Here is a 104,458-nt window from a genome sequence, read left to right as displayed (position 1 = left end):
CTTGTTTATTTATGTTTTCCTGGAATTCTTTCAGGGATTTTTGTGTCTCCTCTCTATGGGCTTCTACTTGTTTATTTATGTTTTCCTGGAATTCTTTCAGGGATTTTTGCGATTCTTTCAGGCATTTTTGCGATTCCTCTCTGTAGGCTTCTACTTGTTCTCTAAGGGAGTTCTTCACGTCTTTCTTGAAGTCCTCCAGCATCATGATCAAAAATGATTTTGGAACTAGATCTTGCTTTTCTGGTGTGGTTGGATATTCCATGTTTGTTTTGATGGGAGAATTGGGCTCCGATGGTGCCATGTAGTCTTGGTTTCTGTTGCTTGGGTTCCTGCGCTTGCTTCTCGCCATCAGATTATCTCTAGTGTTACTTTGTTCTGCTATTTCTGACAGTGGCTAGACTGTCCTATAAGCCTGTGTGTCAGGAGTGCTGTAGACCTGTTTTCCTCTCTTTCAGTTAGTTATGGGGACAGAGTGTTCTGCTTTCCGGCGTGTGGTTTTTCCTCTCTACAGGTCTTCAGCTGTTCCTGTGGGCCTGTGTCTCAAGTTCACCAGGCAGCTTTCTTGCAGCAGAAAAGTTGGTCTTACCTGTGGTCCCGAGGCTCAAGTTCGCTCGTGGGGTGCTACCCACGGGCTCTCTGCAGCGGCAGCAACCAGGAAGACCTGTGCCGCCGTTTCCGGGAGCTTCAGTGCACCGGGGTTCCAGATGGTCTTTGGCTTTTTCCTCTGGCGTCTGAGATGTGTGTGCAGAGAGCAGTCTCTTCTGGTTTCCCAGGCTTGTCTGCCTCTCTGAAGGTTCAGCTCTCCCTCCCACGGGATTTGGGTGCAGAGAACTGTTTATCCGGTCTGTTTCCTTCTGGTTCTGGTGGTGTCTCAGGCACAGGGGTCCTGCCGCTCCTGGGCCCTCCCCCACGGGAGCCCAGAGGCCTTATACAGTTTCCTCTTGGGCCAGGGATGTGGGCAGGGGTGAGCAGTGTTGGTGGTCTGCAGCCTCAGGAGTGCCCACCTGACCAGGCGGTTGGGTCTCTCTCTCACAGGGTCTGGGGGCAGAGAGCTGCTGCGGGCTGGGATCCGCGGGTGTGGGACTTCCGGTAAACACAGAAGGTGCCCGGTCCTACAGGAATTCTGCTTCCGTGTGTCCCAAGCTCACCAGGCAGCTTTCTTGCAGCAGGAAAGTTGGTCTTACCTGTGGTCCCGGGGCTCAAGTTCGCTCGTGGGGTGCTGCCCACGGGCTCTCTGCAGCGGCAGCAACCAGGAAGACTCTTACCTGTCTTAACTGCAAACAGAACCTCTAACCTGCAAAGTATATTTTTCCTATTTTAGTATCCCATTATAATAGAACCTCTGACCTCTACTGTAACAGACTTGCAGACCTTAGCACGAATGACACCATATTAGAGGCACCATTTTGACCTTAAAACTCCACATGTAGGCCCCAACACTTGCCAAAATGAAGCAAAAACCTATTCCATCAAAGGCCCAGTCCATAGTTCCAGGAAGGTCCCTAAACACACTAACCTTGTTTTTTGGCTTCTGAGTTCTGCTTCTTGCTAACTGAAGTATGATAACCAGGATGTGGGGTTTGTGCCTAAAAGACAAAGGGTGCAAGACTTGGGGCTGCATGATTTGGGCAAGTTCCCCATGGAACTGCCAGCCATCAATAAAGGCTTTCTGTCTATGTTATGGTCTCTGATGGGCATACCTTGCAATACAACGTGTGTGTGTGTGTGTGTGTGTGTGTGTGTGTGTGTGTTGTAGCACACACACACACCTGTGCTAATAATAATAATAATAATAATAATAATATCAACAACAATAAATTTAAATAAGTGGTTTATCTGCTCTTTGTCCAGACATTCTTTTTTTTTTTTTTTTTGGTTCTTTTTTTTCGGAGCTGGGAACCGAACCCAGGGCCTTGCGCTTCCTAGGTAAGCGCTCTACCACTGAGCTAAATCCCCAGCCCCTTGTCCAGACATTCTTAAGAATGACTTTGTAGTGAGTTAATGCAAGGGAAATCAGGGAGAAGACTTGGTGGGGTCAGGAGATTTTCATCAAGGTCTTTGGAGTAGAAAGGGGTCTATTATACTTGGCACATGACTTCCCTGAGTGTCCCTAAGAGACTCTATCTCTTGGGATACATGGAGGTCTCTGGCCTCAAGGAACTTAACACATAGGAAGATTAAAGGCCAGCCTGGGCTACATGAGACACTGCGTAAAAACAAACAAACAAACAAGCAGAAAAAAATAAGGACAAGCAACAGTAGAAAAGAAACTAAAACACAGCATTTTTTTTTGGCAAGTTGGGGTGGGAGAGAGGGGACTTAATGGCAATTTTGTGTTGGAACCAGAAATGTTCACAGGCCAGGCCATGCCACACCTGTCAATAATGCTTTGCTACCTGTGTTTTTTTCTTTCTCCTGATAGGATTGTGTCTGTCCCTGTGTTCATAGGAATTTTGAGCTGTGGTGTTAAAAAAACAGATCAGGACACAGAACTGGGAAGATGGGCAGGAAGAGGAAGCAAGCCTTGTCGTTTGGGTTTATCCAGGTCTCTTTTGTTGGGACAAATTCCGGCAGTGGGTAAAGGGGTAAGACATTAAACCAAGGAATAAAGAAACTAGGCTCTTACGTTAACTATGTAAGAGCAGAGAGGGGCCTGCGTACAGTGGGTAGTCTCAGAGCCAGGCAGGATGGCCAGGGACCTGACTTAAAATAGGGTTCTGCAGATGGGTAGGGAATGAAGGAATTTTTGAGAAGCGTTGCTGAGAATTATGAGTTGGACTCACTTTATATTCTTCCTTGGCCAGTGTTCGGTTCTGGATGTACAGGACTGAGCCACATGGAGCCCCAGAGTATACAGGTGTTGTTTGTGGTCTGCATGATTAAGGGTTTCCCTGGTCTCATTTAACTGCCTTCACAGTGCGGCTCCAGATAGTCAAGGGGTATATAGAACTCTGTCTTACGGTATTGAGATATTGAGAGCATATCCTTCTGATTGTGTGGACTTCTCTTCCTGCCTTGCAACTGCCTCCCAGCATGCTCTTGCAAAGGAGACCTGCCCTTATCACTCTCTCAGTATCAGCTGGAGCGTTCCTTTCACTACACATAGAACCTGCTTCTCCAGTCTTGATTTAATAGCTCCTTTACTACATTTCCTTCCATAGCTTCCTTCACAAACATATTGTAGTTTTGAGGTCAGCCTCAGACCCCTAAAATGCACACTTTGAAGCAAAGTACCTTGGAGTCAGACCCCAGTGACAGGAAGGCTATGTACCCTGAAAGCTTCTTGTTGGAATCAATAGTCTCTGAAAATCTAGCCAGGCTTGGTAGCACCCAGGGTAAAGCAAAGGCACTTAGAGATATCGCCAAGAGCACTACCCATTGTCCCATGGCAAAAGAATGTTGGTAGCAGCTGGGTGTGAGGGCAGTCGTCCAGTGGGAAATCTGAGCCTTTGGGAGACTCACAGCTGATGCAGGTGTGATCGGGAAGCATGCCACCCCTTGCTGCAGTGGGCTGTTCTTATGGTGGCTTGTTTTCTGCCAAGATTAGGTGGTGACCTTTTACCTGGTAGCCCAGATAGTAGGCCCCTGGGTACTGGAGGCCTAGCAGGTTCCTTTTTGTCCCTCCAGATTCCTAGATGAAGAGGGAGCGTTGCAAAGGTGCCTTCTACATAGGTGGTCTCAAAAATGAGGGCTAAGGGATTTTCATCTGCCACAGTGGACTTTAAAGTAGCCAGTGTGAACAGAAACTCACAGAGACACTCAAGAAAGGTGAAGCAAGTGCACCTCAGGGCATGCAGTGTGAGTTAAGAACAGGGCCAAGATCATTTCTCGAACTTAGGAGAGAGATCGTGGTTAGGCTGGGCTTGGGATCTCATGCGTCACTTGGATCTATTGAGAAATAATTCTCCCTGGTGGCAGAAGCAAAGCTGTGATGAGGAAACTGGCAGGATGGGGGCAAGGGAGAGAAAGTGCTGGAAAGGAGCTCAGGCTTAACTAGTACCTGGCGTATGGCAAAGTGTTTGCTCCTGCCTCCCACCCATCCAAGGTAAGCATTAATAACCCCACTTTTTACAGGTCAGAATCTGAGGTTCTCAGAGGGAAGTATATACCCCAGCAGTCTCTCCATGCTGAGGATGGAGATGGCCTGAGTCATCTTTTACCAGGAAAGAATCCTTTCAACTGACTCAGAGCTGAAATCTCTGTATCATCTAGCTTTTGTCTCCTGATTTCCCATGAATTATAAGCCTGTTGTTGTGCATGGTGGAGAAAAAGCAGGATCTATATATATCTTCCCAGTTTGGCCAAACTATAACTAAATTACTTTCTGTTAGCAATTTTTGTTTTTAATTTATTTGGGATACAGGGAAAATAGGCAGTGGATTGTGGATCTGAGTATAGTAACAGAAGCATAAAGCAGACCAGAGCAGTCACAGGGGAGGGAGGAATGGTGGTGATTAGTGCTCACACAGGCTGGGCCTGTGCTGAATAGGCTCACCTCAGACTTTATTGTCTGTCAGGGCTGGATAGGAGCATAGTGGTAGGGGACACCCATCTTCAACAGGCTAATCAAAGGGACAAGTAATAGCAGAGAAATGTGGCCATATCGAGAAAAACAAAGAGATCGGTGACATCTACCAACTCTGCCTTTTGCTCTGAGGCAAGAAGCTACAGATTCCAGTTTAGCACCTCATGGTAAAACATTGGGAAGCTAGGTAAAGTAGCCTTTGTTCTATCTAGCAAGAATTGCAAGGCTCTAAGTCTCGGGAAGAAAAGGGGAGGGAAGCCTGTTTCTGCTCTTTGTTCTTAGCACTTGTATGACTATCAGAGTGTGTGATCACATGGTAAAAAGTTCATTATGAGTTTGCACATAAATTAAGGCCATAAATTGAATAAGAGGTTTATAACAGAGAATGTCTACATGTATATCCACTAGGAGTAATTATCTGGCTAAACATTCATCATTTGTTACTAGCTTATAGGTTCATGGAGAGTTAAAATCCATAACCAGGTTGTCCTTGAAGTTCTGTATAAACCCAGTCAATATTTTACCTCCTGTCTTTGCACCTGTGATGTACATCCTTAGCTCCTTCTTTATGACCTTTGGTTAATGGTTTTTATAACACCTTAGAATGTGCTCTAAGTTTTAGAAGTCCGTTTGTTGTTTCAGAAGCAACTAAGAAGTTACTTTATAAAAAAAAAGAGGGGCTTGAATGACTTTAGGTAATCATTCTGAAGCAGTGGTGACTCTAGCATGCTGGTTGTTTCTTCAGAATAAACGCTCTTTGTTCTTGGATACTATTTGAATCTGGAGTCTTTAGCAATTTTCAAACCCTAACAACAGGTATACATAACTCAACAGTCCTCAGGACACAGCCCTATCCATGTTGACCCGTCCTTATCTAAGATCCAGTCTTTTCATCAAGGTGGTCTGACTCTGCAGCCAGACTGTGCAGCCTCTTTCTGGATGAGACAAGTCTTCTCTGGGTGGCACCAGGCTTCAACCTTTCTCTTCCAGTCAATTCCAATTTCTTGACGTCCATTATTTCAGTAGTCTGATGACCAAAGGAAAGGGGGTAAAATGTCTCTGTTTATAACGCCTTCCCTCCTACCAAAGTGGTTACAGAATGAAAATGTCAAATGTTTCTGGAAAAACAAGACAAAGCAAATTAAGATTTTAAACTATTTGTCTTAAATAGTTCTATTCTGTTCTATTGCCATGAAGAGACACATAACCAAGGCAGGCCTTATAAAAGAAAGCATTTAATTAGGGGCTTGCTTACATTTTCCGAGGCTTAGTCCACTATCATCATGGCAGAGAACATGGCTGCACACAGACAGGCATAGGAGCAGTAGGAAGAAGATTGAGAGTTTTCTTTTTTTGTCTTGCTGCTGACTGTTGCTGTTGCTAGGTATAACCAGTAAGTGCTCAGTTAAAAAATGTTTGAGGATTGATAACATCTTGCCTGGCTGGCAGGAATTTGGGATCAGTGGTGCAGGGAAGGCAAGAATCTGAGGAACAAGTTACTTTATTTCTAGAAAGCAAGTCAGGGCTCAATGTTGGGTATAGTGGTTTCAATAAGAATGACCCCCCCATAGGGGCTGGGGATTTAGCTCAGTGGTAGAGCCCTTGCCTAGGAAGCGCAAGGCCCTGGGTTCGGTCCCCAGCTCCAAAAAAAAAAGAACCACAAAAAAAAAAAAGAATGACCCCCCATAGAGTCATATATTTTAGTCACTAGGGAGTGGCACTATTTGAAAGGAGTAGAGGGATTAGGAGGTGTGGACTTTTTGGAGTAGGTATGGTCTGGTTGGAGAAAGTGTGTCACTGGAGATGAACTTTGAGATTTAAAAAGCTTTTGCAAGGCCCAGTATCTTTTTCGCTGCCTCTCTACCTAAAGATCAGTGTGTAATTCTCAGCTGCAGCTTTAGCACCTGCCTGTGTACTTCTTCTTTTTTTTTTTTCTTTTTTCTTTTTTTCGGAGCTGGGGACCGAACCCAGGGCCTTGCGCTTGCTAGGCAAGCGCTCTACCGCTGAGCTAAATCCCCAACCCCATGCCTGTGTACTTCTATGCTACCCACCATGGTGATACCAGACTAAACCTCTGAAATTGTAAGCAAGCTGCCCATTAAATGCTTTCTTTCATAAGAGGTGCCTTGGTTATGGTGTCTCTTCACTGCAATAGAACAGTGACTAAGACATTGGGTGTCTTCCACTATTGCTCTCCAATGCATTTCTTAGTTTGTTTGGTTTTTTCCACTTATAAAACCCTGGAAAGATGCCTCAGTGGTTAAGAGTACTTGGTCCTGGGTTTGACTTCAATGCCTGCATGGCAGCCCACATACAACTAATAATTGCAGCTCCAGAGGACCTGCTGTCCTCTCCAGGCCTTTGGATACTGCACACGTGTGGTGAATATACATGAACATAGGCAAAACAAAATTAAAAATTATTTTTAGAAAAAGTTTTCTCTTAGTTTGTGTATTGTATGAGTGCCACAGTATCCATGTGGAGGTCAGAAGACAAGTTGCAAGGGTTGGTTCTCTCATTCTACAATGTGGATCTCAGTTACTGAACTGAGGCTTAATGTAAGTACCTTTCCCTAATAAGCTACTTTGTTGGCCTCCTACTTTATTATTTATTTATTTATAAAGTATTTTTTGTTTTATCTGTATATGTTTGCCACTACCCCAAAGTCCCAGGTTGCCCCATAGCCTTAGGAATAGGCTTGCTTGTCAGAAGCTATTTAGGAAAGACTAAGGCAAGCATACGAGTTTTCTGGAGATGGCCCACTGTTTTTGTGTGGCTATGATGGGTGTGCTCTGAGATGCAGGGTCCTCAGAGACTTCATCCCAGATTGCTTCTCACTGCTGATATGCCTTTACTGCCACTATTCCATAGTCTAATGATTCCTGGGCATCAGCCCACCCTATTGGGCAGATTTTCTGCAGATCAATATGAAGATATACTCTCATGTAGTAATGCTGTGTAGACAAATTGTTATTGTAAATTACAGAAAAATAAAATGTTTTCTTTTATTCCCAACTAGATCTAGCACTGCAGTGCCCTAAGATGTCTGCTAGGTATCTTAAGTATCAGTCAGTAAAGCCTCTCACCCGCTTTGCTCCATCCCATATCACATTGCCAAAGATCTCTCTCTGAGCCTGGTAGCAATCTCTCTACCTATCTAGTTCCCAAGCCAGGTTTCCATGCCAGAAACACACATCCCAATTCCACAGCGGGCCAGTGTCTCTAGTAGCTGCACACTTTCTTACACTTAAATCGCTACATGAAAGAACACACAGCACAATAACCTTTGATCCAATTGATAAGATATAATTGCCCACCTAAACTTAAAAACCCTGTACACATCCATCCCTTAAGAACATTTATAACAACCTGTAAAGGTGCAGCGTGGAATCTTAACGTCAGCTTCCACATTGTCCCTCAGCTACTTGCTCTCTCTCTCCTTCCCTCTTCCCTTCCCGTCTCCTCCCCTTCCTTCAAACTTTTCTCCCGCCCATCCTTCCTTCCTTCTCGTCCAATGACAGGCCTCATTGTATCTTGTACCTGCCTCACCTATGACATCATCCCACACAAAAAAATTGATGATTTTATACTTTCTGATCATGATTTTATAGAACTTCTAAACTAATACAAGTAATCTCGAGCTTCCTATAGGATGAAAGCTACAAATAGAGCTCTGTAAGCCTTCATGTGCCACAGTCTAATTGCACTAGGAAAAGAAAGCAGGCTTGACACAAATTTATGATCAAGGAAAACGTTCTTTCTAGGTTAGGTGTGACTGGTAACTAAAGGTCTTAAATTGGGAATAGACAATTTATTGCAGGTGCAATGACAGAAAATAAAATACTGGCTAGTCTATACAAGACTTCAAAATAATGAGATGCGAGGCAGTTGGTTTGTCTCCTGACAAAACCATGCTAACCTGTGACATAAAGTGTATTGCTTTGCACTTATAATGAACTTATGGGGGGCTAGTGACAGATAATGAATCTTTAGTCAGATACTAGTCTTAATGGAAAGACATGTAAAAATTCTGTTGTAACTCCTAAAATCTTATCAAGCTATGACATGAATTATTGCCTTAAGCTTACTATAAACTTACTGGAATGTGAAAGTGTTGTTTAGAAAATCATGGAATAAATTATCCTGCTGTAAGGGTTCTACCTGACAGTTGTATGAGGTACTTTTTTGGAGAAAGTATAAAAAACTAAGAACCACAATAAAATGATGGTGCAGCTTTCTTCAGCTTCATCCAGCATGTGTGTCTCTGGTCTTTCTTTTTCTTTTCTTTTCTTTTCTCTCTGGTTCATGAAGAGAATTCCAAGCCTCTTGCCTGGCCAGCAAAGAGCACTTGAGCCAGAGAGAAAAGAGATAATTAACTATGACTTTTTCTCTTAATCCATTGCTACTAACAGCAGGAGTTTATTGCCAGAAGGCATCAGTTTGGGCTATAGAATAGCAAAGAGTTAAAGAGTTAAGGAAAGAGAAAATTTACCAATAGCAACTGCCGATGCCACCCATGTCTGCCTGCCTCAGTCTAACCGGATGCCGGGCTGGTCACTGGCACTTGCCAGAGGTTAGTAGTAACTTCTCCATATGGATGGCCCAGGGTTCACCCTGTGTTAGTTCTCAGGCTGATTAGGCCACCATTTAAGTTTAGGAGGCCCTGTCCACATCTGTAATCCTCTAGCTCTGCTCAGCCCTGCTCTGCGCTGCCCCTGTGCACTTCACATCACAAACTCTCCTCTAGGAGACTTTTCTTCCTATGGGTTGAACTTTGCCTCCAGGATATTCTTCAGAGGTGAGATTAGAGCCTTATCCCCAAGGCTGCTCATACAGTTTAGTTTTTTGTGTATGCTTTAGCATGATTGCTCCCCTGCAAATGTTGGGTAGCAAGATCACCAGAGGATCACAACCCTTCCAGTGAAGTTTGAGCCAGAAGGGGGAAAACGGTCTCCCATGCCCTGAAAGCTGTGGTACTGCTAATACACCCAGAGTATTAGGAAAGCCTGTGTCTATGTGTTCATAGGAGGAGAAGATGCTCTCATTGGCTTCTTGGGTCTCTCCATGGCTCCCAGTCCTTGCCTCACTAGGCTTCTGCTCACTTTATCTTTCTCACACTCTGTACTTTGCTCCACTCATAACTTCTCTTCCAGCTCCTTCAGCTAGCCCTCTCCTACCTTTGCACATAGATGGCATTGATTGGAAATGTCTGACCCATCATCCTTTTCACACATAGGACTAGAGTTCATCTATCACCCTGTGAGGTGGGTCCTGTTGCCAGTTACTTTTCCAGTGAATAAACTGAAGCTGGGAGAGGTGAGGTCACTCACTAAAGGTCCAGTCTTAAACCAGACAGAGCTCTTGGGTGTGACATGCTGTTTTGCTAGTCCTCAACACACACACACACACACACACACACACACACACACACACACAGGCAGACACACACAGGGACACAAATGCACACAGATATAATATATATGACATATATATGTATATATATATATATAGACACACTGTCACACAGACACACAGGCAGACACACATACACAGAGACACAAATGCAAACACCCAGAAACACAGACACACACACACATTCACACACACACACACACACATTCACACAGACACACACAGACACACACACAGACACAGATACACACAGACACACAGATACAGTCACACAGAGACATAGACACATACACATCACACACACACACACACACACACACACGGGGTGGGGGGAGGAAGGGAGGGGAGGGGAGAGAGAGAGAGAGAAATAGAGTAGAGAGAGGGAGGAGAGAGTTCTTTTCTGCCCTCATTTCTTTCTTAGATAACTCTATAGCTCTTTTAGAATTATCCTAGTTAGTTTTTACTGTAAACTAGAGACAACCAAGAATCATCCGGGAAGAGGGAGTCTTAATTGAGGGATTGCCCAGCTCAGATTAGCCAGTGGCCATGTATGTAGGAAGTGCCACGATGGTTGATTGGTTTAGATGGGCCCCACTCACTGTGGGTGGTGCCACCCCTGGGCTGGCTGTGCTGGGTAGTATAAGAAAGCTTGATGAGTAAGACCAGAGCAATAAACCATGTGCTTCCAAGACTTCCTTGCGTTCCTGCCCTGACTTCGTCAGTGATAGACTGGGATCTGAAAGTGTAAGTGAGATGATGTAAACCTTGTCCTCCTCAAGTTGCCTTTGGTCGTGGTGTTTATCACAGCAACAGAAAACAAACAGGACAGAAATCCAAGCAGCCAGAGCACCCTCAGGAGATGCCCCGCAGGGCTTGGCAGCCTGAGATCACTCACCTCTATCTGAGAACATCCTCCATATTCTACTTCCCTAGGCTGGCTGCTCTATCTCCTTCACAGAGCTGAAAATGTTTGAAGCAGTGCTGGGCCTTGATCCAGAGCCAAGTCTAGAACACAGAGTTTGAACTATTAATGAATGTGCAGAGGTTATATAGGAGGGCTATGGGAGCTGCCTGAACGGACTCTGTATCATAAACTTAAATCCAAAATTACTGCTCCAAAACAGCTTACTAATGTGAAACATTCATTAGACATGATCGACTTTTGATTATGAAGCTCTGGCTTGTGGAAACCTCAGGTTATTGTACTTATATAAAGTACCCTAGGCAATCTGTTTACTTCTGAAATCAAGAATCTTCCTTCCCTTGCAGACTCTCTGGCACACTAGTGGGAATATTTTAAAGGACACGTGGACCTCTACTTTATGCTATTCAGGTATTGAAACAATGGACTCCAAGAAATTGGAATTGGTCTAGGAGTCCCAAGCTGGGAGAAGGAAATGGCTGAAGCCTGATGTCAGTCAAAGGAGGGAACTTGTCTTATTCAAAGAGATTTCCTGTAGTCTGACAATGTGTCACACTACCTTATGAGAGAGACTGGAGCTAAGACAATGAAGGAAGTTAAGACAATGGTGGTGATGGGTGGGACCACACCAGACTGGGACTGCTAGCTATGTTTCCTCTTCCTCATCAGTCTTCTTCTCTTTCTGCTTCTTTAAAGTGTGTGTGATATGTGTATGATGTATATATGTGTATATGTGTATGTCCGTGAGTTGTGTATACATGTAGGGGTATGTATGTGTATGTGATATGTTTGTGGATATGTGCATATATGTGTATATGTATGTATGTGATATGTATACATGTGTGGTTTGTATATGTGTGTGTAATTGTGTGTATGAGTATATATATGTGTATGATGTGTGTATATATGTGTGTGATATGTGATGTGTGTATGATATGTGTGATATGTATGTGTATGTGTATGTGCTGTGCATGACATATGTGCAGGTATTTATATGTGTGTGATATGTGTGTGGGTATGTATATGTGTGCAGGTATTATGTGGGTATGTGTGATAAGTGTGTATGTGTGTATGATGTGTGTATGACATATTGGTGGGTATAAGTGTGTGTGTATGTGCATGTGCATGTAGATGTATATGTTATGTGTATGATGTTCTATAAGTATGTGTGTGTTTGTGTGTGTGTATGTGTGTGTTTGGGCACATATGTGCCATAACATTTCTGTGAAGGTCAGAGGACAACTTCTGGTGTTGATCCTTACCTTGTTGAGATGGGTTCTCTTGTTATTTGCTGCTGCCTGCAAGCTTCCAGGGTTCTTGGCTACCTCCTCTCATGGTGGTTAGAGCACTGGACTACAGATATGCACAGGCTCTGGAGTTTTGGACAGGTTTTTATACCTGGTTAAGCCCTTTACCCATTGAGCCATCTCCTCAGCCCAGTTATGCATTTGGCTGGCCCCCTTTCTACACCTAAGCCTCAAATGAACTCTGAAGATGGGCCTGGGGACTCTGCTAGGTTCCTTTTTGTTCTTTCAGTTCTTTTGTGTCTGTCAGCAGTGGAAGGAGGGAGGCACAGCTGCGTGCTGTTGCCCACAGCAACCTGAGAAGTTCCATTTTGCCTTAGGGACCTCCACTCAAGCAAACCCAGGATTCTTGTCTTTACCACAGGAAAAATGTCAGGACAAATCAGTATGAAGAGGCAGAATTGGAGTTTATTAAGAGATTGCAATATGGATTTTAAGCATGAGGGTTAAGAAAAAGAGGCCCCCAGAAGAAGACAAGACATACCTGCGTGTGACTGTGGGCTTCTCAAAGGAGAGCTGAACTTAGGGATGTTTACACTGGCTATGTAGAATCCTGAGTCTTTCTAGATTACCAATCAGAAATTGTAATTTACAGCAAGGATTAAAGGGTAAAGATTTTCCCTTTGTAAACAAAATTGTAAGGTGGATTTATGAGGTGGTATTATTTATATTTGGGAACAAGAAGCAAGTGTCAAAACCCTAAAGTTGTAGATTATTTTAGCCCCATTTGAGCACATTTGATTTATTGTCTTTGACATCTTTGATTGTACCATCTTTCAGAAGAACACGCATTGTCTCAGAAGGTATTTTGGCTTAATCAGTAGTGTCTGAAGTTTCTTTTTTTCTTTTTTTTTCTTTTTTTTTTTTTTTTTTTTTTTGGTTCTTTTTTTCGGAGCTGGGGACTGAACCCAGGGCCTTGAGCTTCCTAGGCAAGCGCTCTACCACTGAGCTAAATCCCCAACCCCGTGTCTGAAGTTTCTTGATGCTGTAGCCAAACCAGATGACAGAGTAGAAGAGACGCTTTACAAAATTATTTTTATTTTATGTGCATGAGTGCTTTGCCTGTACGTATGAACGTGTACCCTGTGTGTGCCTGGTGCCTGCTGAGGCTGGAAAAGGGCATCAGATCTCTGGAACTGGAGCTACAGATGGATGTGCACTGACATGTGGGTGCTGGGAATCGACCAGTGAGCTTCAGGGATTCTTTTTCTCCATCAGTGTTGAGGTTCGAAGAGTTCACTTTTTGTATCCCATTCCGTCTCCACTCAGAAACTAGGCCATGGACCATTTGCTCTCTATCCTGGGTATAAGGTACTCTGCTTCCACAGCTCATCTGCCTATCCCAATTGCTCTAGAGCTGGAGGTTGCAACCTCTGGTTTAGCACCTTGTGATGAGAACAGCGAGAGGCTAGGTAAAGTCTTGTAGGGGATTGTGCTTCTCTAAGTTAAAGTCTTGGGGAGAAGAGGGGAGGGGGACTAATTTCTGTCTTTTGTTCTCAGGACTTGTAGGCTCTCAGAACGTGTGTTCATATGGTAAAAAAGCTCACTGTGAGTCTGCACATAAATTCAGTCATAAATTGAATAAGAGGTTATAACAGAGAATGCCTAAGTGCATATACACTAGGAGCAATTATCTGGCTTAGCTTTCACCATTTGTTACTAGCTTGCAAGGTCATGGAAAGTTTAAGACTGTAACTAAGCCATCCTTGAAGTTTTGTTTAGACAAACCCAGTCAATATCTTATCTCCTGTTTTTGCACCTGGGGTTCTGTGGTGTATATCTTCTTTATGCCTTTGGTTAGTGGTTTCTGTAACCCCTTGGAATGTGCCCTAAGGTTTAGGAGTCTGCTGTTATCTCAGAAGCAATTAAGCGGTTACAAAAGGACCTTGAATGCATCTATCTGAAATGCCAATTCTTGTTGAGGATAGCATGCTAACTTTTTCTGCAAAATAAACAAACACTTTTTGTTTTGCATACTATCTGAGTCTAAGGTCTTCTCTCAGCGATATTTGGAACCTTAGGGATTTAGATGTTTGTCATTGTGCCAGCTTTTCCACGGGTACAATACAAGTCTTCATGCATAGTTGGCAGGCACTTGACCAACTAATCCGTCTCTTCATTTTGTTATTTTTATATTTAAGAAATGTTATGGGCCAGTGACATGGTTCATCTGGTAAAGGTACTAAGCCTGATAATTTTGATCCATGGTGATAGAAGAGAACTGACTCCCATAAATTGTCCTCCACACATGCACAGGTATACTTGAGTGTGCATGTGCACATGTACTTGCACACACACTAAATAAAACTGCAATAAAATAATTTGTTTGCAGTTACTAGAAGTTGAACCCAGGTCCTCACATATGCTAGGCACCTATTCTACCATTGAGCTGTACTTTTAGCTCCTTTTAAAATTTTGTTTTATCTTGCTCTTTTTCAAGACAGGGTTTCTCTGCATTGCTCTGGCTATTTGGAACTCACTCTGTAGACCAGACAGCCTTGAACTCAGATATCTACCTGCCTCTCCTTCTTTAGTGTTGAGATTCAGGGGACATACTACCACTACCTGGCTTAAATTTTTTTTATTTTGAAACATGGTACTGCTCTGTAGCCCAGACTGGTCTTGAATTTGCAATCTCTCTTCCTCAACCTCCCAAGTAGCTCAGATCATAATCATTTATCATGGCTTCCAGCAAAAGCTACTTTTACAATACAATAAATAGGCCAGTTGTGTGTGGTAGCCCTGTAGGATAAAAGGTTTAAGCTCACTTCCTGGTTTTGAAAACCCACCAATCTCTGAGCTCGAAAACTCACCAATTCCTGGGCTCAGGGCTCACCTTAAACTCAAGACTTGAAATCCTAGCTATCTCCATCCTGTAAAACTCTACCCCCACCCTCCCCAACAAACCCTACATAATGTCTGCTTTCTTCGAAGTTCTCTGCTTCTTCTCACCCCAGCAGAGGCACTGCCCTTTGGTGTCTTTCCCAATAAATTGCTACTGTGAGGTTTGTTGTAAGGTGTGACTTTGTGGTATTCCTTGGTTCCCAACTGCCAGGATACCTTTCCCTTCAGAGCTGTACTACTAACAGGCACTCACCAATAATCTTAGTACTCAAGAGATTGAAACAGAAGGATCAAAAGTCACAAGGCCATTTTGACCTACATATCAAAAACCAGTCTCAAAACTAAACAAATAAAATGTAATAAACATATTTGGGAAAGACAAAGGTAAATAATTAAAGTAAGTTTGATAAGTGTCTGGGCACAATGAAAGAACAAAAACAAAGGCAACTTCTTAGCAGGATGGCCCTATGCTTTTATGTAACAATTTCCTCTGAGACTGAAACATTCTATCCTTCAGAAAGCTCCTCAAGTAGGAAGGTAAAGAACTCAAAATAGCTTCAGGAAGTCCCTGAAAGTGACCAGGTTCACTAGGCCCCTCCCCGACAGATTAAACAATAAAAGCTAATAAGAGTCCCTTTCAGAGGACAAAAACTGAGTTGCAAAGAAGACTCTTGAGACAAGCTCAACTATGGGAGATGCAGGAGCCAGTTGAGCTGCCTGGGAGAGCTTTAGATCAGTTACGTGGAAATGACACTTTCCAGCTTGTTGAGCTGCCCAAAGGCTGTGCCGTGTGCTCCAGGTTCTCAGCTTTGTGAGCCATCATCCATGCCGGGATGGTCTTGATGATACAGTTGTCTTTGAGTCATTTCTGCTCCTGTAAGTAACCTGTGTAATCCTGGCTGTCCTGTAGCTCACAGGGGTCCACTGGCCTCTGCCTTCTGAGTGCTGAGATTCAGGGGCTGCACCACCACCATGTGGAAGTAGATTTGAGTTTTAGAGTTGGGCATAGGAGCTCATCCCTGTAATCCCAGCATCGGAAAGGCCAAATCAGAAGGATTTCTGTAGGTTCATGGCCAGCCTGGTTTACATAGTAAAACCCTTGTCTTAAAAAGAAAGAGACAAAACAAAAATGAACTCTTACAACTCAACAGGAAAGCAAGGAGGATGAGGCCTAGCTCAGTGGTAGAGTGCAGGCTTAGCATGCTCCAAGCCATGAGTTCAATACCCAATGCATTCGTGCTCTTGTGCTCCCTGTCTAAATGACCCAATTTAGAAGTAGGTAAAAGGGTAATAGCTATTTAACCAGGGAAAATTAAATATATACTTACCTAGTAACCAAACAATCTCATGCCTAGTTATCAGCCCCAGAGGAATGAAAACATGTGTTTCTACAAATAGTTGATCCCACAATCAAGAAACATTATTCATAATGACCTAAAATTGGTAATAACCCAAAAGTTTATCAATAGGAAAAAAGCCAGGCGTGATGGCACATACAAGTAATCTCAGCACTTGGGGGTTGGAAGCAGTTCAAGGCTGGCCTTGTTCTGTAGTGGGTCTGAGGTCAGCTACATGTGGCCTGTCTCAAACACACAGGGTTTAAAATTATATTTTTAGTCTCTCTCTCTCTCTCTCTCTCTCTCTCTCTCTCTCTCTCTCTCTCTCTGTGTGTGTGTATGAGCACTTCATGGTGTGTCACATATGTGGAAGAGTCAATTTTCTCCTTCCACTATGTAGGTCCCAGAAATCAAACTCAGGTTACCAGGCTTGGTATCAGGTTCTTACCGCCTAACGAGTCATCTTAAAGTGCCCACCTTTGCTTTAGATTTATCTAATTTTATGTGTATGAGTGTACTGTGTGTGTCCAGTGCCCTCTGAAGTCAGAAGAGGGCACTGGATCCTCTGGATTGATGGATTTGGAGCTGGGGATGGTTGTAAGCTACTGTGTGGGTGCAGGGAATCAAACCCTGGACCTCTGCAAGAGCAGTCAATGTTGTTAACCACTAAATCATCTTTCTAGACCTCCCCCCCCCTTTTTTTTTCTTTTTTCTTTTTTTCGGAGTTGGGGACCGAACCCAGGGCCTTGCTCTTGCAAGGCAAGTGCTCTACCACTGAGCTAAATCCCCAACCCCCCCTTTTTTTTATTAAAGAGAGAGAGTAAGTTTATTTAGTACATTGCAAGGAATATGGCAAAAATGGCAATAACAGAGAAAACTCTGTTTTTGTCAGAAATATTTTAATGCCAGGGAAAGCATAAGTTCTATGAATGACAGTTTATTTTTGTAGTGGTGGTGATATTATTGTGTAGCCCAGGCTGGGTTTTAATTCATTGTGCAGTTCAGGCTGCCTCAAGCTCATAACAGTACCCTTGCCTCTTTCTCTCAAGTGCTAGGATACAAGTTTGAGGCAAGCCTGGCATTCTTTGATAGGATTAGAAGGATTAGGGGGTGTGGCCTAGTTGGAAGAAGCATGTCACTGGATGTGTTTGCTTGGAGATTTCCAGAGCCCATTGCCAGGCCCAGTCTCTCTCTTTCTGTCTCTCTGCCTAAGGATCAAAATGTAACTCTCAGCTACTGCCCTAGCACCTGCTTGTGTGCCACTGTCCTACTTGTCATGATGATAATGGACCAAGCCTCTGAAACTATAAGGAAGTGTCCAATCAAAAGCTTCCTTTTATAAGATTTGCCTTGGTGATGGTGTCTCTTCACAGCAATAGATCAACAACTGAGAAACCAGCCTATACAACAAAGACCGTCTCAAAAGAAAAAGGAAAGAAAAATGGGAGTGAGCATTAGGGATGTAGCCCAGCAGGTAGTGTGCTTGCCTAGCGTGCATAAAGCCCTGGGTTTGATGACCATCGCTCCTTAAACTGGGTGTGATGGTAAACAGCTGCCAGCCAAGCACTTGTGAGGTTAAGGCAGAAGAACCAGGGGTTTCAGATCAGCCTCAACCATAGAACAAGACTGGGTCGAACGTGGGCTACATGACACTATGCCTCAAAGGAAAGAGAGGTGGATGTAGGTGGAGAAAAGGGAAGTGTGTGATCTGGAGCCCTTAAACATTATAGAGATTGTTGACTGATATGGCAGCTAGTGTGCTGAGTGGATCCAAACTACACAGTGCCTGACCACTTGAAAGGCCATTTGGAGGTTTTTTTACAACATCAAGCACAGGGGCTGGAGAAGTGGCTTAGTGGTTAAGGGCACTGACCGCTCTTCCAGAACACCTAGGTTTGATCTTCAGCACCCACACGACAGCTCACAACCATCTGTAACGTCAAGCCCAAGCGATCCAGTGCCTTCTTCTGGCCTCCCAGGGCACAGCATTTCAAACATGGCACCCAGACATTCAGGCAAAACACCTGTACAAACAAAACAATAAACAGTCCAAACAACAAGCTGGGCGGTGGTGGCACATGCATTTAATCCAAGCACGCTAGAGGCAGAGGCAGCCTGGTCTACAGAGTGAATTCCAGGATATCCAGGCCTACACAGAGAAACCCTGTCTGGAAAAAGAAACAAACAAATATCCCAATCAAAAAAAAAAAACAAAAAACAAAAAAAACAAACCACACTACCATCACCACCAAAAAATTGAAAAACAATTAAAAGTAAAGTAGATTTACTATATGATCCAAAAATCAGATTAGTTCATTCTTATGAAATAAAATCATTTAATAACACAAAAGCCTGCATATGGATACCAGGATTGAGGAAACAAAATTAGAAAGGAGAAGGTGGTTAGAACTTTCAAATTCTGGAAAACTGTTATGTGAAAATCCTTTCCAAAAGACAAACAAACAAACAAACAACTCCAACTACCAAACTACCAAGAATGAGAGCTCCAGAGGCTGGAGAGATGGCTCAGTGGTTAAGAGCACTGATTGCTCTTCCAGAGGCCCTGAGTTCAAATCCCAGCAATCACATGGTGGTTTACAACCGTCTGTAATGGGATCTGATACCTTCTTTTGGTGTGTCTGAGGACAGTGACAGTGTACTTATATATAATAAATAAATAAATCTTAAAAAAAAAAACACATGCCTTGTTATCTTATACGATCAATGGTCCAGCATTCTTGGAAGTGATTCATCCTTGGACAAGTGGGACTTATAGACTAGAGGAATTTTTGTGTTTTATAGATCTCTTAAACATAGTAATTAAAACTTAAAACAATTTTAGCCTTTACAATGGCTCACAATCATTTATCTCCTACTCAAGGGTATTGGTTGCCCTTGTCTGGACTTCTTTGGCACTTGCACATACATGGCGTGAACTCACACAGATACACAGAGATACAGACCCAGACCCAGACACACACACAAAACACACACACACAGATATAGACACACACATACAGATACAGACACACACAGAGATACACACACACAGATACAGACACAGACATAGACACACACACACACAAATAAAAATAAATCTTAAGGGCCCGGAGAGATGACTCAGTGATTAAGAGCACTGACTGCTCTTCCAGAGGTCCTGAGTTCAATTCCCAGCAACCACATGGTGGCTCACAACCATCTGTAATGAGATCTGATGCCCTCTTCTGGTGTCTGAAGACAGCTACAGTGTATTCATATACATTAAATAAATAAATCTTAAAAAATTCCCAAATGTAGCTGAGTATAATGTGTATAATGGTGTATGCCTGTAACCCTGGCACACTAGATGGAGACAGGAATTCCTACGTTCAATGTCATCTCCGAGAACAGATCAAGTTCAGGGCCAACCTGGAATATCTGAGCTATCTTATAAAACATTATCTAGGCTATATAAATAACTCTACTTATTTGTTATATTTATCTACCCATTTTCTGTATGCGGCATGTTATTACATCTTTATAATAAGAATTCAAGCCGCCCCCAAAATGATTTAAATGGGCATCTTCTAACACAAATTTAGAAGCTGCTTCTATTAAGAAGCAGAGACTCCTTACTTGGCTCTGCAGGGTAACCACAGTGGGATACAACAGGTGTCTGTCTTGTCCCCATCACTTTAGGACAGATTCCTGCTCAGCTCTGTAGGGCTGTTCATCACTCAAGGGGCGGTCTGCCTGGAAACTGGTGACCACATTGATAAGGCCTACATTCACCTAACTGTTCAAAGGTACAAGGATGAAAACACTTAGAGCTTTTCGCCTTCACTTAAGTACAAACAGTCCTCTCATGATCCTCTTAGCCACCTTTCAAAACCAGGTCTGAGATCCCCAACAGCCAGAACACAGTTTGACTGAGACTGCTTTATCATGCAAACCTCAGGCTCCATGACTCAATTATCCACTTACACTAAAGCTCATGTCACTGTTCCGAAGGTGACTGAAATGTTTGTCCATGCTGATTAAAAGTGTCTCCTGCCAACATTATTGTTTGCTTCCTTGGGGGCAAGTGGCCAAACCTGACTTATTGGAATTAGTCAAGACCTTGAACCTTGGTTTAATCTTAACTAAAAAAGATATAAAAGTGGGACATGGTGGTATATGTTGGGGGGTGGTTTTGTGGACTGTGTATTCAGATGCTAATTTCTGTTGGGGGTCCAGAGTTCCCCCACAAACCACATGAACACCAATCTCAGTCATACAAGGATGGTTTATTGAACATACACCTAAAGACTGATCAACCAGGGCAACAGCTGAAAGCTGTGTGTTTGACCTTCCTCAGGGCCAGCTTATAAATGCTAAAACCTCAAAAACCATAGTGAGCTCATACAAAGGTGCTGGAGGTCTGCTTGGTGGTTGGCCTTGACTCAAGCTATTTCACACATAACAGTTTATATTGACCTTAAATTTGATGGGTCCTAAGTGAAGCTTATGGTTGTGCAATTTCTTAAGATTAACAAATCTCATGACATACAAAACATAACAGGGTATGTGGTCAGCATGATCCTGCTCTGAGTGAAGTTATTTTTCTGTGTCAATGACTGGGGAGCATGTTATAGCAACAACGTAAAATTGCTGCAGGTATAGAACAAAATGGCCACAGCTATGTTAGAAGGCAGGCCTCAATAATGTCTATGCCCAGACACCAGGCTGTAGTCTGGTTTCCATCACCTCTCTTATTGGTTAATAAAAGAGCTGGTCAGGCAATTAACTGGGCAGAAGAAAATAGGACAGGTTTTCCAATCCTATTGAAGGGGTCCCAGAGAGACCAGAAAGGACAGGACCATAAGAATAAGGTGTGGAGAAACCATGGGGAAAGACCAGGAGGATTCGCCATGAGCTCACCATGAAAGAGCAGCCATGAGGACACACATGGACCAGAGGGAGCCAGAGCAGGACCAGATGGCAAATTAACAGGGCATTTGTCTGTGTATTAGCAGCCAAGTCATGTTAGAATAGCTTAGAACCTGCCTAGCTTAGGCTTTCAGCTTGCTAATTAAAATACCAGGTCTCTGTGTCTTTATTCAGGATCTAGAACAGGCTAGAACAGGCATAGAAACACACAGTAGTTATTTGAAAGTGGGAGTGGTGTGTAGAAAACACCCCAAAGTACTTATACACTGAACACAGGGCAAGAATTTATACAGAATCCAGACTTAGAGAGAAATCCAATTTAGCACAATTTAAAGTCAGAAGTGGAATCCTGGGGCCAGCACACATGGACTTTAGACCAACAGCAGAACAAAGTGGGGGCCAGGGGTACAGCTGGAGCTTGATGCAGGGAAAGGGTCAAGCATCTAGTGAGCATGGCCTCCAACTCTCCTACACAGCCATGGGGGAGGTTGCACTCCTGCCTATAACTGGGACATAAAGAGCCCATAGTTTGAATATACAGAATAGCTAAATTCAGCCCCAGAAAGTGGCAGTAGGTTTCAGGGGAGGTCTCCAGAATCAGGTGAGGCACAGCTACCAGTTAAACCCCATAAATGTAAGACTAGGCAGACACTGGCAACAAACACATGGAAGGCAGAAATACCTCTCCCTGTGAAAGGAAAGAGAGGAGCTGAGCTAATCACAGTAAGAGGTCTGAGCTGAACCATAGAGGGAGACAGAATACACAGAAGAAATCTGAGCATAGCCAAACTTCAGAGGAGGTAAAAAAATGTTTGGAATTATATTTTAGTTATAGAGGGAGACTGGGTATAAAAATTCATAGACAGTTATAAAGAATTTAAAATTAACAAAAATTAAAATGAATAAGACAAGTAAGATGAAAAAAAAGTCATTTAATTGGCTTAAAGACAGAAACAAAATGAAAGAGATAATTAATCTAATTGAAACTGACATATTACCAATTATGGTTATTATGCTATTATTTCTTGTTCTAATCTTTTTTTTTTTTTTTTGGTTCTTTTTTTCGGAGCTGGGGACCAAACCCAGGGCCTTGCGCTTCCTAGGCAAGCGCTCTACCACTGAGCTAAATCCCCAACCCCCTTCTTGTTCTAATCTTAATAATCATAATGGTTTTTATATTTTCTTAAAGAAAAGGGCTTTAGAGACACAAGAAAAAGAGAAATATGAAAAGCAGAGAAGAAAATTTAGAAAATATAATAAAAATAAAGAAAATACTAAGAGAATAGAAATAAAAAAAGAGAAATATGAAAAATAAAAAATGAAGAAGACTTTAAAAGAAAAATTAGAAAAAAATTACCAAGAAAATTGAGGCGGTTACTAAGATAGAGACAGAGGAAATAAGGCCAGAGCCTACAGCACCACCATATAAAGAGAATCAGGAAAGTCAGTCAAATCTTCTTAGAAACTCAACCTTATCTTGTCTGGTTAGTGTATGACAAGTGTCAACACATAGTTGCCCCTGCCTGCAGGGGCTCAGTTATTCATGGGGGTCGAGGGGAACCCGCACTGTGGAAGAACGGGCGAGAAAGAGGAGCGAGACCAAGCAGTGTTCTTGTCAAGTTCTGTTTATTGAGAGGAGTGTACAGCATTTAAAGCTCTGAAGCAGGAACTGAAGCTTAGGGCTAGGGGAGTACCGGGAAGTACCCAAGGACATAAGGTGAATCCTTAAACTGCAAGATGTTCTTCTTAGACAATGAGGCAACAGTCTTCCGGGAACATGTTCTTTCTTTGAAAAGGTCAAGCCCTTCTCAGGAATCTGCTCAGGGCAGGGCTCTAACTTTGCCGAGTCCTGCAGTCCGCAGTCCGTCCTGGACACATAGTGGTCACCCTGGAGAAGAATTTAGGTGGCACCCTGTAGATATGCTGGATTTGAAAATTTTAGGGAAAGTGTCACCAATTATGTATGGTATGCATTCACTGTTTGTGGAGCAGATATTAAATTCTTGGACAATTCAAAATAGAATAATCTCCCAAGACTGGGACAATACGACAAGAGCAATATTAGATAAATCTGGTCCTTAGTTACAATGGTGGAGAGAAGAGGCTAGAGAGACAAAACAGAGAAATAGGGCCAGAGGTGTCACTATTTCTTAAGATCAGCTACTAGGTGAAGGTCCATATGCTAAAGTACAGATGCAAGTCATACATAATGAAGCAACCTTGGCATTCTAAAACATGGCAGCTTTAAATGCTTGGGACAAGGTCAAAGAATCAGGAAGAAGACTTGAACTATTTACTTAAATTATGCAAGGTCCAAAAGAAACATCCATTCACTTTTTACAAAGATTGACTTCAGCTGTAGAAAAAAGGGTATCAGATTCACAAGCTAGGACATTAATCGAGTCTTTAGCTTTTGAAAATGCTAATTCTGAGTGCAAAAAGGTGATCAAACCCTAAAGGCAAGATTAGCACCAGTAGATGAATGGATTTGAAATATAGTTAGTATTAAATCTCATTAATGTGATATGTCTTTAATAGGAGAAATGATCTCTATAGGCTTTGAGAAAATGAGAGTTTGCAAACTCTCAAAAGAATTGTGGTAAACTAGGTCATTTCAAAAAGAGTTGTAGAAAGAATGAAGCTAATTCTGAAAGAGGACCTATGCTTTCTGGAGTGTGCAAAAGGTGTGGCAAAGGCTGACACTGGACTAAGGAATGTAGATCAACAAGAAATAGAAAGGGTAACCCCTTGTTGGGAAATGTCCAGGGGGCCTCTTGAGGCTCCAATATAGAATTCAAATCAGTCATCTTAGGTCAACAGCAGAGAAACTCATCTGCCGAACAAGCAACCATGTACTCTGAAAATAGACATTAAAATGAAATATCAAAGTCAGAACTGTTTCTATAGATAAAACAAAAAATGTGAAGCTATCAAGAAACATATTTTAGGGGCTGGGGATTTGGCTCAGTGGTAGAGCGCTTACCTAGGAAGCGCAAGGCCCTGGGTTCGGTCCCCAGCTCCGAAAAAAAAAAAAAAAAAAAAAAAAAAAAAAAAAAAAAAAAAAAAAAAAAAAAAGAAACATATTTTAACAAATTTCTATAGATGATCAGAGGCCAAAACTAAACATAGGTATAAATGTTTTTGAAATTTAACATGAGAAGGACAATGGAACAGATGTAACAACAATCTCATCAAAATCTCAGCCTCCAGATTGGCTTCTTCAGAAGGTAGATTTATAATTTCTAGGGGTTCAAAGTGTATCCGAGGGCTGGGGAGATGGCTCAGCGGTTAAGAGCACTGACTGCTCTTCCAGAGGTCCTGAGTTCAAATCCCAGCAACCACATGGTGGCTCACAACCATCTGTAACAGGGATCCGATGCCCTCTTCTGGTGTGTCTGAAGACAGCTACAGTGTATTCATATACATGAAATAAACAAAATCTTAAAAAAAAGAAAAAAAAATAGAATCTTTAAAAAAAAAAAAACAAAAAAAAAAAACAAAAAAAAAAACAAAGTGTATCCGAGATAAAACAAGGTGTAAAATAGCTTAAATGTATAGAACCAGAATGCAAAATAGGAAAATTAAGGCCATATATGGCTGATATAGTCATTAATTTATGGGAAAGAGATCTGTTGAAAGAACAAGAGGGGTGGACTACCATTCCTCCAATGCCAGGGACAAGCCATTAAATAAAAGAAGTTCCTGATAAAGATATTAAAAAAGTCTTACCAAGAATAGTCAAAGACTGTCCAAGTTGTCCATAAACAGGTCACAGCAGGGACTGGCTCTTCAACTTTATGTAGGGAAAAGACTGCTAGTAAAACACCAGTGACCCTTTCATTAAAGGTGGTTGATTAACTAACCTATTCGGATAGAACAATGGCCTATGACAAAAGAAAACTTGCAAATTCTAGAACAGTTACACCAAGAGTCCACCAGCCCTCTGAATACTCTTGTATTTGTCATTAAAAAGAAATCTGGCAAATGGAGGATGTTGACAGATCTGAGACAATAATAAAATCATTCGGCCAATGGATTCTTTACAACTTGGAATCCCATTGCATGTCACGTCACTCATTATAATGATTGATTTAAAAGACTGTCTTTTCACAGTCCCTTTGCAAGAACATGATAAAGATTTGCTTTAATTGTGCCCATAATTAACCACTCCATGTTAACAAAAAGATATCATTGGAAAGGTCTTCCATGAGGAATGTTGAACAGTCCTACCTTATGCCAATATTTTGCACAACAGCTATTAGAAATAATTAATAAAAATTTCCTTAATCAATAATTGACCATTATATGAATGATATTTTGCTGGCTGATTCAAATGGAGGTACCTTAGAAAAATGTTTGGTGAGGTAAAGAGAATTTTGCCTTGTTGGGGATTACAAATTGCTCCTGAAAAAATACAAAGAGGAGATTCTACTAATTATCCAAGAAATAAAATAAATCTATAGAAATTTGACCACAGAAGTTACAAATTATGAGAGACCAAATAAGAACTCTTAATGATTTTCAAAAATTGAACGACATTAATTGGCTAAGACCCATAATTGGATTAACTACTCAAGGGTTAAGTAATTTATTTCAAACCTTACTAGGTGATAAAGACTAAACAGTCCAAGAAGATTATCAGCTGAGGCTGAGAGAGATTTAGCTCTGGTATAAAAGAAATTACAAGATGCACATGTAAATCATTTTGATCCAAATATGGGTTATATTTTAGTTATTTTGCCTTATTTTACCACAAGAATTCTTATGTAGAGAAGATTGTATCTTAGAACAAATATTTTTAGCACACAACCAATAAAAATTAAAGACTTCTATAGAAAAAGTTTATCCAAATTGATTCTAAAATGAAAAATGAGACTTGATCAATTAGCAGGAATAGACCCAACAGAAATTTTGGTGCTTTTTACTAATACTGAAATTGTCTCATTATGGGTAGAAAATCAATGTTGGCAAAGTGCTTGTGGTAATTTTTTGGGAGAAATTAACAACAAACATCCCCAAAGCAAGTAATTTTAGTTTATAAAATGAACTAATTGGATTCTCACTCATATAGCAAAAGGGACACCAATTTTAGAACCTCTACATTCTATACTGATACAAATAAATCAGGTAAAGCAGGTTATAAGTCAGAAAATGTACATAAAATAACTCAAAGTCCATATTATTCAGTTCAAAAATCATGTTATTATTTGATTTTCCTGAATCTTTTTTTTTAAAATATTCTATTTATTTATTACATATATGAGTACACTGTAGCTGTCTTCAGACACACCAGAGGGCATCAGATCCCCTTACAGATGGTTGTGAGCCACCATGTGGTTGCTGGGAATTGAACTCAGGACCTCAGGAAGAGCAGTCGGTGCTCTTAACCACTGAGCCATCTCTCCAGCCCCTCCTGAATCTTTTAATATAGTTACTGACTCTTAATATGCAGAAAGATTTGTTTTGCATAAAGGAACTGCTAAATTTAAATCAGGATGATTCAGAACTAACTTCATTATTTATTCAACTAATAGAAAATCAACCATTGTATATATCATATATCAGATCCCATACAGGTCTACCAGATTATCTAGCACAAGGTAATGATGAAATTGATCAGTTATTGATAGGAAATGTGCTAGAAGCTTCAGAATTTCGTAAGAAACACCATGTTAACAGCAAAAGTTTAAAAAGGGTTTTATTTCAATCACTTGGCAACAAGTCAAAGAAATTATAAGAAAATATTGTACTTGTTCTTCATATAACCAAACCCCATTACCTTCAGAGAGTAACTCAAAAAGTACCCAAAGAAATGAGATTTAGCAAATTCTTCAGAGTTTGGAAAATTAGCCTATGTACACCATACAATAGACACATACTTAAGATTTCGATTGGCAACAGCTTTCAGTTCTGAAATGGCTAATTCTATAATCACACATTTATTAGAAGTTATGGCTGTTATAAAGATGCCTGTACAAATTGAGAGGGACAGTGCTCCAGCATATGTCTCCAGTAATGCCATGCAATGCTTTACATATTATAATATAAAGCATCTTATGGGGTATACCACATAATCTTATGGGACAAGCATTTGTAGAGAGATCTAATCATATTTTAAAAGGATGTTTAACAAACAAAAAGAGGGCCCCAGAGATAGATTACATAGTGCTTTATTTACTTTAAAAATTTTAAATGGTAATTAAAAAAAAACAACAGCTGTTGTGAGACATTAGATTATGGAAAAAAACTGGAACTAAAACCAGTCTATCTGTATTAAGAATGTCCTAACTTCAGAATGGAATGAAGGAAGTGTGTTATGTAGGGGGAGAGATTTTGTATTTTTTTCCACTGGAGAAGAAAAACTGTAGATTTCTTCCAAATTAATAAAAATCAGATTTGACAGGGGAGACCTACCGAAGATCCTGACTAGATACATGAAAGAAATCAAGAACAACAAAACAGGTAAAGTACACCTTGACCCTTGTACATGGGAACAGCTCTGAGACAGGCTGAGACATGAAAATATCTCCATCCAGACTTCAGCTCAGCATAGTCAATACATCTTGTTGGCTACAGAATTCTCTGAGCTTATCAGGTTGACTTTTCAAATGGCATGGATAAAATTTTATATTACAGTTTGGTTATACAGTCCAAACTAACTTGTAAAGAAAGACAGATGCCTTACCTTCTCAAACAGAGAGGCAAGAGTCAGTCTTAGCTGATTGTGTACATCCCACATTCTATACATATGCTAACACAGAAACATATATTGCCTCTGAAAGTGTATATGTTTACCGACACCAATGAAGTTAAGTGGCCCTGATGAGATTCACCTTGAAGATGCTAAGAAGGATGCTGAGATGCTGAGACATTTATTCCCACATCCTGCTTCATCAACCTCAGATGGCATCATTAGCTGTTTCATCAAAACTTGTGTCCAGGGCAGCTTCAAAGCTGCAGTCCCCAGTTGGTCCAGCCTCTCAGACTGTTCCAGGCAGGTCTTCATTTAATCTCTGCACTTTCTCTGCACACAGAGACTGGACAACAAATGTTACAGCTAGCTTCTTTTTTTTGTTGTTTGTTTGTTTGTTTTGTTTTGTTTTTTGTTTTTTTTTTTTTGGAGCTGGGGACCAAACCCAGGGCCTTGTGCTTGCTAGGCAAGCGCTCTACCACTGAGCTAAATCCCCAACCCCCTACAGCTAGCTTCTTAACACTGGCCAATATCCCAATTTTCTCTGTTCTTCCAAAAGAAAACAAAGCACCCAAACACAGCAGGAAGCAATTTCAAGAGAACAACACCCCATCCCCCAAAAGTGGGGAGGGTATTTTTTTGTTGTTGTTGTTCAGTGGGTAATGGATATTTATTGTCATTTTAGGGGAATCATTACATGTTGTTGATGGTTTTGGTCAGGGACAAAACATAGTAAGAAGGGAGGTTAGACTCAGGGATTTACTCTTTTTCTTTTTCTTTCCTCTTATCTTTTTCTCTCTCCTATCTAAATTAGGGGAAAAGGGGAAAGGGATGAAAAGAAAAGAGTGGGATATAGAAATGGTAAGAGGTCTCTCTGCTCCCACACCCCGTGGGAGAGAGCCCTCACCGCCTGGTCAGGTGGGCACTCCTTAGACTGCAGAGGGGAAGAGACCACCAACACTGCCCACCCCTGGCCACATCCCTGGCCCAAGAAGAAACTGTATACGGCCTCTGGGTTCCCTTGGATAAGGCCACAGCAGCAGCGGGTCCCCTGCATCTGAGACACCGCCAGAACCTGAAGGGACCAACCAGATAAACAGTTCTCTGCACCCAAATCCCGTGGGAGGGAGAGCTAAACCTTCAGAGAGGCAGACACGCCTGGGAAACCAGAAGAGACTGCACTCTGCACACATTACTGATTCCAGAGGAAAACGCCAAATGCCATCTGGAACCCTGGTGCACGGAAGCTCCCAGAAAGGGCGGCGCAGATCTTCCTGGTTTTGGCCGTCGTGGAGAGCTCATAAGCAACACCCCACGAGCACACTTGAGCCTCGGGACCACAGGCAAATTTTCTGCTGCAAGCAACCTGCCTGGTGAACTCAAGACACAGGCCCACAGGAACAGCTGAAGAACTGTAGATTGGAAAAACTACACGCCCGAAAGCAGAACACTCTGTCCCCATAACTGGCTGAAAGAAAACAGGAAAACAGGTCTACAGCACTCCTGACACATAGGCTTATAGGACAGTCTAGCCACTGTCAGAAATAGCAGAACAAAGTAATACTAGAGATAATCTGATGGCGAGAGGCAAGCATAGGAACCCAAGCAACGGAAACCAAGACTACATGGCATCATCGGAGCCCAATTCTCCCACCAAAGCAAACATGGAATATCCAAACACACCAGAAAGCAAGATCTAGTTTCAAATATTTGATCATGATGCTGGAGGACTTCAAGAAAGACGTAGAGAACTCCCTTAGAGAAACACAGGAAAACATTAATAAACAAGTAGAAGCCTACAGAGAGGAATCGCAAAAATCCCTGAAAGAATTCCAGGAAAACATAAATAAACAAGTAGAAGCCCATAGAGAGGAGTCACAGAAATCCCTGAAAGAATTCCAGGAAAACACAATCAAACAGTTGAAGGAATTAAAAATGGAAATAGAAGCAATCAAGAAAGAACACATGGAAACAACCCTGGATAGAAAACCAAAAGAAGAGACAAGGAGCTGTAGATACGAGCTTCACCAACAGAATACAAGAGATGGAAGAGAGAATCTCAGGAGCAGAAGATTCCATAGAAATCATCGACTCAACTGTCAAAGATAATGTAAAGCAGAAAAAGCTACTGGTCCAAAACATACAGGAAATCCAGGATTCAATGAGAAGATCAAACCTAAGGATAATAGGTATAGAAGAGAGTGAAGACTCCCAGCTCAAAGGACCAGTAAATATCTTCAACAAAATCATTGAAGAAAACTTCCCTAACCTAAAGAAAGAGATACCCATAAGCATACAAGAAGCCTACAGAACTCCAAATAGATTGGACCAGAAAAGAAACTCCTCCTGTCACATAATAGTCAAAACACCAAACGCACAAAATAAAGAAAGAATATTAAAAGCAGTAAGGGAAAAAGGTCAAGTAACATATAAAGGCAGACCTATCAGAATCACACCAGACTTTTCGCCAGAAACTATGAAAGCCAGAAGATCCTGGACAGATATCATACAGACCCTAAGAGAACACAAATGCCAGCCCAGGTTACTGTATCCTGCAAAACTCTCAATTAACATATATGGAGAAACCAAGATATTCCATGACAAAACCAAATTTACACAATATCTTTCTACAAATCCAGCGCTACAAAGGATAATAAATGGTAAAGCCCAACATAAGGAGGCAAGCTACACCCTAGAAGAAGCAAGAAACTAATCGTCTTGGCAACAAAACAAAGAGAAGAAAAGCACACAAACATAACCTCATATCCAAATATGAATATAACAGGAAGCAATACTCACTATTCCTTAATATGTCTCAACATCAATGGCCTCAACTCCCCATTAAAAGACAAAGATTAACAAACTGAATACGCAAGGAGGACCCTGCATTCTGCTGCCTACAGGAAACACACCTCAGAGACAAAGACAGACACTACCTCAGAGTGAAAGGCTGGAAAAACAACTTTCCAAGCAAATGGTGAGAAGAAGCAAGCTGGAGTAGCCATTCTAATATCAAATAAAATCAATTTTCAACTAAAAGTCATCAAAAAAGATAAGTAAGGACACTTCATATTCATCAAAGGAAAAATCCACCAAGATGAACTCTCAATCCTAAATATCTATGCCCCAAATACAAGGGCACCTACATACGTAAAAGAAACCTTAATAAAGCTCAAAATACACATTCCACCTCACACAATAATAGTAGGAGATTTCAACACCCACTCTCATCAATGGACAGATCATGGAAACAGAAATTAAACAGAGACGTAGACAGACTAAGAGAAGTCATGAGCCAAATGGACTTAACAGATATTTACAGAACATTCTATCCTAAAGCAAAAGGATATACCTTCTTCTCAGCTCCTCATGGTACTTTCTCCAAAATTGACCATATAATTGGTCAAAAAACGGGCCTCAACAGGTACAGAAAGATAGAAATAATGCCATGCGTGCTATCAGACCACCACGGCCTAAAGCTGGTCTTCAATAACAATAAGGGAAGAATGCCCACATATACGTGGAAATTGAACAATGCTCTACTCAATGATAACCTGGTCAAGGAAGAAATAAAGAAATTAAAGACTTTTTAGAATTTAATGAAAATGAAGGTACAACATACCCAAACTTATGGGACACAATGAAAGCTGTGCTAAGAGGAAAACTCATAGCTCTGAGTGCCTGCAGAAAGAAACAGGAAAGAGCATATGTCACCAGCTTGACAACACACCTAAAAGCTCTAGAACAAAAAGAAGCAAATACACCCAGGAGTAGTAGAAGGCAGGAAATAATCAAACTCAGAGCTGAAATCAACCAAGTAGAAACAAAAAGGACCATAGAAAGAATCAACAGAACCAAAAGTTGGTTCTTTGAGAAAATCAACAAGATAGATAAACCCTTAGCCAGACTAATGAGAGGACACAGAGAGTGTGTCCAAATTAACAAAATCAGAAATGAAAAGGGAGACATAACTACAGATTCAGAGGAAATTCAAAAAATCATCAGATCTTACTATAAAAGCCTATATTCAACAAAACTTGAAAATCTGCAGGAAATGGACAATTTCCTAGACAGATACCAGGTACCAAAGTTAAATCAGGAACAGATAAACCAGTTAAACAACCCCATAACTCCTAAGGAAACAGAAGCAGTCATTAAAGGTCTCCCAACCAAAAAGAGCCCAGGTCCAGATGGGTTTAGTGCAGAATTCTATCAGACCTTCATAGAAGACCTCATACCAATATTATCCAAACTATTCCACAAAATTGAAACAGATGGAGCACTACTGAATTCCTTCTATGAAGCCACAATTACTCTTATACCTAAACCACACAAAGACCCAACAAAGAAAGAGAACTTCAGACCAATTTCCCTTATGAATATCGACGCAGAAATACTCAATAAAATTCTGGCAAACAGAATCCAAGAGCACATCAAAACAATCATCCACCATGATCAAGTAGGCTTCATCCCAGGCATGCAGGGATGGTTTAATATACGGAAAACCATCAACGTGATCCATTACATAAACAAACTGAGAGAACAAAACTGCATGATCATTTCATTAGATGCTGAGAAAGCATTTGACAAAATTCAACACCCCTTCATGATAAAAGTCCTGGAAAGAATAGGAATTCAAGGCCCATACCTAAACAGAGTAAAAGCCATATACAGGGCTGGAGAGATGGCTCAGCGGTTAAGAGCACCCGACTGCTCTTCCAGAGGTCATGAGTTCAATTCCCAGCAACCACATGGTGCCTCACAACCATCTGTAAAGAGATCTGATGCCCTCTTCTGGTGTGTCTGAAGACAGCTACAGTGTACTTACATATAATAAATAAATAAATCTTTAAAAAAAAGTATAAAAAAAAAAGCCATATACAGCAAACCAGTTGCTAACATTAAACTAAATGGAGAGAAACTTGAAGCAATCCCACTAAAATCAGGGACTAGACAAGGCTGCCCACTCTCTCCCTACTTATTCAATATAGTTCTTGAATTTCTAGCCAGAGCAATCAGACAACAAATGGAGGTCAAGGGGATACAGATCGGAAAAGAAGAAGTCAAAATATCACTATTTGCAGATGATATGATAGTATATTTAAGTGATCCCAAAAGTTCCACGAGAGAACTACTAAAGCTGATAAACAACTTCAGCAAAGTGGCTGGGTATAAAATTAACTCAAATAAATCAGTAGCCTTCCTCTACACAAAAGAGAAACAAGCCGAGAAAGAAATTAGGGAAACGACACCCTTCATAATAGACCCAAATAATATAAAGTACCTCGGTGTGACTTTAACCAAGCAAGTAAAAGATCTGTACAATAAGAACTTCAAGACTCTGAAGAAAGAAATTGAAGAAGACCTCAGAAGATGGAAAGATCTCCCATGCTCATGGATTGGCAGGATTAATATAGTAAAAATGGCCATTCTACCAAAAGCGATCTACAGATTCAATGCAACCCCCATCAAAATACCAGTCCAATTCTTCAAAGAGTTAGACAGAACAATTTGCAAATTCATCTGGAATAACAAAAAACCCAGGATAGCTAAAACTATCCTCAACAATAAAAGGACTTCAGGGGGAATCACTATCCCTGAACTCAAGCAGTATTACAGAGCAATAGTGATTAAAAACTGCATGGTATTGGTACAGAGACAGACAGATAGAGCAATGGAAGAGAATTGAAGACCCAGAAATGAACCCACACACCTATGGGCACTTGAAATTTGACAAAGGAGCCAAAACCATCCAATGGAAAAAAGATAGCATTTTCAGCAAATGGTGCTGGTTCAACTGGAGGTCAACATGTAGAAGAATGCAGATCGATCCATGCTTATCACCCTGTACAAAGCTTAAGTCCAAGTGGATCAAGGACCTCCACATCAAACCAGATACACTCAAACTAATAGAAGAAAAACTAGGGAAGCATCTGGAACACATGGGCACTGGACAAAATTTCCTGAAGAAAACACCAATGGCCTATGCTCTAAGATCAAGAATCGACAAATGGGATCTCATAAAACTGCAAAGCTCTGTAAGGCAAAGGACACTGTGGTTAGGACAAAATGGCAACCAACAGATTGGGAAAAGATCTTTACCAATCCTACAACAGATAGAGGCCTTATATCCAAAATATACAAAGAACTCAAGAAGTTAGACCGCAGGGAGACAAATAACCCTATTAAAAATGGGGTTCAGAGCTAAACAAAGAATTCACAGCTGAGGAATGCCAAATGGCTGAGAAACACCTAAAGAAATGTTCAACATCTTTAGTCATAAGGGAAATGCAAATCAAAACAACCCTGAGATTTCACTTCACACCAGTGAGAATGGCTAAGATCAAAAACTCAGGTGACAGCAAATGCTGGCGAGGATGTGGAGAAAGAGGAACACTCCTCCATTGTTGGTGGGATTGCAGACTCGTACAACCATTCTGGAAATCAGTCTGGAGGTTCCTCAGAAAATTGGACATTGAACTGCCTGAGGATCCAGCTATACCTCTCTTGGGCATATACCCAAAAGATGCCCCAACATATAAAAAAGACGCATGTTCCACTATGTTCATAGCAGCCTTATTTATAATAGCCAGAAACTGGAAAGAACCCAGATGCCCTTCAACAGAGGAATGGATACAGAAAATGTGGTACATCTACACAATGGAATATTACTCAGCTATCAAAAACAACGGCTTTATGAAATTCATAGGCAAATGGTTGGAACTGGAAAATATCATCCTGAGTGAGGTAACCCAATCACAGAAAAACACACATGGTATGCACTCATTGATAAGTGGCTATTAGCCCAAATGCTTGAATTACCCTAGATGCCTAGAACAAATGAAACTCAAGACAGATGATCAAAATGTGAATGCTTCACTCCTTCTTTAAAAGGGGAACAAGAACACCCTTGGCAGGGAAAAGAGAGGCAAAGATTAAAACAGACACAGAAGGAACACCCATTCAGAGCCTGTCCCACATGTGGCCCATACATATACAGCCATCCAATTAGACAAGATGGATGAAGCAAAGAAGTGCAGGCTGACAGGAGCCGGATGTAGATCGCTCCTGAGAGACACAGCCAGAATACAGCAAATACAGAGGCGAATGCCAGCAGCAAACCACTGAACTGAGTATAGGACCCCTGTTGAAGGAATCAGCGAAAGAACTGGAAGAGCTCGAAGGGGCTCGAGACCCCTTATGAACAACAATGCCAAGCAACCAGAGCTTCCAGGGACTAAGCCACTACCTAAAGACTATACATGGACTGACCCTGGACTCTGACCTCATAGGTAGCAATGAATATCCTAGTAAGAGCACCAGTGGAATGGGAAACCCTGGGTCCTGCTAAGACTGAACCCCCAGTGAACTAGATTGTTGGGGGGAGGGCGAGAATGGGCGGAGGATGGGGAGGGGAACACCCATAAGGAAGGGGAGGGGGAGGGATTAGGGGGATGTTTGCCCGGAAACCGGGAGAGGGAATAACACTCGAAATGTAAATAAGAAATACTCAAGTTAATAAAAAAAAATATATATATATAATGAAATTGTAAGAGGTAGATTATTGAGTCTACTTTGAGACCAAGAGCATTAATAATCTAAATAAATAATTTACATCTGGCATGGACTTTATATATTGATACAGATTCAATATTATATTTTGTTACTACATACTGTATTTATGGGGTTTCACTTCTTGCTTAAGATATTGTACCTATGTAATTCTTAAAAAATTGCAATGTTAAGTTCTAGTCCTTTTGACAATTGCTTTACAAACTGTTTAGCATAAAGAATTTGGAGTTAACAGTCAATCAAACCTATGGTCATATTATACACTAGTTTAGTTAATTACAGAAATAAACTTCATTTAAGATGCTTTTAAAGTTAAGCAGATAGTAGATAACTAAAGACAAACAATTCAGATATACGATGGATGGATAGATAGATAGATAGATAGATAGATAGATAGATAGATGTTTTTAAAAAAACTTCAGAGGTCTACAGAATTGTTGTGGTTTGCCCTGGAGTTATCTGTATTTTGATGCTAATTCCACTGTCCCAGGATGGCTGCATAGTCAGTACTCAGGACTGGGTGACTTCACCAGAACCTTCTCTCCATTTAATTTGTAAAATACAGGTGAGGGCAGGTACAGGATAGAAGGAGGCCTGTCATTGGTTGAGAAGGAAGGATGGGAGTAAAGTTTGAAGGAAGAGGAGGAGATGGAACAGAGATACAGGAGGGACTGAGGAGAAGCCATGGCGGAGAGAACATGGAAAGTGATGTTAAGATTCCACTCTGTGTATTTGTAGGTTGTTATGAATGTTGGGATGTAGGGATGGACGTGAACAGAGCTTTGTATGTTTAGGTGGACAATTATATCTTATCAATTGGGTCAAAGGTTATTGTGTTGTATGCTCTTTCTTGTGGCGATTTAAGTTTAAGGGAGTATGTGGCGGCTGAGACACTGAGCCGCCACAGAATTAGGATGTATATTCTGCCACGGTGGCAGCCTGCCTTGGGAAAGAGATAGGTAGAGAGATTGCTGCCAGGCTCAGAGAGAGGCCTTTGGCAGCTTGATATGGATGGAGCAGAGTGGGTGAGACGCTTTGCCGATTGAGACTTAAGATATCTAGCAGCTATCTTGGGGCACTGTGGTGACGGACCTAGTGGGTATAAAAAGACTGTTTTATTTTTTATATTTTTACAACAACACAGAATATGGCATTTAAAATTTATTAATAAAAGACCTTTTTCACAGTGACAGGTCTGGTCCTAGCAGCACCCCCATTCTACTTCAAAGAAGATGATAAATGTTGAAGAACCTCCTTATGAGTTTGCTTCTAATGTAGCAAGCTGCCACTAGGCAAAACTGCCCTTACTTTACCTGCCTAGAGTGTTGTCCAAGATATGGACAAGTGGGATGCATGGAAGTCAAGTGTTACCAAGACGAGGTAAGCAGTCCTTCATAATTCCTGCTTCACAGAAAAGTCTGTCAAATATTCTTGGTCAAAAAAGCCAAAAATGAATGCTCCTATGACTCATAGAAATTTTGGGTGACTGTCCAGGTGGTCAGCAACTTCTGCCATTTCTATAGTTTTAGAAGCTATTTCCTATCTATTTCCTGCATATTTATTTATTCCTTCTTAAGTCTCTAATGGGGTTGAAGGATGGATAATCGTAGTCTCACAATTAAGCTTAAATTGTTCAAGATTTGGAAAACTGTTTTAAGGTCTCAGAAATTAATTTTAGGTTTATAAATACCAGATTTGATAAAAATTAATTTAAGTACAGAACTCTAAACTCACCAAGATAGGAAAGATAACAGAGTACTTTTTCCAAGGTTGCCAAATACAAATGGACTGGACATTGTGAATGTGATCTTTACTTGATAAGTTTTCATAATTGTTATTATTAAATATATTTTATTAATATAAGTGAAAGAACTTTTTATTGGACTAAAAGGGAAAAATATTGGGGGGCTGTGTGGTTTTGTGCACTGTGAATTCAGATGCTGATTTCTACACCCAGACATTTGGTTGCAGCCTGCAGGATGGTCAACCATCTCTTGTCTCTATGTTATGTAAAAATTGTTTTCCATCACCTCTTATTGCTTAACAGAATAGCTGATCAACCAGTTAGATGGCCAGAAGAGAATAGGGAGGGAGTTTTTATCCTACTGAGGGAGGTTCCAGAGAGATCGAAAGGAGAGAAGAACCATGAGAGGACCAATCTCCATGAGAAAGCAGCCATGATGGCACACATGGCCAAGAAAGAGCCAGTGCAAGACCAGATGGCAAGTAACAGGGCATTTTTTGGGCTATTAATAGTCTGGTTGGGTTAGAATAGCTCAGAATCTGCCCAGCTGAAGTTTGCAGCTTGTTAATAAAAATAGCAGGTCTCTGTATCTTTGTTGGTACTAAAACAGACTAGAAAGGATGTAGAAACACCCAATAGTTATTTGGGAACAAGGCAGAGGTGCATAGAAAATAATTACATTTACAGGTATATACCTGGAGTCCCAGCATATAGGAGCTCAGGTAAAGGGGAACATGCATTTGAAGCCCGATGGCATTTAGTAGTGAGAGCTTGTAGAAAGGAAGGAGGCCAGAAGCCAAACAAAACACCATATAATATGTTACTAAAATTATTTAGAAATTCCAGCAAATGTAGACTAAACTATGCTGTTGGAAGGTAGAGTAGTGTTTTGTGGGGAACGGAAAGAATCAGTAAGTCAACAAGGAGGGTAAAAGATGATGGGGCCTCTGTGTTCCTGGAGATAGGCCTCTGGGTCCTGGAGATAAGGGCCAGGAGCAGCAGGTCCCCTGCATCTGAGACACCGCCAGAACCTGAAGGGACCGACCAGATAAACAGTTCTCTGCACCCAAATCCCGTGGGAGGGAGAGCTAAACCTTCAGAGAGGCAGACACGCCTGGGAAACCAGAAGAGACTACACTTTGCCCACATTACTGATTCCAGAGGAAAACACCAAACGCCATCTGGAACCCTGGTGCACAGAAGCTCCCGGGAAGGGTGGCGCAGATCTTCCTGGTTGCTGCCCCCCGCGGAGAGCTCAAAAGCAACACCCCACGAGCAAACTTGAGCCTCGGGACCACAGGTAAGACAAACCTTCCTGCTCCAAGCGACCTGCCTGGTGAACTCAAGACACAGGCCCACAGGAACAGCTGAAGACCTGTAGATAGGAAAAACTACACGCCCGAAAGCACAACTCTCTGTTCCCATAACTGGCTGAAAGAAAACAGGAAAACAGGTCTACAGCACTCCTGACACATAGGCTTATAGGACAGTCTAGCCACTGTCAGAAATAGCAGAACAAAGTAACACTAGAGATAATCTGATGGCAAGAGGCAAGTGCAGGAACCCAAGCAACAGAAACCAAGACTACATGGCATCATCAGAGCCCAATTCTCCCACCAAAGCAAACACAGAATATCCAAACACACCAGAAAAGGAAGATCTAGTTTCAAAATCATATTTGATCATGATGCTGGAGGACTTCAAGAAAGACATGAAAAACTGCCTTAGAGAAACACAGGAAAACATAAATAAACAAGTAGAAGCCTACAGAGAGGAATCACAAAAATCCCTGAAAGAATTCCAGGAAAACACAATCAAACAGTTGAAGGAATTAAAAATGGAAATAGAAGCAATCAAGAAAGAAAATATGGAAACAACCCTGGATATAGAAAACCAAAAGAAGAGACAAGGAGCCGTAGATACAAGCTTCACCAACAGAATACAAGAAATAGAAGAGAGAATCTCAGGAGCAGAAGATTCCATAGAAATCATCGACTCAACTGTCAAAGATAATGTAAAGCGGAAAAAGCTACTGGTCCAAAACATACAGGAAATCCAGGACTCAATGAGAAGATCAAACCTAAGGATAATAGGTATAGAAGAGAGTGAAGACTCCCAGCTCAAAGGACCAGTAAATATCTTCAACAAAATCATAGAAGAAAACTTCCCTAACCTAAAGAAAGAGATACCCATAAGCATACAAGAAGCCTACAGAACTCCAAATAGATTGGACCAGAAAAGAAATTCCTCCCGTCACATAATAGTCAAAACACCAAATGCACAAAATAAAGAAAGAATATTAAAAGCAGTAAGGGAAAAAGGTCAAGTAACATATAAAGGCAGACCTATCAGAATCACACCAGACTTTTTGCGAGAGACTATGAAAGCCAGAAGATCCTGGACAGATGTCATACAGACCCTAAGAGAACACAAATGCCAGCCCAGGTTACTGTATCCTGCAAAACTCTCAATTAACATATATGGAGAAACCAAGATATTCCATGACAAAACCAAATTTACACAATATCTTTCTACAAATCCAGCGCTACAAAGGATAATAAATGGTAAAGCCCAACATAAGGAGGCAAGCTACACCCTAGAAGAAGCAAGAAACTAATCGTCTTGGCAACAAAACAAAGAGAAGAAAAGCACACAAACATAACCTCATATCCAAATATGAATATAACAGGAAGCAATACTCACTATTCCTTAATATCTCTCAACATCAATGGCCTCAACTCCCCAATAAAAAGACATAGATTAACAAACTGGATACGCAAGGAGGACCCTGCATTCTGCTGCCTACAGGAAACACACCTCAGAGACAAAGACAGACACTACCTCAAAGTGAAAGGCTGGAAAAACAACTTTCCAAGCAAATGGTGAGAAGAAGCAAGCTGGAGTAGCCATTCTAATATCAAATAAAATCAATTTTCAACTAAAAGTCATCAAAAAAGATAAGGAAGAACACTTCATATTCATCAAAGGAAAAATCCACCAAGATGAACTCTCAATCCTAAATATCTATGCCCCACATACAAGGGCTCCTACATACGTAAAAGAAACCTTACTAAAGCTCAAAATACACATTGCACCTCACACAATAATAGTAGGAGATTTCAACACCCCACTCTCAACAATGGATAGATCATGGAAACAGAAATTAAACAGAGACGTAGACAGACTAAGAGAAGTCATGAACCAAATGGACTTAACAGATATTTACAGAACATTCTATACTAAAGCAAAAGGATATACCTTCTTCTCAGCTCCTCATGGTACTTTCTCCAAAATTGACCATATAATTGGTCAAAAAACGGGCCTCAACAGGTACAGAAAGATAGAAATAATGCCATGCGTGCTATCAGACCACCACGGCCTAAAGCTGGTCTTCAATAACAATAAGGGAAGAACGCCCACATATACGTGGAAGTTGAACAATGCTCTACTCAACAATAACCCGGTCAAGGAGGAAATAAAGAAAGAAATTAAAGACTTTTTAGAATTTAATGAAAATGAAGGTACAACATACCCAAACTTGTGGGACACAATGAAAGCTGTGCTAAGAGGAAAACTCATAGCTCTGAGTGCCTGCAGAAAGAAACAGGAAAGAGCATATGTCAGCATCTTGACAGCACACCTAAAAGCTCTAGAACAAAAAGAAGCAAATATACCCAGGAGGAGTAGAAGGCAGGAAATAATCAAACTCAGAGCTGAAATCAACCAAGTAGAAACAAAAAGGACCATAGAAAGAATCAACAGAACCAAAAGTTGGTTCTTTGAGAAAATCAACAAGATAGATAAACCCTTAGCCAGACTAATGAGAGGACACAGAGAGTGTGTCCAAATTAACAAAATCAGAAATGAAAAGGGAGACATAACTACAGATTCAGAGGAAATTCAAAAAATCATCAGATCTTACTATAAAAGCCTATATTCAACAAAACTTGAAAATCTGCAGGAAATGGACAATTTCCTAGACAGATACCAGGTACCAAAGTTAAATCAGGAACAGATAAACCAGTTAAACAACCCCATAACTCCTAAGGAAACAGAAGCAGTCATTGAAGGTCTCCCAACCAAAAAGAGCCCAGGTCCAGATGGGTTTAGTGCGGAATTCTATCAGACCTTCATAGAAGACCTCATTCCAATATTATCCAAACTATTCCACAAAATTGAAACAGATGGAGCACTACTGAATTCCTTCTATGAAGCCACAATTACTCTTATACCTAAACCACACAAAGACCCAACAAAGAAAGAGAACTTCAGACCAATTTCCCTTATGAATATCGACGCAGAAATACTCAATAAAATTCTGGCAAACAGAATCCAAGAGCACATCAAAACAATCATCCACCATGATCAAGTAGGCTTCATCCCAGGCATGCAGGGATGGTTTAATATATGGAAAACCATCAACGTGATCCATTACATAAACAAACTGAGAGAACAAAACTGCATGATCATTTCATTAGATGCTGAGAAAGCATTTGACAAAATTCAACACCCCTTCATGATAAAAGTCCTGGAAAGAATAGGAATTCAAGGCCCATACCTAAACAGAGTAAAAGCCATATACAGGGCTGGAGAGATGGCTCAGCGGTTAAGAGCACCCGACTGCTCTTCCAGAGGTCATGAGTTCAATTCCCAGCAACCACATGGTGCCTCACAACCATCTGTAAAGAGATCTGATGCCCTCTTCTGGTGTGTCTGAAGACAGCTACAGTGTACTTACATATAATAAATAAATAAATCTTTAAAAAAAAGTATAAAAAAAAAAGCCATATACAGCAAACCAGTTGCTAACATTAAACTAAATGGAGAGAAACTTGAAGCAATCCCACTAAAATCAGGGACTAGACAAGGCTGCCCACTCTCTCCCTTCTTATTCAATATAGTTCTTGAATTTCTAGCCAGAGCAATCAGACAACAAAAGGAGGTCAAGGGGATACAGATCGGAAAAGAAGAAGTCAAAATATCACTATTTGCAGATGATATGATAGTATATTTAAGTGATCCCAAAAGTTCCACGAGAGAACTACTAAAGCTGATAAACAACTTCAGCAAAGTGGCTGGGTATAAAATTAACTCAAATAAATCAGTAGCCTTCCTCTACACAAAAGAGAAACAAGCCGAGAAAGAAATTAGGGAAACGACACCCTTCATAATAGACCCAAATAATATAAAGTACCTCGGTGTGACTTTAACCAAGCAAGTAAAAGATCTGTACAATAAGAACTTCAATACTCTGAAGAAAGAAATTGAAGAAGACCTCAGAAGATGGAAAGATCTCCCATGCTCATGGATTGGCAGGATTAATATAGTAAAAATGGCCATTCTACCAAAAGCGATCTACAGATTCAATGCAACCCCCATCAAAATACCAGTCCAATTCTTCAAAGAGTTAGACAGAACAATTTGCAAATTCATCTGGAATAACAAAAAACCCAGGATAGCTAAAACTATCCTCAACAATAAAAGGACTTCAGGGGGAATCACTATCCCTGAACTCAAGCAGTATTACAGAGCAATAGTGATTAAAAACTGCATGGTATTGGTACAGAGACAGACAGATAGAGCAATGGAAGAGAATTGAAGACCCAGAAATGAACCCACACACCTATGGGCACTTGAAATTTGACAAAGGAGCCAAAACCATCCAATGGAAAAAAGATAGCATTTTCAGCAAATGGTGCTGGTTCAACTGGAGGTCAACATGTAGAAGAATGCAGATCGATCCATGCTTATCACCCTGTACAAAGCTTAAGTCCAAGTGGATCAAGGACCTCCACATCAAACCAGATACACTCAAACTAATAGAAGAAAAACTAGGGAAGCATCTGGAACACATGGGCACTGGACAAAATTTCCTGAAGAAAACACCAATGGCCTATGCTCTAAGATCAAGAATCGACAAATGGGATCTCATAAAACTGCAAAGCTCTGTAAGGCAAAGGACACTGTGGTTAGGACAAAACGGCAACCAACAGATTGGGAAAAGATCTTTACCAATCCTATAACAGATAGAGGCCTTATATCCAAAATATACAAAGAACTCAAGAAGTTAGACCGCAGGGAGACAAATAACCCTATTAAAAATGGGGTTCAGAGCTAAACAAAGAATTCACAGCTGAGGAATGCCAAATGGCTGAGAAACACCTAAAGAAATGTTCAACATCTTTAGTCATAAGGGAAATGCAAATCAAAACAACCCTGAGATTTCACTTCACACCAGTGAGAATGGCTAAGATCAAAAACTCAGGTGACAGCAAATGCTGGCGAGGATGTGGAGAAAGAGGAACACTCCTCCATTGTTGGTGGGATTGCAGACTGATACACCCATTCTGGAAATCAGTCTGGAGGTTCCTCAGAAAATTGGACATTGAACTGCCTGAGGATCCAGCTATACCTCTCTTGGGCATATACCCAAAAGATGCCCCAACATATAAAAAAGACACGTGCTCCACTATGTTCATCACAGCCTTATTTATAATAGCCAGAAGCTGGAAAGAACCCATTTGCCCTTCAACAGAGGAATGGATACAGAAAATGTGGTACATCTACACAATGGAATATTACTCAGCTATCAAAAACAACGACTTTATGAAATTCATAGGCAAATGGTTGGAACTGGAAAATATCATCCTGAGTGAGGTAACCCAATCACAGAAAAACACACATGGTATGCACTCATTGATAAGTGGCTATTAGCCCAAATGCTTGAATTACCCTAGATGCCTAGAACACATGAAACTCAAGACGGATGATCAAAATGTGAATGCTTGGGGCTGGGGATTTATCTCAGTGGTAGAGTGCTTACCTAGGAAGCGCAAGGCCCTGGGTTCGGTCCCCAGCTCCGAAAAAAAAAAAAAAGAACCAAAAAAAAAAAAATGTGAATGCTTCACTTCTTTAAAAGCGGAACAAGAATACCCTTGGCAGGGAATAGAGAGGCAAAGATTAAAACAGAGACTGAAGGAACACCCATTCAGAGCCTGTCCCACATGTGGCCCATACATATACAGCCACCCAATTAGACAAGATGGATGAAGCAAAGAAGTGCAGGCGGACAGGTGCCGGATGTAGATCTCTCCTGAGAGACACAGCCAGAATACAGCAAATACAGAGGTGAATGCCAGCAGCAAACCACTGAATTGAGAATAGGACCCCCATCGAAGGAATCAGAGAAAGAACTGGAAGAGCTTGAAGGGACTCGAGACCCCATATGAACAACAATGTCAAGCAACCAGAGCTTCCAGGGACTAAGCCACTACCTAAAGACTATACATGGACTGACCCTGGACTCTGACCTCATAGGTAGCATTGAATATCCTAGTAAGAGCACCAGTGGAAGGGGAAGCCCTGGGTCCTGCTAAGACTGAACCCCCAGTGAACAGAATTGTTGGGGGGAGGGTGGCAATGGGGGGAGGATGGGGAGGGGAACACCCATAAAGAAGGGGAGGGGGAGGGGCTGGGGGATGTTGGCCTGGAAACCAGGAAAGGGAATTTAAATAAGAAATACTCAAGTTAATTAAAAAAAAAAAAAAAAAAAAAAAAAAAAGAAGCCATGGGCAGCATGCATCAGAAAAAAAAAAAAAAAAAAAAAGATGATGGGACTATCGTCATCTTCCCTGTGATGGTATGGACATGTGCCAGATTACCAAATTGTGTATTTGAAGGTCTTTAGTTGATCGTGAACTTTTAAAATGTATTTATTTATTAATTCATTTGTGTGTGTGTGTGTGTGTGTGTGTGTGTGTGTGTGTGTGTGTGTGTGTCCATTCAAGTAGGAATTGGAGGACAACTTGCCATAGTATGTTATCTTCTTCTACCATGTGGTCCAGGGGATCAAACTCAGGTCATGAAGCTTAGTAGCAAGCACCTTTGCCCACTGAGACATCTGCCAGTCCCCTGTTGAGCCTATTGAATGCCAAATATACTTCAATAGAGCTACTTCTTAAAGGATGTGTGCCTTTGATTGGAACACTCATTTACTTACTTGTTTGTTTATTTGTTTGTTTGAAGCAAGGTTTTATTCTGTAGACCACGCTGACCTTGAATTCACAGCAATTCTCTTGCCTCAGCCTCCTGAGTGCTGAGATTACAAGTGTAAATTGCCTCACCTGGCTTAGATTATTTTGTTTGTTTGTTTGTTTGTTTGTTTGTTTGTTTGTTTTGAGACAGGGTTTCTCTGTGTAGCTCTGGCTGTCCTAGGACTTGCTCCATAGACCAGGCTGGCCTTAAACTCACAGAGATCTGCCTACCTCTGTAGGTGCCAGAATTAAAGGTGTGTACCACTACCACCCAGCTGGATCATAGATTTTTTTTTTAAAGCTTGGAGACTGTTTTATTTAATTTTAAATTTTTTATTTATTTATCTTTTACTTAATCACTGTATATCCCATTCACAGCCACCCTCCTGATCACCCCTCCCACATTCCTTGCCACATCCTCCCTCCCCTTCTCCTCTGAGGGAGTGGTGACCCCTTGTATATCCCCCCAACCCTAGCACTTCAAGTCTCTGTGAGGCTAGGCACTTCCTTTCCCACTGAGGCCAGACAAGGCAGCCCAGCTAGAAGAACATATACTATGTACAGGCAACAGCTTCTGGGATAGAACCCACTCCAGTTGTTCAGGACCCACATGGAGACCAAACTGGACATCTGCTACATATGGGGAGGCCTACTTAGCCCATGTTTGTTCTTTGGTTGGTGGTTTGAACTCTGAGAGCCCCAAGGGTCCAGGTTAGTTGACTCTGTTGATCTCATGGCGTTCCTATCTCCTTAGGGGATGCAATCCTTCCTCCTATAAGAGTCCCCTCATAGTCTTAATGTAAAGCAACCATAAGGGAAATTTTCCAGATGTTGATTAAAAATTGTTTCAAAATGTATTCACTGTGAAAATGTAAGAAGATGTTTTTAAATTGAGAAATCTGAGGATAGAGCTCAGTAGCAGAGTATTTGCTTGACATGTGCAAGGCCAGTGCTTCATTCCTCAGCACCAGGGGAAAACGCTCATAACAAGAACTTCAAAAACTATGGGAATATGGGTATCCTGGAGAAACCCCAAACAGTAGAGTCCATTGCCACTGTTCTTGGCTGTGACCAGAACTCCAAGACCTTATAGAGGCTTCAGTTGCAGGACATGAAGAAACCAAGTTGATACTGACCAGGATTCTTTCTCTCTGCTGCCTACCTTACATAGTACTAGAAGGTGCTATGCAAATGGTCATAGGGGAAAAGTCATCAGTGTTTACCCATCTGTGAACCACATGGACTTAGAATAATTACTTGTGTGGTAAGATATGCCTACGTGCCTGATACGGTGTAAATGTTATAGGAATAACCAGCTGCCTGATGAAAAGACCCATTTCACAGAGGGAAACACATACCTGTAATGTGGCTGAGAACCCATGGCTGGGGAACTCAGACCCAAGGAATGGAGCTACTACTATTATTTTGCTAAAAGTGCATAGTTTCAAACAGCTACCTAAGTTTGTGCTTCTTACACCCATAGATTAGTGCAGCTCGAGATTTCATCAGAGAAGTTTCTTTGTACAGTGAATGGTAGTGAAGGTTGAAGGACAGGAATAAGGGTTTGTGGAGTGACAAGTGACAAGTGGACCAGTCACTCCTGTTTGTACCTGTATCACACACTCTCCTCCAAAGCTCAGGGTCCATCATAGAAGAGAGGTCAGAAAGGTTGTAAGAGCCCAAGATTGGGACCAGACTGGAACAGTGTCTCCTGGACATAGCGGGACCACTTCACTCATGAACGCACAGCCACTCTTGTGGTTGTGTGCACCAGATCAGCATAGAGTCAAGCCAGTCAATATTACAGTATGGAGTGGGGAGGGGCTCTTGAGCAGAATTCTACCTGTAGCTGAGGAGCCATTGACAGTTGATGGTCTTGGGGGAAGGGAGAGTCAGTTATTTCCAAGGTTGTGCCTTCTTATAGCCAACCATGCTCCATTGGATGACCCCACACCCATGAATATATATATATATATATATATATATATATATGTATATATATATGTGTGTGTGTGTGTGTGTGTGTGTGTATACACACATGCAGTAAAAATTGGACTTGGTGGGTTATTTAAAAAAAAGAGATCACGAAGTTGGGATGAATGAGGGGATGGAGCATGGATTTGAGAGGAGTGGTGGAGATGAGACTTGGGGTTTACTCATCATATATATATACATATATATATATATGCATGTATGAGCATTTCATAATCAATAAAAACATATTTTTAAAAATATGGAAAGGGTTTCTGAGCTCAGAGTGCCTCTACAAGTCACTCTTTACCCAGCAGCCCAAGGACCATGCTCTAAACCCGCAGGCCTCTAACATGTCTAGCCTAGTCTTCTAGGCACGTGACACATGAAGATCAAGGATCTCAATCCTTTGCCTTCCCTAAAAGTGTTTTTAGTGCCTGGCAGCATCATATGTCATGAGTCTTACACACTGCTTCTCTTCTTGAATAAGGGCTGAACACCAGCCATGTGCAATGCTCTGCTGATCTTGGCTTGGAGGCAGTCCTCATAAGTTGCTGCGTTAAATACCAGTCTTCATCCTTCCTAGCTGACAAAGTCTTATGGGATTGTCTTCATTACCCTAAGGGCTCAGGAAAGTTATTCCATCCTATACAGCTCAAAGGATAAGTCCTGGGTAATTTGGCTAGACTTTGCAGAGGTTGGCTTCAGAGTTGGTACGCAACCTTCTGTTGTGAAGCACCCAGCACTCAGGAGGCAGAGCTAGGCAGATTTCTGTGACTTTGAGGAAAGCCTAAGCTACATAGTGAGTTCCATAGTGAGACGCAGTCTGAAAAGATAAGTAAACCAAAAGAGTTGGTGTGTGCTGGGGTTGGTAGTGATGGCTCTCACACTGTAGTCCTAATATTGAGGTGGGAAGAAAGTAGCAAATTAAAGGCCAGATGAGGCTACACAGATGGAGAAAAAAGAAAGAAAGAAAGAAAGAAAGAAAGAAAGAAAGAAAAAAGAAAGAAAGAAAGAAAGAAAAAAGAAAGAAAGAAAGAAAGAAAGAAAGAAAGAAAGAAAGAAAGAAAGAAAGAGAGAAAGGAAGGATTTGGCATGCGTGAGTTAATGAAATTTGAGCAGAGTTTAGGAAGGGAGATTTTCTAGGTGTTCTTACTGCTATAGTGAAGTATATTAGAATGGGTCATTTATGAATGAATTTATTTATGGATCAAAGTTATGGAGTCCAAGATCAAGGCATTCACAGCTTTGCATCTGATCAACACTTAATCTGGGCTTCCACGATGATACCTAGTCACTACCACTTGCAAAGGGGAAGCGCATAGTTCTCAGGGTAGAAGGTACAGAAAGGCAGGAGGCAGCTCATATCTATCCCTTTGTAAAGGTCTGGTCCTATCCACGTGAGTGGAGTGCCATGATCTCACCACTCCTCCAGGCCCACTTGTACTGTTGCACGGGGAATTAAGTTTCAGCACGTATTTTAGAAGAGACCCAGACATTCAAAAAGATAAAAGAGGCTTTGGGGAAAGTTTTCTTACTCTCCAAAAGAGACTAAAGACTCCGGCTTCTCTTCCTATTGTATAACCTATCACTTTTTCAAAGAGAGACTTAAACTGAATACAGACACAGACAGTCATAATCTTGGAAAGAGGATCACAAACTCCAAGCTAGCCAAGATTACGTAATGAGTTCAAGGTGAGGCTGAGGGAAATCGCAATACACTGCCTTAGAAAAAACCACCGGGGCTGGGGAGAGGGGCTAAGCTGGTAAGATGCTTGCAGTGCAAACATAAAGATCTGACTTCGGATGCCCAGCCCCCTCGTAAACATCCAGGCGTATCAACTGGTATTGTCATTGTTCCTGTCTTGTTTAAGCAGACACATTATTGAGGTCTTATGGGTATAGCTTCCCTGTCATGTCTAGAAGACACAATATTGCAGCAGAGTTCCTGGCCTTACAATCTTTCTGCCCTGCCTTCTGCAGTGCTCCTCAGCCTTAGGTGTAGGGGTTGTGTTGTAGCTAAATCAATTAGGAGCTCAATCCTACATCAAGAGCTAGACAATGACTAGAGGACCAGAGCCTGGTGCCCAGCCCTTACAACAGGTGGCTACAATCACCCATAATTCAGCTCCAGGGGATCTAACTCAGTCTTTTGGTCTCCATAAAATCAGGCATGCATGTGGTGCACAGACATACATGCAGCCAAAACATCAATTTGCATTAAAAATAAAAAAAGAACGTACAGATGTGCCAGGCCTGTTGTACGGGCCTGAAATCCCAGCTATTGGGAAATTGAGGAAGGAAGACCCCAAATTTAAGGCCTGCCTGGATTAAAGAGAGAGCTCAAGGCCAACCTGGATAACTTATTGATACTCTAGGTCAAAGATGGTCCATTGAGATGGCTCAGGTGGTAAAGGTGCTTGGCTTAAGATAGATCCCTGGAGTCCACATGATGGAAGGCAAGAACCAACTCCTGCAAGTAGTCCTCTGATCTCCACATATGTGCTATAGCACATGAGCATGGGTAGCACACTATCCAGACACAAATAAATGTAAAAAAATTAATGAAAAAATTGGGATATAGAGATAGGAGGATCAGAAGTTCAAGGCCAGCATCAGCTACATAACAAAGAGAAGAACCTGGGAACTGGGGAGATAGTTCAGTGGGTAAGAGTGCTCTATGTGTGTGTGTGTGTGTATATGTGTGTGTGTGTGTGTGTGTTTGTGTGTTGTGTATGTATGTGTTGTATATGTGTGTATGTTGTGTATGTGTGTTGTGTATGCTTGTTGTATGTGTATGTTGTGTATGTGTGTTGTGTGTGTTCTGTACATGTGTGTGGTATGTGTTATGAATATAGTTGTATATGTGTGTGTGGTGTTTATATGTATGTGTTGTATATGTGTGTTGTGTATGTGTATGTGATGGTTTGTATATGCTTGGCCCAGAGAGTGGCATTATTATGAAGTGTGGCCTTGTTGGAATATGTGTGGCCTCGTTGGAAGTGTGTCACTGTGAGCATAGGTTTTAATGCCCTCATCCTAGCTGCCTGGAAGCCAATCTTCTCCTAGCAGCCTTTGGATGAAGATGTAAAACTCTCAGCCTCTTCTGTACCATGCCTGCCTGGATGCTACCATACTCCTGCCTTGATGATAATGGACAGAACCTCTGAACCTATAAGCCAGCCCCAGTTAAATGTTGTCCTTATAAGAGTTGCCTTGGTCATGGTATCTGTTCACAGCAGTAAAACCCTAAGACTGTGTGTGTGTGTGTGTGTGTGTGTGTGTGTGTGTGTGTGTATGTGTTTTGTGTATGTGTGTGAAGTGATTGTGTGTGGTATATGTGTTGTGTGTGTGTGTGTGTGTGTGTATGATGCATACATATGTCTGTACAACAAGTGTCTGTATCCTACAAGTCTTCTGGGCTGGGGACCGAACCCAGGACCTTGTGCTTCCTAGGTAAGTGCTTTACCACTGAGCCAAATCCCCAACCCCTCTACAAGTCTTCTTACCATCCCCTTCTAGTGCCAGCCTGCTTTTTATTTATTTATTTTTATTTTTCAAGACAGGATCTCACTAAGTTGTCCAGACTGGCTTTCAACTTGCTCTGTAGCTCAGCCTTGCATTGAACTTGTAATCCTCCTGCCTCAGCTGAAGCTGGGATTATATTTTGCATCAAGTGGCTTGACATTTTTTTTTTTTTGTGACAGACATCTGAGCTACAGTGAATCACCATCATCTTTAGAGTTTTGGCTTTAAGCTTTGTGTGGCAAACACTCCAGGGTTAATGTTTGAGGCCGTCATAGTGACTTGGCAGGTGTTTTGTAGGTTGTAAGAGCAGGTACTGATGTGGAAGCATGGTTACTGGTCATTTCCCTCCTTAGAAGATGGTAAGGCAAGGAAAGAGGACAGGTCTGATAGTTATGTAGAATGTACTCATTAGAACTAATTAAGGTCACTTGAGCATCAGGGGTTTCTGTTCTGTGTTGTTATAAATACTGCTGCTTATAGGCAGCCCTTAGCTGGTGGCCCCTGAAGTTGAGAGGAGTAATAAAATATCCTGTAAGTAAAGAGTACCCTGAGAATTTTAAGACTTTGGGCTGGCACAGCAGTAAGTAGAAAGTAAGCTGGCAGACTCTGTCTGGACATGGGTTCTGTTTGGAAAATCCCAGGCAAACCTAAGATGACCGTGTGGGCTGTGACCTATGTACGTGGTGGGATCCAATGTATGACTATTGAGATGTCCTGAAAGTTCCAGAGAGTGCTATCTGTTGCCGGATATTTGACCACATTGTGATCCTTGATATTGTGAACTGTAAGAATCTGTTTCTAACTGTGGCTCAGTCTTTGATCCTAGAGCTTTTTGTTTACTCTAAACAAGTACTTGTGGCATGGCTCAGCCCTAGCACTCAATTTTAATCCAAGAGCTGAGTAAACTCATCCTTAGGTCAGAGGCAGAGCAAGCAACCAGCTGACAGGAAATAGAGATAAGTAAAGAGAAAGGAGGGTCTTTGAGTGGATGGGTATTTAAGACAATGGAGAAGGAGCTTTTCCCTTCTCAGACATTGGTGGAGGAGGAAGGTCAGCTGGGTGCTTTCTCTGCCTCTCTGATCTAGCAGGCTTTCACCATAGTGTTTGGATCGTGAGTCTTCATTCGGTAAAATCCAATAGCTGGGATTTTTTTAAAGCAACAACTTGGGGTTGGGGATTTAGCTCAGTGGTAGAGCGCTTGCCTAGCAAGCACAAGGCCCTGGGTTCGGTCCCCAGCTCCAAAAAAAAAAAAAAAAAAAAAAAAAAGCAACAACTTGCCATAAGGGAGGCAGAAATAAGTTGGTCATGGGAAATTGAGAGAAAAATACAAATGGTGGCTGAAACAGGGCAAAGCCCCTACTGTGTGTTCTCAGAGAAACCATCCACAAGAAGCCAGCCACTCAGTCACGAGCTGACAGACTACAGGAAAAAACAAAAAACAAAAAACCAACCTGAAATTAGAAAGAGATGCTGCATGATCCAGGATATATGGCTACACTGACAAAACCCAAAATCTAGCCTGAGAAGATGAACTGTGGCTTGTCTGTAGTGGGAGGTGTGATCCACTGACTGAGACCAAAGTAGAGGGTGAGGGATCTTCCATTATAGTGTAAAATCTAAAGACCCAGGAGGAATGCCCAGAGGGATTAGGTTACCAGGCTGATGTCCTACACTCATTGAACTCCCCCATCCCCAGTGGAATTAATGAACCTGGAAGCCACATTCAGGCAGATACATAAAGAGAAGATTCCCCATCTTGATAATCGTACTGTGAGACACAGGAACTGACAGTATTCTGATTAATGTGTATCTTAGTCAGTGGTCTATTGCTGTGAAGAGACACCGTGGCCATGACAAACCTTATAAAGGAAAGCATTTATTTGAGACTTGCTCATCGTGTCAGAGGTTTAATCCATTGTCAGCATGGTGAGAAGCATGGTGACATGCAGCAGACATGTGTTGGAGAAGTAGCCAAGAGTTCTACAGCCAGACCCACAAACAGCAGGAAGAGAAAGACTTTGGGCTTGGCATGAGATTTTGAGGCTCAAAGGCTTAGCCCTCAATGACACTCCAACAAGGCCAAACCTCCTAATGCTTTCAAACCGTGCCATTGCCTGGTGACCAAACACTCAAATATCTGTGCCTATAAGGGTTTCATTGTGAAGAGACACCACGACCAAGGCAACTCTTATAAATGCCAACATTTGATTGGGGATAGCTTACTGGTTCTGAGGTTCAGTCTGTTATCATCATGGAAAGAAGCATGGCAGTGTTCAGGCAGGCATGGTGCTAGGGGCGGGCGGGGGAGCTGAGAGTTCTACATCTTGTTCTGAAGGCACTCAGAAGACTGGCATCCTCAGGCAGCTAGGAGGAAGCTCTCAAAGCCCACTCCCACCCTAACCCTGCAGTCACACACTTCCTCCAAAAAGACCACATCCACTTCCACAAGGCCATACTTCCTAAGTGCCACTCCTCGGACCAAGCATATATTTCAAACACCACAAAGGGCCGTTCTTATTCATACCTACCCTAATGGAATAGAGCTATGAGGTTGGCACACATCAAAGCTGCTTGTGACTGATAGTGGCTATACTTGGTGGCTGTAAGAAAAGCATTCATTGCTAGTATACCTAATTGTCACTGTTAGGCATATTTGACTCTACACTGGAGACATCCTCATGCTGAGGGGCAGTGCATGGTCATTTATGGGGGAGTTACAGTCATATTTGAAGAAATTTGATATGAAATATGTAATGTACAGCCTTCTTTTCCAAATAAATATGACTTTTACAACAGGTATGAGAGACATTCTCTTACGTACGGTTCCCCTGACTGCAAGGAGCTCTGGTCTGTCTTATTTATAACATCCCTGTCTATGTGAAGCTTTGGTACTATACTGTTTCTTGTGGTGTGGCTACAGATTTAAAGAACCATTCAAATGGTGGTAGATTAGGGAAGACATATCAGAAGGAATGCTACCAAAGGCAGAGATATTCCTTGCTCAGAATGTAAAAGAAAGAAGCTCGTTAAGGCACACATGCCTTCAATTCCAGCACTCAGGAAGCAAAGGCAGGATGGTCCCATTTCCAGGTTAGACAGGACTCTGAAGTGAGACCTGTCTCAAATAAGAGAGGAGAGAGAGAGAGAGAGAGAGAGAGAGAGAGAGAGAGAGAGAGAGAGAGAGAGAGAGAGAGATCAGTTGGAGAAATGACTCAGCCATTAAGGGTGTTAGATTTATGAAGTAAAGAGACAGAAGGCAGAAAGAGACCAGAGCTGGGACTGTACTTATCAGCAGACACAGCAAGGAGCAACCTCTCTCCTAAGGGAAACTGAAGAGTATGCCAGGGGCAAAAAGCTGACTGTGACACTTTATAGGGTGGGGTGAGGGGCTTGGAAATGAGGAAACTGTTGCAGCCCATGGGAGCTATGTGTGGGTCTGCAGTCTCTCTTTCATGGGATTGTGTGCTTCTAGCAAGACAGATTGTCTTAGGCCATAGGCTGTCTCGGCAAACATTCCTTTCTGTGAGGACTCAACAGCTTAGCTAGTTCAACTGTAATCTCACAGGAATCCTGCTTTCATATGCAAGGCACTCTATCAGAGAGCATGTGCTATTCTTGCAGAGGATTCAGGTTCAGCTCCTAGACATATGGTGGCTCACAATTGTCTGTAGCTCCAGTTTCAGGGGATCTGATGTCTTCTTCTGATCTCTGAAGGCCCGGGGTACTCACACAGTGCATATATAAATATTCATTTACTCATACATACACATAAAATCAACATCACTAATGTCATCGTTATCTACATCATCATCATCATCATCATCATCATCAACAACAACAACAACAACAACAACATCTCCTGAGCTGGTTATGGTGATGCATGTTTATATCCCAAACATGTGGAAAGATCACAAGTTCAAGGTCATCCTTGGCTACATAGCACATTTGATGCTAGCCTGAAATACATGAGATCTTGTCTCAAAACAAGTCTCTGGAAAACACATGAAGATCGACTTGGTGAAAGGGTGTAGATAGGAATCGAGAAGGAAAAGAGCAAAGAGCCAAATGCTGTACTCTCTGAGGCAGCTCCCTGAGAAGAGGTTCAAGCACTATCCTCAAGGGAGGAGGAGACTACTATTTGAACTCTAGAAAGACTACTTGGCCCATGTAAGTGCTACCAAGAAGCAGGTCTTGCAAATCATAAGAGAAACCTGGGCCAGTAGGATAGCTCAGTAAGTAATGGTGCTTGTCGCCAAGCCTGATGACCTGAGTTCAGTCTCTCGGTCCCACATGGTGCAGGGAAAGAATTGACTCCAACAAGTAGTCCTTTGACTTCTACATGCATGTTGCGGTCTCTCCATGCACATACATGGATAAATGTAATAAAAATAAAGTTTGAATTAAAAAGAGAGAGAGAGAGAGAGAGAGAGAGAGAGAGAGAGAGAGAGAGAGAACCAAAAACAAATGCACACTGCCCAGCAGGGCATAGCTGTATTTGGAAAGGAATAATAAGGAAATCTGTCTAATTGTGCATAGGGTAAGCCAGTCAACCTAATTGGACTGTAGAATTCATCCTGGTCCCTTGCACAATGCACTGCATATGATATGATCTGGTTTCAGGAATCTCTCTGGGATAAACCATTCTAACACCAGTGAGAGTAGAAGAGATGTCACCATGAACCGAAGCCAGGACAGCGCAAGGCTTCAGTTCAGTTTGCATTCCTATTTTATGCTCTAAAACCACAAGGTGGGGGTGGACAAGCAAGCCACATTTTCAGAAGCGAATGTGGCAGTCCACGGGTTGCTAAGGGCAACAGCCCATTGTTTGTCTGTTTCTCCAGGTCACTCTGTGCTGGGCAGTCATGCTTGCAGACAGTACAGGCAATGCTTTAGGCAAATCACAAATAAATCAATAAATCAGCATCTAATAATTGGTCTTTTCTACCTTGTTCTACTTTAATCCAAGCAAAACCATGGGCATATTCTCCATACCATGAAGTTCTCTGTGGATCTGTGACCAACATGACTGGTCGTATCCACCTTACAGCTGGACAGGACAATGGGATTGGTCATACATCCCTGCACATGTTTTAGACAAATTGCCTTATACCTTAAGCAAATGGACAGTTAGGGCAGTACATTCTCCATGGGAGAAAGCTTCTTGGTGTTTTTACCTCAAGTTGCATTGATAGATGTAGAAATATAAATGTGTCCATTCTAGCATCACATGTCATAATGGCTTTAGGTAGCACCAAAGAGCAGTATCTCTCAAAACAGAAAACAACTGCCTGTGCTACTTACTTCTCCTGTCACCGTGACAAAACGCCTGACTCAAAGGCAACTAAAGGAAAGAAAGGTTAGGTTTGGCTACAGATGTCCAGTACACAATTATGAGATGGCTCGGTAGCAGAGACATGAGGCAGCTGGGCACCTAGTATCTGTAGTCAGCAAGCAGAGGCAGATAATGCTGCTCTGTTCATCCTGGGAGCACAGCCATGAAACAGTGCTGGCCACATTCAGAATGAGTCTTTCTTCCCTGTTAAACCTCTCTGGAACATCTCTGTTAAACCCTCGCAACCTCAGGGGTTTGTTTCTGAGGTGATTCTTAATCTGTTCACATTGACATTGAAGACTAACAAGTCTACTTGTCAGCTTGACACCCAACATCCTTTAGTTTTATTTTGTTTTGGGTTTTGAGACAGGGAACTTACTTTGTAGACCAGGCTAGCCCTGAACTCACAAAGATATACCTGCCTCTGCCTCCCAAGTGCTGGTATTAAAGGTGCATATAGCACCACGGCTGGCTTAAACACACACCTTTTAAATAATAGTATTTTACCTCTGCTCCTCAAAAGTTATGGGGGTATGGGAGAGGCAGCTGAAAAGATGCCCCAGTAGTTAAGAGCACTGATTGCTCTTTTAGAGGACCCAGGTTTGATTCCCACTACCCACATGGTGGCTAACAACCATTTGTAACTCCAGAACCAGGGGATACAATGCCCTCATCTGGCCTCTGTAAATGCTACACAGATATGGTATAGACATGCATACATTCAAAGCACTCCTATACATAAATTAAAAAGAAATTTCAAAAGTAAATCTTGTAGACATCTCATAATGCATTTAGTTCATTTGTGACAGCTCTCCAAATCTGAATAACTTTATGCAGAGGTCTAAAGCCCAAAACTCTCAACTGGGATCCACTATAAAATAAAAAATTAACATGTTTTGAATATGAAATGACCAGAGTTAACATTTCCATTCTAACAGGAAGGAATGGGGGCAGGGCATAGAAAGATAAAGTCAACACAAGATGAGTAGAGGAATTTTAATCCAGCAGCATGGCTTCTCTGGCAAGGGATCACATCCAAAGACCTAGGTCTGTGTGATCCAGCTGGAATGATACACCTTTACTCTCTCTGGCTAGAATAGTACTAACAACGGAGTTAAGGTTAGTCTGTAGAAAGAAGCAGCTATGTCTGAAAGTATTGTGTAATTGAGGGGCAGACAAAGTGACAGACAATTCAGAGAAAATTTTGACAGAATGAATCAGAGATAGGATATGCCCAACTCTCATGAGAAGAGTCAGGAATGAGAGGCAACTTAATAGAGAAGCAGAGAGAGGGGGGGGGGGGGGGCAAATGTATTACCAGAACAGGTTGCAGTTGAAGACAGAACAAGGCAGAGAATAATAAGAAGTGGGAAGATTAAAACAGATTGCCAGAGTTAGTTTAAGGTCAAACAGCAATTCAGCCAGAAGCCAGCTAAAAGAAACCAATTTGAATCAGTCAACTTGGAAAGGAGTTTGGGTCATAATGAAAGACCCCCAGAGCGGGGAGACCCTCACCCAAGTCTCGGGATGACACGGCCACCCAAGAACTCACGAGAGACTGCCCTTGCTGTAAAAACATTAGGTTTATTTATAGGAACCAGTGCACTGGGATCGAGACTCATATCCCACACAGGGGCAGTAGAGTTCGACCCCGAGTGGCTGGGAGAAGAGGTATTTAAAGGAAGAAACCACAACCCTAGTGGGTAGGGAGGGCATCATTGGAAAATGTGAGAATACCAGTGAAAAATCACAAGGAGAAACTTCCTGTTTCTCAAGATTGTTTAACTTTATGGCCAGCCAGTTCCTGGGAGAAGCTTCCTGTTTCTCAAGACTGTTCTTTAAGATTTTAGTCTAACTTTATGGTCAGTTAGTTCCTGGGAGAGAGTTGCCAAACGGGCTGGTGTAATTGCAGTTCCAGGGCCTGGCCAGTTTCTTTCTTCTGCTCTAAACTTTTGTCTAGGGGGGGTGCAACCTTAAAACTTCTACCTTTCAATAACAGCTGAGATAAACCAGCAAGTCAGCAGTTAGAAAGAGCCAGAAAGGGTGGGCATTTTTTAAGCAGAAAGCCTCAAAGAAGATACCTGGTGAATAAAAATTATTTTTACAAAGATTGAATCCCAATCAGGCAGCCCCAGTCTAACCCAAAGCTCTGTCTAATATCTGAGACTCCAGGTCACATCCTCTAGGCTCCATGGCCTTGGGTAGCCCTTTCTTTCAGTTCATCTGCCTGCAGCATGCTCTCTGACTGGTTCTCCTCTATGTCTGCAGGTTTCTTCATGGATGCCCAATGGCCCTGGCCCTAACCCTAACCCTAACCCTAACCCTAACCCTAACCCTAACCCTAACCCTAACCCTAACCCTAACCCTAACCCTAATCCTAACCCTAACTGGGTTCTCCACTGCAACTAAAGCTTCTCTTTCTCAGCTTCACGCAATGGGGCCTCATGGAACCCATTCCTCCTGACAGGGAATGTGACCCTGTCAAACATTTTCAGATTTTCTGTGACCTCTGTGAAAGACTCCATGACCTACAACTCGAATATTGCATGCCTGCAAACCACAAAGACAATATGTGCACTTTGGTGGCTTAACCTGGAACATTACTTTCCTATATAGATGATCTCACCCCTGGGCAAGTGTAGCATTCTCAATTCAGAGTCTTTCCTTCTAAGTAAATTTACATTTTCACAGGTCAGAGTCTTTCACAGGTGGGTTGTAGATCTCAGGGCATCTTTCCCCCTTTACCAGTGCAGAGTTCAATGGCTCTCCTTAATGGTACGAATCTCTCCAACAATTCCAGCTGCTCTCTCTGCATCACCTGACCTTTGTCTTTGAGTTCATCCACACTCCTTTCTTTACTGAAGTGCATGTTTTCCATGAATGTCCATTCTCTTACACTATAGATCTGATGAACAGCAGCAAGCGTTAGCCACACCACATCCTGGACATTATGTTGTCTTGAAGCTTCCTTAACCAACAACTTAGACTATTACTTTTAAATTTAGCCTCATTTAGATTTTCATGAAGTGGGAGGAGCACAGCCAGATTTGGGGACAGACAGAATACAACACAAATAGCCTGTGTGGGGTCTTTATTCTTCTCTGAAACCTCAAGAGCCAAACCTCAACTTATTTGCATTTCTCTTGGTATTCTGCTCTTCTAAGCTACCACCGCCCAGCCCATCAAACCCCTTGTCAGCATTCTGGGTTTTTTCTTGCCCTCACATTCAAACTCTACCAGATTTTCCTCTAAACCCACTTCAAAGGCCTCTTCACTACCCAGTAAGGTGCCCACCAGCCCCAAATCCAGTTCTCAGCACCAATCTTCTGTGATCACAGTGAAGAGGTAAAAAACAGCAAGACAGATTCCATCTTGTCCTCTAAACTCCATTTTAAGCTGCTGAACTTGGAGTGATATGGCCCCCACTCTTGGACTCTGGGAAAGAGTCAAAAATAGACATAACTGCTGTGGCCAGCTTACAACAACAGGAAAAACTGGTCACAATAACAAGATAAGTTAAGAAACCATGAATCATTCCCAGGACAAGATGCCCCTTTCTAGATGTGTGGACTCTCCCTGTGGTCTGAACAAACTATATCAGTTTGAAGGTTAACTATCCTTTACCCATTTACCCAATCATGTAACACCAAGGCTTGTAAGCCCCAGGTTGTAATTTTTTTCCTATATAATCCCTAAGCCCCTGGACTTTCCTAACCTGTTGTATGGAAAGGGTTATGACCCACATCCAAACTTGGCGGGGTGGGGGGAGGTAGGGGTGTGTGTTGGGGAACGACTCTCATGTGCTTACATTGGAGTTGTTGTCTCTGGTGGTCTCTTGGTGGGTCTCAAAAGCTGGGCATAACAGCAGCAAGCCTACTCCTCAGCACCAATCCTCTATGTTGGTTTCGTTTCTCATTGCTGTTACAAATTACCTGACGAAAGGCAACCAGAGAAATCAAGGGTTTATTTTGGTTTAGTTTGAAAGTGGTCATCAGTCCATCATGAGGTTACAGAGTGACAGCAGGAACGGGGGCTATTTGCTGGCAAGTTCTATGCCAATTTTTCTACAAGGTAGGGTCATTTGGAAGAGGAATCTCAAGAAAATTCTCACATGGGACTGGCCTATAATGCATTTTCTTTCTTTCTTTTTTTTTTCTTTTCTTTTTTTCGGAGCTGAGGACCGAACCCAGGGCCTTGCGCTTGCTAGGCAAGTGCTCTACCACTGAGCTAAATCCCCAACCCCTATAATGCATTTTCTTAATTAGTGATTGTGGTGGAATGAATATGCTTGACCCAGGGAGTGGCATGATTAGAAGGTGTGGCCTTGTTGGAGTGGGTGTGACTTTCTTTGTTGGAAGAACTGTGTCACTGGGGGAGGGATAGGCAATGAGACCCTTCTCCTAGCTACTTGGGAGCCAGTGTTCTTTTTTGCCTTCAGAACAAAATGTAGAACTCTCAGCTCTTCCCACATCATGCCTGCCTGGGTGCTGCCATGCCTTGATGATAATAGACTGAACCTTTGAACCTGTAAAGTAGTCCCAATTAAATAATGTCCTTTATAAGAGTTGCCTTGGGGGCTGGAGAGATGGCTCAGTGGTTAAAAGCACCGACTGCTCTCTTCCAGATGTCCTGAGTTCAATTCCCAGCAACCACATGGTGGCTCACAACCATCTGTAATGAGGTCTGATGCCCTCTTCTGGTGTGTCTGAAGACAGCTACAGTGTACTCATATAATAATAAATACATCTTTTAAAAAAAGAAAGAAAGAAAGAAAAAGGAGTTGCCTTGGTCATAGAATCTCTTCACAGCAATGGTAACCCTAACTAAGACAGTGATTGATATAGAAGGGGCAAGCCTATTGTGGTGGTCTCACCCGTGCACAGGTGGTACTGGGTTTTATAAGAAAGTGGGCTGAGCAAGCCATGATCACTTCTCCATGGCCTCTGTATCAGCTCTTGCCTTTACGTTCCTGCCCTGTAGAGGGTACAAGCTTACAGATAGCATAGAGAAAGCAGAATTGTTAAACACACAGTGCAAAATGTTGACACCTTTTATCAGCAAGGCTTTCCCTTTTCCACCAGGAGGATCTCAGACCTCACACTCCCTTCTTGAGGAATGTCACATAACCCTTAGGGAAACTACAGATCTGAGTACCTTTCTCCCAACAAGAAACCCATTCAGCAAACATTTGAGATTCTTGGAATGCCTCCATATGCTAATGTGTGGAAAGCTTTTGGGGCCACCTTGTAGGAATTTGGTAGGAATTTGACATTGGGCTAGGTCAGGGAAGTAGGCTCAGATAAGAATATTTACATTTGGGCTAATACAGAGCTCAAGATAAACTCAGCCAAGGAATGTGTGGTATTCCTTTTATCTTGGTCATCCTAATAGAAACAGTGATCAGGGGACTTTGTTTATTGCCTTGTTTGTCCTTGACCTAGAACTGACCTTATTATTTTCATCTACTTAAAATGGTATAAAAGCACACTGGGAAAAAATAAACCCACTTCAGCCTCAGCACTGGCTGGAGTCATGTTATAATGTTGTCTAATTGTCTTTTTCTTTTCAATCCTTGCTCCCTTCCTTGAGACCCAGTTGACTGACTGAGCTGGCTTTGTCACTAATGAGGTATCTTAGTACCCTAAGCTTCAGCCAAGGACCTCTGCCCACCCTAGATATTCCTACCCTCTCCCCAAAGTTTTATATAAGCATCAATCACCCTGAATAAAGTTGAACTGTCTTTCTGAAGCCAATCCCAGAGTTAAGTCTGTCTTCTCAGTTACACTCATGGGCTGTCTGAAACCCTGTTTGTTGACTCTGATTCCTTTACCCTCATGGGCTGGTGGCCAATTATGCTGGGGAGAAGGGAGGACCTATGCAGTTAGAAACAGAGAAATGACCACTGAGCTCCACTTGCTCTGTCCTTGTGTTTAGGTGGCACCCAGTTACCCACGTTCAGGTTGGATTTTCCATCCTCAGTGAAACTCTCTAGAAATGTTCTCACAGACACACCCAGAAGTGTTTCCTAGGTGATTCTAAATCTAGTCGACTTGACAATGAGGATTAACTATCAAATCACCCAAATGTGAAAAATTGTCTGACAAAATAGGATGGCATTAGAAGAAATACTGATGGCTGCACAGGGAAGTATATGTTGATAACTGAACACCAAGTGTACATCAGATGAGGAGACTAACTTACCAACCAGACTAAAGACTAAAGCTGCAAGATCTTGTCTACAGACCCTGTACCACAGAGAAGCCAATTCTTGCTATTTAAATGACAATATGCTCCACACTTGCTCAGCAAACTTCCTTGTACTGGAGATTATAGTACTGTTGTGGCATATGGACAAAATGTGTGCTTCATTCCTTGTCTTGAAGGATATATGGGAGATTCAGAACAATATAAAAATGGAAGGAACAAAAAAGGCATCAGACCTTGAAGGGATAGAGTGTGGGAAACATTCTAGTAGCAAAGTCTAAGAGAGCTGCAACAACCTTGTCCTTGTTCTACAGATGGAAAGAGTACAAATGAGGGAAGTGTTTACGGCCTTTCCCTCCTTTGAAGATGGCTGAGCAAAGAAAGAAGATAAAGTCTGATAAATACATGGAATGTATCCTTTAGAAGTTAGTTCAGTATTGAACTTAGACTCTGTTCCTCTTTGTTCTGTGTGGTGGTTTGAATATGCTTGGCCCAGGGAGTAGCACTATTAGGAAGTGCAGCCTTGTTCAAGTCACCCCAATTAAATGTTGTCCTATGTAAAATCTGCCCTGGTCATGGTATCTCTTCACAGCAGTAGAAACCCTAACTAAGATAAAAGTTGGTACCAGGGACTGGGGTATTGTTGGGATAGGCCTGATCACGGTTTTTTTTTTTTTTTTTTTTTTTTTTTGAGGAATGTGTATTTGAGGACTTTGGATTTGGAAAGCCATGGAATGCTTGGGGATGTGGGGGTTAATGGATCATACTAGTAGGAATATGGAAGACATTGGTACTGAGGGTGATTTGAACTGTGTAGATCTGGCCCAATATGTTTCAGAAGAATGTTCGTACATGGCCTAGAAACTATTTCGTGATATTTTGGAGAAGAATGTGGCTGCTTTTTTGCTCTTGTCTGAAGAGTCTGCCTGAGTGTAAGGTGAAGAAACTCAGATTAATTGCATTGACAAAAGGAGGTCTCACAACAATCCATTTTAGAGTCTCTGCTGTAGTTTAGTGTCAGGAAGAGAGTTTTGATGAAGTGTACCAAGATTAAAAAGGAAAAAATACAAAATGTATGGTTCAAGTAATAAAGGGGCACCAGGAAGTGAAATGGAACCGAATCCTGTGTTCAAGAAGATAAACTAAGGAAGCAGTGACTCTGGAGCAAGATCCCACCCAGCTAAGCTTATTCTTAATGTGGTTGCAGTTGAACAACTGATAGTTATACTATTACAACCTGGTTGTTGCTTTCATTTGGACATAAGGAGATATGATTGTGTGTCAAATTGACATGGGATAACATAAGTCTTTGATTTGGATATTGAAGCATAGTCACCATGAATAGCTTATGTCCAGCATAGCTGTACACAATTTTAATCCCAGCATTGAAGAGACAGACCATGCAGATATCTGAGTTCAAGGTCAATCTACAGAGCAAGTTCCAGGGCAGCCAAGCATAGGCAGTGAAGGAGTTGGAAAACAGAAAGATAGTGATAATGTAATAAATAGAACAAGGGGGCCATGTTCCAGCCCCAGAAAGCAGCAGAACTTGGCATCTTTGGCCACATGACTCTGGCTTTAGAGTCCAGAATAGAAGGGACCACTGAGACAATTGATGCTGGTTAGCTGGAGCTAAGAAATTAGTGCTGATTAAGAAGAGACAAGCATCACTGAGGTGAAACCTTCTGGAAAATGTTTTCTGAGAGCACAAAGAAGCTGTGTTCCAGATGGCCAAGGTTGTACCTCATGCTGTAGCCATACTTGGTAATGTGTAAGAATCACACAGGTGGTACTGGTTTTGAAGTCATGAAGTCATGAAGAGCAGTTGAGGCTTGGCACTGTGAAAGGCCATGGAAGGCCATTGGTGAAGGTACAGCTTCAGTTCCAGTTGATGGTCCAGGACTGAAGGAGTTGTGACTTGGCACCATGAAGAGAGTCTATGAGAGACTATTGTTGAAGCCTAGTTGCAACAGAACACCCCGGTTATTGGAGATGCTAGTACCATGGGATGATCACCAAGAACAGCAGCAGCAGTGGAGTGGATCAACCTGAACTTAGAGTGCTATAAAGGGCAGAGCTGAAGAAGTGATGTCAGCCCTTTGGAGGAGCCCAGAAGATCATGTGTGGATCCCAGACATTGAAACAAGAAGCTGTAACATTAAAGTTGTCTTGGAGACCCCAAGATTTTCAAGATTCCAGAGCTGTTTGATACCTGCTGAAGAAAGCTGCTGATGGGAAGTGGAACCCATCAAAGGGAATTGTGCTTCAGTCAACAAGGCAGAAAAATTAATTGGACATTAGACATGGAGATGCTGAATTTGGAGTTTGCCTGGCTGGTTTTTGGTCTTGCTTTGGTCCAGTATTTTCTCACTATGACATTTCGGAATGGTAGTGGATATCCTGTGATATTGGAAGTATGTGATCTACTTTTTAATTTTGGTTTTACAGGGGATTACAGCTAAGTGACTAGATGAATCTCAGAAGAAACTTTTGGAATTTTAACATTGACAAGACTGTGATAGACTATGGGGATTTTTGAAATTGGACTAAATATATTTTACATTATGCTATTACTAGGTATGGCCCCCATAGATAGACTCATGTGTTTGAACAAGCTTATGGAATCCAGGGACTAGAATGTGATGGTTTGAATATGCTTGGCCAAGTGAGTTGCACTATTAGGAAGTGTGGCCCTGTTGGAGGAAGTGTGTCACTGTGGCTGTGGCTCTGAGACCCTCCTCCTAGCCATGTGGGAGCCAGTCTTCCTTTAGAACAAGACATAGAACTTTTGGCTCCTCCAGACCTTCGTCTGCTTGGATGCTGCCATGTTCCCACCTCGATAATAATAGACAGAACCTCTCAACCAGTAAACCAGCCTCAATTAAATTTTCTCCTTTATAAAAGTTGCCTTGGTTATAGTGTCTCTTCACAGCAATGGAAAACCCTAACTAGGACGTTCTTCATATGTGTAAATACTATTGCTGCTTTCAGGCCCTGTGAGGGCTACAAACTCCTTTGCATCCTCTGAATTCTTTCCTTCCTGTCTTGAAATAGAATTTTGAGGCTTTTGAGGTCTTGGATTTTTTAACTTTACATTTTTTAAACTAATTAATTGTATGTACAACAATTTTGCCAGTGTTTTGCCTGCATGTGTGTTGTATACCATGTTTATGTAGTACCTATGGATGCCAGAAGAGGGTACCATTGTCATTTACCCTTTCTTCCAAGGGAGGACATTTAAATTGTACCCCAATCACTGAAGGAGTGGCTTGAAATTCCTACAGATACCAAGATTTGTGGATTCCTAAGTCACTTGTCTAAAATAGGACAGTATTGGCATGTAACCTCTTTCCTGTGTACCTGTGACTCCTTTCTAGATTGCTTATAGTCTTAACATGATCAAAACACTGTGCTTGGTTAGCTCTACCCCTCTAAGTTGCCTATAATACCTAACACGATGTAAACACTTTAGCTCCACCTCTCTAAGTTGCAGTGCTTGTGACAATGTCCTAAACAAAATGTCTAACAGGGCTGTTATGAAATAAACAAACTTAAGGTTGGGTTTCTGTTTACCAGAAAAGTGAATCTCATTAGGTGGGTTTCTGTTAACCAGGAACCTCCTTTAATCAGCCCCAAAGGTCAACTACCACAGGCAAGGTTATTTAGTTCTTGGTCAGTCCCAACAGCTCAAAGACCCTTGACTGTTGAATCATGAAATCTGCATGCTTTTCCACCATTTTTCTCTTCTCTCTGCCCCAACCCATGGCCTTGGTAGTATGATTTCCCAATAAACCTTTCTTTCCATCCATGGACTGGTCTAGTTCGGTGGTTTCACTGGGCCCTCATTTGCACTATGTGTATCGCTGTTATACTGTGGTTAGGGAGTAAGGATAGTAAAGAGTTCTATATGTTTACAGTGCATATGCAACCATTATCAGCCTCTGCAGCTGCTTGTTTGCTACTATATGGGTTCTTCTTTCTTCCACCCTTTCAACCCCCTAACACTAGATGAGAGAGAAAAAAGGGTAGAGGGAAAGAGGGATGACATTATCATTAAATTACTTCCTGCCAATTTAGAGTGTTTTGGGGGGCAAGTTTGATCTTCACCATCAAGATATCTAATTTCTTCTTGTTGTTTCTTCTTTGCACACAACTATTTAACAAACCACAACCAACTACCAACCTCCAACCCAACCACAACCCTGCCTCTCTGATCCCTAGGATTTATATACCCTCTGAAAATTTCCCGGAATTCCAAACATCACACCCCTGCAGGGGCACGAGGCAAATCATCATCAGCTGCTGTGGACACCCTGAAGCAACCCCATATCCCATACCTGGGATTAAAATGAAAATGTTTTCTTATAATATTCCTGTGTTTTTAAAAGAAACCAAAATTCTCACTGCATTTTCCCTTTTCTGTTTTAAGCCTTTAATTGTGCTGTGTTTAGTGAGAAATTAAAAACAGAGACATTTTCCATGAAATAAGCACTTTTCAGATCAGTGGCCAAGGTTTTCTGGCGAGCTCTCCTGTTGAATTCTAATGTTTATAAGTTTTGATGGCATCATCCACAGCTTTTCATTTTCTGTGGAAATATAAACAAACCTGCATCCCCAACACAAAAGTTTCACAGGCTTCCATTCTGATATTAATACATCCTTATAACATATAGGCTGAATTAATTCCACAGATGTTCTATAACTCAGTGCCTCTTGACTGCTGCTGTTGGAAATGACTCCTATTTTTGCGGCAGGTCCTCAAGCTATGTCTCCCATTTTGCTTTCTGATGGCAAGAAATTGCCTTGGATATCTCTCTTGGACCTATGCCCATCAGTCCAATGGCAGCCCTTGCCTGTACACCTCTGGAAGCCTGGACTTTCTTTTTTTTTTTTTTTTCCTCGGAGCTGGGGACCAAACCCAGGACCTTGCGCTTCCTAGGCAAGCGCTCTACCACTGAGCTAAATCCCCAACCCCCAAGCCTGGACTTTCTTTCTGGTTTATAGTTAGAAAACATATTGCTGCTAGGAATGGTTTGTTCACTTTTCAAGTACTAGGTATTTTGAGTTCTGAGACCTTTAGTGTTTGGGTCAGAATTTCTTTGCAAATGGTCATATTTTCTTTAATTGTAGCACCAGGTATTTTGATATTGTAGCTATATCATGACAGAAGATGTTAGCATAGTACAAGTTTGAACTAGTAGATCATAGCCCTTATCCACTCACCCATGTTTACTGCCTGCACCTTTGATGGATTAATACCCTTTTTATATTTGGTATTTGCATTTTCATATGCCAAGGTCTCTATCAATGCCTGTCTTGCACCAGAGTATAATACAGCTTTGTTCACTGCTAAGACTAATCTTTGTCAAACCAAAAACACTGAAGGCCTCTCTAGAGACTTGTATAATTTTTTGTAAACATGGTGAATCTTTTCCCAACTTTGTCCCAAGCTCTTAAAGCTGCTAGGCTTGTTCTATAGTCGCACCATCAAACAGAACCTGTTCTTGTATATCAGAATACAGTTTTAACCCAGCAACTGGTCTCTGACAGTATTCATTTCTCTTACTCTATTTCATTGTTCAATAATTAAGGCGTCTTCCTTCCACCATGTTAACCATTGCAACTGCAGCCTGGCATCTAGTACAGCTGTCACCAATCCCTCTATCATTGGGGAATAATTCTACGTGAAGTAGCCCAGTTTTTTAGAATTCATTTCACATAAGGTGACTGCATCCCATATGAAATCATAGCCTCTTTAAAACTCCTTAGATATCTCATTTCTATAGAATGCCTTCCTATCTTGTCATAACCTAAGGAAAGGCAAGCTATGAAATCACAGCTTCTTTAAAATGCTTTAGCTCTATCATTTTTATAGAATGCCATCCTATCTCGTCATAACCTTTAGCAAGTATATGCTGTAGGACAACTGGGAAAGCTGATAGTGATGATCTTGTGACCAAGAGCCACCCCTTCTCTAACTCTAGCAACTTGGTGGTTTTGAAGTTTTTTTTTTTCCTCTTGAAATAGGACGTTTTCATCTTTTCTCTGACCCAGTTGCCCTCTTCCTCCTCTTCCCCCTCCTCTTATCCACCTCTGCAGCCCACCTAGCTCCTCACCCCATCCAGGGGCTGCAGACACTGGAAACTGAAAGCATAGTGGGGCCTCTCTCTGCCTTCCAGCACAGTTTCTTTCCCTCTTTCCTCTTGGGGGAAATTTCTGCTCTCTTGCTCAGTCACCGGAACTAAGCCTTTTATTTCTCCCTTCCCAGTGCTCTTCATCTCTCCAGTGCTTCCATTTCCACCTGAAAATTTTCCAGTTGCTCAGCCATTCTCCTAACCTTTTTTTGAAACAGAATATAGGAAGAATGAGAAGGAAAAAGACAAACAAGCAGAAAATCACCTCTGGGAGCAAAGTGGAGGATATCTCTGTGGTAACAGCTGCAATAATTTTTTTTTTTTTGCTGTCATATTGAAAAAGACTATCCATTTCTTCATCCCCTACCATTTTATCTACAGCATCTGCAATCAGATTTCCCATTCTGCATGCCCCCCATCCGGGTGCCGCTCATACCTGCTGTTTGCTACGTCGTGGGCTCTTCTTTCTTCCATCCTTCTTCAACCTTTTCTTCTTCCCTTTCAATGTCCTAACACTATAGGAGAGGAAAAGGATAGAGGGAAAAAGGAGGCAACATTATTAGACTATCTCCTGCTGCTTAGAGGTGTCAAGTTTACTGGGGCAAGTTTGATCTTCACCATAAGGATATCTAATTTCCTCATCTTCTTGTTTCTTCTTTGCGTACAACTACTGAATACATCACAACCAACAGCAAACAACAACCAACCAACTACCTACCAACAGCAGCCCCACCCGTCAGGGCTCTGGCATTTATATACTCTTTGAAAATTTCCCAGAATCTCAAACACCACACACTTACAGAAACTATCTGCAGCTGACAAAATCACACCTCTGCAAGAGCACAAGGCAAGCCATTACCAGCTGTTGTGGACAATTGGAAGCAGCTCCATATCCCACACCTGGAATTAAAAAGAAACCATATTCTTCTAATATTTTTGTGTTCTTTGAAGAAACCAAAAATTTCACTACAGGCCTCAATACAGTCTTGTCTAGTTTTGTTGTTCTCTTTTGAGACAGTCTTACTAAGTATCCCGGACTGGCCTAGAACTCATACTTTTTTATGACTTCTTCATGCTGGGATAGATGATGTGCACTACCACACCTAGCTCCTAATTACTACTATAAAAAAGTTTATACCTGGCATAGCGACACGAGTCTTTAATTCAAGCACTTAGGAGTCAGAGATAGGCAGATCCCTGAGTTCTAGGCCAGTGGGAACTACATAGCGATACCACCTTGGAGGTGTTTTGTTGTTGTTGTTGTTGGTGGTGGTGGTTTTTGTTTTTTAAAGTGTGTGTGTGTGTGTGTGTGTGTGTGTGTGTTATCACATGTGTATTTGGATGTGCGTGTGTGTGTGTGTGTGTGTTATCACATGTGTATTTGGATGTGCATGTGTACCAATGTGTAGGCCAGAGTAAGGTGTTACTATCTTTATTCCTTTGAGACAAGGAATCTCCCTGAACTGGAAGCTCAACAATCTTTGGCTGCAGTAAGTTAGTAAGCCCTAGAGATTCTCCTGTCTCTGCCCTGCACAGTACTAGAGTTAAAGATGTACAAGAGATTACACCTGGTTGGGATCTGAACTGGTGTCTCCATGGCTGCACAGCAAGTACTCTTAACCAGTGAGTCATCTTTTCAGCTGTTAATCCCACCTATCATTATATAAGACCACTACCACATTTTTGAGCCAAATTTGGAACAAGCTTTATTAAATATTTTCCCGGACAATGGGCACTGGCCAGGTCACCCAGTATTCTCAGAGAATGGTCATGATTTTGTCAGGTGTTTATAAAAACAAATCCCACAAGGCTATGTACTTCCTGCCTTTGTCCAATCAGGGGCAAGCATACATCCTGACATACTTCCTGCCTTCTTACCTCCTGACTACATGTGTTTAAGTACGTCCTGTGCAGTCATTCTCCCACCCCACCCCACCTCACCCCTACCCCTTTGCACTGCTTGGTTGCTGAAGGCTGTAGCCAGCTCTGCAGATCCTCAATGGCTGTTCACGGCTTTGCAATCTAACAAGGAATCAAGTGAAAGCTTTTTTAAATGTTAGTTTTATTCCGAGACAAGGTCTCACTATATAACTCTGTTATTTTGTCTTTTTTTTTTTTCCCAGAGCTGAGGACTGAACCCAGGGTCTTGCACTTGCTAGGCAAGCGCTCTACCACTGAGCTAAATCCCCAACCCCTCACTGTATAACTCTGGTCTGTTACTCAATATGTAAACCAGGCTGGCCTAGATTTTAAAGCGATGTACCTGCCTCTGCCTAGGGAGTACCAAGATTAAAGTTGTGTGCCACCGTGCCCACCACACCCAGCCTTTATACCGATGTTTCTAGCCTGCATTCCAATTGCTGCTATCCTTCTTGTTTTCTTCCCACAAGGCTGTCACTTCCTGCTTCGTACACCTCCCTATGCCTCATCTTAGAAAATGTCCTTCGAGAGAAGGCTGGGTAAGTGTGAGCTGACTCCTGGGAAGCCCTCCTCCCAGGGGGTCATCGTGCTGCCTTGGCTGCTGGCCAACCTACAAACAGTTGTATGTATCTTGTCAAGAATTTATAGCTGTTCACACGGAAGGGGAAACCTAAAATCAGTGACTCCATCATGACTGGAGTCAAGTTCTTCACTTAGAGGTTTAAGAGTCAGAAGCCAAGTTGAAAGGGTGTGGGATTGGGGAGGCCAGACAATGTCTGGACTCTGAAGTCATCACCAGCAAGCAAAAGCTGAGAAAATGGAAACAATGAGTTTACAGAAACAGTGAAGAGGAAAATTTAGATGTGAAGAGGAGGTGTGAGGAAAGAGATCCAATTCTGAGGGATTCTGAGGAGACAGCAGGTGCCTACTGTAAAGCTAACCACTATGTCTTACTGTCCTGATTCCCACAATGCCCTATTCCCAGCACCACCCACCAACTTAGGGGTCATGCCTGACAAAGTATAGATGCTACTCGAAGTCCTGTCTTGTGGGAGAAATTCTTGTCTCCCACACTGACCATAACAGCCAAGCCTAAGTGGAAGCCTTTGGATTAATACTTCCCATTCCCCAACTTCCCATTGCCCTAGCAGGCAAAGGACAAGGTATGGAGAGACAAGGTTATACAGAAGGTTATATACAAGGCACAGAGATTCTGAAGTTATACAATAACAAGCTTCAAATACAAGATGAGTATGTAGGTAGCCTAACTCCTGAGCCCGAAATCTTAGCCACAAGCATCTCCTGTTACTCAGGTGTCTCCTACATCACAGAACAAGTACCACACCCATCTCTCCTGCAAAGGTACCTCCAGGACTCCTCTCCAGAGATTGTCTCTGAAAGACGTAGCCTCTTAGGGGCCAAACATGGAAGCGGGGCGGGGGGCTGGCTAGGTAGCAGCAGGTGGCATTATGGTTCCTGTTCTGTTGATGATTTACTAGGGAAGTTTCTCCACACACCTGTAAACCTATTGTGGTTTGCTAAGAAACTCATGTGGGCAATAAGCTTGGGGGCCTCAGGTGTCCAGCAACCTAGGGCCTGCCCATTGGTATTGCCCTGGAGTGATTTCACAAGGGTATGGTGGTCACCAGGAGGCCCCTGGTCTGCTTAAGGGACAGCCAAGTGGCTGCACATAGGTAAGGATATGGTATGCCAAGCCTGGAGGATCCAGAGGCCAGTAATGGACTCTATAGGTGTCTAGAAAGAAACAAAATAGCCTTTGAGCGAGCATCCCAGCTGAAGGAATGATGGGGGAGATGACAAGGTACCTGGAGTAGAGCAGCTAGAATCTCGTGTGTACCCAGGGGAACCAGGTTCCTCAATGCGTTCCTCAATTACTTGTATTTGCTTCCTTTTTGAACAGCGTTTGTTTTTTTTGTTTTTGTTTTTTTTCTTTTTCTTTTTTTTGGAGCTGGGGACCGAACCCAGGGCCTTGTGCTTGCTAGGCAAGCGCTCTACCACTGAGCTAAATCCCCAGCCCCGAACAGCATTTGTTTTTCAAGTGGGGTTGTAGTCCATCTTAGCTACTTTGTGGGTTCTTCTTTTTCCCATCCTTTATCTCCCCACCCGACTGTCCCACACCACCCCAGGTTTCAAGGACAGAGAGAGAGAGAGAGAGAGAGAGAGAGAGAGAGAGAGAGAGAGAGAGAGAGATCCCTGAACCTAATTTATTTTATTTTTCTTCTTGACCACAGCTACTAACAAAACACAACCAACTCCTCTGAACAACCAACAACCACAGACCCCACCTATGGGGCTCTAGCATTTAAACACCCTCTGAAATTTTCCAAACATCACGCTATCACAGAAATTATCTACAGCTGGCAAAACCATACCTCTGCAAGAACATGAGGCAAATCACAGTCAGCTGCTGTGAAGCAGTCCCCTGTCCCCACACCTGGGATTAAAATGAAAATATTTCCATAATATTTCTGTGCTTTTTAAACAACCCAAAATTCTAGAATTCTCACTACATGGGGTCTCATTAAAAGATTAAAATACTAAGACAATAAGAAGGATAGAACCAGGAGTGGGGTGGGTGGAGAGATGGCTCAGTGCTCTGAGAGTGACTGCTCTTCCAGAAGTCCTGAGTTCAGTTCCTAGCAACCACATGGTGGCTCACAACCATCTGTAATGGGGTCCAATGCCTTCTTCTGGTGTGCGTGAAGATAGTGACAGTGTATTCATATACATTAAATAAATAAAATGTAAGAATGATAGAATCGCTAGAATGAATCATGCAGCAGTGGTACACATTCACACTGTTTTTACCATGCTTGTTTGTTTTTAACTGCTTTGTCCAAAGCAGGAGACCATCTTCCAAAAAAGGTATAAAATAATCGTAGAGACATTCTTTTTTTAAAAAAAAATTAATTGTTTATAGTTGGTAATTCAGAAACTTTCATTTTCCTACAGAAGTGAAAGAAGAAAAGTGACGGAGAAGTTGCACCATTGTTAGACAAACAAAGGGAGGGTTTCAGAGTGAGACAGACAGCTGTCAGACTCCAGACTGCAGGGAAGAAGGTCTAATTGGGGGATAAGCAACTTCATGACTCCGAGTCTTCCAACCACAGTATCAGACATGGATTTCCTAAATCAGATTCCAGTCATAATATTATACATGTATTTTCTAAAGCCTCCTTGAGCCAAGCCTGTTGACTCAAGACTGTAATTCCTGCTACTCAGGAGCCTGAGGCAGGAGGATCCCAACTTCAAGTCTTACCTGGGCTCCAGAGTGAGTTCAAGGCTAACTTGAGCAAGTTGGTATCTTAAAAGATAAAGTAAAGAAAGAGGTTGTGGAAGGTAGAGCATTTGTCACACTTGTGGATTCAATCCTTGCCTCTGTGAGGATATTAACAATAGCAATAACTCGTCTTCCCTCTTCCCCGTGGGTGGGGTAGGAGAGCAGGGAGGAATGGCTGTATTCTGACACAAGGAAGCCTCCTTGTGACCAAACTTCACTCTTGCTATTGTCTCTGGGCCCAATACACCCGACACCCTTCTTTGGGTCTTGAGCTCCTAAGCCTGTGGTTTCCCCCTGGGTGGTGACTCAGTGCCCATAGCCTACCCTGAATGCCATTTACCCTATCCAAGCCTTGCTGACTGCTCTGAGTAAGAGATGGCTGTGGTTTCTCTGAAGCAACAACCACAAACTGCCAAGCCCACCTTACCCATCCTCCACTCCCCACCTTGTCTCTCAGTCTCTTAGTCCCACCCCAAGGCTGTCAACTGAAAAAGAAATAGGGAGGATTTTGTGTACGTGGACTTGGTGCTATGCATGAGTGCAGAAGAGATCCCCATTTACTTGGCAGGCAGAGTGTGCAGCTCAGGGTCGGAGTGCTTGCCTGCTGCTTATTATTTGATCTTCGTCAACCACCCCTCTGCCCACACATGGGCAGGATGTGGGAGAGGAAGGAGAGAGATGGTGTGAGGCAAAATGTCTTAGGGGTTTCCTTTGGGGTAACCTGTTTGCTCATTTACATGTATTCCTTAAAAGCGACTGAAATCGTAACAGTGGACAAGAAGATGAGATACTCAGGCACCCCCCCAGTGAAGACCGGGTCTTCTGGTAGCAAGAGTTCTACTGGCTCTCAGCTCTCCAAGACTGCCTGAATGAGGGGACCTACCTGACCCAAGCTGACATTCTTCACCAGGGAGAAGGTCTAATTTAGTTGGCTTGTAAAAGCACCATGTGGGGCTTGGTTCCAATCTATAGCTCTCAGCAAGGCAGAGCTGGACCTAGAGATGGGCTCACCTTGCAGCTTACCATCTCCCCTGGTTTTGCCTCTTTCTTTCTCCTGGCTTTGATGGCAACAGCCTCCCTGCCTGATAACTGACCTGCATGCTACCACCTAGTCAGTTGGCTTCCAAGAGAACCAACCCTTCTGTGTTTGGCTTCCAAAGGCTTGCCAGCATCCATTGTACCAGAGAGGTACTTGAACAGGGCCCAGGGTGACAGAGACACCAGAGTACCTTAAGGAAGGCACTGTCTTGCGGGGTGGGTAAATCATACAGATTAGCTCTGGGGAATAGCGCCAAGGCAAGGGGCTGTGATGGGCCTCTTTGCATCTCAATACTGCAGCCCATCTTTTTTGACCAAAGAGCAGCACTTCACATGTCCATCACTATTGACTTAGATTCATTGGTTCTTATAAATGGCCCAGCAAGGCTGCGCCCTCCTTGGCTTTCTTCCCAGACTCAGATGCTAACTGGAGACAGACACCTTTCTGGGTGATGATGGCCTGCCAGAGGCCACTGTAGAGCTCAGTGACTAAGAAGGAGAATGTTCCTATCTCAGCTATTGTTCTACCATTGTGCTAAGATACCATGACCAAGGCAACTTATAAAAGAAAGTGTTTAATTTGGGGCTCATGGTTGCAGAGGGTTGGAGTTCTTAACTATCATGGCGGGCACTTGAGCATAGCACTTGAGCAGTAGCCAAGAGCTCACATCCTTATCCAAAAGTAGAAGGCAGAGACAGTGACACTGGGAATGGCATGAACTTTTGAAACCTCAAGGGCCACACCCCTCCAGTGACACACCTCCTCCAGCAAGGCTGGCCACACCTCCTACTCCCTAATGTTCCACCGAGGACTAAGCACTCAAATAGATGGTTTGTGGGGATCTGTCCTTATGTTAAGCAAAGAACCCCTGTATTGTGAGTGACCCCCTTGAACTTCATACCCACCTAGGGTGGGTTTTGTCTAACAGCTTCTAGTCTGTAGCCTCTAATGGGGCTGGACATTACCCCTTACAGTTCTAACCCACTTGCTAGATATTTGGAACTACATCTTCATCTGAAGGCTGTTGGCAGAACACTGGCTTCCAGGCAGCTCATAGCTCCTCCTGCATCATGCCTGCTGGATGCTTCTATGTTCCTGCCTTGATGATAATGGACTGAATCTTTGAACCTGTAAGCCAGCCCCAATTAAATATTGCCTTTATAAGAGTTGCCTTGGTCATGGTGTCTGTTCACGGCAGTAAAACCCTAAGACAGAAATTGGTACCAGGAGCAGGGTACTGCTGTCATAGGTCTGACCATGCTTTTGTTTGGAAGAATGTTGAATTTAGGACTTTGGGTTTGGAAAGCAGTGAAATACTTTAAGTGGGGCTTAATGGGCTATCCTAGTAGGAATGTGGAAGACTTTGTTACTGAGAGTGATTTGAACTGTGGAAGCCTGGTTCTAGTGGTTTCAGAGGAGAGGAATTTTAGGATGTGGTCAAATAACTGTTCTTGGGATATTTGGGTGAAGAATGAGGCTGCTTTTGTTTGTTTGTTTGTTTGCTTTTTGTTTTGTTTTGTTTTTTGCCATTGTCTGAACAATCTGCCTGAGGCTAAGGTGAAAAGACTCAGATTAATTGCATTGACAAAGAAAGTCTCAGAAACACCCATCATAGACTTTGTTCTCTGGTTTAGTCTCATTAAGAGTATTTTAAACAAGCATAGCAAGCTAAGAAAGGACAAATGTAAAGTATATAGCTTAAGTACTAAAGGGGCTTCAGGAAGTGAAATGGAGCTGAATCCTGTGTTCCAGGATATTAAATTAAATTAAGAGCATAGTGACCTTGGGGCAAGATTGCACCCAGCTAAATTTAGGTACAAGTCTTTAATCCTAGGAGGCAAAGGCAAGCAGATCTCTAAATTTGAGGCCAGCCTAGAACACAGCAAGTTCTAGGAGAAGAAAAACTTAAATCCAGGCTTAGCGGTACACACCTTAGGAGACAGGCATGCAGATATCTGAGTTCAAAGTCAGTATACAGAGCAAGTTCCAGGGCAACCAAGCTTAGACCATGAAGGAGCTGGAAAACAGAAAGCTGGTGATAATGTAATAGAACAAGGATACCATGCTCCCACTCCTATAAGCACCAGAACGCAGCAGTTTCAGCCACATGGCTCTGGCTTTAGAGTCCAGAATAGAAGGGATTACTGGGACAATTGACGCTGGTTAGCTGGTGCTAAGAAATTAGTGCTGATTAAGAAGAGACCAGCGTCACTGAGGTGAAATCTTCTGGGAGGTATTTTCTGAGAGCACAAAAAAGCTGTGCTCCAGAGATAGCCAAGGTTGTACCTCATGCTGCAGCTGGACTTGGTAATGTGTAAGAGTCAGCCAGGTGGTACTGGTTTTGAAGGCATGAAGTCATGAAGAGCAGCTGAGGCTTGGCACTGTGAGAGGCCCTGGAAGGCCACTGGTGAAGATGCAGCCTCAGTTTCAGTTGATGGCCCAGGTCTGATGTAGTCATGCAAGGAAGTTAAGGTCTGACACCATGAAGAGAGCCTGTGAGAGGCTATTGGTGAAGCTTAGTTGCAGTGGAAGACCCCAATGTATTGGAGATGCTAGTACCGTGGGATGACCACCAAGAACAGCAGCAGCAGTGTAGTGTAGTCCACCAGAGCCTAAAGTGCTACAGAGGGCAGAGCTGAAGATGTGACCTCAAGCCCTTTGGAGGAGCCCAGAAAATCATGTGTAGATCCCAAACATTGGAACAAGAAATTGTGAAGTTGGGGTTGGGGATTTAGCTCAGTGGTAGAGCACTTGCCTAGCAAGCGCAAGGCCCTGGGTTCGGTCCCCAGCTCTGAAGGGGCGGGGACAAAAAAGGAAGAAATTGTGAAGTTGCTGTTGCCTTCAGAGACCCAAAAATTTTAAGATTCCAGAGCCGTGGGATACTTGCCAAGGAAACCTGCTAAAAGAGGGTGGAATCAACCTAGAAGAAAGAAGTTTGTTGTAGTCAACAAAGATGAAAAGGGAGTTGGAGATCTTGAAATCAGACAAGGAGATGCAGAGTTTGGACTTTGTCCAGCTGGTTTCCTGTCTTCCTTTAGGGATTACAGTTAAGTGATTGGATGGGTCTCAGAAGAGACTTTGAACTTTGGACTTTTAACATAGTTGAGACAGCTATAGACTATGGGGGACTTTTGAAGTTGGACTAAATGTATTTTGCATAATGCTATTTTAGGTATGACTCCCATAGACTCATATGTTTGAACAAACCTATGGGGGTCAAGGAGTGGAATGTAGTGGTTTGAATATGTTTGGCCCAGGAAGTGGCACTATTTGGAGGTGTGGCCTTGGAGTGGGTGTATTACAGTGGACATGGTCTTAAAACCCTTATCCTAGCTGCCTGAAAGTCAGTATTCTTCTTGCAGCCTTCAGATGAAGATGTAGAACTCTTAGCTCCTCCTACACCATGCCGGCCTAGATGCTAGCATGTTCCAGCCTTGAGGATAATGAACTGAACCTCTGAACCTGTAAGCCAGCCCCAATTAAATGTTGCCTTGGTCATGGTGTCTCTTCACGGCAGTAAAACCTTAAGACAATGTCTCCATAAGATCTGGGTATAGGAAAGCTGTTATGCCCAGTTTGTAAGAACCCCAGGAGACCGCCAGAGATCACAATACCAATGCAAACATACAAGAGTCTTTTATTCAAGTGTGAACTCCCCCTGCTCAGCAGGCTATGAATGTGACCCCGGGTCTAGGGGTTCTGGGTGTGTGTGTGTGTGTGTGTGTGTGTGTGTGTGTGTGTGTGTGTGTGTGTGTATATATATATATATATATATATATATATATATTTATATATATGGGAAATGTATAAGCTGGGGCTTTCCAGCCTTGGCGTCACATGATTGGGTGAGGGGTAAAGGAATGCTGTCCTTCAAAACTGGTAACATTTGTTCAGAAGCAAGGAGGGACCACACATCTGGAAAAGGACCTTTATGACCTGGGAAGAAATGACTCATTTCATTATCAGTGACCAGTGCATTTTTACAAGCTGGCCACAGCTGTCTGGGAATGCTTGGTTGTCTCTTTCTCATAGTTTTAAGAGTGGGGGCCTTATCACTTCAAGGGCATTAATGTTCTGCCTCCTTCAACGATAGGAGGCATCTGCACCGGGGGGAGTGCTGGCTGTCTGAAGCAGAAGAGAGTGCTAGGCTGCCTTTTGTCTGGGTGCCAGGGCTCTCTTCAGAGCCTGCAGGGCATTTTCTTTCTTTCTTTTTTATTCCTTTAGAATATAATAAAGAAATAAAACTTCCAAAAACCTTAGAGAATATATGGTACACAGTAGGTGCTATATAAAGGATTTTACAACGAGAATGATAACGTGAACATGTTTTCCAGGTATAAACAGTGTCCTTCAAACCAGCCTGCCATCCACACCTATAATCCCAGCATATGGGAAGCTGAATCCCGCCTCATTCAGATTTGCTGCTGCTGTACCAGGCCAGCCTGAGCCTCAGGAAAATCAGGAGAGGGGGGGGGGAGGGAGAGAGAGAGAGAGAGAGAGAGAGAGAGAGAGAGAGAGAGAGAGGGAGAGAGGGAGAGAGGGAGAGAGGGAGAGAGGGAGAGAGGGAGAGAGGGAGAGAGGGAGAGAGGGAGAGAGGGAGAGAGAGAGAGACTATTCTTTTGAGTTTGTTTTTACACACTTTTTTAAAACTGTTTTTGTGTGTGTATGTGTGCATGTATGACAGAGAAAGAAAGATGGAGCGATAGATAGACAGCCGAGGGGGTAGGCCGGGCATTTTCTTAATTAGCGATTGATATGGGACGGTCTAGCCCATTGTAGGCACTGCCACCCCTGGGCTGGTTCTGGGTTCTGTAGGAAAGCAAGCTGAGGGGTTGGGGATTTAGCTCAGTGGTAGAGCGCTTGCCTAGGAAGCGCAAGGCCCTGGGTTCGGTCCCCAGCTCCGAAAAAAAAGAACCAAAAAAAAAAAAAAGAAAGCAAGCCGAGTAAGCCAGTGAACAGCACACCTCCATGGCCTCTGCATCAAGTCCTGCCTTCAGGTTCCTGCCCTTTTTGAGTTCCTGTCCTGGCATCCTTCAATGATGAGCAGCAATATGAATCTGTAAGTCAAATAAACCATTTCTTTTCTCCCCAACTTGCTTTTGGTCATGGTGTTTCATTGTAGCAATTGAAATCCTAAGACACCGTGGTAGAAGGAAAGAAGTGACCCCTAAAAGTTGTCTCCTGATTTCCACAGCACATAAGTGCCTATACTGTTGTGGCACTCTTCCTGAGGAGACAGGAACAAATGTCTACTTACCCCAGGTAGGGAAACAGGGGTAGACCAATGTAAGGATACCATCAAAGTCCACCCCTAGCATGAGTGATGGGTCTCAAAAGCCGAATACCTGGAACTCACTGCACAGTTTGCAGGCAACCCAACACTGTGACTACCCCTTTCAGACAGCTCAGCTGATCATAGCCTCTTCCAGATAGCTTGTCTTGTTTGAGAAAGTCTCTCAGAAGTTTTTACTGCTTAGATAGGCTTGGGAAGGGGAAGGCCTAGTGAATCTGGTCAGTTTCAGGGATTTCCTGAAACTATTTGAGTTGTTTACATCAGCGCTTATGGAACTTCAATGCAGGATGAAATGTTTCACTTCCCTTTCAACAACCTGTTTCTTCATGCGCTTCCCTTCAAAATGGAAGATTTTCATCTTGGAGGAGATTGGGGACACACACACAGTAATAATAAAATTAACAAATGAAAAGCATGTGGTTGGGGTGATGGCTGGGCTACTAGGAGTACTTCCAAAGGACTAATCTAATTCCCAGCAACCATGTCAGATGTCTCCCAACTACCTATACCTTCAGCCTCAGAACATCTGATGGCCTCTTTGGCATCCATGAGCACCTGTACATATGGCATTCAGTCATACAAACACACACCTATATACACAAACCAGAGTAATCTACAAAAAGCAAAGGCGACCCACTTAACATAAACAAAGGGTTAGTGAAGGAGCTCTGTGCTAGAGCATGCTTTCCTGCCGTGTGCAGGTCTCTGCCTTCAAATACACAGTACTGCACAAAAGAAGGGGAGAGGGTTGTCTTAGGGTTTTACTGCTGGAAGTGAACTCAGGACCTCTAGAAGAGCAGTCCGTGCTCTTTACTACTGAGCTATCTCTCCAGTCCCTTGATTATCATTTCTTAGTAGGAATTTTTAAAATCAGGAAATATAAAGACATCATAGTGGTACACACCTATAATCCAGCAATAGGGATAGAGAAGGAGGAAGTAAACTGTCTTCAGCGGTCGCATGTAATTGTATTGTGTCCTGTTAGCCAGTCATTTGATCACAGTACTTATACTATTGCCGTTTAATGTTGTATTTGTGCCAATCCATTTTTCTATTTTTTTTCCCCGTCTCATATCTTTCTCTTGGTCCCCCAGCCCCATGTTTCATTCTCTTGTGTTAAGTATATCTTTGTGTACTACATTAATTTCTCTGATATTTGTGAGACAGGCACTGTGTAGCCGAGGTTAGTCTTAACCTCACAACCTTCCTGTCTCTACTTTCCCAGGGCTAGGGTTACAAGAGCACACCGTCGTGCTTGTCTCTCTTGATAGTCGTAAAGCTTATTTTGATGTGGAGCATTAAGAGGACCTTAAACAACCCACGCTAGGCTTGAACTCACTGTGAGGTGAGGCTGGCCTCCAACTCCTGATCCTTCCTGTCTCCACCTCCAAGGTACTGTGATTACAGGCATGAGCCACTACAAATAGCCTTCTAAAACATATTTTAAGAGTTGTGATTCTCAGTAGGGCATAGCTAGCGTACAGTTCTTTAATTTCAGCACTTGGAAGGCAGAGGAAGGTGGATCTCTGTGAATTCAATGCTAGCCTGGTCTATATAGAAAGTTCCGGGCCAGCCAGGGATATATATTTAATAATATCGTGTGTTTCCCCACCCCTGAAAAGTTTTCCTGATCAGTTATGGATTAAAATCCCAATGCATGACATTATCCGCCTTTATTCATCCATCCATTTATTCATTTGAAGGCTGGGTCTCATGAAGCTCAGACCAGCCTTAAACTTGCTCTGGAGCCAAGACTAGTCGTAAGCTGCCCCTCCTTCTGTCTTCAGCCTCTCAAGTGCTGCCAGTGCGGTCTTACAGCACACCAACTACTCTCTGCTTTACGTGGACTTAATTCTGGTAAAATTCTGTAACTTTGTCTCGCTCCCTTGTTTTGTGCTAATTGTTCACGTTTGTGTAAACCTAGCAGTACCTTGGTATAATTGTTGCTTTGTACATGTCTACATTTTTTTAAAAGAAGATTCATTTATTCATATATTTCATGTATATGAGTGCTGTGTCTTCAGACACACCAGAAGAGGGCATCAGATCCCATTACAGACATTTGTGAACCACCAAGTAATCATTGGGAATTGAACTCTGAACCTCTGGAAGAGCAGTCAAGGGCTCTTGACTTTTCTCCAGCCCCATGTCTACCTGGTTTTTTTAAATTGGATTTTTGAAATTTACATTTCAAATGTTATCCCTTTTCCCCATTTCCTGTCCATAAACTCCCTATCCCATCCCCCATCCCCCTTCTTCTATGAGGGCGTTCTCCCACCCATCTACCCACCCCTCCCTGCCTCCTCTCAGGATTGTCCTGGTTTGCATTTCCCTGATGACTAAGGGTGTTGAGCATTTCTTTAGGTGCTTCTTAGCCATCTGATACTCCTCAGTTGGTAATTCTTTGTTCAGCTCTGTACCCCATTTTTAAATAGGGTTATTGGATTCTCTGGAGTCTAACTTCTTGAGTTCCTTGTATTTATTGGTTATTAGCCCTCTATCAGGTGTAGGTTTAGTAAAGATCTTTTCCCAATCTGTTGGTTGCCATTTTGTCCTAATGACAATGTCCTTTGCCTTACAGAAGCTTTGCAAATTTTATGAAGTCCCATTTATCAATTCTTGATCTTAAAGTATAACCCACTGGTGCTATGTTCAGGAAGTTTTCCCGTGTCCGTGTGTTCCACACTCTTCCCCACTTTCCCTTCTATTAGTTTGAGTGTATCTGGGTTTATGTGGAGGTCCTTGATCCACTTGGACTTGAGCTTTGTACAGAGAGATAAGCATGGATCGATCTGCATTCTTCTACATGCTGACCTCCAGTTGAACCAGCACCATTTGTTGAAAATGCTGTCTTTTTTCCACTGGATGGTTTTAGCTCCTTTGTCAAAGATCAAGTGACTATAGGTGTGTGGGTTCATTTCTGGGTTTTCAATTCTATTTCATTGATCTACCTGCCTGTCTCTGTGCCTATATCATACAGTTTTTATCACTATTGCTCTGTAATACAGCAGGAGGTCAGGGATGGTGATTCCCCCAGAAGTTCTTTTGTTGTTGAGGATAGTTTTCACTATCCTGGGTTTTTTTGTTATTCCAATGAATTTTCAAATTGTGCTTTCTAACTCTAGGAAGAATTGAGTTGGAATCTTGATGGGGATTACATTGAATCTGTACATTGCTTTTGGCGAGTTTGTTTTACAGAATTAATTTACTATATTAATTCTGTCAATCCATGAATATGAGAGATCTTTCCATCTTCTGAGATCTTCTTTGATTTCTTTCTTCAGAGACTTGAAGTTCTTGTCATACAGTTCTTTCACTTGCTTGGTTAGAGTCACACCAAAGTATTTTATATTATTTGACTATTGTGAAGGATCAGCTGTTTATCCTTTGAGTAGAGGAAGGCTACTGATTTGTTTGAGTTGTTTATTGGGTTTAGGAATTCTCTGGTGGAATTTTGGGGGTACTTAAGTATACTATCATATCATCTACAAGTAGTGATATTTTGAATTCTTCCTTCCCAATTTATATCCCTTTGACCTCCTTTTGTTGTCTGATTGCTCTAGCTAAGACTTCGAGTACTATATTGAATAAGTAGGGAGAGAGTGGGCAGCCTTGTCTAGTCCCTGATTTTAGTGGGATTGCTTCAAGTTTCTCTCCATTTAGTTTAATGTTAGCGACTGGTTTGCTGTATATTGCTTTTACTATGTTTAGGTATGGGCCTTGAATTCCTATTCTTTCCAGGACTTTTAACATAAAGGGGTGTTGAATTTTGTCAAATGCTTTCTCAACATCTAATGAGATGATCATGTGTGGTTTTTTTTTCTTTGAACTTGTTTACATAGTGGATTTCATTGATAGATTTCCATATATTGAACCATCCCTGCATCCCTCGATGAAGCTACTTGATCATATGGATGATCATTTTGATGGGTTTTTGGATTCATTTTTTGAGAATTTTATTGGGTAATTTTTCATTGATATTCATAAGGGAAATTGGTCTGAAGTTTTCTTTCTTTGTTAGGTCTTTGTGCGGTTTAGGTATAAGCTTGTGGCTTCATAGAAGGAATTCGGTGGTGCTCCTTCTGTTTCTATTTTGTGGAATAGTTTGGAAAGTATTGGCATTAGGTCTTCTATGAAGGTCTGATAGAATTCTGCACTAAACCCATCTGGTGCTGGGCTTTTTGGGCTGGGAGACTTTTAATGATTGCTTCCATTTCTTTAGGAGTTATGGGACTGTTTAGGTAGTTTAATCTGATCCTGATTTAACTTTGGTACTGGTAATTGTCTAGAAAATTGTCCGTTTCATCCAGATTTTCCAGTTTTGTTGAGTATAGGCTTTTGTAGTAGGATCTGATGGTTCTTTTTAATTTTCTCAGTTTCTGTTGCTATGTCTCCTTTTTCATTTCAAATTTTGTTAATTTGGATACTGTCTCTGTGCCCTCTGGTTAGTCTAAGGGTTTAGCTCTCTTGTTGATTTTCTCACAGAACCAGCTCCTGGTTTTGTTGATTCTTTGTATAGTACTTTTTGTTTCTACTTGGTTGATTTTAGCCCTGCGTTTAATTATTTCCTGCCATCTACTCCTCTTGGGTGTATTTGCTTCTTTTTGTTCTAGAGCTTTCAAGTGTGCTATCAAGTGGCTAATAATGTATGCTCTCTTCAGTTTCTTTTTGGAGGCACTCAGAGATATGAGTTTTCCTCTTAGCACTGCTTTCATTGTGTCATATGTTTGGGTATGTTGTGCCTTCATTTTTATTAAATTCTAAAAAGTCTTTCTTTCTTTATTTCTTCCTTGACCAAGTTATCATTGAGTAGAACATTACTCAGCTTCCATGTGTATGTGGGCTTTTTGTCGTTTTTGTTGTTATTGAAGACCAGCCTTAGTCCGTGTGATCTGATAGGATGCATGGGATTATTTCAGTCTTCTTGTATCTGTTGAGGCCTGTTTTGTGACCAGTTATATGGTCAATTTTTGAGAAGGCACCATGAGGTGCCGAGAAGAAGGTATATCCTTTTGTTTTAGAATAAAATTGAGGGCTGGAGAGATGGCTTACCGGTTAAGAGCACCCGACTGCTCTTCCAGAGGTCCTAAGTTCAATTCCCAGCAACCACATGGTGGCTCACAACCATCTGTAAAGAGATCTGATGCCCTCTTCTCGTGTATCTGAAGACAGCTACAGTGTACTTAAATATAATAAATGAATAAATAAATCTTTAAAAAAAAGAATAAAATTGAAAGGTAGAAATTTTAAGGTTGCCCCCCCCACACACACCCAGAGAAAAGTTTAGAGCAGAAGAAAGAAACTGGTCGGGCCCTGGAACTGCAATTACACCAGCCGGTTCGGCAATTCTCTCCCAGGAACTAACTGACCATAAAGTTAGATTAAAATCTTAAAGAAAAATCTTGAGAAACAGGAAGCTTCTCCTTGTGATTTTTCACTGGTATTCTCGACATTTTCCAATGACGCCATCCCTACCCCGTTGGGTTGTGGTTTCTTCCTTTAAATACCTCTTCAGCCCTGTGTGGGATACGAGTCTCGACCCCAGTGCACTGGTTCCCATCAATAAACCTCATATTATTACAGCAGGGATGGTCTCACATGAGTTCTTGGGGGATCGCATCATCCCAAGACTTGAGTGAGGGTCTTCCTACTCCAGGGGTCTTTCAAAATGTTCTATAAATATCTGTTAAATCCATTTGGTTCATAATATCTGTTAGTTTCTCTGTGTCTCTGTTTAGTTTCTGTTTCCAAGATCTGTCCGTTGATGAGAGTGGGTTGTTGAAGTCTCCCACTATTATTGTGTGAGGTGCAATGTGTACTTTGAGCTTTAGTAAGGTTTCTTTTATGACTGTAGGTGCCCTTGCATTTGGAGCATAGATATTCAAGATTGAGAGTTCATCTTGGTGGGTTTTTCCTTTGATGAATATGAAGTTTCTTTCCTTATCTTTTTTGATAACTTTTGGTTGAAAGTTGATTTTATTTGATATTAGTGTGGCTACTCCAGCTGTTTCTTGGGACCATTTGCTTGGAAAATTGTTTTCTAGCCTTTTACTCTGAGGCTGTGTCTGTCTTTGTCACTGAGGTGTGTTTCCTATATTCAGAAAAATGCTGGGTCCTGTTTATGCATCCAGTCTGTTTAGTCTATGTCTTCTTACTGGGGAATTGAGTCCATTGATGTTGAGAGATATTAGGGACAAATGATTGTTGTTTCCTGTTATTTTTGTTGTTAGAGGTGGAATTACGTTTGTGTGGCTATCTTCTTTTGGGTTAGTTGAAAGAAGATTACTTTCTTGCTTTTTCTAGAGTGTAGTTTTCCTACTTGTGTTGGAGTTTTCCAACTATTATTCTTTGTAGCGCTGGATTTGTGGAAATATATTATGTAAATTTGGTTTTGTCATGGAAAATCCTGGTTTCTCCATCTATGTTAATTGAGAGTTTGCTGGATATAGTAGCCTGGGCTGGCATTTGTGTTCTCTTAGTGTCTGTATGACATCTGCCTAGGATCTTCCTGTTTCATAGTTTCTGGTGAGAAGTCCGGTGTAATTCTGATAGGTCTGCCTTTATATGTTACTTGACCCTTTTCCCTTACTCTTTTTAATATTCTTTCTTTGTTTTGTGCATTTGGTGTTTTGACTATTATGTGACAGGATCAATTTCTTTTCTGGTCCAATCTATTTGGAGTTCTGTAGGTTCCTTGTTTGTTTATGGGCATCTCTTTCTTTAGGTTAGGGAATTTTTTTTTCTTTTTCTTTTTCCTTTCCTTTCCTTTTTCTTTTTCTTTTTCTTTTTTTTTATTAACTTGAGTATTTCTTATATACATTTCGAGTGTTATTCCCTTTCCCGGTATCCGGGCAAACATCCCCCTGCCCCCTCCCCTTCCTTATGGGTGTTCCCCTCCCCACCCTCCGCCCACTGCCGCCCTCCCCCCACCAGTCTAGTTCACTGGGGGTTCAGTCTTAGCAGGACCCAGGGCTTCCCCTTCCACTGGTGCTCTTACTAGGATATTCATTGCCACATATGGGGTCAGAGTCCAGGGTCAGTCCATGTATAGTCTTTAGGTAGTGGCTTAGTCCCTGGAAGCTCTGGTTGCTTGGCATTGTTGTACATATGGGGTCTCGAGCTCTTTTTCCTTTTCTTTTTCTTTTTCTTTTTCTTTTTCTTTTTCTCCCAGAGCTGAGGACTGAACCAAGGGCGTTGGGCTTGCTAGGCAAGCGCTCTACCACTGAGCTAAATTCCCAACCCCTTGTGTTTCTCTTTAAGGGCTTCTACTTGTTTACCTGTGTTGTCCTGTATTTCTTTAAGGGAGTTATTTATGTCCTCTGAAGGACCTCTAATATCATGAAGAGTTGTCATTTTAAATAAAAATCTTGCTTTTCCAGTGTGTTGGATTATCCAGAGCTTGTGTGATGGGTGAACTGGATTGTGCTGATGCCAAGTGGTTTCTGTTGCTTAGGTTCTTGTCCTTGTGTCTCACCATCTAGTTATCTCTGTTGTTAGCTCATCTTGCTGTCTCTGACAGTGACTTGACCTTCCTATAAGCCCATGTGTCAGCACTCTTGGAGACCAGCTTTCACCCAGCAGGATCTGGGTACAGAGAACTGTGTCACAAGGTCAGCTCCGGGCGCAGGCCTGTTTATGTGTTTTTAACACAAGTAAAACACGGACAAATGTACTATGATTCCAATTATATGAACCTCCTATAGCAGCTAAATTCATAGACAGAAAGAATGGTTGCCAGTGGGGGTCTTGAAGAGGTGGGTTAGTCTAGAAGAAAACACTGGCTGCTCTTCCAGAAGATGAGGGCTCAAGTCCCAGCACTCACATGGAGGCTTTCAACTGTCTGTAACTCCAGTCTCAGGGTTCCAACATCATCTTCTGGCATATATGTGATGCACAGACACGCAACCAGAGCATCTACATACGAAATAAAATAATACAAATAATAAGAATGGTTGCCAGGGTCTGGGCTACCGAGGGCACTGACATTTGAGGGGTATACGATCTCAGCTAGAAAAGGTGAAAAGATGGTCTAGGCATAGTGGCCCATACCTTTAATCCCAGCACCCAGCAGAGGCAGATGGATTTCTACAAATTCAAGGCCAGAATGATCTACATAGTGAGTTCTGGGACAGTTAAAACTACACAGGGAGATCCTGTCTTGAAAAACAAACAATTCTGGAGATGGATGGTGGGGATGGCTACATAATAAGGAGAATGTATTCAATGACACAGAGTTATAGTCCCCAAAGCTTAGACATCATTGTTCAGTCTTGTAATCCCAATATGAAGGAGAGTGAAGCAGGAAGATGTAAAAGCCAGCTTGGGCAACATAAGAGACTATTCCTCTTTCCAAAAAAAAATATTAAAAAAATCAAACAAACTTAAATATTTTTTTTTGGTTCTTTTTTTTTTTTCAGAGCTGGGGACCGAACCCAGGGCCTTGCGCTTCCTAGGCAAGCGCTCTACCACAGAGCTAAATCCCCAACCCCACAAACTTAAATATTAAGTGGTGCAATTTTAAAAGTATTTATTCATTTATTTTATTATTTTTATTTTGTCTATGAATTTTTAACTACATATATGCCTGTGCACCATGTGTGTGCCTGGTGCCTACCCACGGGAGCCAGAAGAGGGCACTGGATTTCCTAGTACTGGAATTTAGGAGTCACATACCACAAACAGCCTTGTGGGTACAGGGAATCGAACCTGGGTCCTCTAAAATAACAGCCAGGGCCCTTACTGGTTTTGGTTTTGTTGTTTAATTTTTGTTTGAGACAGGATCTCTCTCTATATATATAGCCCTTGCTGTCCTGGAACTCACTATATAGACCACACTGGCCAAAAAGTCACAGAGATCCACCTGTCTTTTCCTCCCAAGTGCTGAGATTAAAGTTACTGGGCCACAGGTCAGTCAGTGCTCTTGATGTTGGGGTGTGTGTGTGTGTGTGTGTGTGTGTGTGTGTGTGTGTGTGTGTGTATTAGTCAGGGTTCTCTAGAGTCACAGAACTTATGGAATGTCTCTCTATATTGAGGGATTTATTGTGATGACTTACAGTCTGTAGTCCAACTAGCCCAACAATGGTCAGCTGTGAACAGGAAATTCAAGAATCTAGTTGTTGCTTAGTCCCACAAGGCTAGTTGTTTCAGCTGGTCTTCTGTAGAAGTAGGTTCCAACGGATGGGCTGGCAAGTAAGTGCAAGTAGGTGAAGAAGAGTGAATCTTCCTTCTTCCAATGTCCTCATGTAGGTCTCCAGCAGAAAGTGTGGCCCAGATGACAGTGTGTACCACCGTACCTAGATCTGGGACTTGCTTTGTCCCAGGCTAACCTCGAACTCAGAAGTCTCCTTGTCTCAGTCTCCTGGGAATAAAGTCGTGTACTACCTTGCCTGGGTCTAAGATTTTCATAGCCACTATACCTCAAGATCTCCATGCCAAGATCCAGGTCAGAAACTTGTGTCTTCCAGCCTCAAGATCTGGATCATGGATGAGCCCTCTAATTCTGGATTGTAGTTCATTCCAGATATAGTCAAGTTGACAACTAGGTATATATATATATTTGAGTTCTTATACCTCTACCATTCTCCCAAACCTTATTACACCCTAGTCCTTTCCAACCACCCAATATAAGGTAGGAGATAAAGGTTAGAGGAGAAAGGGGGCATAGACCTCTTTAGGGGCATTGGGTTCCTTAGGACAAGTCCCATCTTTGTCTTCAGAATATCCAGCAGTCCCTAAAATCAGCAATCCAGTAAAATGACAAAAGCAACAGCAATAACCAGTGGGGACCAGCAGGGACCATCAGGGACCAGCAGAGACCAGCAGCAGAGGCTACAGCAACAGCAGGGGCAGCATCCAGGGGAGCAGCAGCTGCCACAGGCTCTGTTGGGGCTTTCCCATTTATACCTTCTCCAGAATCCCCAGATTAAACTCTCTGTGGTTGGCAAAAATATACCCATACTAGACCACAAGGCAAATCATAATCACCTGCTGTGAAACAGCCTTTTATCTCACACCTGGGATTAAAACAAAAACATACTCACATAACATAACTGGATTTTTTAAGAAACCAAAATTCTCACTACACTTTACTACCAGGCCATCTCTTTAGCTTATTTATTTATCTATTAAAATTTTATTTTGTTGTATGTTTATGGTGAAAGATCCCTGAAGGGAGACCCTCGCTCAAGTCTCGGGAAGTTGTGGACCCCAGACACACGAGAGACCAATCTTGATGCAATAAGCAGAGGCGAGGTTTATTGCGGAGCTCCGGGTCGACACGTATCCCATGCAGGAGACAGAGGAGTCAACCCTGAGCAGCTGGGAGAAGGGCTATTTGAAGGAAGAAGCCACGAGCCCCAGGAGATGAGGGGACATCAAAAGGAAATACCAAAAATGTCACAAGGGGAAACTCTCAAAGTCACAGGATTGTTCTTAAGACTCTAGGGTTTAAATCGGGGGAAAAGTCAAGCCCTCATTCTCCTGAGAACAGATCTTGATTCCTGTCCTTTAGGGTAAATGTTTATCAGAGTTGACGAAGCATCTGCATCTGATACACATCTGGTTAGGCTTCGGCCCCAGTTTCCTAGAATACTATCTGCAGGACACAATGGCTGGAATATTGTCTGTAGGGCACAATGGGGGCTTGAACAAATATCACAGGGGCAGAACAGAACTCGTTACTCATTTACTCATGTCCGGTGACATCCGGAGGGTCAGTGAGTCAGCACCAGTCCTCCTGCATTTTTAACCATCTGTCTTCCTGAGTCAGATCCTGTTGCTGAGTTTTGACCTAGTTTAAAACTCTATCTCTCAATAGGTGTTTCACTTGCGTATATGGTTGAGTGCCCAGGGAAGCCAGAAGAAGGCATCAGACCCTCTAGAACTGGAAGTACAGATGGTTGTGAGCTGTGGGTGCTGGGAAATGAACCCAGCTCTAGAAGAGCAACCAATGCTCTTCTTATTGAGCCATCTGAGGCCCTTTATTTTAATTATGTGTATATGTATGTGGGTTTGTGGATATAAGTATAATGCCCCTGGAGGCAAAGGAGGGCATCAGATCTCTTGGTAATGTTGTTACAGGTGTGGGCCTTCATGCTGGAGGCTTTCCACAGAGATCTCTGGTCCAGCTAGGTGTGCAGGTTCAGGTGAAGGGGAGAGAACTTGGGCAAGAATGGGGGACTGCTTTCGGTGACTCGGTGATTCCCCTGCTGGTGCTGCTCTGCCTGTTTCCACCGCTACTGCAGGATGTCAGGCTGGGCTGAGCCAACAGGAGACTGTCTAGCTGGTGAGAGGTGCAGGGGAACTTCTGTCGGAGATTTTGAGAAAGCAGATCTCTTCCCCAAGCAGCGGTGTTACAGCTCTTATGACAGAAACTCTCAGACAATGAAGTAATTCTGGCACACCTTTAATCCTTCTGACTAGGATTCTTACATACAGTTTCGGGATGGGTTAGGATCTGACAGCAGGTACTTTCTGTTGGTTTAGCCTGAGAGCTTGGGAAGACCTCATCTACATATTTGGGGGCGTGGTCCTGCTTCTACTTGACTGATCTGTGACTGTGGTCACGTCCTCACCTGTGGAGGAGGGGCTTAGGGCATTGCCCTACGTGATTGATCTGTCTCAAACCTCTCTACGGGGGCTGTAGGGGCTGTAGCTACTTGAGAGGGACCTGATCTCCTGGGAGACTGGGGAGTTCCTGCCCTCCCTTAGGCTTCCCGGGGCTTCGACCTATCTTGATGAGGAAGCAGGGTATCTTTCACAGCCCGCTGCCCACATACAGGAAGTTATGTCACTTGACATGGGCACTGAGGCACTGAACTCAGGTCCTCTGCAAGAGAGGTACACAATGCCTGTCTATCTTGAGAACTCTACTGTGTGTATATAGGTAGGTATTCAGCGTGAGGTCCCATGGATCTCTGACACTCCCTAACTCTCCAGTCTTTTTTTCCCCCTCAAAGTTCTTAAGACTGGATCATTTGTATTGCTTTATTTTCAAGTTCATTATTTTGTTCTGTCATTGCAAATGTTCAGTTTATCCTTTATTATAATAAATCTTATATTTTGAATTGTTGTGCTCTTGAGATTTAGATTTTCCCTTTAAGTTTCTGGGTTATTTTTTAATGAGTTTCTATATGTTAATTATTATCTTCATACTTTTCTTTAAGTCTTTGAACAGCTATAGATAACAGCTTAGTTTTTTGTCAGTGAAACCTAACACTTTCACCCAATCAGTCAGTTCCTAACAATTTCTTTTTCTCCATGTGAGTCATGCTTTCTTATTTTCTTGTATACCTCATTTTTGATATGTGGGAACCTGGGTTATGATTTCTTCCTAAAGTGTCTTAGTTTCTATTTCTGTGTAGACACCATGACCACAGTAACTCTTATAAAGGAAAGCATTTAATTAGAGCTGGCTTACAGTTTGGAGGTTTATTTTAGTCCATTATCATCATAGTAGGAAGCATGGCAGTGTGCAGGCAGACATGGTGCTGGAGAAGAAACAGAGTTCTATAAATGAATCAGCAGGCAACAGGAAGAGAGAATGACACTGAACTTGGCTTGAGCATCTGAAACCTCAAAGCCCACCCCCAGTGACACACTGCTTCCAACAAGGCCACACCTACTCCAACAAGGCCATACCTCCTAACAGTGCCCCATCCTACTAGCATATGAGGATCATTTTCATTCAAACCACCACATATTGTTTAACTTTTGTTTCGATTTTGTTTGTGTTTGTGTGTGGGAGGCTTTGCTATTGTCCAGACAGGATCTCATGTAGCCCAGGCTAGCCTTGAACTCATTATATATCCAAAGGTAACTTTGTGGAGCTGAGAAAAAGCAGAGAAAAACAAAAAAAAAAAAAATGTGTCAAGGGTAACAAAACTTTAGGTAAGAGAAAGTCCAATTCTATTCAAAGTACATTTTGAAACAACATAAAATATGTAATAATTTAGTCTGGAGGTGGTGGTGGTGGTGGTGGTGGTGGTGGTGGTGGTGGTGGTGGTGGTGGTGGTGATGGTGGTATTGGTGGTGGTGCACATCTTTAATTCCAACACTCAAGAGGAAGAGGCAAGGAGATCTTTGAGTTCAAGGCCATCCTAGTCTACAGAGTAAGTACAGGACTTTAGTCCCAGCACTCAAGAGACAAATGGGTCAATAAGAGCTTGAAGTCAACCTGGTCTACACAGAGAGAGCCACACCAGCCAGAGTTACATAGTAAGACCTTTCTTTAAAAAAGAAAATGGTAAGAATATCTTTGTTTTTAAAAAAATGTGGTTTTTATTTGCTTGTTTTTGTTTTGGGTTTTTCAAGGCAAGGTTTCTTTGTGTAATAGCCCTGGCTGTCCTGGAACTGGCTCTGTAGACCAGGCTGGCCTCGAACCCAGAGATCCAAAGATCCAACTGGCTCTGCCTCCCAAGTGCTGGGATTAAGCGTGTGCTCCACCACTGCCCAGCAAATTCTTTTATTGTTAAGTCAAAATTAAATTAATAATTAAAGGCAAATGTCAGAGTAAGATTCAGTACTACTGAGGATCATCAAAGGAAGTAAAACTGGACAGGATGCAGGGAATTTAATAATGAATAAATGCAGGAAGGACAGTAGAGAGAAGAGAGTGTCCTAAAGATACTCCTGGGAGTCCTGGTTGTCACCCGGTCCAGACAGTGCCTAGATAACTAAATAACAGGGTAAGACTTTTTTTTAATTAAAAAACTTACCTTATTATTTTATATGTATGGTATTTGTTGGATTTCAGGAATAGCTACTCAAACCTAATAAACACTGATCTCAGTTAAGCAAGAATCGTTTATTGAATGTACATCCAAAACCACAAGAAGGACTGCAGCACACACAGTCTGCTCTCAGAGTAGGCTTTTTATAGGAAAAAACAGGTTCTAAAGTTTAAAGGTCAAGGAAGGAGCATTTGGCTTACTAGACAAAGTATTATCAGCTAGCCTCTGGCTGATTGGTCCTGAGTAAGGTAAGGGGTGGTGGGTGAACAGGGAAATTTCAGAACACTGAGATACCAGAGCATGACTATTGTAATCATTACTCTTTGGGTTATTAGTAGCGTTCTTCAGTGTCAGCCACAAAAACCACAGTGAGCTCATACATAGGCGTAGGAAGGGCTGCCCAGTGGTCAGCTCTGACTCAAGATATCTTAGATAGAACAGTTCATACTGACCTTTGATTTGAGAGGTCCCTTGTGGGATTTCTTAAGATTAGCAAACCTCATACATAACATTTGGTCAGCATGTCCTTGAGCCAAGTCACTTCACTGTGTCAATGACTGGCAGGCACACAACAAAATGGCCATAGCTCTCCTGGGGGGATGGAGTTCAGACCATAACAGTGTTTCGCCTGTCTGCATAAATATATATGTACATGCCCAGTGCCCAGAAGAGGGCATCTTCTATCTCTTTTTGGTCATCTTTCATCAATCCAGCTGGTCACTCTGTTCTCATTGTCACCATGCCTTTGGTCTCCTTCCACAGGAGAGTCATCTGTGTCTGTGTCACACTCTGCCTTCACGTTGGTCTGATCTTTCTTCACAGAGGTGCTGCTTTGCTCATGTGTGTTTGGTTTGGGAAACCCAAGACAAGGGGCTGAGATGCACATTTTACACAGCAAAGCAGACAAACCTGGCCTCCAGGTTCTCCCAGCATCCTTCAGTCCCTACCTGGCACACCCTGCCCCCAACCCTGACCTGTCCAGTCCAGGGGCTGGGCTACCCTTCCCCCAGAATAAACTAAATATTTTGATCTCTCCCACTCTCCTCCTCCTCTCTCCTGCTCTCTCCTCTTGCTCTCTCCTCCTTCTCTCTCTGTGTGCATGCTCTTTCTCTCTTTCTCTTCTCCCTCCTCCCATTTCTCTCTCCCCAAGGTGACTTCCTTGGCCTCAGTCTTGGGACCAGTAAATTTGCCCACCCAAGAGCAGCTTCCCAGTAAACCTGCATTTAATATAATCTAATCTAGCTAGAATTGGCTCTGTTCACCCACGGAGAAATAACCTATCAATGTATGACACTATTCCTGGGAGACTGAAGAAACCTCAGGGAACTGACAAAGGAACAAAGCAAGAATGTGATTTTAGTGCAACTTGGTGAACCGTTGGTGGTATTACTATCAGGAATATGGGTAAGGTTTTCCTTACGGGAACAAGAATGATTCTAAGACTGCAGTATCCTCGGAGTTCACCCCAGCATGATTGACAGCTCACAAAAGCAGGGAACCTGGAGCTCACCCCACAGCCTGCAGGCAGCTTACTGGGTTGGTCAGTGTCCTTTCCAGTTGCCCCATTGGTCTGAGCCTCTTTCAGGCAGTCCCACTAGTCTGGAAGAATCTCTGAGCAGTCCTTTTCAGTTTCCTGTATGCTCGGGGAGGGAGGAGTCTAGTGAATCCGATCCATTTCAGGGACTTCCTGAAGCTATTTTGAGTTGTTCCTTGAGCTTAATGGGCTTCCCCACAGGGTAGAAAGTTTCATCTCTCTTGAGAGCAATCTGTGTCTCACTGAGCCTCGCTCCAAGACAAGCAGCTTTACCTTGGAGGAAATTGCTGCACAACAGCTCTTCTTGTGGCTTATCTTTATCTCTACTGTGTGCTGTGCTCTTTGTCAATTTTTCCAGAGTGTTCAGCAGAGAATCTGCTTTTTTCTCTTCTCTGAGTCAGCTCCTCCTTAGTGTCCTGAAGGTCATGGCCAGCTGTCCGCTCCTAGAACTGAAGCCACTTTTGTCCCTTCCTGCGGTGTTTCCTGATACATGCTGGCATTCAGTGGGAGTCTCGGCATCAACAGGAGAAGGAATGTGTGCTGGAGAACTATACATCCTGTCTTATGAAAGTTAGTCCAAGTCAAATGAGGAACTGCACATTCCCGCTGCAGATCCTTTTGTATGACTTCCCCTCCCCTCCTTACAAAGGTTTCCAGCCACTGACAACCTAAAGCTCCAAACGTGGGCATCCCACCCCACACCCCACACCCCACACTCCCCACCCCACCCCACCCTACCTTCCCACCCTACCCTATCACCCCACCCGGCATCACAGTGAAGTCAACCCTGACACACAAAGAATGATGCAGGGGAATGGCGGAGAGCTTGCCGGGAACTACTGAAACATTTTAACAAATGAAGTGTTTTAACAAATGAAGTCTTTAAATGTCCACATTAAGCTAACCTAGGTCCAATTGGACCCATCTTGCCCCAAATGGCATCCAATAGATCTGAGTTTTGGTGGGGGAGGCTACAAAGGTGCCTGAGAATTCAGTGGAGGAATGGTCACTTGCCCACAGGATTCACAGAGGAGACTCCTTCCTGTCCCAGCCTCCAGGACTCCATGTCTTGGTGGATGACAGGAATTCTTTCCAGCCTCCAGATGTAGACCACCTTACTTCAGAGGCCTGATCCAGAAGCTTGGAAAACTGTAACTCTTCTTAGAGCTGCAGACTTGCTCTGCCAAGGATGGTTCTTGATGGTCCTGATGGTGTGGACTCTAACACTTCTCAGAGCTATACAGGTTCTTGGGTTAATCTTGAATTGACAATACAGTACCTCCAGTGTGCAACCTGCACATCTGCCTGCTCTGTTCTTGGAGTAGAGTGGGACAAGAGCCTGACTGGAGAAAGGACGGACCTCCTTTGCTTTAATCCTGAGGTCAGATTAAAAAAAAGGACCGACCTCCTTTGCTTTAATCCTGAGGTCAGATTAATGTCTAAAGCCTATCCGGCCTTATTCTGTCACCTTTTCCTGCTGGGCCCTTCCTTCCTTAACACACTGAACATGGTATTGACCTATTAATACCAAACAAAGCTGTGCACAGAGCAACCCGCAACTTTGCCGAGCTTTGAGAAAATTGCTTCTCTGTCAGATTCTTGACCACAGGAGTACTGAGAGTCTCAGTAATACACTTGAGTTTGCCGAGAACATTTTGTCATGTTGGTAACATTGCTAGCTATTTCCTTTGGTGATCAAGTTCCCTATAAAGCTTAAAACCATAGCTGAAGATTGTGGGAGGTGGTGGGGGTGCTCACAAGAGAGGAGAGCAAATGGAATTCGATCCTGAGTCACCTACTCCGTGGAAAAGCCAAAGTGCAGGAAGCCAGCAACACACCACCATTCAGTTTCTATCTTCTGACAAAAACCCCTCCAACTTAGACTGTTTTCTGTTAGACAGAGGGGTTGTCTATATGTCATCTGCTTGTTTGAGTCTTCCTCAAGAGTAGTAAATGCTCTCAACTGCTCAGCTCTCTGTCTCTGTCTCCCTTTCTCAGTCTCTCTCTGTGTCGCTATCTCTCTGTTTCTCTGTCTCTCTGCCTCTCTGTGTCTGTCTCTCTCTGAGTCAGGATTTCTCTGTGTAGCCCTGAGTGTCCAGGAACTCACTATATAGACTAGACTGGCCTTGAACTCACAGAGATCTGCCCGTCTGTACCTCCCAAATGATGGGATTAAAGGTGTGTTCCACCGCACCCTGCCCCTCACCTATCCTGTTGAGCTTTATCTCCTCATCCAGGAAGTGGGTCTCCAGGAAGTCACAGAGATGGAGGGGTTAGTCGGTGCAGTACATGAACATCCAAGAGAACCTGATGCAGGTTCTGTTTTAGGGCTGCAGCAGCTTCTGTGGCCTCCTGAGTGGGTAAAACTGGGAATAAATGGGGTAAACATTTATCCCCAGGCTTTTGTACATTTTGGAAGAGTGTGTAGCCTCTGTGCTGGTTTCTTCATCTTAGGGAGATGCCTGGTACTCATATTTCTCTGCCAACTTGTGGAAGAAGAGGCTCATGCCCTGTTGGTTGATCCTGGAAGCTGGAAATGGTGAGAAGATGGCCTTGGAGGTTGCAATTGGAGACACTGGAAAGATGTTGGAAATAAAAATGGTGGGAGTATCTTGCTCTGTGTGTTAGTGAAGTCTGTAATCTCGGCACTTGGGAGATGGGGGAGTGGGAATCAGGGATTCTAGGACAATCTGGGGTACATGACACTAAGTCTCAAATATAAAAACAAAAACCAGGCCAGGCGTGGTGGTGCATGTCTTTCTTTAATCCCAGCTCTCAGTAGGCAGAGGTAGGTGGATCTCTGTGAGTTGGAGGCCAGCCTGGTCTATGTATCAAGTTCCAGGACAACGCAGGCTACATAGTAAGACCCTGTCTCAAACAAACAAACAAACAAACAAACAAACAAACAAAAACAGATGTTTGAAAGAGTTTTGCTTTGTTTTGTTTTTAAGAAACTACAGCTTCCTTCCTACGTGTTTGGCTGAGATAGGATCTCTATGAGTAGAGAGCAGTCTGGGCTACACAGTGAGCTCCAAGCCAGCCACATCTAACTAGTGAGACCCCATCACAGCAGAAAGATCCTAGTTTCACCTGAGTAGAGGCCTCTGGGCTGGGGCAAGTTCCTCAGGCTGCTGCAGTGGTCATATGGGCTGCATCCACCGACAGTTTGTGTGTGTAAAAGTCCCAAAGCGTCAGGAGTTCTTCATCCTGCTGTGGGGTCAGAGAAACTTGGGAGAAGCAGATCACTATTGAGAGTCTAAGCCCACAGATAGACACCATGGAAAGCGGGAATGTTAAACACGAAGATTGTCTCTTCGCTGGAAGAGATGTGCGAGTCTGTTTTCCACACAGAAGGCTGTTAATAGCCTGGTGATCTGTGCTAGCTGTAGGTCCAGGGCATTCTGCACTCCCCCAGACTAATTCTCCCAGGCCCTTTCACCCTAGACCTTCATCTTTAGCTTTGTCTCTCAATCAATAGACTCCGTCTTTGAGATGTCACATGTACTTTATAGTCTCTACACTACAGGTATGACGGATACGATACCAGATCCTAGACCTTTAAACTCTAGAACCCATCCATGGTAAAGTTCACACGTACTGTGCAAAAGAGTCTCGATGTAGTCATACCTTAAGCTTTATTGTGTTCACGGGATTAAAATATATTTTTTCCTTGATTTTTTTGAGGCAGGGTTTCTCTGTGTAGCTTTGGCTGTCCTGGAACTCACTGTGTAAACTAAGCTGGTCTTCAACTCACAGAGATTTACCTGCCTCTGCTTCCCAGGAGCTTGGATTAAAGTCATGTGCCACCACTACCTGGCTGCATTTTAATTTTTAATTGTATTCATTTGGGGTCGGGGACAGGTGTGTTGTTAGAGGACAACTTGAAGTCAGTTTCGTCTTGACAGGGTATCTTTGTTTAGCCCTGACTGCCCTGGAACTCACTCTGTAGACCAGGCTAGCCTCAACACAGAAACCTCCCTGCCTCTGCCTTCCAAGAGCTGGGATTGAAAGCGTGTGCCACCATTGCTTGGCAACAAACGAGTTTTAGTGTAAAAATATGACATTTTTAGGAAGAAAGTTTTCTATTCAGCTACTCTATATTATCTGATACAGGAAAATGCTATTTTCAAAATCCTTACACATACTCTTTAGTATTCCTTTCTATTTTTTCTTCTTCAAGAATTTTAAAAGAGTTAGATATAATGGCACATGCCTTTAATACCAGCACTCAGGAGGCAGAGCCAGGTGGATCTCTGAGTTCTAGAAATTGAAGGAACCCCATGGAACTGTCTCTATATTATAGCTTGGGTCACTCAGTGGGCTTTTCAGTCTCTTGGGCCATGTAGGAGGATGCAGGTTTCAGCCTGAGGGCCAGGTACTTAGAAGGTGTAGGGCTCCATGTGGTATATGTGTGACAATGGGGGTCAGGGTAGGTCACAGAGACTGTGGATGGAACTACAGTGTCACTATTATGGTTACCTCAAGCAAGGTTCTTGAGCAAAGGACATCAAGGCCAGCTTTCTGTTTCCCAACTCCTTCTCTGCCCAAGCTTGGCTGACCTGGATCTTGCTCTGTAGATTGACCTTGAACACAGAGATCTGCATGGCTGTCTCCTGGGATTAAAGGTGTGCACCGATATACCGAGATTTTAATTTAGCTGGGTAGGATCTTGCCCCAAAAGTCCCACTTTCTTAGTCCTCTATCTCCTAGAACACAGGATTCTGCTCCATTTCACTTCCTGGTGCCCCTTTAATACTCTAATCACATATTTTATATTTTTCCTTTCAAAGCTTGCTATGCTTATTTAAAATGCTCCTCAAGAGACTTAACCAGAGAACAAAGTCTATGATGGGCATTTCTGAGACTTCCTTTGTCAGTGCAATTAATCTAAGTCTCTTCAACTTAGCTTCAGACAGACTCTTCAAAACGTAGCCACATTCTTCACCAAAATACCACAAACACAGCCTCTAGACCACATACTGAAATTCTTCTCCACTGAACCTTCTTGGGTCAGGTCCTCACAGTTCAAATCACTCTCAGTAGCAAAGTCTTCCATATTCCTACTATGATAGCCCATTAAGCCCCATTTAAAGCAGTCTACTGCTTCCCAAACCCAAAGTCCCAAAATCTACATTCTTCCAAACAAAAGCATGGTCAGGCCTATCAGAGCAATAACCCACTCCCTGGTATCAACATCTGTCTTAGAGTTTTATTGCTGTGAAGAGACACCACAACTAAGGCAACATTATAAGGACAACATTTAATTGGGACTGGCTTACAAGTTCAGAGATGCAGTCCATAATCTATCAAGGCAGGAGCATGGTATTATCCAGGAATGGATGGTGCAGAGCTGAGAGTTCTATAATTCATCTGACCTGATCTGATAGTGGAAGACTGACCTTCAGGCAGCTAGGATGAGACTCTTAAGCACAGGCCCACAGTGACATAGCTACTCCAACAAGGCCACATCTCCTAATACTGCCACTCCCTAGGCCAATCAGATATAAACTGCCACATTATTTACCATAGGAGAGGCACTAAACTACCAAGATGACCCTATAGCAGTCCTGGCCACCCTAATGCTGTCATAAAGGATGTAGCCACAGTCAGAGAGATGGAGGGCACACTAAAAAGGGCAGGGTTTGCTAAAAGATTATTTAGCCTGCCAGCATCAGAGATGAAACCCAAGTTTACCTAAGTGTGTTTATTGTTCCTTAAGTAGATCAATTGCCTCCTTATAGCCAAGCCATCCACTTGGGGCCATTTCTATCTTGATTTATTGTCATAGGCCAATATCTATTTCAAATAGCCTGTTTTTATTTTTATTTTATGTATGTGGGTGCTTTGTCTTCATGGATGTCTTTGTACCACATGAGTTCATGAAGGCACTGGATCTCCTGACACTTGAGTCACAGATAAAATTGTGAGCCAATGTATGGTGCTGGGATTCAAACCTAGGTCTCTGGGAGAACAGCCAGTGTTTTTAACCACTGAGCATTATCCCAGCCCCTCAAATAGTCCTTTAATCAAATAACCTCAACCACTGGGAAATCTATTCATTTCAACCCCAAACTGCAGTCCCGGTGCAAAGATGACAGTAAGAGCTGTGGGTCATGTTTTCTTGTCCTGGTGGGAGCTACAGTGAGGTTCTGGGACTGCAATCTTCCCATTTGTGCAATGGTCTCCTGAGCTGCTTCACCCTGTGCTTTCCCCAGCAATCTATTAAACTTGAACCTTCTTAGCACACTCCTGCTTGCTTTTGCAATGTCATCTGGGTTTAATACGTTTCATCACCAGCTTGCTATCAGCCACATGATAGTATGTGCATTAAAAGCCTCAGAAACAACATCATAAAGTAAGGATAAACTTTACACAGAACAGTAAAAATTCAGAAGTTTAAAATAATATCTAGGCATAATGGTTGCCTTAATTAGTTTCTTTTGCTGCAATGAAACACTATGACCAAAACCAAGTTGGGGAGGAAAGGGTTTATTTGACTTACATTTCCAAATTATAGACCATCAGTCGAAGGAAATCAGGACAGGAATTCAAGCAGGGCAGGAACCTGAAGGCAGGAGCTAATACAGAGGCCACAGAGGGGTGGTGCTGCTTACTGCCTTGCTCCCCCTGGCTTGCTCAGCTTGCTTTCTTATAGAACCCAGGACCACGAGCCCAGGGGTGGCCCCACCCACAATGGACTGGGCCTTCCGCCATCAATCACCAATTAAGGAAATGCCTTTATAGGCTTACCTACAGCCTGTTCTTTTCTCAGTCATTTTCTAAGCTGAGGTTTCCTCCTCTCAGATAGCTCTAGTTTGTGTCAAGTTGAAATAAAACTAGTCAGCACAGTGGCTCGCTCCTGTAGTTTCTGCATGTGGGAGGCAGGGCTGAGGAGACTTCTGACTTTGAGGCCAGCTTGGACCAGAGTGATACTTTGCCTCAAAAGAAAGTTTAAAACAACAATCACACTGTTGGTTTGAATGTAAACCCTAAGAGCCTGCCCAAATGACTCAGTAGATAAATTGCTCATGCAGAGAACCTGAGCTTGGCTCCCAGCACCCACACGATGGTTCACAGGGCTCACAACCCCTGTAACGCCCCAGGATATCTGACTCTCTCTTCTGCCCTCTGTGGTCATCGGGCATGCACGCGGTGCACAGACACATGTGGGGGCGAACACTCACACACCTAAGACATTTTTTTTAAAGGTAAGGTAAGAAAGTTGTCTCTCTACCTAACATGGCGAAGGTGTGGGTGGATCCTTTGCCTACAGAGGAGAAAAGATCTGGGTGATGACCTCAGTTTGTCACAGCCTTTTCAGACTCATGACACTACATTGTTTTAAACTCCAACATTTCTTGCCGGGACGGTAGGAATGTCCTGCTAGAAGGCTTCTCTATGTCTAATTGGTCCCACTGAATCTCAGTGAAGTCATAAAGGCCATATGTAGCTCAAGCCAGCCTTGGCATCTCCATCCTCCTACATGCTAAGATTATAAACAGGCATCGCCACTCCTGGCTTGTGGAAACTATTTCTTTCCAAATTAATTTACTAATTAATTAATGGAGTGTGTACCTGTGTGTTTGTATGTGTGGTGTAGGCAGATGACAACTTGCAGCAGTCAGTTTTCTCCTATTCTGTGGGGTCTCAGGTCATCAGGCTTCAGGGAAAGTGCCCTTCTTCCCTCAGCCATCTCAGGGGTGTGTGTGTGTGTGTGTGTGTGTGTGTGTGTGTGTGTGTGTGTGTGTGTGTTGGATGCATGTGCCTGTCTGTGTGCTGGGGCTGCAGGCATACATACACAGTCACACACAACTTTTAACATGGGTTCTGGTGATTCAAACTCAGGTCCTCCTGCTTGCCCAGAATGCAGTCTCCTGCACTGAGCTAGCTCCCCAGCCCTCACCCAGGCCACTTCTAAGTGCACAGTTCATTGCTGTTGGGTCTACTCATGTTGTTGCACAACAGATCTCCAGAACTTGTTCACCTTGCCAAGCAGAAACCCTAACCACACTGAACTGCCCATTCCTCCTTTCCACCCCCTGGCAACCCCTGTCCTACTTTCTGTTTCCAGTTGTTTACTTTGCCATTAATGGAATCATATAGTATTTGCTTTTTTGTGACTGGCTTATTTCACTTAAGAAAATGTCTTCAAAGGTCATATGTTGTAGCATTTGTCAATTTCCTTCCTTTCTGACACTGAATATCCCATTGTGTGATTGTGGCCCATTTGTTTATTCACTTATCCCTTGATGGACATTTGGATTATGTTCTGCCTCCTGGCTATTGTGGGCAGCACTGCTGGGAACATGATGTGAACAGGATCTGCCGGGGACCCTGTGTTCAGTTCTGTCAGCTATAGATCCAGAAGTGAGACGGTTGGGCCATATGCTCATTCTGTCTTTAGCTTTTAAATGTTTAGTGAATATTGGTTTTCAGTCAGGTCTCACTATGAAGCCCAGGCTGGTCTAGAACTGACATCTTTCTGCCTCCGACTCCTGACTGCTGGGATGGCAGGCATGTGACCCAGCAGCCAGGTGTTCATGTAGATATGGAAGAATTTACACATTGTTTCCACAGCAGCTGAGAAGCTTGCAGCCCATTAAGGGTGCAGGAGGACAGGATAGCTATTTTCACTCAGTAGTAGCACTTGCTGCTTTCTGTTATTTTGATTGTGACCATCCTAAAGGGTGTTTTGTTTATTCTGACTTCCTTTTCTTTTTCTTTTCTTTCTTTTTTTTTGTTTTTTGTTTTGTTTTGTTTTGTTTTGTTTTGTTTTGTTTTTGGAGCTGGGGACCAAACCCAGGGCCTTGCACTTGCTAGGCAAGCGCTCTACCACTGAGCTAAATCCCCAACCCTTTTTCTTCTTTTCTTTTCTTTTCTTCTCTTTCTTTCTTTCTTTTTTTCTTTTTTGAAACAATGTCTCACTATGGAATAGAACGTAGGCTAATCTGGAAGTTGCTATATAACCAGGCTAGTCTAGAACTTACTGTATAAATCAGGCTGGGTCTGGATCTTGTGACAACAGAGATTTCTGTTCGTGCCTCCTGAGTGCTTGATTTATAGGTGTACACTGCCACAAATGGCTGGGGTGTTCGTGTTCCAGACTTTATCAATTTATTATTAGTGTGCGCAAGCATATATGGTGTGTGTTTGAACATGAAATACCACGGTGAGTGTGTG

General features: G+C 42.5%; 1 long non-coding RNA gene across 2 annotated transcripts; it reads left to right on the top strand.

The window, feature by feature from the left end:
- Positions 1 to 3,935: 3,935 nt before the first annotated feature.
- On the top strand, positions 3,936 to 97,893 carry LOC148004153 (uncharacterized). Of its 2 annotated transcripts, XR_015627715.1 has the most exons (4): positions 3,936 to 4,045; positions 36,703 to 36,895; positions 70,852 to 70,920; positions 79,056 to 79,624. It is a non-coding gene; the product is annotated as an uncharacterized LOC148004153 (long non-coding RNA). The 2 variants fall into 2 exon arrangements; XR_015627716.1 differs by lacking the exons at positions 70,852 to 70,920; positions 79,056 to 79,624 and adding an exon at positions 97,733 to 97,893 and having other exon boundaries at positions 3,951 to 4,045.
- Positions 97,894 to 104,458: the final 6,565 nt, after the last annotated feature.

This window comes from Rattus norvegicus, chromosome 8 (assembly GCF_021556685.1).
Source record: "Rattus norvegicus strain SHRSP/BbbUtx chromosome 8, alternate assembly SHRSP_T2T, whole genome shotgun sequence".
NCBI classification, from domain to species: Eukaryota; Metazoa; Chordata; class Mammalia; order Rodentia; family Muridae; genus Rattus; species Rattus norvegicus.
This window is presented reverse-complemented; position numbering and strand designations above follow the sequence as displayed.